General features: G+C 46.7%; 3 protein-coding genes across 4 annotated transcripts; 2 read left to right on the top strand and 1 right to left on the bottom strand.

Annotated features, from left to right (window-relative positions):
• Nucleotides 1-38,656: 38,656 nt before the first annotated feature.
• Nucleotides 38,657-55,296, bottom strand: LOC135530970 (enhancer of rudimentary homolog). 2 transcript variants are annotated; one of them, XM_064959140.1, is made up of 4 exons: nt 55,208-55,296; nt 51,410-51,497; nt 50,267-50,387; nt 38,657-39,225 (listed from the first exon to the last, which is right to left on the bottom strand). In XM_064959140.1, exons 1-4 carry the CDS (start codon nt 55,208-55,210, stop codon nt 39,123-39,125), a joined length of 315 nt encoding a protein of 104 aa, XP_064815212.1. In that variant the 5' UTR covers nt 55,211-55,296; the 3' UTR covers nt 38,657-39,122. The 2 variants fall into 2 exon arrangements, with proteins under 2 accessions (XP_064815212.1, XP_064815211.1); XM_064959139.1 differs by having other exon boundaries at nt 51,410-51,502; nt 55,210-55,296.
• Nucleotides 55,297-58,909: 3,613 nt separating this feature from the next.
• LOC135530969 (presenilin-1-like) lies at nt 58,910-96,857 on the top strand. Its single transcript, XM_064959138.1, has 11 exons — nt 58,910-59,169; nt 65,629-65,716; nt 73,253-73,536; nt 74,119-74,260; nt 75,076-75,143; nt 76,067-76,287; nt 81,058-81,156; nt 87,339-87,443; nt 87,777-87,956; nt 94,316-94,434; nt 95,463-96,857. The coding sequence occupies exons 2-11, from the start codon at nt 65,681-65,683 to the stop codon at nt 95,616-95,618; spliced, it is 1,410 nt and encodes a 469-aa protein (XP_064815210.1). The 5' UTR covers nt 58,910-59,169; nt 65,629-65,680; the 3' UTR covers nt 95,619-96,857.
• A 4,880-nt stretch (nt 96,858-101,737) lies between these two features.
• Nucleotides 101,738-103,056, top strand: LOC135530968 (uncharacterized). Its single transcript, XM_064959137.1, has 2 exons — nt 101,738-101,761; nt 101,872-103,056. The coding sequence occupies exons 1-2, from the start codon at nt 101,738-101,740 to the stop codon at nt 103,054-103,056; spliced, it is 1,209 nt and encodes a 402-aa protein (XP_064815209.1).
• The last annotated feature ends 41,123 nt before the right edge of the window (nt 103,057-144,179 follow it).

The raw sequence follows: 144,179 nt of genomic DNA, 5'->3' as shown, positions 1-144,179 counted from the left end.
TGATTAATGAGGAGCATCCAGGCGCTGGTCTGATGTGATTAATGAGGAGCATCAGGCGCTGGTCTGATGTGATTAATGAGGAGCATCAGGCGCTGGTCTGATGTGATTAATGAGGAGCATCCAGGCGCTGGTCTGATGTGATGAATGAGGAGCATCCAGACTGATGTGATTAATGAGGAGCATCAGGCTGGTCTGATGTGATTAATGAGGAGCATCCAGACTGGTCTGATGTGATTAATGAGGAGCATCCAGACTGGTCTGATGTGATTAATGAGGAGCATCAGGCGCTGGTCTGATGTGATTAATGAGGAGCATCCAGGCGCTGGTCTGATGTGATTAATGAGGAGCATCCAGACTGATGTGATTAATGAGGAGCATCAGGCGCTGGTCTGATGTGATTAATGAGGAGCATCAGGCGCTGGTCTGATGTGATTAATGAGGAGCATCCAGACGCTGGTCTGATGTGATTAATGAGGAGCATCCAGACGCTGGTCTGATGTGATTAATGAGGAGCATCAGGCGCTGGTCTGATGTGATTAATGAGGAGCATCCAGACGCTGGTCTGATGTGATTAATGAGGAGCATCAGGCGCTGGTCTGATGTGATTAATGAGGAGCATCCAGGCGCTGGTCTGATGTGATTAATGAGGAGCATCCAGGCGCTGGTCTGATGTGATTAATGAGGAGCATCAGGCGCTGGTCTGATGTGATTAATGAGGAGCATCAGACGCTGGTCTGATGTGATTAATGAGAGCATCCAGGCGCTGGTCTGATGTGATTAATGAGGAGCATCAGGCTGGTCTGATGTGATTAATGAGGAGCATCCAGGCGCTGGTCTGATGTGATTAATGAGGAGCATCCAGAGCTGGTCTGATGTGATTAATGAGGAGCATCAGGCAGCTGGTCTGATGTGATTAATGAGGAGCATCCAGACGCTGGTCTGATGTGATTAATGAGGAGCATCCAGATGCTGGTCTGATGTGATTAATGAGGAGCATCAGGCGCTGGTCTGATGTGATTAATGAGGAGCATCCAGACGCTGGTCTGATGTGATTAATGAGGAGCATCCAGACGCTGGTCTGATGTGATTAATGAGGGAGCATCAGGCGTGATTATTGAGGAGCGCTGGTCTGATGTGATTAATGAGGAGCATCAGACGCTGGTCTGATGTGATTAATGAGGAGCATCCAGACGCTGGTCTGATGTGATTAATGAGGAGCATCAGGCGCTGGTCTGATGTGATTAATGAGGAGCATCCAGACGCTGGTCTGATGTGATTAATGAGGAGCATCCAGACGCTGGTCTGATGTGATTAATGAGGAGCATCAGGCGCTGGTCTGATGTGATGAATGAGGAGCATCCAGACGCTGGTCTGATGTGATTAATGAGGAGCATCCAGACGCTGGTCTGATGTGATTAATGAGAGCATCCAGACGCTGGTCTGATGTGATGAATGAGGAGCATCAGGCAGGGTCTGATGTGATGAATGAGAGCATCAGGTCTGATGTGATTAATGAGGAGGAGCATCCAGGCGGTCTGATGTGATTAATGAGGAGCATCCGCTGGTCTGAGATGAATGAGAGCATCCAGGCTGGTCTGATGTGATTAATGAGGAGCATCAGGCGCTGGTCTGATGTGATTAATGAGGAGCATCCAGGCGCTGGTCTGATGTGATTAATGAGGAGCATCAGGCAGCTGGTCTGATGTGATGAATGAGGAGCATCCAGACGTGGTCTGATGTGATTAATGAGGAGCATCCAGGCGCTGGTCTGATGTGATGAATCCAGAGGATGCATCCAGACTGATGTGATTAATGAGGAGCATCCAGACGCTGGTCTGATGTGATGAATGAGGAGCATCAGACTGATGTGATGAATGAGGAGCATCAGGCGGCTGGTCTGATGTGATTAATGAGGAGCATCCAGGCGCTGGTCTGATGTGATTAATGAGGAGCATCAGGCGCTGGTCTGATGTGATTAATGAGGAGCATCAGGCGCTGGTCTGATGTGATTAATGAGGGAGCATCCATGTGACAGCTGGTCTGATGTGATTAATGAGGAGCATCAGGCGCTGGTCTGATGTGATTAATGAGGAGCATCCAGACGCTGGTCTGATGAGATTAATGAGGAGCATCCAGACGCTGGTCTGATGTGATTAATGAGGAGCATCCAGACGCTGGTCTGATGTGATTAATGAGGAGCATCCAGGCGCTGGTCTGATGTGATTAATGAGGGAGCATCCAGACGCTGGTCTGATGTGATTAATGAGGAGCATCCAGACGCTGGTCTGATGTGATTAATGAGGAGCATCCAGACGCTGGTCTGATGTGATGAATGAGGAGCATCCAGACTGATGTGATTAGCGCTGGTCTGATGTGATGAATGAGGAGCATCCAGACGCTGGTCTGATGTGATTAATGAGGAGCATCCAGACGCTGGTCTGATGTGATTAATGAATCAGATGTGATTAATGAGGAGCATCAGATGCTGGTCTGATGTGATTAATGAGGAGCATCCAGACGCTGGTCTGATGTGATTAATGAGGAGCATCCAGACGCTGGTCTGATGTGATGAATGAGGAGCATCCAGGCGCTGGTCTGATGTGATTAATGAGGAGCATCCAGATGGTCTGATGTGATTAATGAGGAGCATCCAGATGCTGGTCTGATGTGATGAATGAGGAGCATCCAGACGCTGGTCTGATGTGATGAATGAGGAGCATCCAGACGCTGGTCTGATGTGATTAATGAGGAGCATCCAGACTGCTGGTCTGATGAGATTAATGAGGAGCATCCAGACGCTGGTCTGATGTGATGAATGAGGAGCATCCAGACGCTGGTCTGATGAATTTATGAAATTGCTTCTTCCAGTTATTGATAAACATGAACCTGTTAAGAAACTGACTGTTAGAACTGTTGAGGCTCCATTGATTGACGAGGCATTGAAAAACTGTCTGGTTGAAAGAGATGGGGCAAAAGGAAGTGGCTAATAAGTCGGGCTGCACATCTGACTGACTTACTGCAAAATGAGAAATGATGTGACTAAACTCAACAAAATGAAGAAACTGTATTATGAAGCCAAGATCAATGATATAAAGAATGATGGGAAAAAATGTTGGTGTACTTTAAAATGAAAGAAAGACAAATTCAACTCCATCTTTCATCAAATCAGATGGCTTAAAAACATTTGATGCCAATTATTTGAATGATTACATAGGCAGGAAATGCCAAAAACAAACAGAGAGCCATCGTACTCAGACAAACTAATAATGAAAACATTTTGTGAAGTTTGTGTGGGAGGTGGAGAGCTGTGTTATCGATCAATAATGGCAAACCTCCTGGCTTTAGATGGAAAGCTACTGAGGATGGTAGCTCACACTATAGCCACTCCTATCTGTCATATCTTTAATCTGAGTCTAGAGGAAAGTCTTTGTCCTCAGGCCTGGAGGGAAGCCAAAGTTATTCCGCTACCCAACAGTGGTAAAGAGGCCTTAACTGGTTCTAACAGCAGACCTATCAGCTTGCTGCCAGCTCTTAGCAAACTGCTGGAAAGAATTGTGTTTGACCAAATACAATGCTATTTCTCTGTAAACAAATTAAAAACAGACTTTCAGCATGCTTATAGAGAAGGGCGCTCAACATGTACTGCACTGACATAAAGGACTGATTATTGGTTGAAATAAATTGATAATAAGATTGTGGGAGCTGTACTGTTAGATTTCAGTGCAGCCTTTGATATTATTGACCATAACATGTTGTTGAAAAAACGTATGTGTTATTGCTTTTCAACCTCAGCTCTGAATCCACGATATGGCAATCTATCTAATAGAACTCAAATTGGTTTATTTAATGGAAGCTTCTCTAATGTCAAACATATGTGTGGTGTACCACAGAGCAGCTCTCTAGGCCCTCTACTCTTTTCACCAATGACCTGCCACTGGCATTAAACAAAGCCAGTGTGTCCATGTATGCTGATGATTCAACCATATACACATCAGCAACTACAGCTAATGAGGTCACTAAAACCCTTAAAGAGTTGCAGTCTGTTTTGGAATGGGTGGCCAATAATAAACTGGTCCTGGATCACACTCCAGTCCAGTTGGTGGTGGTAAAGCACCTTAAAATTGTTTGCCACCTCCATATAAAGAAGCCTGGAGGAGAGATCACTAGAAACAAACTCGGTTTCCCCTTTTATGTGTGGATTAGTTGTCGGAGTAGAGAACACACAATGTTGTGTGACTCAAAATGGGTAAAAAGTCTACAAAGACAAAAAGGACCTTGTGCATTTCAGGTAAAAGAACAACCCAGTGTTTATTTTTGGGGCAGCAGGTAGCCTAGTGGTTGGAGGAGGCAGGTGGCCTAGTGGTTAGAGCATTTGGCCAGTAACCGAAAGGTTGCTAGATCGAATCCCTGAGTTGACAAGGTAAAAATCTGTCCTTTTTCCCCTGAACAAGGCAGTTAACCCACTGTTCCTAGGCTCGGTCATTGTAATAAAGAATTTGTTCGTAACTGACTTGCCTAGTTAAATAAATGATATAGTTAAATAAATGTTTAAAAAATATCCCAGGACACATTAGCTAGGAACCGCAAGCAAGCTAGCTAGCTAGCTAAATGTTCTAGAATGTGTTTCGACCTGTCCCCAAATAAACATAGTTGGTTCAGAGTGTTTGATATTTCCACCTGTGTGTCCTTATCACAGCTGGTGTGTATGGACAAAATCAACGTGATGGCGGTCGCATGCGCGTACCCGGGCTCGTCAGCTTGTTATCTTGACTATTGTTCAGTCATATGGTCCAGTGCTGCAAAGAAAGACCTAGTTAAACTGCAGCTGGCCCAGAACAGAGCGGCACATTTTGCTCTTCATTCATCACAGGACTGATATTCATAAGTCTCTCTTGGCTAAGAGTTGAGGAAAGACTAGCTGCGTCACTTCTTGTTTTTATAAGAAACATTGTGTTGGAAATTACAAATGAATATAAATGTACAGTATTATACAGAGCAACAAGTGAATGAAACTCCCATCTCATATTGCTCAAATGAACAGCAAACCTGGTTGGGGATCCTAATACATCTCAGGTATTATCTCTAAATCAAACAGACAACGTGTGACTTCGTCTCAAGGAGTTAAATGTTCCAACCTCCCCGTGGTGAAATGTGACATTGTCAGAAAATGCATAAATCAGAAGCTGCAACTTGGCAATAAATTAATTCCTTGAGCATTTGAACAAATATCAGAAGACAATTTGCCATTTTTAACGCATTAACAGAAAAATGGGTCTATTTTGTGTGTGTGTGTGTGCGTGTGTGTTCCTGTGTGCACATGTGTGCACGTAGCATCAAATATATCTAGTCTTCAAATCAACATATATTTGTCAAATAATTCATAAACAACAGGTGCAGACTAACCATGAAGTGCTTACTTCTGACTCCATTTCCAACAGTGCAGGAATGAAGATATAGTGACACAAGTAATAACAATAACCTGTCAAAATCACATGGCTATGTACAGGAAGTACCATGGCTATATACAGGAAGTACCATGGCTATATACAGGAAGTACCAGGTAATACCATGGCTATATACAGGAAGTATTTTATTTATTACCTTTATTTAATTAGGCAAGTCCAGTTAAGAACAAATTCTTATTTTCAATGACGGCCTGGGAACAGTGGGTTAACTGCCTGTTCAGGGGCAAAAGCGACAGATTTGTACCTTGTCAGCGCTGGGATTCGATCTTGCAACCTTTTGGTTACTCGTCCAACGCTCCTAACCGCTGGGCTACCTGCTGCCCCAAATAACATGGCCATATACAGGGAGTACCAGGTAATAACATGGCTATTAACAGGAAGTACTAGGGAATAACATGGCTATAAACAGGAAGTACAAGGAATATGTATTTTTTGTGACGTGGCGTTGTGACTTCTCTATCTGAAACAGATTTTTGCCAATAACATGAATAATAACATTTGCATATTGTTTGTGTGTTGTCACACTTGACTTTAAGTTACTCAACAACTAAAACAATAATCTGCCTGCCCGCCCGCCTGCAGACAGGCCCAAGTGTACGCAGTGAGTCACATGAGTCTCGCTTGTTCCTGATTGGAGATATTGATTGTTCCAACTAGACACAGTTCAGTTGAAAGAGAAGCCATTTCAAAACAAATCACTGTTTTAATGATCCTCTTCACCACAAACACACAATGAGTGTGTGGATTACTGCAAATCACACTTCAAATTGTGTTCATTCAATTGGAACTGTCTGATTAAAAACCCTTAAATACTACCAAAGGTTGACTCCCAAATTCTCTAAAATGGTTTCTGGAGTGGAGTGAACAAATAGAATGAGTTTCATTTAATTCATTATAATTCCAGTTTACATTTACTGCTGCTATAACAGCCCCCACTCTTCTGGGAAGGCTTTCCACTAGATGTTGGAACATTGCTGCTATAACAGCCTCCACTCTTCGGGAAGGCTTAACACTAGATGTGGGAACATTGCTGCTATAACAGCCTCCACTCTTCGGGGAAGGCTTTCCACTAGATGTTGGAACATTGCTCTGGGGGACTTGCTTCCATTCAGCCACAAGAGCATTAGTGAGGTCGGGCTCTGATGTTGGGCTATTAGGCCTGGCTCACAGTCGGCGTTCCAATTCATCCCAAAGGTGTTCGATGTGGTTGAGGTTAGTTCTCTGGGCCAGTCAAGTTCTTCCACACCAATCATTGACAAACCATTTCTGAATGGACCTGGCTTTGTGCACCGAGGCATTGTCATGTTGGAACAGGAAAGGGCCTTCCCCAAACTGTTGCCACAAAGTTGGATGCAAAGAATCGTCTAGAATGTAATTGTATGCTGCAACATTAAGATTTCCCTTCACTGGATATAAGGGCCGGAACCATGAAGAACAGCCCCAGGCCATTATTGTGCTGACGTTGCTTCCAGAGTCAGTTTGTAACTCAGTAGTGAGTGTTGCAACCGAGGACAGAAAGTCTGATGTGATTAATGAGGAGCATCCAGACGCTGGTCTGATGTGATTAATGAGGAGCATCCAGACGCTGGTCTGATGTGATTAATGAGGAGCATCCAGACGCTGGTCTGATGTGATTAATGAGGAGCATCCAGACGCTGGTCTGATGTGATTAATGAGGAGCATCCAGACGCTGGTCTGATGTGATTAATGAGGAGCATCCAGACTGATGTGATTAATGAGGAGCATCCAGACGCTGGTCTGATGTGATGAATGAGGAGCATCCAGACGCTGGTCTGATGTGATTAATGAGGAGCATCCAGGCGCTGGTATGATGTGATTAATGAGGAGCATCCAGACGCTGGTCTGATGTGATTAATGAGGAGCATCCAGACGCTGGTCTGATGTGATTAATGAGGAGCATCCAGGCGCTGGTCTGATGTGATGAATGAGGAGCATCCAGACGCTGGTCTGATGTGATGAATGAGGAGCATCCAGACGCTGGTCTGATGTGATTAATGAGGAGCATCCAGACGCTGGTCTGATGTGATTAATGAGGAGCATCCAGGCGCTGGTCTGATGTGATTAATGAGGAGCATCCAGACGCTGGTCTGATGTGATTAATGAGGAGCATCCAGACGCTGGTCTGATGTGATTAATGAGGAGCATCCAGGCGCTGGTCTGATGTGATGAATGAGAGCATCCAGGCGCTGGTCTGATGTGATGAATGAGGAGCATCCAGGCGCTGGTCTGATGTGATTAATGAGGAGCATCCAGACGCTGGTCTGATGTGATTAATGAGGAGCATCCAGACGCTGGTCTGATGTGATTAATGAGGAGCATCCAGACGCTGGTCTGATGTGATTAATGAGGAGCATCCAGACGCTGGTCTGATGTGATTAATGAGGAGCATCCAGACGCTGGTCTGATGTGATTAATGAGGAGCATCCAGACGCTGGTCTGATGTGATTAATGAGGAGCATCCAGACGCTGGTCTGATGTGATTAATGAGGAGCATCCAGACGCTGGTCTGATGTGATTAATGAGGAGCATCCAGACGCTGGTCTGATGTGATTAACGAGAGCATCCAGACGCTGGTCTGATGTGATTAATGAGGAGCATCAGGCGCTGGTCTGATGTGATTAACGAGGAGCATCCAGACGCTGGTCTGATGTGATTAATGAGGAGCATCCAGACGCTGGTCTGATGTGATGAATGAGGAGCATCAGGCGGTCTGATGTGGTTAATGAGGAGCATCCAGACGCTGGTCTGATGTGATTAATGAGGAGCATCCAGACGCTGGTCTGATGTGATGAATGAGGAGCATCCAGACGCTGGTCTGATGAGATTAATGAGGAGCATCCAGACGCTGGTCTGATGTGATTAATGAGGAGCATCCAGGCGCTGGTCTGATGTGATTAATGAGGAGCATCAGGCGCTGGTCTGATGTGATTAATGAGGAGCATCCAGACGCTGGTCTGATGTGATGAATGAGGGAGCATCAGGCGCTGGTCTGATGTGATGAATGAGGAGCATCCAGACTGATGTGATTAACGAGGAGCATCCAGACGCTGGTCTGATGTGATGAATGAGGAGCATCCAGACTGATGTGATGAATGAGGAGCATCAGGCGCTGGTCTGATGTGATGAATGAGGAGCATCCAGACTGATGTGATGAATGAGGAGCATCCAGGCGCTGGTCTGATGTGATGAATGAGGAGCATCCAGGCGCTGGTCTGATGTGATGAATGAGGAGCATCCAGACGCTGGTATGATGTGATGAATGAGGAGCATCCAGACGCTGGTTTGATGTGATTAATGAGGAGCATCCAGACGCTGGTCTGATGTGATTAATGAGGAGCATCCAGACGCTGGTCTGATGTGATTAATGAGGAGCATCCAGACGCTGGTCTGATGAGATTAATGAGGAGCATCCAGACGCTGGTCTGATGTGATTAATGAGGAGCATCCAGACGCTGGTCTGATGTGATTAATGAGGAGCATCCAGGCGCTGGTCTGATGTGATTAATGAGGAGCATCAGGCGCTGGTCTGATGAGATTAATGAGGAGCATCCAGACGCTGGTCTGATGTGATCAATGAGGAGCATCAGACGCTGGTCTGATGTGATGAATGAGGAGCATCCAGACGCTGGTCTGATGTGATGAATGAGGAGCATCAGGCGCTGGTCTGATGTGATTAATGAGGAGCATCCAGACGCTGGTCTGATGTGATTAATGAGGAGCATCCAGACGCTGGTCTGATGTGATTAATGAGGAGCATCCAGGCGGCTGGTCTGATGTGATTAACGAGGAGCATCCAGACGCTGGTCTGATGTGATTAATGAGGAGCATCCAGATGCTGGTCTGATGTGATTAATGAGGAGCATCCAGACTGGTCTGATGTGATGAATGAGGAGCATCCAGACGCTGGTCTGATGTGATGAATGAGGAGCATCCAGACGCTGGTCTGATGTGATTAACGAGGAGCATCCAGACGCTGGTCTGATGTGATTAATGAGGAGCATCCAGATGCTGGTCTGATGTGATGAATGAGGAGCATCCAGACGCTGGTCTGATGTGATGAATGAGGAGCATCAGACGCTGGTCTGATGTGATTAATGAGGAGCATCCAGACGCTGGTCTGATGAGATTAATGAGGAGCATCCAGACGCTGGTCTGATGTGATGAATGAGGAGCATCCAGACGCTGGTCTGATGAATTTATGAAATTGCTTCTTCCAGTTATTGATAAACATGAACCTGTTAAGAAACTGACTGTTAGAACTGTTGAGGCTCCATTGATTGACGAGGCATTGAAAAACTGTCTGGTTGAAAGAGATGGGGCAAAAGGAAGTGGCTAATAAGTCGGGCTGCACATCTGACTGACTTACTGCAAAATGAGAAATGATGTGACTAAACTCAACAAAATGAAGAAACTGTATTATGAAGCCAAGATCAATGATATAAAGAATGATGGGAAAAAATGTTGGTGTACTTTAAAATGAAAGAAAGACAAATTCAACTCCATCTTTCATCAAATCAGATGGCTTAAAAACATTTGATGCCAATTATTTGAATGATTACATAGGCAGGAAATGCCAAAAACAAACAGAGAGCCATCGTACTCAGACAAACTAATAATGAAAACATTTTGTGAAGTTTGTGTGGGAGAGGTGGAGAGCTGTGTTATCGATCAATAATGGCAAACCTCCTGGCTTTAGATGGAAAGCTACTGAGGATGGTAGCTCACACTATAGCCACTCCTATCTGTCATATCTTTAATCTGAGTCTAGAGGAAAGTCTTTGTCCTCAGGCCTGGAGGAAGCCAAAGTTATTCCGCTACCCAACAGTGGTAAAGAGGCCTTAACTGGTTCTAACAGCAGACCTATCAGCTTGCTGCCAGCTCTTAGCAAACTGCTGGAAAGAATTGTGTTTGACCAAATACAATGCTATTTCTCTGTAAACAAATTAAAAACAGACTTTCAGCATGCTTATAGAAGGGCGCTCAACATGTACTGCACTGACATAAAGGACTGATTATTGGTTGAAATAAATTGATAATAAGATTGTGGGAGCTGTACTGTTAGATTTCAGTGCAGCCTTTGATATTATTGACCATAACATGTTGTTGAAAAAACGTATGTGTTATTGCTTTTCAACCTCAGCTCTGAATCCACGATATGGCAATCTATCTAATAGAACTCAAATTGGTTTATTTAATGGAAGCTTCTCTAATGTCAAACATATGTGTGGTGTACCACAGAGCAGCTCTCTAGGCCCTCTACTCTTTTCACCAATGACCTGCCACTGGCATTAAACAAAGCCAGTGTGTCCATGTATGCTGATGATTCAACCATATACACATCAGCAACTACAGCTAATGAGGTCACTAAAACCCTTAAAGAGTTGCAGTCTGTTTTGGAATGGGTGGCCAGTGATAAACTGGTCCTGGATCACACTCAGTCCAGTTGGTGGTGGTAAAGCACCTTAAAATTGTTTGCCACCTCCATATAAAGAAGCCTGGAGGAGAGATCACTAGAAACAAACTCGGTTTCCCCTTTTATGTGTGGATTAGTTGTCGGAGTAGAGAACACACAATGTTGTGTGACTCAAAATGGGTAAAAAGTCTACAAAGACAAAAAGGACCTTGTGCATTTCAGGTAAAAGAACAACCCAGTGTTTATTTTTGGGGCAGCAGGTAGCCTAGTGGTTGGAGGAGGCAGGTGGCCTAGTGGTTAGAGCATTTGGCCAGTAACCGAAAGGTTGCTAGATCGAATCCCTGAGTTGACAAGGTAAAAATCTGTCCTTTTTCCCCTGAACAAGGCAGTTAACCCACTGTTCCTAGGCTCGGTCATTGTAATAAAGAATTTGTTCGTAACTGACTTGCCTAGTTAAATAAATGATATAGTTAAATAAATGTTTAAAAAAATATCCCAGGACACATTAGCTAGGAACCGCAAGCAAGCTAGCTAGCTAGCTAAATGTTCTAGAATGTGTTTCGACCTGTCCCCAAATAAACATAGTTGGTTCAGAGTGTTTGATATTTCCACCTGTGTGTCCTTATCACAGCTGGTGTGGATGGACAAAATCAACGTGATGGCGGTCGCATGCGCGTACCCGGGCTCGTCAGCTTGTTATCTTGACTATTGTCCAGTCATATGGTCCAGTGCTGCAAAGAAAGACCTAGTTAAACTGCAACTGGCCCAGAACAGAGCAGCACATTTTGCTCTTCATTCATCACAGGACTGATATTCATAAGTCTCTCTTGGCTAAGAGTTGAGGAAAGACTAGCTGCGTCACTTCTTGTTTTTATAAGAAACATTGTGTTGGAAATTACAAATGAATATAAATGTACAGTATTATACAGAGCAACAAGTGAATGAAACTCCCATCTCATATTGCTCAAATGAACAGCAAACCTGGTTGGGGATCCTAATACATCTCAGGTATTATCTCTAAATCAAACAGACAACGTGTGACTTCGTCTCAAGGAGTTAAATGTTCCAACCTCCCCGTGGTGAAATGTGACATTGTCAGAAAATGCATAAATCAGAAGCTGCAACTTGGCAATAAATTAATTCCTTGAGCATTTGAACAAATATCAGAAGACAATTTGCCATTTTTAACGCATTAACCCAGAAAAATGGGTCTATTTTGTGTGTGTGTGTGTGCGTGTGTGTTCCTGTGTGCACATGTGTGCACGTAGCATCAAATATATCTAGTCTTCAAATCAACATATATTTGTCAAATAATTCATAAACAACAGGTGCAGACTAACCATGAAGTGCTTACTTCTGACTCCATTTCCAACAGTGCAGGAATGAAGATATAGTGACACAAGTAATAACAATAACCTGTCAAAATCACATGGCTATGTACAGGAAGTACCATGGCTATATACAGGAAGTACCATGGCTATATACAGGAAGTACCAGGTAATACCATGGCTATATACAGGAAGTATTTTATTTATTACCTTTATTTAATTAGGCAAGTCCAGTTAAGAACAAATTCTTATTTTCAATGACGGCCTGGGAACAGTGGGTTAACTGCCTGTTCAGGGGCAAAACGACAGATTTGTACCTTGTCAGCGCTGGGATTCGATCTTGCAACCTTTTGGTTACTCGTCCAACGCTCTAACCGCTAGGCTACCTGCTGCCCCCAAATAACATGGCCATATACAGGGAGTACCAGGTAATAACATGGCTATAAACAGGAAGTACTAGGGAATAACATGTCTATAAACAGGAAGTACAAGGAATATGTATTTTTTGTGACGTGGCGTTGTGACTTCTCTATCTGAAACAGATTTTTGCCAATAACATGAATAATAACATTTGCATATTGTTTGTGTGTTGTCACACTTGACTTTAAGTTACTCAACAACTAAAACAATAATCTGCCTGCCCGCCCGCCTGCAGACAGGCCCAAGTGTACGCAGTGAGTCACATGAGTCTCGCTTGTTCCTGATTGGAGATATTGATTGTTCCAACTAGACACAGTTCAGTTGAAAGAGAAGCCATTTCAAAACAAATCACTGTTTTAATGATCCTCTTCACCACAAACACACAATGAGTGTGTGGATTACTGCAAATCACACTTCAAATTGTGTTCATTCAATTGGAACTGTCTGATTAAAAACCCTTAAATACTACCAAAGGTTGACTCCCAAATTCTCTAAAATGGTTTCTGGAGTGGAGTGAACAAATAGAATGAGTTTCATTTAATTCATTATAATTCCAGTTTACATTTACTGCTGCTATAACAGCCCCACTCTTCTGGGAAGGCTTTCCACTAGATGTTGGAACATTGCTGCTATAACAGCCTCCACTCTTCGGGGAAGGCTTAACACTAGATGTGGGAACATTGCTGCTATAACAGCCTCCACTCTTCAGGGAAGGCTTTCCACTAGATGTTGGAACATTGCTCTGGGGGACTTGCTTCCATTCAGCCACAAGAGCATTAGTGAGGGTCGGGCTCTGATGTTGGGCTATTAGGCCTGGCTCACAGTCGGCGTTCCAATTCATCCCAAAGGTGTTCGATGTGGTTGAGGTTAGTTCTCTGGGCCAGTCAAGTTCTTCCACACCAATCATTGACAAACCATTTCTGAATGGACCTGGCTTTGTGCACCGAGGCATTGTCATGTTGGAACAGGAAAGGGCCTTCCCAAACTGTTGCCACAAAGTTGGATGCAAAGAATCGTCTAGAATGTAATTGTATGCTGCAACATTAAGATTTCCCTTCACTGGATATAAGGGCCGGAACCATGAAGAACAGCCCCAGGCCATTATTGTGCTGACGTTGCTTCCAGAGTCAGTTTGTAACTCAGTAGTGAGTGTTGCAACCGAGGACAGAAAGTCTGATGTGATTAATGAGGAGCATCCAGACGCTGGTCTGATGTGATTAATGAGGAGCATCCAGACGCTGGTCTGATGTGATTAATGAGGAGCATCCAGACGCTGGTCTGATGTGATTAATGAGGAGCATCCAGACGCTGGTCTGATGTGATTAATGAGGAGCATCCAGACTCTGGTCTGATGTGATTAATGAGGAGCATCCAGACGCTGGTTTGATGTGATTAATGAGGAGCATCCAGACGCTGGTCTGATGTGATTAACGAGGAGCATCCAGACGCTGGTCTGATGTGATTAATGAGGAGCATCCAGACGCTGGTCTGATGTGATTAATGAGGAGCATCCAGACGCTGGTCTGATGTGATTAATGAGGAGCATCCAGACGCTGGTCTGATGTGATTAACGAGGAGCATCCAGACGCTGGTCTGATGTGATTAATGAGGAGCATCCAGATGCTGGTCTGATGTGATTAACGCGAGGAGCATCCAGACGCTGGTCTGATGTGATGAATGAGGAGCATCCAGACGCTGGTCTGATGTGATTAATGAGGAGCATCCAGACTCTGGTCTGATGTGATTAATGAGGAGCATCCAGACGCTGGTCTGATGTGATTAATGAGGAGCATCCAGACGCTGGTCTGATGTGATTAATGAGGAGCATCCAGACGCTGGTCTGATGTGATTAATGAGGAGCATCCAGACGCTGGTCTGATGTGATTAATGAGGAGCATCCAGACGCTGGTCTGATGTGATTAATGAGGAGCATCCAGACGCTGGTCTGATGTGATTAATGAGGAGCATCCAGACGCTGGTCTGATGTGATTAATGAGGAGCATCCAGACGCTGGTCTGATGTGATTAATGAGGAGCATCCAGACGCTGGTCTGATGTGATTAATGAGGAGCATCCAGACGCTGGTCTGATGTGATTAATGATTAGCATCCAGACGCTGGTCTGATGTGATTAATGAGGAGCATCCAGACGCTGGTCTGATGTGATTAATGATTAGCATCCAGACGCTGGTCTGATGTGATTAATGAGGAGCATCCAGACGCTGGTCTGATGTGATTAATGAGGAGCATCCAGACGCTGGTCTGATGTGATTAATGAGGAGCATCCAGACGCTGGTCTGATGTGATTAACGAGGAGCATCCAGACGCTGGTCTGATGTGATTAATGAGGAGCATCCAGACGCTGGTCTGATGTGATTAATGAGGAGCATCCAGACGCTGGTCTGATGTGATTAATGAGGAGCATCCAGACGCTGGTCTGATGTGATTAACGAGGAGCATCCAGACGCTGGTCTGATGTGATTAACGAGGAGCATCCAGACGCTGGTCTGATGTGATGAACGAGGAGCATCCAGACGCTGGTCTGATGTGATTAATGAGGAGCATCCAGACGCTGGTCTGATGTGATTAATGAGGAGCATCCAGACGCTGGTCTGATGTGATTAATGAGGAGCATCCAGACGCTGGTCTGATGTGATTAATGAGGAGCATCCAGACGCTGGTCTGATGTGATTAATGAGGAGCATCCAGACGCTGGTCTGATGTGATTAATGAGGAGCATCCAGACGCTGGTCTGATGTGATTAATGAGGAGCATCCAGACGCTGGTCTGATGTGATTAATGATTAGCATCCAGACGCTGGTCTGATGTGATTAATGAGGAGCATCCAGACGCTGGTCTGATGTGATTAATGAGGAGCATCCAGACGCTGGTCTGATGTGATTAATGAGGAGCATCCAGACGCTGGTCTGATGTGATTAACGAGGAGCATCCAGACGCTGGTCTGATGTGATTAATGAGGAGCATCCAGACGCTGGTCTGATGTGATGAATGAGGAGCATCCAGACGCTGGTCTGATGTGATGAATGAGGAGCATCCAGACGCTGGTCTGATGTGATTAATGAGGAGCATCCAGACGCTGGTCTGATGTGATTAATGAGGAGCATCCAGACGCTGGTCTGATGTGATGAATGAGGAGCATCCAGACGCTGGTCTGATGTGATGAATGAGGAGCATCCAGACGCTGGTCTGATGTGATTAATGAGGAGCATCCAGACGCTGGTCTGATGTGATTAATGAGGAGCATCCAGACGCTGGTCTGATGTGATGAATGAGGAGCATCCAGACGCTGGTCTGATGTGATGAATGAGGAGCATCCAGACGCTGGTATGATGTGATTAATGAGGAGCATCCAGACGCTGGTCTGATGTGATTAATGAGGAGCATCCAGACGCTGGTCTGATGTGATTAATGAGGAGCATCCAGACGCTGGTCTGATGTGATTAATGAGGAGCATCCAGACGCTGGTCTGATGTGATTAATGAGGAGCATCCAGACGCTGGTCTGATGTGATTAATGAGGAGCATCCAGACGCTGGTCTGATGTGATTAATGAGGAGCATCCAGACGCTGGTCTGATGTGATTAATGAGGAGCATCCAGACGCTGGTCTGATGTGATTAACGAGGAGCATCCAGACGCTGGTCTGATGTGATTAACGAGGAGCATCCAGACGCTGGTCTGATGTGATTAATGAGGAGCATCCAGACGCTGGTCTGATGTGATTAACGAGGAGCATCCAGACGCTGGTCTGATGTGATTAATGAGGAGCATCCAGACGCTGGTCTGATGTGATTAACGAGGAGCATCCAGACGCTGGTCTGATGTGATTAACGAGGAGCATCCAGACGCTGGTCTGATGTGATTAACGAGGAGCATCCAGACGCTGGTCTGATGAGATTAATGAGGAGCATCCAGACGCTGGTCTGATGTGATTAATGAGGAGCATCCAGACGCTGGTCTGATGTGATTAATGAGGAGCATCCAGACGCTGGTCTGATGTGATGAATGAGGAGCATCCAGACGCTGGTCTGATGTGATTAATGAGGAGCATCCAGACGCTGGTCTGATGTGATTAATGAGGAGCATCCAGACGCTGGTCTGATGTGATTAATGAGGAGCATCCAGACGCTGGTCTGATGTGATTAATGAGGAGCATCCAGACGCTGGTCTGATGTGATTAATGAGGAGCATCCAGACGCTGGTCTGATGTGATTAACGAGGAGCATCCAGACGCTGGTCTGATGTGATTAATGAGGAGCATCCAGACGCTGGTCTGATGAGATTAATGAGGAGCATCCAGACGCTGGTCTGATGAATTTATGAAATTGCTTCTTCCAGTTATTGATAAACATGAACCTGTTAAGAAACTGACTGTTAGAACTGTTGAGGCTCCATGGATTGATGAGGAATTGAAAAACTGTCTGGTTGAAAGAGATGGGGGCAAAAGGAAGTGGCTAATAAGTCTGGCTGCACATCTGACTGACTTACTGCAAAATGAGAAATGATGTGACTAAACTCAACAAAATGAAGAAACTGTATTATGAAGCCAAGATCAATGATATAAAGAATGATGGGAAAAAATGTTGGTGTACTTTAAAATGAAAGAAAGACAAATTCAACTCCATCTTTCATCAAATCAGATGGCTTAAAAACATTTGATGCCAATTATTTGAATGATTACATAGGCAGGAAATGCCAAAAACAAACAGAGAGCCATCGTACTCAGACAAACTAATAATGAAAACATTTTGTGAAGTTTGTGTGGGAGAGGTGGAGAAATGTGTTATCGATCAATAATGGCAAACCTCCTGGCTTTAGATGGAAAGCTACTGAGGATGGTAGCTGACACTATAGTCACTCCTATCTGTCATATCTTTAATCTGAGTCTAGAGGAAAGTCTTTGTCCTCAGGCCTGGAGGGAAGCCAAAGTCATTCCTCTACCCAAGATTGGTAAGCGGCCTTAACTGGTTCTAACAGCAGACCAATCAGCTTGCTGTCAGCTCCTAGCAAACTGCTGGAAAGAATTGTGTTTGACCAAATACAATGATATTTCTCTGTAAACAAATGAACAACAGACTTTCAGCATGCTTATAGAGAAGGGCAATCAACATGTACTGCACTGACACAAATGACTGGTGATTGGTTGAAATAAATTGATAATAAGATTGTAGGAGCTGTACTGTTAGATTTCAGTGCAGCCTTTGATATTATTGACCATAACATGTTGTTGAAAAAACGTATGTGTTATTGCTTTTCAACCTCAGCTCTGAATCCACGATATGGCAATCTATCTAATAGAACTCAAATTGGTTTATTTAATGGAAGCTTCTCTAATGTCAAACATATGTGTGGTGTACCACAGGGCTGCTCTCTAGGCCCTCTACTCTTTTCACCAATGACCATCCACTGGCATTAAACAAAGCATGTGTGTCCATGTATGCTGATGATTCAACCATATACGCATCAGCAACCACAGCTAATGAAGTCACTAAAACCCTTAAAGAGTTGCAGTCTGTTTTGGAATGGGTGGCCAGTGATAAACTGGTCCTGGATCACACTCCAGTCCCGTTGGTGGTGGTAAAGCACCTTAAAATTGGTTGCCAACCTCCATATAAAGAAGCCTGGAGGAGAGATCACTAGAAACAAACTCGGTTTCCCCTTTTATCTGTGGATTAGTTGTCGGAGTAGAGAACACACAATGTTGTGTGACTCAAAATGGGTAAAAAGTCTACAAAGACAAAAAGGACCTTGTGCATTTCAGGTAAAAGAACAACCCAGTGTTTATTTTTGGGGCAGCAGGTAGCCTAGTGGTTGGAGGAGGCAGGTAGCCTAGTGGTTGGAGGAGGCAGGTAGCCTGGTGGTTGGAGGAGGCAGGTAGCCTGGTGGTTGGAGGAGGCAGGTAGCCTGGTGGTTAGAGGAGGCAGGTAGCCTGGTGGTTAGAGGAGGCAGGTGGCCTAGTGGTTGGAGGAGGCAGGTGGCCTAGTGGTTGGAGGAGGCAGGTGGCCTAGTGGTTGGAGGAGGCAGGTGGCCTAGTGGTTGGAGGAGGCAGGTGGCCTAGTGGTTGGAGGAGGCAGGTGGCCTAGTGGTTGGAGGAGGCAGGTAGCCTAGTGGTTGGAGGAGGCAGGTAGCCTAGTGGTTGGAGGAGGCAGGTGGCCTAGTGGTTGGAGGAGGCAGGTGGCCTAGTGGTTGGAGGAGGCAGGTGGCCTAGTGGTTGGAGGAGGCAGGTGGCCTAGTGGTTGGAGGAGGCAGGTGGCCTTGTGGTTGGAGGAGGCAGGTGGCCTGGTGGTTAGAGGAGGCAGGTGGCCTGGTGTTTAGAGGAGGCAGGTGGCCTGGTGTTTAGAGGAGGCAGGTGGCCTTGTGGTTGGAGGAGGCAGGTGGCCTGGTGGTTAGAGGAGGCAGGTGGCCTGGTGTTTAGAGGAGGCAGGTGGCCTGGTGTTTAGAGGAGGCAGGTGGCCTGGTGGTTAGAGGAGGCAGGTGGCCTAGTGGTTAGAGGAGGCAGGTGGCCTGGTGGTTAGAGGAGGCAGGTGGCCTGGTGGTTAGAGGAGGCAGGTGGCCTGGTGTTTAGAGGAGGCAGGTGGCCTGGTGGTTAGAGGAGGCAGGTGGCCTGGTGGTTAGAGGAGGCAGGTGGCCTGGTGTTTAGAGGAGGCAGGTGGCCTGGTGTTTAGAGGAGGCAGGTGGCCTGGTGGTTAGAGGAGGCAGGTGGCCTAGTGGTTAGAGGAGGCAGGTGGCCTAGTGGTTAGAGGAGGCAGGTGGCCTAGTGGTTAGAGGAGGCAGGTGGCCTAGTGGTTAGAGGAGGCAGGTGGCCTAGTGGTTAGAGCATTTGGCCAGTAACCGAAAGGTTGCTAGATCGAATCCCTGAGTTGACAAGGTAAAAATCTGTCCTTTTTCCCCTGAACAAGGCAGTTAACCCACTGTTCCTAGGCTCGGTCATTGTAATAAAGAATTTGTTCGTAACTGACTTGCCTAGTTAAATAAATGATATAGTTAAATAAATGTTTAAAAAAATATCCCAGGACACATTAGCTAGGAACCGCAAGCAAGCTAGCTAGCTAGCTAGCTAAATGTTCTAGAATGTGTTTCGACCTGTCCCCAAATAAACATAGTTGGTTCAGAGTGTTTGATATTTACACCTGTGTGTCCTTAACACAGCTGGTGTGGATGGACAAAATCAACGTGATGGCGGTCGCATGCGCGTACCCGGGCTCGTCAGCTTGTTATCTTGACTATTGTCCAGTCATATGGTCCAGTGCTGCAAAGAAAGACCTAGTTAAACTGCAGCTGGCCCAGAACAGAGCGGCACATTTTGCTCTTCATTCATCACAGGACTGATATTCATAAGTCTCTCTTGGCTAAGAGTTGAGGAAAGACTAGCTGCGTCACTTCTTGTTTTTATAAGAAACATTGTGTTGGAAATGACAAATGAATGTAAATGTACAGTATTATACAGAGCAACGAGTGAATGAAACTCCCATCTCATATTGCTCAAATGAACAGCAAACCTGGTTGGGGATCCTAATACATCTCAGGTATTATCTCTAAATCAAACAGACAACGTGTGACTTCGTCTCAAGGAGTTAAATGTTCCAACCTCCCCGTGGTGAAATGTGACATTGTCAGAAAATGCATAAATCAGAAGCTGCAACTTGGCAATAAATTAATTCCTTGAGCATTTGAACAAATATCAGAAGACAATTTGCCATTTTTAACGCATTAACCCAGAAAAATGGGTCTATTTTGTGTGTGTGTGTGTGCGTGTGTGTTCCTGTGTGCACATGTGTGCACGTAGCATCAAATATATCTAGTCTTCAAATCAACATATATTTGTCAAATAATTCATAAACAACAGGTGCAGACTAACCATGAAGTGCTTACTTCTGACTCCATTTCCAACAGTGCAGGAATGAAGATATAGTGACACAAGTAATAACAATAACCTGTCAAAATCACATGGCTATGTACAGGAAGTACCATGGCTATATACAGGAAGTACCATGGCTATATACAGGAAGTACCAGGTAATACCATGGCTATATACAGGAAGTATTTTATTTATTACCTTTATTTAATTAGGCAAGTCCAGTTAAGAACAAATTCTTATTTTCAATGACGGCCTGGGAACAGTGGGTTAACTGCCTGTTCAGGGGCAAAACGACAGATTTGTACCTTGTCAGCGCTGGGATTCGATCTTGCAACCTTTTGGTTACTCGTCCAACGCTCTAACCGCTAGGCTACCTGCTGCCCCAAATAACATGGCCATATACAGGGAGTACCAGGTAATAACATGGCTATTAACAGGAAGTACTAGGGAATAACATGGCTATAAACAGGAAGTACAAGGAATATGTATTTTTTGTGACGTGGCGTTGTGACTTCTCTATCTGAAACAGATTTTTGCCAATAACATGAATAATAACATTTGCATATTGTTTGTGTGTTGTCACACTTGACTTTAAGTTACTCAACAACTAAAACAATAATCTGCCTGCCCGCCCGCCTGCAGACAGGCCCAAGTGTACGCAGTGAGTCACATGAGTCTCGCTTGTTCCTGATTGGAGATATTGATTGTTCCAACCAGACACAGTTCAGTTGAAAGAGAAGCCATTTCAAAACAAATCACTGTTTTAATGATCCTCTTCACCACAAACACACAATGAGTGTGTGGATTACTGCAAATCACACTTCACATTGTGTTCATTCAATTGGAACTGTCTGATTAAAAACCCTTAAATACTACCAAAGGTTGACTCCCAAATTCTCTAAAATGGTTTCTGGAGTGGAGTGAACAAATAGAATGAGTTTCATTTAATTCATTATAATTCCAGTTTACATTTACTGCTGCTATAACAGCCCCCACTCTTCTGGGAAGGCTTTCCACTAGATGTTGGAACATTGCTGCTATAACAGCCTCCACTCTTCGGGGAAGGCTTAACACTAGATGTGGGAACATTGCTGCTATAACAGCCTCCACTCTTCAGGGAAGGCTTTCCACTAGATGTTGGAACATTGCTCTGGGGGACTTGCTTCCATTCAGCCACAAGAGCATTAGTGAGGTCGGGCTCTGATGTTGGGCTATTAGGCCTGGCTCACAGTCGGCGTTCCAATTCATCCCAAAGGTGTTCGATGTGGTTGAGGTTAGTTCTCTGGGCCAGTCAAGTTCTTCCACACCAATCATTGACAAACCATTTCTGAATGGACCTGGCTTTGTGCACCGAGGCATTGTCATGTTGGAACAGGAAAGGGCCTTCCCAAACTGTTGCCACAAAGTTGGATGCAAAGAATCGTCTAGAATGTAATTGTATGCTGCAACATTAAGATTTCCCTTCACTGGATATAAGGGCCGGAACCATGAAGAACAGCCCCAGGCCATTATTGTGCTGACGTTGCTTCCAGAGTCAGTTTGTAACTCAGTAGTGAGTGTTGCAACCGAGGACAGAAAGTCTGATGTGATTAATGAGGAGCATCCAGACGCTGGTCTGATGTGATTAATGAGGAGCATCCAGACGCTGGTCTGATGTGATTAATGAGGAGCATCCAGACGCTGGTCTGATGTGATTAATGAGGAGCATCCAGACGCTGGTCTGATGTGATTAATGAGGAGCATCCAGACTCTGGTCTGATGTGATTAATGAGGAGCATCCAGACGCTGGTTTGATGTGATTAATGAGGAGCATCCAGACGCTGGTCTGATGTGATTAACGAGGAGCATCCAGACGCTGGTCTGATGTGATTAATGAGGAGCATCCAGACGCTGGTCTGATGTGATTAATGAGGAGCATCCAGACGCTGGTCTGATGTGATTAATGAGGAGCATCCAGACGCTGGTCTGATGTGATTAACGAGGAGCATCCAGACGCTGGTCTGATGTGATTAATGAGGAGCATCCAGATGCTGGTCTGATGTGATTGGTCTGATGTGATGAATGAGGAGCATCCAGACGCTGGTCTGATGTGATTAATGAGGAGCATCCAGACTCTGGTCTGATGTGATTAATGAGGAGCATCCAGACGCTGGTCTGATGTGATTAATGAGGAGCATCCAGACGCTGGTCTGATGTGATTAATGAGGAGCATCCAGACGCTGGTCTGATGTGATTAATGAGGAGCATCCAGACGCTGGTCTGATGTGATTAATGAGGAGCATCCAGACGCTGGTCTGATGTGATTAATGAGGAGCATCCAGACGCTGGTCTGATGTGATTAATGAGGAGCATCCAGACGCTGGTCTGATGTGATTAATGAGGAGCATCCAGACGCTGGTCTGATGTGATTAATGAGGAGCATCCAGACGCTGGTCTGATGTGATTAATGAGGAGCATCCAGACGCTGGTCTGATGTGATTAATGATTAGCATCCAGACGCTGGTCTGATGTGATTAATGATTAGCATCCAGACGCTGGTCTGATGTGATTAATGAGGAGCATCCAGACGCTGGTCTGATGTGATTAATGATTAGCATCCAGACGCTGGTCTGATGTGATTAATGAGGAGCATCCAGACGCTGGTCTGATGTGATTAATGAGGAGCATCCAGACGCTGGTCTGATGTGATTAATGAGGAGCATCCAGACGCTGGTCTGATGTGATTAACGAGGAGCATCCAGACGCTGGTCTGATGTGATTAATGAGGAGCATCCAGACGCTGGTCTGATGTGATTAATGAGGAGCATCCAGACGCTGGTCTGATGTGATTAATGAGGAGCATCCAGACGCTGGTCTGATGTGATTAACGAGGAGCATCCAGACGCTGGTCTGATGTGATTAACGAGGAGCATCCAGACGCTGGTCTGATGTGATGAACGAGGAGCATCCAGACGCTGGTCTGATGTGATTAATGAGGAGCATCCAGACGCTGGTCTGATGTGATTAATGAGGAGCATCCAGACGCTGGTCTGATGTGATTAATGAGGAGCATCCAGACGCTGGTCTGATGTGATTAATGAGGAGCATCCAGACGCTGGTCTGATGTGATTAATGAGGAGCATCCAGACGCTGGTCTGATGTGATTAATGAGGAGCATCCAGACGCTGGTCTGATGTGATTAATGAGGAGCATCCAGACGCTGGTCTGATGTGATTAATGATTAGCATCCAGACGCTGGTCTGATGTGATTAATGAGGAGCATCCAGACGCTGGTCTGATGTGATTAATGAGGAGCATCCAGACGCTGGTCTGATGTGATTAATGAGGAGCATCCAGACGCTGGTCTGATGTGATTAACGAGGAGCATCCAGACGCTGGTCTGATGTGATTAATGAGGAGCATCCAGACGCTGGTCTGATGTGATGAATGAGGAGCATCCAGACGCTGGTCTGATGTGATGAATGAGGAGCATCCAGACGCTGGTCTGATGTGATTAATGAGGAGCATCCAGACGCTGGTCTGATGTGATTAATGAGGAGCATCCAGACGCTGGTCTGATGTGATGAATGAGGAGCATCCAGACGCTGGTCTGATGTGATGAATGAGGAGCATCCAGACGCTGGTCTGATGTGATTAATGAGGAGCATCCAGACGCTGGTCTGATGTGATTAATGAGGAGCATCCAGACGCTGGTCTGATGTGATGAATGAGGAGCATCCAGACGCTGGTCTGATGTGATGAATGAGGAGCATCCAGACGCTGGTATGATGTGATTAATGAGGAGCATCCAGACGCTGGTCTGATGTGATTAATGAGGAGCATCCAGACGCTGGTCTGATGTGATTAATGAGGAGCATCCAGACGCTGGTCTGATGTGATTAATGAGGAGCATCCAGACGCTGGTCTGATGTGATTAATGAGGAGCATCCAGACGCTGGTCTGATGTGATTAATGAGGGAGCATCCAGACGCTGGTCTGATGTGATTAATGAGGAGCATCCAGACGCTGGTCTGATGTGATTAATGAGGAGCATCCAGACGCTGGTCTGATGTGATTAACGAGGAGCATCCAGACGCTGGTCTGATGTGATTAACGAGGAGCATCCAGACGCTGGTCTGATGTGATTAATGAGGAGCATCCAGACGCTGGTCTGATGTGATTAACGAGGAGCATCCAGACGCTGGTCTGATGTGATTAATGAGGAGCATCCAGACGCTGGTCTGATGTGATTAACGAGGAGCATCCAGACGCTGGTCTGATGTGATTAACGAGGAGCATCCAGACGCTGGTCTGATGTGATTAACGAGGAGCATCCAGACGCTGGTCTGATGAGATTAATGAGGAGCATCCAGACGCTGGTCTGATGTGATTAATGAGGAGCATCCAGACGCTGGTCTGATGTGATTAATGAGGAGCATCCAGACGCTGGTCTGATGTGATGAATGAGGAGCATCCAGGCGCTGGTCTGATGTGATTAATGAGGAGCATCCAGACGCTGGTCTGATGTGATTAATGAGGAGCATCCAGACGCTGGTCTGATGTGATTAATGAGGAGCATCCAGACGCTGGTCTGATGTGATTAATGAGGAGCATCCAGACGCTGGTCTGATGTGATTAATGAGGAGCATCCAGACGCTGGTCTGATGTGATTAATGAGGAGCATCCAGACGCTGGTCTGATGTGATGAATGAGGAGCATCCAGACGCTGGTCTGATGTGATTAATGAGGAGCATCCAGACGCTGGTCTTGATGAACTTATGAAATTGCTTCTTCCAGTTATTGATAAACATGAACCTGTTAAGAAACTGACTGTTAGAACTGTTGAGGCTCCATGGATTGATGAGGAATTGAAAAACTGTCTGGTTGAAAGAGATGGGGCAAAAGGAAGTGGCTAATAAGTCGGGCTGCACATCTGACTGACTTACTGCAAAATGAGAAATGATGTGACTAAACTCAACAAAATGAAGAAACTGTATTATGAAGCCAAGATCAATGATATAAAGAATGATGGGAAAAAATGTTGGTGTACTTTAAAATGAAAGAAAGACAAATTCAACTCCATCTTTCATCAAATCAGATGGCTTAAAAACATTTGATGCCAATTATTTGAATGATTACATAGGCAGGAAATGCCAAAAACAAACAGAGAGCCATCGTACTCAGACAAACTAATAATGAAAACATTTTGTGAAGTTTGTGTGGGAGAGGTGGAGAAATGTGTTATCGATCAATAATGGCAAACCTCCTGGCTTTAGATGGAAAGCTACTGAGGATGGTAGCTGACACTATAGTCACTCCTATCTGTCAGATCTTTAATCTGAGTCTAGAGGAAAGTCTTTGTCCTCAGGCCTGGAGGGAAGCCAAAGTCATTCCTCTACCCAAGATTGGTAAAGCGGCCTTAACTGGTTCTAACAGCAGACCTATCAGCTTGCTGCCAGCTCTTAACTGCTGGAAAGAATTGTGTTTGACCAAATACAATGATATTTCTCTGTAAACAAATGAACAACAGACTTTCAGCATGCTTATAGAGAAGGGCAATCAACATGTACTGCACTGACACAAATGACTGGTGATTGGTTGAAATAAATTGATAATAAGATTGTAGGAGCTGTACTGTTAGATTTCAGTGCAGCCTTTGATATTATTGACCATAACATGTTGTTGAAAAAACGTATGTGTTATTGCTTTTCAACCTCAGCTCTGAATCCACGATATGGCAATCTATCTAATAGAACTCAAATTGGTTTATTTAATGGAAGCTTCTCTAATGTCAAACATATGTGTGGTGTACCACAGGGCTGCTCTCTAGGCCCTCTACTCTTTTCACCAATGACCATCCACTGGCATTAAACAAAGCATGTGTGTCCATGTATGCTGATGATTCAACCATATACGCATCAGCAACCACAGCTAATGAAGTCACTAAAACCCTTAAAGAGTTGCAGTCTGTTTTGGAATGGGTGGCCAATAATAAACTGGTCCTGGATCACACTCCAGTCCAGTTGGTGGTGGTAAAGCACCTTAAAATTGTTTGCCACCTCCATATAAAGAAGCCTGGAGGAGAGATCACTAGAAACAAACTCGGTTTCCCCTTTTATCTGTGGATTAGTTGTCGGAGTAGAGAACACACAATGTTGTGTGACTCAAAATGGGTAAAAAGTCTACAAAGACAAAAAGGACCTTGTGCATTTCAGGTAAAAGAACAACCCAGTGTTTATTTTTGGGGCAGCAGGTAGCCTAGTGGTTGGAGGAGGCAGGTAGCCTAGTGGTTGGAGGAGGCAGGTAGCCTGGTGGTTAGAGGAGGCAGGTAGCCTGGTGGTTGGAGGAGGCAGGTAGCCTGGTGGTTAGAGGAGGCAGGTAGCCTGGTGGTTAGAGGAGGCAGGTGGCCTAGTGGTTGGAGGAGGCAGGTGGCCTAGTGGTTGGAGGAGGCAGGTGGCCTAGTGGTTGGAGGAGGCAGGTGGCCTAGTGGTTGGAGGAGGCAGGTGGCCTAGTGGTTGGAGGAGGCAGGTGGCCTAGTGGTTGGAGGAGGCAGGTAGCCTAGTGGTTGGAGGAGGCAGGTAGCCTAGTGGTTGGAGGAGGCAGGTGGCCTAGTGGTTGGAGGAGGCAGGTGGCCTAGTGGTTGGAGGAGGCAGGTGGCCTAGTGGTTGGAGGAGGCAGGTGGCCTAGTGGTTGGAGGAGGCAGGTGGCCTTGTGGTTGGAGGAGGCAGGTGGCCTGGTGGTTAGAGGAGGCAGGTGGCCTGGTGTTTAGAGGAGGCAGGTGGCCTGGTGTTTAGAGGAGGCAGGTGGCCTTGTGGTTGGAGGAGGCAGGTGGCCTGGTGGTTAGAGGAGGCAGGTGGCCTGGTGTTTAGAGGAGGCAGGTGGCCTGGTGTTTAGAGGAGGCAGGTGGCCTGGTGGTTAGAGGAGGCAGGTGGCCTGGTGGTTAGAGGAGGCAGGTGGCCTGGTGGTTAGAGAGAGGCAGGTGGCCTGGTGGTTAGAGGAGGCAGGTGGCCTGGTGTTTAGAGGAGGCAGGTGGCCTGGTGGTTAGAGGAGGCAGGTGGCCTGGTGGTTAGAGGAGGCAGGTGGCCTGGTGTTTAGAGGAGGCAGGTGGCCTGGTGTTTAGAGGAGGCAGGTGGCCTAGTGGTTAGAGGAGGCAGGTGGCCTAGTGGTTAGAGGAGGCAGGTGGCCTAGTGGTTAGAGGAGGCAGGTGGCCTAGTGGTTAGAGGAGGCAGGTGGCCTAGTGGTTAGAGGAGGCAGGTGGCCTAGTGGTTAGAGCATTTGGCCAGTAACCGAAAGGTTGCTAGATCGAATCCCTGAGTTGACAAGGTAAAAATCTGTCCTTTTTCCCTGAACAAGGCAGTTAACCCACTGTTTCTAGGCTCGGTCATTGTAATAAAGAATTTGTTCGTAACTGACTTGCCTAGTTAAATAAATGATATTGTTAAATAAATGTTTAAAAAAATATCCCATGACACATTAGCTAGGAACCGCAAGCAAGCTAGCTAGCTAGCTAGCTAAATGTTCTAGAATGTGTTTCGACCTGTCCCCAAATAAACATAGTTGGTTCAGAGTGTTTGATATTTACACCTGTGTGTCCTTAACACAGCTGGTGTGGATGGACAAAATCAACGTGATGGCGGTCGCATGCGCGTACCCGGGCTCGTCAGCTTGTTATCTTGACTATTGTCCAGTCATATGGTCCAGTGCTGCAAAGAAAGACCTAGTTAAACTGCAGCTGGCCCAGAACAGAGCGGCACATTTTGCTCTTCATTCATCACAGGACTGATATTCATAAGTCTCTCTTGGCTAAGAGTTGAGGAAAGACTAGCTGCGTCACTTCTTGTTTTTATAAGAAACATTGTGTTGGAAATGACAAATGAATGTAAATGTACAGTATTATACAGAGCAACGAGTGAATGAAACTCCCATCTCATATTGCTCAAAAGATCAGCAAACCTGGTTGGGGATCCTAATACATCTCAGGTATTATCTCTAAATCAAACAGACAACGTGTGACTTCGTCTCAAGGAGTTAAATGTTCCAACCTCCCCGTGGTGAAATGTGACATTGTCAGAAAATGCATAAATCAGAAGCTGCAACTTGGCAATAAATTAATTCCTTGAGCATTCGAACAAATATCAGAAGACAATTTGCCATTTTTAACGCATTAACCCAGTCTATTTTGTGTGTGTGTGCGTGTGTGTACGTAGCATCAAATATATCTAGTCTTCAAATCAACATATATTTGTCAAATGATTCATAAACAACAGGTGCAGACTAACCATGAAGTGCTTACTTCTGACTCCGTTTCCAACAGTGCAGGAATGAAGATATAGTGACACAAGTAATAACAATAACCTGTCAAAATCACATGGCTATGTACAGGAAGTACCATGGCTATATACAGGAAGTACCATGGCTATATACAGGAAGTACCAGGTAATACCATGGCTATATACAGGAAGTACCATGGCTATATACAGGAAGTACCAGGTAATACCATGGCTATATACAGGAAGTACCATGGCTATATACAGGAAGTATTTTATTTATTACCTTTATTTAATTATGCAAGTCCAGTTAAGAACAAATTCTTATTTTCAATGACGGCCTAGGAACAGTGGGTTAACTGCCTGTTCAGGGGCAGAACGACAGATTTTGTACCTTGTCAGCGCTGGGATTCGATCTTGCAACCTTTTGGTTACTCGTCCAACGCTCTAACCGCTAGGCTACCTGCTGCCCCCAAATAACATGGCCATATACAGGGAGTACCAGGGAATAACATGGCTATAAACAGGAAGCACAAGGAATATGTATTTTTTGTGACGTGGCGTTGTGACTTCTCTATCTGAAACAGATTTTTGCCAATAACATGAATAATAACATTTGCATATTGTTTGTGCGTTTTCACACTTGACTTTAAGTTACTCAACAACTAAAACAATAATCTGCCTGCCCGCCCGCCTGCAGACAGGCCCAAGTGTACGCAGTGAGTCACATGAGTCTCGCTTGTTCCTGATTGGAGATATTGATTGTTCCAACCAGACACAGTTCAGTTGAAAGAGAAGCCATTTCAAAACAAATCACTGTTTTAATGATCCTCTTCACCACAAACACACAATGAGTGTGTGGATTACTGCAAATCACACTTCAAATTGTGTTCATTCAATTGGAACTGTCTGATTAAAAACCCTTAAATACTACCAAAGGTTGACTCCCAAATTCTCTAAAATGGTTTCTGGAGTGGAGTGAACAAATAGAATGAGTTTCATTTAATTCATTATAATTCCAGTTTACATTTACTTTCACATATCCAGTCCTGTCAGTTCAGTGGTCGTTTAAAAGTATTGGTAGACATTATAAGGTAAAACACCTTTATTGATCATTTTTAACATTGTGGCTCCCGGGTGGCGCAGCGATCGAAGGCACTGTGGCTGGTACTGTGGATTGTTCCGGGCTTGTAACTGTCTACATCCTTGCCGTTCATCGCCGTTTCCATCTTCCCTGCGACCTGCCCCGTCAGGAACTGCGATGAGTGACAGCGTAGCCTACGTTGCTGCCATGACAACGACCATGAGGACAGTAATGTCTCTCCATCGCCGGTGAAGGATCTTTTTAAATGAACGAAAGCAACAACAACAACAAGACAATATCTTAAAGTGTTTTGTCCAAATACTGCTGGATTCAACTAATAAAAGAATGGACGACCCGACCAGAGAGGTCCAGGACCTGAAGAACAGTCTGCAGTTCCCCCAGGGTCAGTTAGACGAGTTGAAACAGGAGAACAGCTGTTCTCCCAGGGTCAGTTAGACGAGTTGAAACAGGAGAACAGCAGTTCCCCCAGGGTCAGTTAGACGAGTTGAAACAGGAGAACAGCTGTTCTCCCAGGGTCAGTTAGACGAGTTGAAACAGGAGAACAGCAGTTCTCCCAGGGTCAGTTAGACGAGTTGAAACAGGAGAACAGGCAAGATGACAGCAATCTGTCAGTCATTGAGAGAGGACATCAGTTCTGTATGTGAATCCATGATAACAATGGCGGAGAAATCAGATTATCTCGAGGGACAATCAAGGAGGAACAACATGGTTGTGGATGGAATTGCAGAATCTCCACATGAGACCTGAGTTCCAGTGTTTCAGGGGCAGGCAGCATAGCTGTACCCAGGTGAGGAGGCAGGACTCTGGGGCTGGTCCTCGGTCTGAAGGGGCATCACTAGGGTCTCTCAACGTAGAGGACTAGGCACAACAACGTATGCGGAGAGGTCATTTAAGGATCTACTAGACTGACAGCACATGTCCTCTGTTGTAGGGTTTCGGTTAGACCCTCCCAGGTGGTAGATTGACTAGACCATCCCGGGTGGTAGATCGGTTAGTCCCTCCCAGGTGGTAGATTGACTAGACCCTCCCAGGGGGTAGATCGGTTAGACCCTCCCGGGTGGTAGATTGACTAGACCCTCCCAGGGGGTAGATCGGTTAGTCCCTCCCAGGTTAGTCCCTCCCGGGTGGTAGATCGGTTAGACCCTCCCGGGTGGTAGATTGACTAGACCCTCCCAGGGGGTAGATCGGTTAGACCCTCCCGGGTGGTAGATCGGTTAGACCCTCCCGGGTGGTAGATTGACTAGACCATCCCGGGTGGTAGATCGTTTAGACCCTCCCGGGTGGTAGATTGATTAGACCCTCCCGGGTGGTAGATCAGAAATACAGTCTCGCAGCAAAGAAACATCTAAGAACTTTATCAAAATATCTGATTAAAACATTCTGATAAATAAATTCATGATTGGATTTGTATAATGATTATATAATCTATTGTCAAATATGATCATGTATAATATTTGAATGGTTATGATTTTAATTGAACAGATATTTCAAATTGATTGCCAATACAAGTAATTCCTGGGTTAGTATAATCTCATATTCCATAATATACGCTACATGACCAAAGGTATGTGGACACCTGCTCGTCCAACATCTCATTCCAAATTCATTGGCATTAATATGGAGTTGGTTCCCCCCTTGCTGCTATAACAGCCTCCTACACTCTTCTGGGAAGGCTTTCTACTAGATGTTGGAACATTGCTGCTATAACAGCCTCCACTCTTCTGGGAAGGCTTTCCACTAGATGTAGGAACATTGCTGCTATAACAGCCTCCACTCTTCTGGGAAGGCTTTCCACTAGATGTTGGAACATTGCTGCTATAACAGCCTCCACTCTTCTGGGAAGGCTTTCCACTAGATGTTGGAACATTGCTGCTATAACAGCCTCCACTCTTCTGGGAAGGCTTTCCACTAGATGTTGGAACATTGCTGCTATAACAGCCTCCACTCTTCTGGGAAGGCTTTCCACTAGATGTTGGAACATTGCTGCTATAACAGCCTCCACTCTTCTGCGAAGGCTTTCCACTAGTTGTTGGAACATTGCTGTGGGGGACTTGCTTCCATTCAGCCACAAGAGCGTTAGTGAGATCAGGGACTGATGTTGGGCGATTAGGGCCAGGCTCACAGTCGGCGTTCTAATTCATCCCAAAGGTGTTCGATGGGGTTGAGGTTAGTTCTCTGGGCCAGTCAAGTTCTTCCACACCAATCATTGACAAACCATTTCTGAATGGACCTGGCTTTGTGCACGAGGACATTGTCATGTTGGAACAGGAAAGGGCCTTCCCCAAACTGTTGCCACAAAGTTGGATGCAAAGAATCGTCTAGAATGTAATTGTATGCTGCAACATTAAGATTTCCCTTCACTGGATATAAGGGCCGGAACCATGAAGAACAGCCCCAGGCCATTATTGTGCTGACGTTGCCTCCAGAGTCAGTTTGTAACTCAGTAGTGAGTGTTGCAACCGAGGACAGAACGTTTTTATGTGCTTCGCCCTTCAGCACTCGGCGGTCCGGTTCTGTGAGCTTGTGTCACCTACCATTTCGTGTCTGATTTGTTGTTGTTCCAGATGTTTCCACGTCACAATAACACCACTTAGAGTTGACCAGCTCTAGCAAAGCAGACATTTGACGAACTGACTTGTTGGAAAGGTGGTGTCCTATGACGGTGCCACGTTGAAAGTCACTGAGCTCTTCAGTAAGGCCCTTCTACTGCTAATGTTTGTCTATGGAGATTGCATGGCGTTGTGCTCGATTTTATACACCTGTCAGTAACGGGTGTGGCTGAAATAGCCAAATCTACTCATTTGAAGGTGTGTCCATATACAGTCAGATGTTTTCTCAGAATATCATAATGTATCTGAAGGTTCCTCCAATTCCATCCTCTTAAATTAAATGCTATAATCTGTCAAATTACATATATATTTTTTTTAACTTAAGAGTGGAGCTATGACGTCAGTAGATGCCCTTCATTTGGTACGAAAGATATTCACTATGTCTCAAGCGTGTCTGCCATGCATGAGACTGGAATAGAACTCCCTGGTGATGAGAACTGGTGCATGTGCACAGATTGTTCTCTGCAAGACGTGAAGTTTCAAATACAACGCATTTATAGCGGTCTATAAACACGTTTCCATCCACAGTTTTTAAAGACAGCTGTGAAGGAAACAGGACGTTTCTGTGTAATTTTATAAAATCCCGACAGATTATTTGTTCACCCGACACGGTGGGATCTTTTTGTGTCTGTAAAATTAATTATGCGAGAAATCTCGGTGGAAACGCCTTTATGCGCAAATACGGATATAATAACCATCATACAGACGTATAGAGTCACGTGATGATATGGTGAGTTGTCATCCCACTACGACTCAGGAAACCATGCACTTTATTAGGCGACAGGTGTAATAAGTTACGATGAACCTCACAGGGTGGTGAAAGTCCACGGTGATGAGCTTGATGCTCCTTAACAATAAATATTGAGGTTCTTATTCTGGTGACAAGATGATCGACTGCCTTTAGACAACTGAAAATATTTTCGCTCTTATCCAGACTCGTACCTGCACTGTACCTGCTAGCTGATGATAGAGTGCAGATGCCAAAATCAGAGTAGGCACATTTTGATATTTAACGCAACAGTTTTTGTGAGTTGAAAATGCGATGAAAACACGTCAAACTTTCGTTTTTATTCGGTACATGAAACCTTAAGCGGAAAAGTACATTTTGTATGCACGACGTCATCACGCACATTTTTTTTATCCGGAAAAGGATCACATTTTCTTTATGTGGATTCTATAATATTCCAATGAAAATCTGTCGCGAATCGGATGGAAAACTAGCTGTAGAGTACATGTTTAATTAAAGACATATGGAAACATACATGAAAGTTGCATCATGAGATGCAAGTTGTCTTGCAAACAAGGCATGTGTGTGTGTGTGTGTGTGTGTGTGTGTACAAGAATAGTAAACAAACAAAAATGTATTAGTCCCAACAGGGTCAAATGCTATTACTAGAAGGTTTGGGGTTAAGGTTATGTTTAGGCTTTAGTTTAGGTTTTGGGGTTAAGGTTAGGAAAAATAGGATTTTGAAAGTGACTGAATTGTGTGTCCCCACAAGACTGTGGAGACACACAGTTATACAAGACTGTGTGTGTTACTGGTAATTATAAGGTAGCAAATCAAACAGGGTTTTTTGTTGTGTGCAGATGTGTGTGTCTTGCGATGGGGGCGTGTCGACACATCGTTAAAGTCCTTCAGTCCATCCAAAACTATTTTTTTTGTGTGTTCAAAATAAACTTAGCAATACAAAGAATAATCCTGCTGCATCATGAACATAAAACTAAGAACTAAGAAACATCCTTCCTTCCAATGGCAGTGACGGCCTTAGATTCAGGGGTTTTGGAGTTTTAGCGCGCACCTGCGCTAACTAGCTAGCTATTTCACATCCGTTACACTTGGAACATGGAAGTCATTGAGCAGGAGTCTGAGGAGGGTTTTACAGGATGGGTAAATGATGGTAGGTGGGTGGTGAGTTATCTCAATACCAAATCATTTCTGGGTAAAAAATAAGCAGGGGCGCAACTTTGGTTTTGGAAGTGGTGGGGGGACATAACTTTTGAATTATTATTACTTAAACACTCCAAACAGCCGACCCGACCACTCAGAGGTGTCCACATGGTCCTAAAGCACACCGTAGCCTCGTTTTGTATCGCATTCCAATTATAAAACTTGAGGGGACAAAAATTAAGTTTCAGAATGTGTGTTGGGGGGGGGGGGGTCCCCCTGTCCCCAGTACATTACTGTAATTGTTAATTGTTCTCAATTAAAATGGTCAAAGATGACAATTAAAAATTGCTTCTGAGCAAAGAGAAATTTCACAAGAAAGAATTTTGCTCGGACTCTCTGGGAGTGGTCTGAGTGGATGGGAAAACTGAAAACTAACCGTTATTGGCAGAGAGGTTTGGAACTCTCTTATTGGTCATTTAACTAATCTACTGCTCGGTGATGTCACAGTGGAACGCCAAAACTCCATCCCACCAAAACAGACTGGCATCTCAGGCTTTCATTTCAAACACCTCTTACACTAAAAGGGGCATTATCATAATGTTCACGATTTCACAGTATTACTTCAACCTTATAGTGTGGAAATATGTATAAAACACAGCTAAATATCGTTTTAGAATGCACTGGCCCTTTAACAGTTCACAGGTAGCTGTCAGTACTTCTGGTGAAGGTATAGAATAGCAAGGAGAGAGCGGATCGGAACACAAAACCAGCAATGTGGCCCCCACCCACTGCTACGTCCATCAGCCGTGGAGAGCATGCATCAGCATCATTCGATTTATTTAACCTTTTTTATTTAACCTTTATTTAACTCTGCAAGTCAGTTAATAACAAATTCTTATTTACAATGACGTCCTACCCTGGGCAAACCCTAACGACGCTAGGCCAATTGTGTGCGCCCTGTGGGACTGCTAATCACGGCCGGTTGTGATACTGCCTGGAATCGAACCAGGGTCTGTAGTGACGCCTCTAGCACTGAGATGCTGCGCCACACGGGAGCCCAAAATGCGTCCGTTGTACAAAAGCTGCTTTAATAAATCTCCATTATGATCATGGAGCCATTTCGTTACAGAATCCAATGAAAAGACCTTTTAAAAAAAAGGGCTCAACATCATAGTTCTACTGTTCAGCTTCTAACGGTTTTTCTTCTCATACCGTCAGACCGAACAGTAGCGGCAGTCTAAAAATCATACATTTACAACGGGTGATTCATTAAAAAGACTAAATCCCACTTTGAACATTTTTCTATGTAATTTCTTCCTGTATTTTTTATTTTATTATAAAGATTATAAAATGTAGCACAATTAAAAGCAACCAATATCATATATCATAAGTGACAGGGCTCAATAACAAACCCAAGTGACTGACGAACATTGAGATTAAACTTCTATTGTAACAAGTTTAGTTTGTGGTCTTCCCGACATCCTTTAAGAAACCCTGAGGTGATTATAAAAGGAGTCATAAAACAACTGCTCGGCCAACAGGCTCCCAGTTCCCACCGGAGAAACCAAGGATCTGCGTCGGGTTAAACGAGGGGAAAAGGTGAGGCTAAAAGAAGCATCTGATCCGACGAAGATCTTTGGCGTTGGACTGTTGTCAGGAAAAAGGTGAGGCTAAAAGAAGCATCTGAGCCGACGAAGATCTTTGGCGTTGGACTGTTGTCAGGAAAAAGGTGAGGCTAAAAGAAGCATCTGATCCGACGAAGATCTTTGGCGTTGGACTGTTGTCAGGAAAAAGGTGAGGCTAAATGAAGCATCTGATCCGACGAAGATCTTTGGCGTTGGACTGTGGTCAGGAAAAAGGTGAGGCTAAAAGAAGCATCTGATCCGACGAAGATCTTTGGCGTTGGACTGTTGTCAGGAAAAAGGTGAGGCTAAAAGAAGCATCTGATCCGACGAAGATCTTTGGCGTTGGACTGTTGTCAGGAAAAAGGTGAGGCTAAAAGAAGCATCTGATCCGACGAAGATCGTTGGCGTTGGACTGTTGACAGTAGAAAGGTGGTAATTGGGAGCATTAATGAACTTCTCCCATGATCCATCATGGTAAATCAAACTGTATAGGTGAAACCCACCAAACCGTATTGTAGCAATCCATCAATATGGCTATTCAGAGACAACCCATCAATATGAGGTTCAGACAGTATATATATATATAATATATACACACACTAAATAAAAGGGGCGCAGTGCATTAGGAATGGATACAGCGAACAAAACATTAGGAACACCTTCCTAATATTGAGTTGCTCCCCTTTTGCCCTCAGATCAGCCTCAATTCATCAGGGTCATGGACTCTACAAGGTGTTGAAAGCGTTCCACAGGGATGCTGGCCCATGTGGACTCTACAAGGTGTTGAAAGCGTTCCACAGGGATGCTGGCCCATGTGACTCTACAAGGTGTCAAGGGATGCTGGCCCATGTGACTCTACAAGGTGTTGAAAGCGTTCCACAGGGATGCTGGTCCATGTGGACTCTACAAGGTGTCAAGCGTTCCCCAGGGATGCTGGTCCATGTTGACTCTACAAGGTGTCAAGCGTTCCACAGGGATGCTGGCCCATGTGGACTCTACAAGGTGTCAAGCGTTCCACAGGGATCTGGTCCATGTGGACTCTACAAGGTGTTGGCGTTCCACAGGGATGCTGGTCCATGTGGACTCTACAAGGTGTTGAAAGCGTTCCACAGGGATGCTGGTCCATGTGGACTCTACAAGGTGTTGAAAGCGTTCCACAGGGATGCTGGTCCATGTGGACTCTACAAGGTGTTGAAAGCGTTCCACAGGGATGCTGGTCCATGTGACTCTACAAGGTGTCAAGCGTTCCACAGGGATGCTGGTCCATGTTGACTCTACAAGGTGTTGAAAGCGTTCCACAGGGATGCTGGTCCATGTGGACTCTACAAGGTGTCAAGCGTTCCACAGGGATGCTGGTCCATGTGGACTCTACAAGGTGTTGAAAGCGTTCCACAGGGATGCTGGTCCATGTGGACTCTACAAGGTGTTGAAAGCGTTCCACAGGGATGCTGGTCCATGTGGACTCTACAAGGTGTTGAAAGCGTTCCACAGGGATGCTGGTTGTGGACTCTACAAGGGATGGGATGCTGGCCCATGTTGACTCATGTGGACTGCTGGCCCATGTGGACTCTAAAGGTGTTGAAAGCGTTCCACAGGGATGCTGGTCCATGTGGACTCTACAAGGTGTTGAAAGCGTTCCACAGGGATGCTGGCCCATGTGGACTCTACAAGGTGTTGCGTTCCACAGGGATGCTGGTCCATGTGACTCTACAAGGTGTTGATGCCACAGGGATGGGTCCATGTTGACTCTACAAGGTGTTGAAAGCGTTCCACAGGGATGCTGGTCCATGTGGACTCTACAAGGTGTTGAAAGCGTTCCCACAGGGATGCTGGTCCATGTGGACTCTACAAGGTGTTGAAAGCGTTCCACAGGGATGCTGGTCCATGTTGACTCTACAAGGTGTTGAAAGCGTTCCACAGGGATGCTGGTCCATGTTGACTCTGGTCCATGTTGACAAGGTGTTGAAAGCGTTCCACAGGGATGCTGGTCCATGTGGACTCTACAAGGTGTTGAAAGCGTTCCACAGGGATGCTGGTCCATGTTGACTCTACAAGGTGTTAAGCGTTCCACAGGGATGCTGGTCCATGTTGACTCTACAAGGTGTTAAAGCGTTCCACAGGGATGCTGGCCCATGTGGACTCTACAAGGTGTTAAGCGTTCCACAGGGATGCTGGCCCATGTGGACTCTACAAGGTGTTGGTATGCTGGTCCATGTTGACTCTACAAGCGTTCCACATGGATGCTGGCCCATGTTGACACCAATGCTTCCCACAGTGGTGTCAAGTTGGCTGGATGCCCTTTGGGTGGTGGACCATTCTTGAAACACACAGGAAACTGTTGAGCGTTTAAAAAACCAGCAGCGTTGCAGTTCTTGACAGAACCAGTGTGCCTGGCACTTATTACCATACCCCCGTTCAAAAGGCACTTAAATCTTTTGTCGTCTTGACCATTTACATTTACCCTCTCAATGGCACCCATACACAATCTATGTCTCCAGGCTTAAAAAGCCTTCTTCAAACGTGTTTCCTCACCTTCATATACACTGAATTAAGTGCATTTAACAAGTGGGATCATAGCTTTCACCTGGTCAGTCTGCAGCATAGAAAGAGCAGGTGTTCCTAATGTTTTGTCCACTCTGTGTAGAACACAACCACAAACAGTAACAAAGAATCATTTTTTATTTTAAAAGTAAAAGACAAAGACTACTTTTTTTTTTTAGTAAAAGGGGAAATTTTCTTTAAATACAAACATTTTAACAAAATGTAAGCTGCCTTACCACCCCCCCCCTTCCCTCTAGAAAATATCCTGGATTCATAGCATCATTCAACCCTCCCTTTCCAAACGCTCCGGAGTGAAGGTTCCCCTATGTACAGATCCAAGCCCCCCCCCCCCCCAAAAAAAAATCAACCATGACTAGGGAAAACGCAAAACTGACCCAAGCATCTAGGGGCAAATTCCCCTGATGGTCGCGTTCCAGGCAGCCTACATCGCAGATGTTGCATCCACCAATGGTTGGGCAACAGATTGCTATAACATAAGATGTGCTTAGACATGTTAAACACCTATCCAGGTGGTTGTGAGATCAGGCGTCTGCAGTGCAGCCATTCTGGAACTGGGCTGTTGGTCTCATTTCCCCGCCTGTTGGGCCTGACGCCGCAGCAGCACGTAAATCTTCTCCTTGATCCAGTCCTTGTTGTACGGCTGGTACGTCTGTGTGTCGGCACGGTACCTAGAGGAGACAGAACGATATATTAAAACATGGGCTGGTACATCTGTGTGTCGGCACGGTAACTAGAGGAGACAGACGGAACGATTTATTAAAACATGGGCTGGTACGTCTGTGTGTCGGCACGGTACCTAGAGGAGACAGACGGAACGATTTATTAAAACATGGGCTGGTACGTCTGTGTGTCGGCACGGTACCGAGAGGAGACAGACGGAACGATATTAAAACATGGGCTGGAGGAGACAGACGGAACGATATATTAAAACATGGGCTGGTACGTCTGTGTGTCCGCACGGTACCTAGAGGAGACAGACGGAACGATTTATTAAAACATGGGCTGGTACGTCTGTGTGTCCGCACGGTAACTAGAGGAGACAGACGGAACGATTTATTAAAACATGGGCTGGTACGTCTGTGTGTCATGGCACGGTACCTAGAGGAGACAGACGGAACGATTTATTAAAACATGGGCTGGTACGTCTGTGTCCGCACGGTACCTAGCGGAGACAGACGGAACGATTTATTAAAACATGGGCTGGTACGTCTGTGTGTCGGCACGGTAACTAGAGGAGACAGACGGAACGATTTATTAAAACATGGGCTGGTACGTCTGTGTGTCGGCACGGTAACTAGAGGAGACAGACGGAACGATTTATTAAAACATGGGCTGGTACGTCTGTGTCCGCACGGTACCTAGAGGAGACAGACGGAACGATTTATTAAAACATGGGCTGGTACGTCTGTGTGTCCGCACGGTACCTAGAGGAGACAGACGGAACGATTTATTAAAACATGGGCTGGTACGTCTGTGTGTCGGCACGGTACCTAGAGGAGACAGACGGAACGATTTATTAAAACATGGGCTGGTACGTCTGTGTCGGCACGGTAACTAGAGGAGACAGACGGAACGATTTATTAAAACATGGGCTGGTACGTCTGTGTGTCGGCACGGTAACTAGAGGAGACAGACGGTAAGGAGATTTATTAAAACATGGGCTGGTACGTCTGTGTGTCGGCACGGTAACTAGAGGAGACAGACGGAACGATTTATTAAAACATGGGCTGGTACGTCTGTGTGTGTCGGCACGGTACCTAGAGGAGACAGACGGAACGATTTATTAAAACATGGGCTGGTACGTCTGTGTGTCGGCACGGTACCTAGAGGAGACAGACGGAACGATTTATTAAAACATGGGCTGGTACAACTGTGTGTCGGCACGGTACCTAGAGGAGACAGACGGAACGATTTATTAAAACATGGGCTGGTACGTCTGTGTGTCCGCACGGTACCTAGGAGGAGACAGACGGAACGATTTATTAAAACATGGGCTGGTACGTCTAGTGTGTGTCCACACGGTACCTAGAGGAGACAGACGGAACGATTTATTAAAACATGGGCTGGTACGTCTGTGTGTCTACACGGTACCTAGAGGAGACAGACGGAACGATTTATTAAAACATGGGCTGGTACGTCTGTGTGTCGGCACGGTACCTAGAGGAGACAGACGGAACGATTTATTAAAACATGGGCTGGTACGTCTGTGTGTCGGCACGGTACCTAGAGGAGACAGACGGAACGATTTATTAAAACATGGGCTGGTACGTCTGTGTGTCCGCACGGTACCTAGAGGAGACAGACGGAACGATTTATTAAAACATGGGCTGGTACGTCTGTGTGTCCGCACGGTACCTAGAGGAGACAGACGGAACGATTTATTAAAACATGGGCTGGTACGTCTGTGTGTCCGCACGGTACCTAGAGGAGACAGACGGAACGATTTATTAAAACATGGGCTGGTACAACTGTGTGTCCGCACGGTACCTAGAGGAGACAGACGGAACGATGTCTGGTTACAGTTATTAAAACATGGGCTGGTACGTCTGTGTGTCCGCACGGTACCTAGAGGAGACAGACGGAACGATTTATTAAAACATGGGCTGGTACGTCTGTGTGTCCGCACGGTACCTAGAGGAGACAGACGGAACGATTTATTAAAACATGGGCTGGTACAACTGTGTGTCCACACGGTACTTAACGGAGAAAGCACTAGCCTACGTCAATCTACTATCTCCCATAGTACAAAAGTTGACCTATTCTATTCTGTGTGAGAAATAAATATTCCAAACATGGTCTGGGACAGTTGTGGGATGCGATAGATCCCCAAATGAATACAAACACTAGTAGTGGTAGTGTCTGGTTATAGTAGTGGTAGTGTCTGGTTGTAGTAGTGGTAGTGTCTGGTTATAGTAGTGGTAGTGACTGGTTATAGTAGTGGTAGTGTCTGGTTATAGTAGTGTGTAGTGTGGTAGTGACTGGTTATAGTAGTGTGTAGTGTGGTAGTGTCTGGTTATAGTAGTGTTAGTGTCTGGTTACAGTAGTAGTGGTAGTGTCTGGTTATAGTAGTGGTAGTGACTGGTTATAGTAGTAGTGGTAGTGTCTGGTTACAGTAGTAGTGGTAGTGTCTGGTTATAGTAGTGGTAGTGACTGGTTATAGTAGTGGTAGTGTCTGGTTATAGTAGTGGTAGTGTCTGGTTATAGTAGTGGTAGTGTCTGGTTATAGTAGTGGTAGTGACTGGTTATAGTAGTGGTAGTGACTGGTTATAGTAGTGGTAGTGTCTGGTTATAGTAGTAGTGGTAGTGACTGGTTATAGTAGTAGTGGTAGTGACTGGTTATAGTTATAGTAGTGGTAGTGTCTGGTTATAGTAGTAGTGGTAGTGTCTGGTTATAGTAGTGGTAGTGGGTTATAGTAGTGGTAGTGTCTGGTTATAGTAGTGGTAGTGGGTTATAGTAGTGGTAGTGACTGGTTATAGTAGTGGTAGTGACTGGTTATAGTAGTGGTAGTGACTGGTTATAGTAGTGGTAGTGACTGGTTATAGTAGTGGTAGTGTCTGGTTATAGTAGTAGTGTAGTGTCTGGTTATAGTAGTGGTAGTGACTGGTTATAGTAGTGGTAGTGTAGTAGTGGTAGTGACTGGTTATAGTAGTGGTAGTGTCTGGTTATAGTAGTAGTGGTAGTGACTGGTTATAGTAGTGGTAGTGACTGGTTATAGTAGTGGTAGTGACTGGTTATAGTAGTGGTAGTGACTGGTTATAGTAGTGGTAGTGACTGGTTATAGTAGTGGTAGTGTGGTAGTGACTGGTTACAGTAGTGGTAGTGACTGGTTATATTTAGTAGTGGTAGTGACTGGTTATAGTAGTAGTGTGTGACTGGTTATAGTAGTAGTGGTAGTGACTGGTTATAGTAGTGGTAGTGACTGGTTATAGTAGTGGTAGTGTCTGGTTATAGTAGTGGTAGTGTCTGGTTATAGTAGTGGTAGTGACTGGTTATAGTAGTGGTAGTGACTGGTTATAGTAGTGGTAGTGACTGGTTATAGTAGTGGTAGTGTCTGGTTATAGTAGTGGTAGTGTCTGGTTATAGTAGTGGTAGTGTAGTGGTAGTGACTGGTTATAGTAGTGGTAGTGTCTGGTTATAGTAGTGGTAGTGTCTGGTTATAGTAGTGGTAGTGTCTGGTTATAGTAGTGGTAGTGTCTGGTTATAGTAGTGGTAGTGTCTGGTTATAGTAGTGGTAGTGTCTGGTTACAGTAGTAGTGGTAGTGTCTGGTTATAGTAGTGGTAGTGACTGGTTATAGTAGTGGTAGTGACTGGTTATAGTAGTGGTAGTGTCTGGTTATAGTAGTGGTAGTGACTGGTTATAGTAGTGGTAGTGTCTGGTTATAGTAGTGGTAGTGTCTGGTTATAGTAGTGGTAGTGTCTGGTTAGTAGTGGTAGTGTCTGGTTATAGTGGTAGTGTCTGGTTATAGTAGTGGTAGTGTCTGGTTATAGTAGTAGTGGTAGTGTCTGGTTATAGTAGTGGTAGTGTCTGGTTATAGTAGTAGTGGTAGTGTCTGGTTATAGTAGTGGTAGTGTCTGGTTATAGTAGTGGTAGTGTCTGGTTATAGTAGTGGTAGTGTCTGGTTATAGTAGTGGTAGTGTCTGGTTATAGTAGTGGTAGTGTCTGGTTATAGTAGTGGTAGTGTCTGGTTATAGTGTGGTAGTGTCTGGTTATAGTTAGTAGTGGTAGTGTCTGGTTATAGTAGTAGTGGTAGTGTCTGGTTATAGTAGTGGTAGTGTCTGGTTATAGTAGTAGTGGTAGTGTCTGGTTATAGTAGTGGTAGTGTCTGGTTATAGTAGTGGTAGTGTCTGGTTATAGTAGTAGTGTCTGTTAGTAGTGGTAGTGTCTGGTTACAGTAGTAGTGGTAGTGTCTGGTTATAGTAGTGGTAGTGTCTGGTTATAGTAGTGGTAGTGTCTGGTTATAGTAGTGGTAGTGTCTGGTTATAGTAGTGGTAGTGTCTGGTTATAGTAGTGGTAGTGTCTGGTTATAGTAGTAGTGGTAGTGTCTGGTTATAGTAGTGGTAGTGTCTGGTTATAGTAGTAGTGTCTGGTTAGTAGTGGTAGTGTCTGGTTATAGTAGTGGTAGTGACTGGTTATAGTAGTGGTAGTGACTGGTTATAGTTATAGTAGTGGTAGTGACTGGTTATAGTAGTGGTAGTGTCTGGTTATAGTAGTGGTAGTGTCTGGTTATAGTAGTGGTAGTGACTGGTTATAGTAGTGGTAGTGTCTGGTTATAGTAGTGGTAGTGACTGGTTATAGTAGTGGTAGTGTCTGGTTACAGTGGTGGTAGTGTCTGGTTACAGTAATGGTAGTGACTGGTTATAGTGGTGGTAGTGATATGTTGTGTTTGTGCCAAACTTTGCTGTTTCACTTTGGTGAATAACTTCCTTCTGTTCATTTTGTCAGTGAGGTTAGTATTGTGGAGTAACTACAATGTTGTTGATCCATCCTCAGTTGTTTTCTCCTATCAGCCATTAAACTCTGTAACTGTTTTAAAGTCACCATTGGCCTCATGGTGAAATCCCTGAGCAGTTTCATTCCTCTCCGGCAACTGAGTTAGGAAGGACGCCTGTATCTTTGTAGTGACTGGGTGTATTGATACACCATCTAAAGTGGTTATTAATAACTTCACCATGCTCAAAGGGCTACATACGAGCCCCCCCCCCCTTCCAAAAAAAAACTGAATTAAAATGGCCGTGTTGTTATAAAATGCATAGCCTATCACTGTTTGAAATGCACTGCTCTACTGAGGGACCTTCCAGATAATTGTATGTGTGGGGTACAGAGATGAGGTCGTCCTCCAAAAATCATGTTGAACACGGTTACTGCACACAGAGGGAGTCCATGCAACTTATTTTTCACTCCTGAACCTATTTATGCTTGCCATAACAAAAGGGGTTGGATACTCGGACTCAACTTTGAAAAACATAATTCCACTTTGACGTCATGGGGTATTGTGTGTGTGAGCCAAGGACAAAAAATATATACTTTTCAAATCAAGGCTGTAATAACAAAATGTGGAAAAAGTTAAGTTAAAGTTAATATATGTTAAAGTTTATATATGCACGGTATAAGCATATATTGTCACCGTACCTCCAAGACATGCTAACCTCCCCTGTTATTGGTAATGGTGAGAGGTTAGATCATACCTCCATCATACCTCCCACCGTCTGACGGTAACGTTCGTGCCTCCTCTAACCACCAGGCTACCCTGCCTCCTCTAACCACCAGGCTACCCTGCCTCCTCTAACCACCAGGCTACCCTGCCTCCTCTAACCACCAGGCTACCCTGCCTCCTCTAACCACCAGGCTACCCTGCCTCCTCTAACCACTAGGCTACCCTGCCTCCTCTAACCACCAGGCTCCCCTGCCTCCTCTAACCACCAGGCTCCCCTGCCTCCTCTAACCACCAGGCTCCCCTGCCTCCTCTAACCACCAGGCCACCTGCCTCCTCTAACCACCAGGCCACCTGCCTCCTCTAACCACCAGGCCACCTGCCTCCTCTAACCACCAGGCCACCTGCCTCCTCTAACCACCAGGCCACCTGCCTCCTCTAACCACCAGGCCACCTGCCTCCTCTAACCACCAGGCCACCTGCCTCCTCTAACCACCAGGCCACCTGCCTCCTCTAACCACCAGGCCACCTGCCTCCTCTAACCACCAGGCTCCCCTGCCTCCTCTAACCACCAGGCCACCTGCCTCCTCTAACCACCAGGCCACCTGCCTCCTCTAACCACCAGGCCACCTGCCTCCTCTAACCACCAGGCCACCTGCCTCCTCTAACCACCAGGCTCCCCTGCCTCCTCTAACCACTAGGCCACCTGCCTCCTCTAACCACCAGACCACCTGCCTCCTCTAACCACCAGGCCACCTGCCTCCTCTAACCACCAGGCCACCTGCCTCCTCTAACCACCAGGCTCCCCTGCCTCCTCTAACCACTAGGCCACCTGCCTCCTCTAACCACCAGGCTCCCCTGCCTCCTCTAACCACTAGGCCACCTGCCTCCTCTAACCACCAGACCACCTGCCTCCTCTAACCACCAGGCCACCTGCCTCCTCTAACCACCAGGCTCCCCTGCCTCCTCTAACCACCAGGCTACCTGCCTCCTCTAACCACCAGGCCACCTGCCTCCTCTAACCACCAGGCCACCTGCCTCCTCTAACCACCAGGCCACCTGCCTCCTCCTAACCACCAGGCCACCTGCCTCCTCTAACCACCAGGCCACCTGCCTCCTCTAACCACCAGGCCACCTGCCTCCTCTAACCACCAGGCCACCTGCCTCCTCTAACCACCAGGCCACCTGCCTCTCCTCCTCTAACCACCAGGCTCCCTGCCTCCTCTAACCACTAGACTACCTGCCTCCTCTAACCACCAGGCTCCCCTGCCTCCTCTAACCACTAGGCCACCTGCCTCCTCTAACCACCAGGCTACCCTGCCTCCTCTAACCACCAGGCTACCCTGCCTCCTCTAACCACCAGGCTACCCTGCCTCCTCTAACCACCAGGCTCCCCTGCCTCCTCTAACCACCAGGCTCCCCTGCCTCCTCTAACCACCAGGCCACCTGCCTCCTCTAACCACCAGGCTCCCCTGCCTCCTCTAACCACTAGGCTACCCTGCCTCCTCTAACCACTAGACTACCTGCCTCCTCTAACCACCAGGCTACCTGCCTCCTCTAACCACCAGGCTACCCTGCCTCCTCTAACCACTAGGCCACCTGCCTCCTCTAACCACCAGGCTACCCTGCCTCCTCTAACCACCAGGCTACCCTGCCTCCTCTAACCACCAGGCTACCTGCCTCCTCTAACCACCAGGCCACCTGCCTCCTCTAACCACCAGGCTACCCTGCCTCCTCTAACCACCAGGCCACCTGCCTCCTCTAACCACCAGGCCACCTGCCTCCTCTAACCACCAGGCCACCTGCCTCCTCTAACCACCAGGCCACCTGCCTCCTCTAACCACCAGGCTACCCTGCCTCCTCTAACCACCAGGCTACCTGCCTCCTCTAACCACCAGGCCACCTGCCTCCTCTAACCACCAGGCTACCCTGCCTCCTCTAACCACCAGGCTACCCTGCCTCCTCTAACCACCAGGCCACCCTGCCTCCTCTAACCACCAGGCCACCTGCCTCCTCTAACCACCAGGCTACCCTGCCTCCTCTAACCACCAGGCCACCTGCCTCCTCTAACCACCAGGCTACCCTGCCTCCTCTAACCACCAGGCCACCTGCCTCCTCTAACCACCAGGCTCCCTGCCTCCTCTAACCACTAGGCCACCTGCCTCCTCTAACCACCAGGCTACCCTGCCTCCTCTAACCACCAGGCTACCCTGCCTCCTCTAACCACCAGGCTACCCTGCCTCCTCTAACCACCAGGCTACCCTGCCTCCTCTAACCACCAGGCCACCTGCCTCCTCTAACCACCAGGCTCCCCTGCCTCCTCTAACCACTAGGCCACCTGCCTCCTCTAACCACCAGGCTACCCTGCCTCCTCTAACCACCAGGCTACCCTGCCTCCTCTAACCACCAGGCTACCCTGCCTCCTCTAACCACCAGGCTACCTGCCTCCTCTAACCACTAGGCAACCTGCCTCCTCTAACCACCAGGCTACCTGCCTCCTCTAACCACCAGGCTACCCTGCCTCCTCTAACCACCAGGCTACCCTGCCTCCTCTAACCACCAGGCTACCCTCCTCTAACCACCAGGCCCCTCCTCTAACCACCAGGCTCCCCTGCCTCCTCTAACCACCAGGCCACCTGCCTCCTCTAACCACCAGGCTCCCCTGCCTCCTCTAACCACCAGGCTACCCTGCCTCCTCTAACCACCAGGCTACCCTGCCTCCTCTAACCACCAGGCTACCCTGCCTCCTCTAACCACCAGGCTACCCTGCCTCCTCTAACCACCAGGCTACCCTGCCTCCTCTAACCACCAGGCTACCCTGCCTCCTCTAACCACCAGGCTACCCTGCCTCCTCTAACCACCAGGCTACCCTGCCTCCTCTAACCACCAGGCTCCCCTGCCTCCTCTAACCACTAGGCCACCTGCCTCCTCTAACCACCAGGCTCCCCTGCCTCCTCTAACCACTAGGCCACCTGCCTCCTCTAACCACCAGGCCACCTGCCTCCTCTAACCACCAGGCCACCTGCCTCCTCTAACCACCAGGCTCCCCTGCCTCCTCTAACCACCAGGCCACCTGCCTCCTCTAACCACCAGGCTACCCTGCCTCCTCTAACCACCAGGCCACCTGCCTCCTCTAACCACCAGGCCACCTGCCTCCTCTAACCACCAGGCTCCCCTGCCTCCTCTAACCACTAGGCCACCTGCCTCCTCTAACCACCAGGCTCCCCTGCCTCCTCTAACCACTAGGCCACCTGCCTCCTCTAACCACCAGACCACCTGCCTCCTCTAACCACCAGGCCACCTGCCTCCTCTAACCACCAGGCTCCCCTGCCTCCTCTAACCACTAGGCCACCTGCCTCCTCTAACCACCAGGCTACCCTGCCTCCTCTAACCACCAGGCCACCTGCCTCCTCTAACCACCAGGCCACCTGCCTCCTCTAACCACCAGGCCACCTGCCTCCTCTAACCACCAGGCCACCTGCCTCCTCTAACCACCAGGCCACCTGCCTCCTCTAACCACCAGGCCACCTGCCTCCTCTAACCACCAGGCCACCTGCCTCCTCTAACCACCAGGCCACCTGCCTCCTCTAACCACCAGGCCACCTGCCTCCTCTAACCACCAGGCTACCTGCCTCCTCTAACCACCAGGCCACCTGCCTCCTCTAACCACCAGGCCACCTGCCTCCTCTAACCACCAGGCCACCTGCCTCCTCTAACCACCAGGCCACCTGCCTCCTCTAACCACCAGGCTCCCCTGCCTCCTCTAACCACTAGGCCACCTGCCTCCTCTAACCACCAGGCCACCTGCCTCCTCTAACCACCAGGCCACCTGCCTCCTCTAACCACCAGGCCACCTGCCTCCTCTAACCACTAGGCTACCTGCCTCCTCTAACCACCAGGCCACCTGCCTCCTCTAACCACCAGGCTCCCCTGCCTCCTCTAACCACCAGGCCACCTGCCTCCTCTAACCACCAGGCCACCTGCCTCCTCTAACCACTAGGCCACCTGCCTCCTCTAACCACCAGGCTACCCTGCCTCCTCTAACCACCAGGCCACCTGCCTCCTCTAACCACCAGGCTACCCTGCCTCCTCTAACCACCAGGCCACCTGCCTCCTCTAACCACCAGGCCACCTGCCTCCTCTAACCACCAGGCTACCCTGCCTCCTCTAACCACCAGGCCACCTGCCTCCTCTAACCACCAGGCCACCTGCCTCCTCTAACCACCAGGCTACCCTGCCTCCTCTAACCACCAGGCTACCCTGCCTCCTCTAACCACCAGGCTCCCTGCCTCCTCTAACCACCAGGCTCCCCTGCCTCCTCTAACCACCAGGCTCCCCTGCCTCCTCTAACCACCAGGCTCCCTGCCTCCTCTAACCACCAGGCCACCTGCCTCCTCTAACCACCAGGCTCCCTGCCTCCTCTAACCACCAGGCTACCTGCCTCCTCTAACCACCAGGCTACCTGCCTCCTCTAACCACCAGGCTACCTGCCTCCTCTAACCACCAGGCTACCTGCCTCCTCTAACCACCAGGCCACCTGCCTCCTCTAACCACCAGGCTACCTGCCTCCTCTAACCACCAGGCCACCTGCCTCCTCTAACCACCAGGCTACCTGCCTCCTCTAACCACCAGCCTCCTCTAACCACCAGGCTACCTGCCTCCTCTAACCACCAGGCTACCTGCCTCCTCTAACCACTAGGCCACCTGCCTCCTCTAACCACCAGGCTACCCTGCCTCCTCTAACCACCAGGCTACCCTGCCTCCTCTAACCACCAGGCCACCTGCCTCCTCTAACCACCAGGCCACCTGCCTCCTCTAACCACCAGGCCACCTGCCTCCTCTAACCACCAGGCTACCCTGCCTCCTCTAACCACCAGGCCACCTGCCTCCTCTAACCACCAGGCTACCCTGCCTCCTCTAACCACCAGGCTACCCTGCCTCCTCTAACCACCAGGCCACCTGCCTCCTCTAACCACCAGGCCACCTGCCTCCTCTAACCACCAGGCCACCTGCCTCCTCTAACCACCAGGCCACCTGCCTCCTCTAACCACCAGGCCACCTGCCTCCTCTAACCACCAGGCTACCCTGCCTCCTCTAACCACCAGGCCACCTGCCTCCTCTAACCACCAGGCTACCCTGCCTCCTCTAACCACCAGGCTACCTGCCTCCTCTAACCACCAGGCTACCTGCCTCCTCTAACCACCAGGCCACCTGCCTCCTCTAACCACCAGGCTACCTGCCTCCTCTAACCACCAGGCTACCCTGCCTCCTCTAACCACCAGGCTACCTGCCTCCTCTAACCACCAGGCCACCTGCCTCCTCTAACCACTAGGCTACCTGCCTCCTCTAACCACCAGGCTACCCTGCCTCCTCTAACCACCAGGCTCCCCTGCCTCCTCTAACCACCTGTTGTGGTGGAAAGTCCCTCCAGCCAAATGCATACACCAATTTACGCTTTTAAATCTTTTGACAGAGACGGTGTACTTCAGGAAAAGGTTGGAAAATTCAGACGCATCGAAATCCGTGTGAAAAACAATGTACCGCAGTTTGACTTACACCAAGCAGCTGAGGTCAGCCAGGTCATGGATGAAGTCAAACAGCTGACTGATGTCATAGGTGATGGATGGTGTGTTGGGGTTCATTCTCTTCAGGTGCTCCTCGTACATCTTACACACGCCTGGAAGGAGAGTCATACATCAGTCACAGGCATCAACATTCACCACAAATGAACAAACAGGCCTAGGCATAATTGAGAAAATGATTTGGTCATTTTATGAATTGCACAGCGTGCATATGCAACGCCATTAAAAAGAGGATTGTTTTGCCTTTTGGTTACCCCACAGTGCACAATAATGAAGTCTATTCCTGCTGAAATAGTAAACCACTACTTTAAGATGAAGCACCCCCAAGCATTCAGTTGGGACAAGGACTGGGTATTTAGCCTATGTGGTGGAGCTCTCAACCCTGTTCCCAGAGAGCTACCCTCCTATAGGTTCACTCCAAGCCTGTTCCTGGAGAGCTACCCTCCTATAGGTTCACTCCAAGCCTGTTCCCAGAGAGCTGCAGTCCTATAGGTTCACTCCAAGCCTGTTCCCAGAGAGCTACCCTCCTATAGGTTCACTCCAAGCCTGTTCCTGGAGAGCTACCCTCCTATAGGTTCACTCCAAGCCTGTTCCCAGAGAGCTACCCTCCTATAGGTTCACTCCAAGCCTGTTCCTGTAGAACTACCCTCCTATAGGTTCACTCCAAGCCTGTTCCTGTAGAACTACCCTCCTATAGGTTCACTCCAAGCCTGTTCCTGGAGAACTACCCTCCTATAGGTTCACTCCAAGCCTGTTCCTGTAGAACTACCCTCCTATAGGTTCACTCCAAGCCTGTTCCTGTAGAACTACCCTCCTATAGGTTCACTCCAACCCTGTTCCTGTAGAGCTACCCTCCTATAGGTTCACTCCAAGCCTGTTCCTGTAGAACTACCCTCCTATAGGTTCACTCCAAGCCTGTTCCTGTAGAACTACCCTCCTATAGGTTAACTCCAACCCTGTTCCTGTAGAGCTACAGTCCTATAGGTTCACTCCAAGCCTGTTCCTGTAGAACTACCCTCCTATAGGTTCACTCCAAGCCTGTTCCTGTAGAACTACCCTCCTATAGGTTCACTCCAAACCCAGCACACCTGGGGGGGGGGGGGGGCTGTCAATTTACCTTCCATGCACTCGTTGACTGATTCATAGTCAGCATATGTCCGTCCCTCTGGTCTCTTGGTGGGCTGGACCAACAGGATCGTATGAGACTGCAACAATAACAGAACACAGTAGACATGTCAGTTCTCAAATCAACTTTTCAGTTTCAGTAAGATTAGTAGACCTCAAATACCAGGTTAGTGGTATTTTATAGCATCTCTGTCAAGCAGTAGAACACACAGCCCCGTCAAGCAGTAGAACACACTCAGCACCGTCAAGCAGTAGAAAGCACTCAGCCCCGTCAAGCAGTAGAACACACACACAGCCCCGTCAAGCAGTAGAAAACACTCAGCCCCGTCAAGCAGTAGAAAACACTCAGCCCCGTCAAGCAGTAGAAAACACTCAGCCCCGTCAAGCAGTAGAAAACACTCAGCCCTGTCAAGCAGTAGAACACATACAGCCCCGTCAAGCAGTAAAACACACAGTAGGCATATGGTAAATCAGAAGCACATACCGTTTGTGCATTTGGTAAATATTAAATAGCTGATTGTCAAGTTGCTGCTATCAGTGAGAAGTATGAAAAAATAGCCCTAGGCGTAATAAAATATGGCACAGTTAAATCGCGGGATAAACACTAAAGTCTGAATGATTTAAAATGTATTGTATTCCCATTAGTAGGCTATACAAGGACCCATCTCCTTTCCTTCTCCAGTCTAGACGGTAGGCTACACCAGGACCCATCTCCTTTCCTTCTCGTCCAGTCTAGACGGTAGGCTACACCAGGACCCATCTCCTTTCCTTCTCGTCCAGTCTAGACGGTAGGCTACACCAGGACCCATCTCCTTTCCTTCCTTCGTCCAGTCTAGACGGTAGGCTATACCAGGACCCATCTCATTTCCTTCTCGTCCAGTCTAGACGGTAGGCTACACCAGGACCCATCTCCTTTCCTTCTCGTCCAGTCTAGACGGTAGGCTACACCAGGACCCATCTCATTTCCTTCTCGTCCAGTCTAGACGGTAGGCTATACCAGAACCCATCTCCTTTCCTCGTCCAGTCTAGACAGTAGGCTATACCAGGACCCATCTCATTTCCTTCTCGTCCAGTCTAGACGGTAGGCTACACCAGGACCCATCTCCTTTCCATCTCGTCCAGTCTAGACGGTAGGCTACACCAGAACCCATCTCCTTTCCTTCGTCCAGTCTAGACCGTAGGCTACACCAGAACCCATCTCCTTTCCTTCTCGTCCAGTCGGTAGGCTACACCTGGACCCATCTCCTTTCCTTCTCGTCCAGTCTAGACGGTAGGCTACACCAGAACCCATCTCCTTTCCTTCTCGTCCAGTCTAGACGGTAGGCTACACCAGGACCCATCTCCTTTCCTTCGTCCAGTCTAGACGGTAGGCTATACCAGGCCCCATCTCCTTTCCTTCTCGTCCAGTCTAGACGGTAGGCTACACCAGGACCCATCTCCTTTCCTTCTCGTCCAGTCTAGACGGTAGGCTATACCAGGACCCATCTCCTTTTTTCGTCCAGTCTAGACGGTAGGCTATACCAGAACCCATCTCCTTTCCTTCTCGTCCAGTCTAGACGGTAGGCTATACCAGGACCCATCTCCTTTCCTTCTCGTCCAGTCTAGACGGTAGGCTACACCAGAACCCATCTCCTTTCCTTCTCGTCCAGTCTAGACGGTAGGCTATACCAGGACCCATCTCATTTCCTCGTCCAGTCTAGACGGTAGGCTATACCAGGACCCATCTCATTTCCTCGTCCAGTCTAGACGGTAGGCTACACCAGGACCCATCTCCTTTCCTTCGTCCAGTCTAGACGGTAGGCTATACCAGGACCCATCTCCTTTTTTGTCCAGTCTAGACGGTAGGCTACACCAGGACCCATCTCCTTTCCTTCTCGTCCAGTCTAGACGGTAGGCTATACCAGGACCCATCTCCTTTCCTTTTCGTCCAGTCTAGACCGTAGGCTACACCAGAACCCATCTCATTTCCTTCTCGTCCAGTCTAGACGGTAGGCTATACCAGAACCCATCTCCTTTCCTTCTCGTCCAGTCTAGACGGTAGGCTATACCAGAACCCATCTCATTTCCTTCTCGTCCAGTCTAGACGGTAGGCTACACCAGGACCCATCTCCTTTCCTTCTCGTCCAGTCTAGACGGTAGGCTATACCAGAACCCATCTCCTTTCCATCTCGTCCAGTCTAGACGGTAGGCTACACCAGGACCCATCTCCTTTCCTTCGTCCAGTCTAGACGGTAGGCTATACCAGAACCCATCTCCTTTCCTTCTCGTCCAGTCTAGACAGTAGGCTATACCAGGACCCATCTCCTTTCCTTCTCGTCCAGTCTAGACGGTAGGCTATACCAGAACCCATCTCCTTTCCTCGTCCAGTCTAGACAGTAGGCTATACCAGGACCCATCTCATTTCCTTCTCGTCCAGTCTAGACGGTAGGCTACACCAGGACCCATCTCCTTTCCTTCTCGTCCAGTCTAGACGGTAGGCTATACCAGGACCCATCTCCTTTCCTTCTCGTCCAGTCTAGACGGTAGGCTACACCAGAACCCATCTCCTTTCCTTCTCGTCCAGTCTAGACGGTAGGCTATACCAGGACCCATCTCCTTTCCTTCTCGTCCAGTCTAGACGGTAGGCTATACCAGAACCCATCTCCTTTCCTCGTCCAGTCTAGACGGTAGGCTATACCAGAACCCATCTCATTTCCTTCTCGTCCAGTCTAGACGGTAGGCTACACCAGAACCCATCTCCTTTCCTTCTCGTCCAGTCGGTAGGCTACACCAGAACCCATCTCCTTTCCTTCTCGTCCAGTCGGTAGGCTACACCAGAACCCATCTCCTTTCCTTCTCGTCCAGTCTAGACGGTAGGCTACACCAGGACCCATCTCCTTTCCTTCTCGTCCAGTCGGTAGGCTACACCAGAACCCATCTCCTTTCCTTCTCGTCCAGTCGGTAGGCTACACCAGGAACCATCTCCTTTCCTTCTCGTCCAGTCGGTAGGCTACACCAGAACCCATCTCCTTTCCTTCTCATCCAGTCTAGACGGTAGGCCCGGTGTTTGAATGTTCAGAAACGTCAAGAATCATCGGTTGCGATATAGCTGTGGAAACCTTTGGCCTTTTATCACCAATCATTCCAATACAAAGGATACTGTAGCAGTTTCACACAGATCCACAAGCTGCCTCCAGTTGAGGAACCACACTTTCTCCCGAATTAGGCTTGTGTTCAGTGCATGCTCCATTACACAAGTGGCCGCCACTGTATGTCTTTCATAAAACATGCGCTGTAACATGGATATATGGCCGTGTGGAAACAAGGTGAGTATCTTTTTTAACCTTTTTATTATTTCTCGCTGATATGAAAGAGAAGAAGGTCCTTATGCCTCCAAACCCGTACCGCAAGCGACGCGTTTTAATGTTCAGATTGAGTTTCGGGATTTTTAACTAAACCTCCCCCCCTTACATGAGACGCCTTTGTCCAATGACGAATGTAAAGTGGAACAGAGTGATGACAAAGGGCTACAGTAACTCGGAATACAACACAGAATGACAATGACTGGTCAATTAACACGCAGATTGAAATATATAGCTGAACATTATTATAACACGATGTAATATAAGAAGCTGGTATACGAGTCATATGTTTAAAAACGACTCCATTAGCAAACTAGTTAACGTTCATCCGTTCGTTGATTGACGTGCGTGCACAGTTTTAAAACAAGGCTAGCTAGTAATCTACTCAATAATTTTAAACTACCCGAATGCAAATCTATAGATGTTATTTAAAAAAAAATACAACTAACCATAATTCCTTCACCGTGCTCTTGAAGTAAGTAAGATTTCTCGTGCTACACGATTTAGATTTGATGGCACAACAAGACCGGAAGTGACTTTTGATACCGGAAGAATTACTTTCGAAAGGCCAGAAGGGTTAGTGCTATTTTCGATCCTTGGGACGTTCCTAAACTCGTGTTACCATGTTTGCGGTTTTCAAGCTAAAATTGGACTGCTTTGAAAACGATGTCGCGGGTGAAAATGTATTGGTGGCTGTCTGCGGGTTTTTGGGCTATTTCTAACTTGCACCGCGGTCGCCATGGCATTTTTCTTAAATATACACATATATTTGTCTGTGACCTGCTGTTGACTGTCAGGCACGCTGTTCCTCAGTCGCCCATTCCAGCAGGCCATTGGGAAACACAAGAACTTCTTATCTCGAAATCGCCTCGCTCTTCATGTTGAATAAATTAGTCTGTTCATTTTAGCTAAGAAAGCTGCTAAATCGTTCAGTTTACATCTAGTCAAGTCTACTGTATACTATCTGAAATGAGATGTAGGCCTATCAGGGGCTATATATAGGATACCTATCTTTTATTTCGGCAAACCATGGCAAAATTGAATGACAATCATAAACTCAGGTTTTCTTAGCAGCCTATGCCTATTAAAATTACAAGTCAATCTCTGAAAAGGGCCATTTATAACGGGTTTTAGTCTGAACATCTGGCACATAATAACAGCACAATTGCCAAGTGTTCATCCAAGTGTTTCTTGCTCAGAGATTGAGATCCACTGCCCAACTTTCATCACTCAAACTCTTCTGTCAGGTCTACTATAACCTGGTTCGAGCCTTGAATACCGATTGGCTGAAAGCCGTGGTATATTTAAGAATTAAAGCATGAGGGGGGTGTGATATATAGACAATATACCACAGCGAAGGTCTGTTCTTAAGCTCGACGCAAAGCGGAGTGCCTGGATACAGCCCTTAGTTGTGGTATATTGGTCATATATCCCAAATCCCAGAGGTGCCTTATTATATAAACTGGTTACCAACCTACTTAGAGCAGTAAAAATGCATGTTTTGTCCTACCCGTGTTATACGGTCTGATATACTACGGCTGTCAGCCAATCAGCATTCAGGTTTCGAACCACCCAGTTTATAACAGACCATATACCACAGGTATGACAAAACACACCTTTTTACTGCTCTAATTACGTTGGTAACCAGTATATAATAGCAATAAGGCACCCCAGGGGCTTGTGGAAGACGTCCCTATCCCATTGAAGTTAAGAAAATATGAAATGGTTACGGTGAGGGTTAGGTAAGGGTTAATGGGTAAGGTTAAGGTAGGGGGTTAAAAGGGATACTTCGAGATTCTGGCAATGAAGCCCTTTATCTACATCCCCAGAGTCAGATGAACTCATGGATACCATCCAGTATGAAGGAAGTTAGAGGTACTTTCACGAGCCAATGCTAACTAGCGTTAGCGCAATGTATGCAAGTCTATATTATCTACTATTATGCTAGCTGATACCATACACTTCCAGTCATTGCGCTAACGCTAATTAGCAATTGCGCTAACTCTTGGCGTTTTGTATTTTATTAGGAATCCCCATTAGCTGTTTCAAAAGCAGCGGCTACTCTTCCTGGGGTCCAACACAAAACATGAAACATGACATAATACAGGACATTAATAAACAAGAACAGCTCAAGGACAATACTACATAAAAAAAAAATTAAAGGCACACGTAGCCTACATATCAATACATATCAAGGAGAGGCCGTGTGCCGTGAAGTGTTGCTTTCTCTGTTTTTTGAAACCAGGTGTTCTGTTAATTTGAGCAATATGAGATGGAACGGAGTTCAATGCAATAAGGGCTCTCTATAATACTGTACACTTTCTCGAATAGGTTCTGGATTTGGGGACTGAAAAGACCCCTGGTGGCATGTCTGGTGGGGTAAGTGTGTGTGTCAGAGCTGTGTGTAAGTTGACGATGCAAACAATTTGGGATTTCCAACACATTAATGTTTCTTATATAAAAAAAGAACAAGTTATTCAGGCAGTCTCTCCGCACAGTCTCTTAGCCAAGAGAGACTGGCAGCATAGTATTTATGTCATCTCTCTAAACATTACAGATTACAATGAAGACATTACAGGGATATGCAAGACGTGCAGTTCTGTTCTGGGCCAGCTGCAGCTTAACTAGGTCTTTCCTTAAAGCACTGGACCACACAACTGGACAATAATCAAGATGAGATGAAACTAGAGCCTGCAGGACTTGACTACAACTGGACAATAATCAAGATGAGATGAAACTAGAGCCTGCAGGACTTGACTACAACTGGACAATAATCAAGATGAGATGAAACTAGAGCCTGCAGGACTTGACTACAACTGGACAATAATCAAGATGAGATGAAACTAGAGCCTGCAGGACTTGACTACAACTGGACAATAATCAAGATGAAACTAGAGCCTACGGAACTTCCTTTTGGAGAGTGGTGTCAAAAAGTAGCGCATCTATTTTTCCCCGTCAAGATTTACATGCTAAAATCGCCACTGCATTTAAAGTAAACACCTCCCCTATAAACATTACAGGGATATGGCTCTGACTATAAACATTACAGGGATATGGCCTGAATATATACCCCTATAAACATTACAGGGATATGGCTCTGAATATATACAACACCTCCCCTATAAACATTACAGGGATATGGCTCTGAATATATACAACACCTCCCCTATAAACATTACAGGGATATGGCTCTGAATATATACAACACCTCCCCTATAAACATTACAGGGATATGGCTCTGAATATATACAAAACATTACAGGGATATGGCTCTGACCTCCCCTATAAACATTACAGGGATATGGCTCTGAATATATACAACACCTCCCCTATAAACATTACAAACATTACAACACCTCCCTATAAACATTACAGGGATATGGCTCTGAATATATACAACAACACCTCCTCTATAAACATTACAGGGATATGGCTCTGAATATATACAACACCTCCCCTATAAACATTACAGGGATATGGCTCTGAATATATACAACACCTCCCCTATAAACATTACAGGGATATGGCTCTGAATATATATAAACATTACAGGGATATGGCAACACCTCCCCTATAAACATTACAGGGATATGGCTCTGAGTATATACAGCACCTCCCCTATAAACATTCCTGTCTCTTCTATAGATGTTATATCCTTGTATTGGTACTGCTGTATCATCAAATGAATTGTCTAAGTGAGTCTCAGAAATGTCTAATATATGAATGTTATCTGATGTTTGCAAGTTATTGATTTCATTACCCTTTTTTCTAATGCTACATATATTACTATGGGCTGTTTTCGGTCCTTTCCTGGGCAGCTGATCAGAGAGAGACATAATATGGAAAAGAACAAACAAAGCAAGAGAAACAAAATATTAATTCAGCAGGCCATTCATCAATTGGTGTATGTGTGTGCTGTCGGGTTGAAGCAACGACTCCACAGGCTTGGCTCCCTCATCCCTTCCAGGCTTCCGGGAGGGAGGGTGGACGATGAGCCTGTCATAGCGGATGTAAGCAATGTCCCCACGCGCCCTGGCAGCTTTCATGGCTGGGATCAGTTATTTCCTCTAGTTCAGAACTTCCTTAAAACTACACACAACATAACAAATGTATCCACGAGTCTGACTCTGGGGATGTAGACAAAAAAAGTTTAATTGCTAAAAATCCCGATTCCCGAAGTAACCCTTTATTAATTAAGGTTCGTTTTTTTTTAGGTATGAACTTCCCAAACATCCCAGATAGCACTGACCATAGGGGAAAGTACGGCAGCCTAATGGTGTCTTGAACATAGAAAGGAATAACAAGGAAGACAATTACCGGGTTTCAACTGCAGAATTTCAACACATTCAACATTTTTCTTTTAACATTAAATCATTGAAGCAAGCAAGCCAGTACCGCCTTGTGATAGTAGGTAAGAAACAGCAGCAGAATGTGCTTGTCGGTAAACTCGACCCTCTCTAAACAAAGCAGAAACGGATGTTAGTCAAGCTAAGCTAAAATAGCTGCGAATCGGGAAGAGGAAAAGTGAATTATTTACCAAACAGTAACGTTAGCTACTGACCACGCCTTTGTTATGGAAAGGATTTTGTTGAATTCAATGCTGATTGGAGTAGTTTGTGTGTCCCCCCACATCTAGCTTTGGGGCTAATATAGCTAGTTCGTTATACCATGCATTATGCTAGTTACTAGCTAGACAGGAGTAGGGACGACTGGTGAATTTCTCGACCAGACGCTTTTTTGGCGTATTGTCTCCGATCGCAATGTACATTCCACCTTGTGACAAAACAAATAAATAAAGGCAGTACCATCTAACCCTGCTCTTATACACTAGCCCCCCCAAAACCCCATCCCAGTGGCTCCCTGGGCGAACCCCGCCTTCGGTTCTGCACTACCTGTCATTTCTATTCAGACATTTTGGAACAACACAAATAAATCATCATAACATTTAACACTGTATAATATATATATATATATATATATATACATACAAAAATAAGACTCGTAAATATCAAAAAGAAGTAGCAAAAACAAATAGAAACAAATTTGTGTTGATTTGGCACTCGAGCGTCAGTACATTACCCATCCCCCAACACTGTCAACCAAGAGGCAAGACTAAACCAATTCACCTTGGTGCTGTGTAGACTGGTTTTATATTATTCTTAACGATTTCACACAAACCAGGAAAAAAATGCAACAATATGTCTGTGAAGCTATATATTCACAGTGTTATGACTGAAGTGTGGTTTATTTGGTAACATTTCATAGTGTGACTGATTTGACTAATTGCATTAGTACTGTACAAAGTTAGAGGTGTGCTATTTGATAGATTCCCCCGATCCCCCTACCCTGGGCTTCCAGTGGGGAGACCTGAGGTCAACCTACCCCCGCCCCCCTACCCTGGGCTTCCAGTGGGGAGACCTGAGGTCAACCTACCCCCTCCCCATCTCGTACTTCTGAGTGAGAGACCTTCCCAGGCAGTAGCCTCCCTAGCTCACAAACTAGAATCAGGGCGCCCACTCCGACAAGGTTAATTGACCCACGGTCCCATGATATCATTGATGTGACAAGGCAAATGAACGATAGAAAACCGATCGCGCAAAATATCACCATTCCGATTTTATTTTTGTTGTTGTTGTTGTTGTTGTTGTTGTTGTTGTTGTGCGGTTGTTCTGTTTCGCCCCCCCTGACAAGATGCCACGCTGGGTGGCTGCCCATGTCTCGTATGCCTAAATCCACCACTTACCTACCAATCCCACTACTTGGACCTAAACGATCCTACACCAGGCCGTGGGCCTGGGAGGATGGAACCCCCTTCTCTCAAAACCTACTGTAGATCTTCTGGACAGAAATCTCCCAGACCCAATATTTCTCTGCTGCTGCAACTACCACATATCTTGTGTGATTTCCACCTTTCTAAAACTCATCCTCTCTGGCTGTCTCATCAGGCCTACTCAATGGCGGGGCCTCCCAGTCAACTCACTCACCCATGGGCTGTCCTCTACTCTCTTCACTGCCTCAGCATAGGACATTTTCTGCCCCAGCTGCATGGGGGACCCCCACAGTTGACACAGTGCTTTCTCTATCCCAACTGTACACCCCTTCTGGTTATACCCGCCTGCATGTTTCTCACATCGTGGTAATCTAATTTCTACACACAGCTCCAACATGTAAGAGTCCTTGGCACCTAAAGAGGGTTTGGAACATAGGCCCTCACAGAATGGCAAATATAACCTAACCGGGACCTTATCAGGAAGAAACTCTGTGCCAAAGCTCAACAAGACAGACAGGGTATTCTCAGTCTCGCCACCGGGTCTACGTCTCACAGTGGGCGTCACAGAAACGAGAAATATTTGTTTTGATTTGATCCACCTTTACACTCAGCGCTGCTCCACTGACCCCTTTTAGCACCGTAGGCTGAGCCCCAAGCAGCACCTGATACAAAAAAAAAAACATAAACGATTCCACTTCTCTAATGCAAAACCATTCCCAGTTTGTCCTTTACCCAGCCTGACACAATGTATGGGTCAATGGGTCGGCCAAAAAGCAGGAATCCAGTCTTTCCAAAAAATCTTACTTCAACCGGTCCAAAATCTTCTCCGGTAGGATTCTCAGGGCGTTGGAAGTCTCCATTACACCTGTCGCCACAAATAGACCCAGTTCATCCTGGAATGGCCCTACCTCAAATTACACCTGTCGCCACAAATAGACCCAGTTTATCCTGGAATGGCCCTACCTCAAATTACACCTGTCGCCACAAATAGACCCAGTTTATCCTGGAATGGCCCTACCTCAGATTACACCTGTCGCCACAAATAGACCCAGTTTATCCTGGAATGGCCCTACCTCAGATTACACCTGTCGCCACAAATAGACCCAGTTTATCCTGGAATGGCCCTACCTCAGAGCGCTCACTACTGCCGCCTGGCACCATTTCCAGATTCTCAAGAGAGCATGAAGACCTGTAAGTCATTACTTACAGGGGCGGCAGGGTAGCCTAGTGGTTAGAGCGTTGGACTAGTAATCCAAAGGTTGCACGTTCGAATCCCCGAGCTGACAAGGTACAAATCTGTCGTTCTGCCCCTGAACAGGCAGTTAACCCACTGTTCCTAGGCCGTCATTGAAAATAAGAATTTGTTCTTAACTGACTTGCCTAGTAAAATAAAGGTAAAATAAATCAATAAACAACTTGGTTTTGTAATGAGGAGAATGATGTACTGTATAGCCTTCCCACGTATTACGCATGGCAGATGCTCTCGTCTCTACTCCAAAATTAAACACATTCAGTTGGCCTACAATTATTAGTGATTTGGTATTGGATTTTGAATAGCCTCGTAATAGTTAGCACATTTGAAACATTCCCTAATAGGCTTACAACATTACCTCTCGTGACAGGATGTGTCACCACCATGCGGTTCCACCTCGTCACCTCTCTTCTTCGTTCTTTTCTCCAGCACGCGGGCTGTCAACAGTTTAATGAAATATGTTTTTTTTGTTGTTGTTGCGAACATGTTACTATTGATGTCCCTGAACAGATTTAACTTGACTTCCCAAATTAAGCCAAATGGTTAGCTGCAGGAAACAGGGTTGGCGCAGAGCCCATGGCATACAGAGTTTGTGCAGAATATCAGCTGTTACGCTGCAGCAAGAGGCCGCATGCTTCTCAAACAGTGGTTGAGGTGTGGAGTGAACTAACTGGAGGAGCTTACCAGCAGGAGTGAACTAACTGGAGGAGCTTACCAGCAGGAGTGAACTAACTGGAGGAGCTTACCAGCAGGAGTGAACTAACTGGAGGAGCTTACCAGCAGGAGTGAACTAACTGGAGGAGCTTACCAGCAGGAGTGAACTAACCGGAGGAGCTTACCAGAAGGAGTGAACTAACCGGAGGAGCTTACCAGCAGGAGTGAACTAACCGGAGGAGCTTACCAGCAGGAGTGAACTAACCGGAGGAGCTTACCAGCAGGAGTGAACTAACCGGAGGAGCTTACCAGCAGGAGTGAACTAACCGGAGGAGCTTACCAGCAGGAGTGAACTAACCGGAGGAGCTTACCAGCAGGAGTGAACTAACTGGAGGAGCTTACCAGCAGGAGTGAACTAACTGGAGGAGCTTACCAGCAGGAGTGAACTAACCGGAGGAGCTTACCAGCAGGAGTGAACTAACTGGAGGAGCTTACCAGCAGGAGTGAACTAACCGGAGGAGCTTACCAGCAGGAGTGAACTAACCGGAGGAGCTTACCAGAAGGAGTGAACTAACGGGAGGAGCTTACCAGCAGGAGTGAACTAACCGGAGGAGCTTACCAGCAGGAGTGAACTAACAGGAGGAGCTTACCAGCAGGAGTGAACTAACCGGAGGAGCTTACCAGCAGGAGTGAACTAACAGGAGGAGCTTACCAGAAGGAGTGAACTAACTGGAGGAGCTTACCAGCAGGAGTGAACTAACCTTACCAGCAGAGGAACTAACAGCTTACCAGAAGGAGTGAACTAACCGGAGGAGCTTACCAGCAGGAGTGAACTAACCGGAGGAGCTTACCAGAAGGAGTGAACTAACAGGAGGAGCTTACCAGGATGACATGTATTCCCTCCCCCCGCTGCCCCAGTTCCTGCCCATTTTTACAATGGACCATTTCTAAATTGAAACTAATTTGATATATTAGTAAAGACAAGACTACATTCGGAATAGTCTGATGGGATGAAAATGTTATCACTTGATGAGAGAACAGCTTGTGCTGCCTGAGGCAAGGGACAAGCTGTTTTTCAACTTTCTCAAGTCACAAATAGCCCATAGTCACATCATGAAGCCCATATATGTTTGGATTTCTAAATCTAGCATATAGGACCTGTTTCAAATAATCACTTTGATGCTCAACATAGCCATTTCGTTCTGTTTGTGACGCTTGATGCCCTGCAAGTCCCGCCTCTCCCATCTCCTCATTGGTTTTTAGGAGCATATACCCACGTGGGTGATTGAAAGATGAACTGAGGTCCACATTCCAGTCCAGTTGGTGGTGGTAACGCACCTTAAAGTTGATTGCCAACCGCCATATAAAGACCACAGAAGAAGAAGCCTGAAGGAGGAGAGATGACTAGAAACAAACTCAGTTTGCCCATTTCTCTGTAGTTGAACATGTTATTACTACAACCTCGTGAAATTGACAAACTGACACGTTTTAATTTTAGTCAAAAACAACTTTTTATATCGAAGGAGTGACTTTTTTTATTATGACATCCTACCGTGTTTCCTCTCTGGGTCGGTGCCATGTTTCCTCTCGGGTCGGTGCCGTGCTTCCTCTCCGGTCGGTGCCGTGTTTCCTCTCTGGGTCGGTGCCGTGTTTCTCTCCGGTCGGTGCCGTGCTTTCTCTCCGGTCGGTGCCGTGTTTCCTCTCCGGTCGGTGCCGTGTTTCCTCTCCGGTCGGTGCCGTGCTTCCTCTCCGGTCGGTGCCGTGCTTCCTCTCGGTCGGTGCCGTGTTTCCTCTCCGGTCGGTGCCGTATTTCCTCTCCGGTCGGTGCCGTGTCTCCTCTCCGGTCGGTGCCGTGTTTCCTCTCCGGTCGGTGCCGTGTTTCCTCTCCGGTCGGTGCCGTGTTTCCTCTCCGGTCGGTGCCGTGTTTCCTCTCCGGTCGGTGCCGTGTTTCCTCTCCGGTCGGTGCCGTGTTTCCTCTCCGGGTCGGTGCCGTGTTCCTCTCTGGGTCGGTGCCATGTTTCCTCTCTGGGTGCCGTGCTTCCTCTCCGGGTCGGTGCCGTGTTTCCTCTCCGGGTCGGTGCCGGTGGTGCCTTCCTCTCCGGTCGGTGCCGTGCTTCCTCTCCGGTCGGTGCCGTGTTTCCTCTCGGGTCGGTGCCGTGTTTCCTCTCTGGGTTGGTGCCGTGCTTCCTCTCGGGTCGGTGCCGTGTTTCCTCTCGGGTCGGTGCCGTGTTTCCTCTCGGGTCGGTGCCGTGTTTCCTCTCCGGAAGCTATCCGGTATGTTTGGGAGAACCCTACCCTAAACCTTTTAAAGGGATACTTCAGGATTTTGGCAATTAAGCCCTTTATCTACAAGCCCTTTATCGACAGTGTCCCACCGCCAGCTCGGGGATTCGATCCATTAACCTTTCGGTTACTGGCCCAACGCTCTAACTAAGCTACCTGCTGCCCCAAAAACACCATTATATGATTATGGTTCTGTTATTATATGGTTCTGTTATTATATGGTTCTGTTATTATATGGTTCTGTTATTATATGCTATGGTTCTGTTATTATATGGCTCTGTTATTATATGGTTCTGTTATTATATGCTGTTATTATATGGTTCTGTTATTATATGGTTCTGTTATTATATGGTTCTGTTATTATATGGTTCTGTTATTATATGCTGTGGTTATGTTATTATATGGTTCTGTTATTATATGGTTCTGTTATTATATGCTATGGTTCTGTTATTATATGGCTCTGTTATTATATGGTTCTGTTATTATATGGTTCTGTTATTATATGGTTCTGTTATTATATGGTTCTGTTATTATATGGTTCTGTTATTATATGCTGTGGTTCTGTTATTATATGGTTCTGTTATTACATGGTTCTGTTATTATATGGTTCTGTTATTATATGGTTTTGTTATTATATGGTTCTGTTATTATATGGTTCTGTTATTATATGCTGTGGTTCTGTTATTATATGGTTCTGTTATTATATGGTTCTGTTATTATATGCTGTGGTTCTGTTATTATATGGTTCTGTTATTATATGGTTCTGTTATTATATGCTGTGGTTCTGTTATTATATGGTTCTGTTATTATATGGTTCTGTTATTATATGGTTCTGTTATTATATGGTTCTGTTATTATATGGTTCTGTTATTATATGGCGTGTATTAACCAGGATTCTGTTCTTGTGCCAGGCCAAACTGAACAACTGGGCTTGTATGTGAGGGCGAGTCTGTTCTGTCAACCATGGCCAACAACGTGGAGGACGTCGAGAACAACATGGTGAGCTGCTTCTAAATCACAGCAGAAGTATGAGAAGTAAATAATGCTCGTCTGTGTTTTGCCACTTGCAGATTGTAACCTATAGTAAAGGCACGTTCACGGCGGTGACATTTGCAGTAAAAAAAAGTAAATCATTAGTCATATGGTTTTGCTCCTGAAGATTCGAAGGGTGTTGGCTGGCCATTACAGGAGGCAAAGTCCTTCTAGGCTGTTTCTCTGCTGACCCTTAAACCGCACGAAGCCGTTCAACTCCCCATGTAAATAACACCGATGAAAGACGGTTTATGTCACTGCACTGTTGGAGCTAGAAACACCAAGCGTTTCGCTACGCCCGCAATAACATCTGCTAAACATGGGTATGTGAGCAATAAAATAGTATTTTATTTGACAAGCCTGCCTTCTCGGCCTCAGTTCTTAATAAACACGTTCAGTGAAGGATAACGGCTGTGACCCGGTTCGATGGAGCCAATTCTTCCTGGTGATTTATTGAAGTTATTCAACCAGGAAACCCCCCCCCCACAGCCTTTTAGAAATCGCATATCCTGTTTTTATTCAGAAGATCAGGAGTAAGTTAAGGCTCATGTCTAAACTGTCCTGACAGCCTTGGCACCTCAACACTCTCCCTAGATGGGCCTGTCTGTCCCCACAGCCTTGGCACCTCAACACTCTCCCTAGATGGGCCTGTCTGTCCCCACAGCCTTGGCACCTCAACACTCTCCCTAGATGGGTCTGTCTGTCCCCACAGCCTTGGCACCTCAACACTCTCCCTAGATGGGCCTGTCTGTCCCCACAGCCTTGGCACCTCAACACTCTCCCTAGATGGGCCTGTCTGTCCCCACAGCCTTGGCACCTCAACACTCTCCCTAGATGGGTCTGTCTGTCCCCACAGCCTTGGCACCTCAACACTCTCCCTAGATGGGCCTGTCTGTCCCCACAGCCTTGGCACCTCAACACTCTCCCTAGATGGGCCTGTCTGTCCCCACAGCCTTGGCACCTCAACACTCTCCCTAGATGGGCCTGTCTGTCCTGACAGCCTTGGCACCTCAACACTCTCCCCTAGATGGGTCTGTCTGTCCCCACAGCCTTGGCACCTCAACACTCTCCCTAGATGGGCCTGTCTGTCCTGACAGCCTTGGCACCTCAACACTCTCCCTAGATGGGCCTGTCTGTCCCCACAGCCTTGGCACCTCAACACTCTCCCCTAGATGGGCCTGTCTGTCCCCACAGCCTTGGCACCTCACAACACTCTCCCTAGATGGGCCTGTCTGTCCTAACAGCCTTGACACCTCAACACTCTCCCTAGATGGGCCTGTCTGTCCCCACAGCCTTGGCACCTCAACACTCTCCCTAGATGGGCCTGTCTGTCCCCACAGCCTTGGTACCTCAACACTCTCCCTAGATGGGTCTGTCTGTCCTGACAGCCTTGGTACCTCAACACTCTCCCTAGATGGGCCTGTCTGTCCCCACAGCCTTGGCACCTCAACACTCTCCCTAGATGGGCCTGTCTGTCCCCACAGCCTTGGCACCTCAACACTCTCCCGAGATGGGCCTGTCTGTCCCCACAGCCTTGGTACCTCAACACTCTCCCTAGATGGGCCTGTCTGTCCCCACAGCTTTGGCACCTCAACACTCTCCCTAGATGGGCCTGTCTGTCCTGACAGCCTTGGTACCTCAACACTCTCCCTAGATGGGCCTGTCTGTCCCCACAGCCTTGGCACCTCAACACTCTCCCTAGATGGGCCTGTCTGTCCTGACAGCTTTGGCACCTCAAGACTCTCGCAAGATGGGCCTGTCTGTCCCCACAGCCTTGGTACCTCAACACTCTCCCTAGATGGGTCTGTCTGTCCCCACAGCCTTGGCACCTCAACACTCTCCCTAGATGGGCCTGTCTGTCCCCACAGCTTTGGCACCTCAACACTCTCCCTAGATGGGCCTGTCTGTCCCCACAGCCTTGGCACCTCAACACTCTCCCTAGATGGGCCTGTCTGTCCCCACAGCCTTGGCACCTCAACACTCTCCCTAGATGGGCCTGTCTGTCCCCACAGCCTTGGCACTGAAACACTCTCCCTAGATGGGCCTGTCTGTCCCCACAGCCTTGGCACTGAAACACTCTCCCTAGAAGGGGCTGTCTGTCCCGACAGCCTTGGCACCTCAACACTCTCCCTAGATGGGCCTGTCTGTCCCCACAGCCTTGGCACCTCAACACTCTCCCTAGATGGGCCTGTCTGTCCCGACAGCCTTGGCACCTCAACACTCTCCCTAGATGGGCCTGTCTGTCCCCACAGCCTTGGCACCTCAACACTCTCCCTAGATGGGCCTGTCTGTCCCCACAGCCTGTCCCCACAGCCTGGCACCTCAACACTCTCCCTAGATGGGCCTGTCTGTCCCCACAGCCTTGGCACCTCAACACTCTCCCTAGATGGGCCTGTCTGTCCCCACAGCCTTGGCACCTCAACACTCACCCTAGATGGGTCTGTCTGTCCCCACAGCCTTGGCACTGCAACACTCTCCCTAGATGGGCCTGTCTGTCCCCACAGCCTTGGCACCTCAACACTCTCCCTAGATGGGCCTGTCTGTCCCCACAGCCTTGGCACCTCAACACTCTCCCTAGATGGGTCTGTCTGTCCCCACAGCCTTGGCACCTCAACACTCACCCTAGATGGGTCTGTCTGTCCCCACAGCCTTGGCACTGCAACACTCTCCCGTCATTCAGAGAGACATTCTACAGCGCTCTGAGCGCTCTCCAAGTCCGGAAGTGAATATCAAGTAGCGCGAAATTAACATTTGCCCTTCGTTTATTGCACTTTCCATCCTTACCTTGGAAGGTCACTGTCTCTGTGCTGATCGCCTGTGAGTGAGACAACGCTAGCTAGCCAATGGGAGCGTAGTAGAATGCCGGGGGGTTGTGGTTTTGGCTTAATTGCGTTGGGGAAAAAGAAAGACTGTAGGGCCGGTCACTCCTCAGGCTGGTGTCAATGGGAGAGTGCTGTATAAGGTTGGTCACTCCTCAGGCTGGTGTCAATGGGAGAGTGCTGTATAAGGTTGGTCACTCCTCAGGCTGGTGTCAGGGTGGAGAGTGCTGTATAAGGTTGGTCACTCCTCAGGCTGGTGTCAATGGGAGAGTGCTGTATAAGGTTGGTCACTCCTCAGCCTGGTGTCAATGGGAGAGTGCTGTATAAGGCCGGTCACTCCTCAGCCTGGTGTCAATGGGAGAGTGCTGTATAGGGCCGGTCACTCCTCAGGCTGGTGTCAATGGGAGAGTGCTGTATAGGGCCGGTCACTCCTCAGGCTGGTGTCAATGGGAGAGTGCTGTATAAGGCCGGTCACTCCTCAGGCTGGTGTCAATGGGAGAGTGCTGTATAAGGCCGGTCACTCCTCAGGCTGGTGTCAATGGGAGAGTGCTGTATAAGGTTGATCACTCCTCAGGCTGGTGTCAATGGGAGAGTGCTGTATAAGGCCGGTCACTCCTCAGGCTGGTGTCAATGGGAGAGTGCTGTATAAGGTTGGTCACTCCTCAGGCTGGTGTCAATGGGAGAGTGCTGTATAAGGTTGGTCACTCCTCAGGCTGGTGTCAATGGGAGAGTGCTGTATAAGGTTGATCACTCCTCAGGCTGGTGTCAATGGGAGAGTGCTGTATAAGGTTGGTCACTCCTCAGGCTGGTGTCAATGGGAGAGTGCTGTATAAGGTTGGTCACTCCTCAGGCTGGTGTCAATGGGAGAGTGCTGTATAAGGTTGGTCACTCCTCAGGCTGGTGTCAATGGGAGAGTGCTGTATAAGGTTGGTCACTCCTCAGGCTGGTGTCAATGGGAGAGTGCTGTATAAGGTTGATCACTCCTCAGGCTGGTGTCAATGGGAGAGTGCTGTATAAGGCCGGTCACTCCTCAGGCTGGTGTCAATGGGAGAGTGCTGTATAAGGTTGATCACTCCTCAGGCTGGTGTCAATGGGAGAGTGCTGTATAAGGTTGATCACTCCTCAGGCTGGTGTCAATGGGAGAGTGCTGTATAAGGTTGGTCACTCCTCAGCCTGGTGTCAATGGGAGAGTGCTGTATAAGGTTGATCACTCCTCAGGCTGGTGTCAATGGGAGAGTGCTGTATAAGGCCGGTCACTCCTCAGGCTGGTGTCAATGGGAGAGTGCTGTATAAGGTTGATCACTCCTCAGGCTGGTGTCAATGGGAGAGTGCTGTATAAGGTTGGTCACTCCTCAGGCTGGTGTCAATGGGAGAGTGCTGTATAAGGCCGGTCACTCCTCAGGCTGGTGTCAATGGGAGAGTGCTGTATAAGGTTGGTCACTCCTCAGGCTGGTGTCAATGGGAGAGTGCTGTATAAGGTTGATCACTCCTCAGGCTGGTGTCAATGGGAGAGTGCTGTATAAGGTTGGTCACTCCTCAGGCTGGTGTCAATGGGAGAGTGCTGTATAAGGTTGATCACTCCTCAGGCTGGTGTCAATGGGAGAGTGCTGTATAGGGCCGGTCACTCCTCAGGCTGGTGTCAATGGGAGAGTGCTGTATAAGGTTGATCACTCCTCAGGCTGGTGTCAATGGGAGAGTGCTGTATAAGGTTGGTCACTCCTCAGGCTGGTGTCAATGGGAGAGTGCTGTATAAGGTTGATCACTCCTCAGGCTGGTGTCAATGGGAGAGTGCTGTATAGGGCCGGTCACTCCTCAGGCTGGTGTCAATGGGAGAGTGCTGTATTGGGCCGGTCACTCCTCAGGCTGGTGTCAATGGGAGAGTGCTGTATTGGGCCGGTCACTCCTCAGCCTGGTGTCAATGGGAGAGTGCTGTATAGGGCCGGTCACTCCTCAGGCTGGTGTCAATGGGAGAGTGCTGTATAGGGCCGGTCACTCCTCAGGCTGGTGTCAATGGGAGAGTGCTGTATAGGGCCGGTCACTCCTCAGGCTGGTGTCAATGGGAGAGTGCTGTATAGGGCCGGTCACTCCTCAGGCTGGTGTCAATGGGAGAGTGCTGTATAAGGTTGGTCACTCCTCAGGCTGGTGTCAATGGGAGAGTGCTGTATAGGGCCGGTCACTCCTCAGGCTGGTGTCAATGGGAGAGTGCTGTATAAGGTTGATCACTCCTCAGGCTGGTGTCAATGGGAGAGTGCTGTATAAGGTTGATCACTCCTCAGGCTGGTGTCAATGGGAGAGTGCTGTATAAGGCCGGTCACTCCTCAGGCTGGTGTCAATGGGAGAGTGCTGTATAGGGCCGGTCACTCCTCAGGCTGGTGTCAATGGGAGAGTGCTGTATAAGGTTGGTCACTCCTCAGGCTGGTGTCAATGGGAGAGTGCTGTATAAGGTTGATCACTCCTCAGGTTGGTGTCAATGGGAGAGTGCTGTATAAGGTTGATCACTCCTCAGGCTGGTGTCAATGGGAGAGTGCTGTATAGGGGTGTCGGGAGAGTCACTCCTCAGCCTGGTGTCAATGGGAGAGTGCTGTATAAGGTTGATCACTCCTCAGGCTGGTGTCAATGGGAGAGTGCTGTATAAGGTTGGTCACTCCTCAGGCTGGTGTCAATGGGAGAGTGCTGTATAAGGCCGGTCACTCCTCAGGCTGGTGTCAATGGGAGAGTGCTGTATAAGGCTGGTTTCCCAGACACAGATTAGGTCAAGTCCTGGACTTCGAAGCACTTTCCATGGAGAATATTCACAGAGAACGGTTTGCAGTCCAGACTAGGCTTAATCTGTCTAGGAACTCAGCCCCATAGAGATACAATATAACACTGTGGTGGTCTATTTAGTTCTGTGGTGGTCTATTTAGTTCTGTGGTGGTCTATTTAGTTCTGTGGTGGTCTATTTAGTTCTGTTGTGGTCTATTTAGTTCTGTGGTGGTCTATTTAGTTCTGTGGTGGTCTATTTAGTTCTGTCGTGGTCTCTTTAGTTCTGTGGTGTTCTCTTTAGTTCTGTGGTGGTCTATTTAGTTCTGTCGTGGTCTCTTTAGTTCTGTGGTGGTCTATTTAGTTCTGTCGTGGTCTCTTTAGTTCTGTGCTGGTCTCTTTAGTTCTGTGCTGGTCTCTTTAGTTCTGTGCTGGTCTATTTAGTTCTGTGGTGGTCTCTTTAGTTCTGTGGTGGTCTATTTAGTTCTGTTGTGGTCTATTTTGTTCTGTGGTGGTCTCTTTAGTTCTGTGGTGGTCTCTTTAGTTCTGTGGTGGTCTCTTTAGTTCTGTGGTGGTCTCTTTAGTTCTGTGGTGGTCCCTTTAGTTCTGTGGTGGTCTATTTAGTTCTGTGCTGGTCTATTTAGTTCTGTGGTGGTCTCTTTAGTTCTGTGGTGGTCTCTTTAGTTCTGTGCTGGTCTATTTAGTTCTGTGGTGGTCCCTTTAGTTCTGTGGTGGTCCCTTTAGTTCTGTGGTGGTCTCTAGCTCTTTGGTTCTTAACCCTAGTTCTTAACCCTAACCCTAACCTTCCTCAATCCCTCCCCTTTCTTTGTTGACTCCCCGTGAAGGAGATTTATCCTGGTTCCAGGTCTGTTATTGTCGTCTCACCAACTCTTATTGCCATAGACCAACCTTGTTCTGATGTAACAGCTGACACAGAGCAAACTGTCCCCACAGGAGTGTGTGGGGTTAGGCTAACCCCACCCCTAACCCCACCCCTAACCCCACCCCTAACCCCACCTCTCTGGGTCAGAGAGTCTGTTAAATGACTCACTACTGTAGTGGCTCTGGATCAGAGAGTCTGTTAAATGACTCACTACTGTAGTGGCTCTGGATCAGAGAGTCTCCTAAATGACTCACTACTGTAGTGGCTCTGGATCAGAGAGTCTGCTAAATGACTCACTACTGTAGTGGCTCTGGATCAGAGAGTCTGTTAAATGACTCACTACTGTAGTGGCTCTGGATCAGAGAGTCTGTTAAATGACTCACTACTGTAGTGGCTCTGCATCAGAGAGTCTGTTAATTGACTCACTACTGTAGTGGCTCTGGATCAGAGAGTCTGTTAAATGACTCACTACTGTAGTGGCTCTGGATCAGAGAGTCTGTTAAATGACTCACTACTGTAGAGGCTCTGGATCAGAGAGTCTGTTAAATGACTCACTACTGTAGTGGCTCTGCATCAGAGAGTCTGTTAAATGACTCACTACTGTAGTGGCTCTGGATCAGAGAGTCTGTTAAATGACTCACTACTGTAGTGGCTCTGGATCAGAGAGTCTGCTAAATGACTCACTACTGTAGTGGCTCTGGATCAGAGAGTCTGTTAAATGACTCACTACTGTAGTGGCTCTGGATCAGAGAGTCTGTTAAATGACTCACTACTGTAGTGGCTCTGGATCAGAGAGTCTGTTAAATGACTCACTACTGTAAGTGGCTCTGGATCAGAGAGTCTGCTAAATGACTCACTACTGTAGTGGCTCTGGATCAGAGAGTCTGTTAAATGACTCACTACTGTAGTGGCTCTGGATCAGAGAGTCTGCTAAATGACTCACTACTGTAGTGGCTCTAGATCAGAGAGTCTGCTAAATGACTATAATGTAAATGTTTCCTTGTTCTGCAGACTGACCCTAGAGGTGTGTATTTATGTCCCCTTCTGTTCCTCCTCCAGGTGACTGAGACTCCAGTACCAACCCAGAACCAGCACCCTGAGCCTGGGGTGACGGGGGTGCGGTCCAGGGGTGGAGGGGGTGGGGCGGAACAGAACGGACAGGCTCCCCCACAACGCACCCCCCAGGTGGTAGAGAGTGAGGAAGACGAAGATGAGGAGCTGACGCTGAAGTACGGGGCCAAACACGTCATCATGCTGTTCGTCCCTGTCACACTCTGCATGGTGGTCGTCGTGGCAACCATCAAGTCCGTCAGCTTCTACACCCAGAACGATGGACAGAGGCTGTAAGTACCGACGACGTTCTGGCGACCCAGGTTGTCTCTGGGGTTAGGGTTGTTGGAACCCTGAGACGAGGCTTCGTGTTGTCCCCAGGGTTAGGGTTGTTGATGCAGTTGACTAGCATAGCCACTAGATGGCGATAATGCGACACACAACACCTTGATGATGAAATATCAGCATACATCTACAGTATTTACTAACAGAAAGTACAGGAAATGTGGCTGGCCTGCTAACGAAGAAGATACATTGTTCAGTTTGTTTACCTATGGGCTGTTCAGACAAGATAATCAAGCAGCTGGAGAAAAACAGACAAGATAATCAAGCAGCTGGAAAAACAGACAAGATAATCAAGCAGCTGGAGAAATAGACAAGATAATCAAGCAGCTGGAGAAACACAGACAATATTATTATAATAACAATAGCAGCAAAGTGAGGATTCACAAAGGATGGTGTTTGAGTATTTCTGATGGGGTTGTCTGACACTAACATATTCTGAAATGATCTAATGTGATGAGTCCAATGTGATGAGTCTAATCTTCTGTTGTCCAGGATATTGATACCTGTCTGACATGTGATGTGTTTTCCAGGATATACACCCCATTCCCAGAGGACACAGACACAATAGGGCAGCGAGCCCTCAACTCAGTCCTCAACGCCACCATCATGATCAGTGTCATCATAGTCATGACCATGGTGCTGGTGCTGCTATACAAGTACCGCTGCTACAGGGTAAGAGATGCTGCAACAGGGTAAGAGATGCTGCAACAGGGTAAGAGATGCTGCAACAGGGTAAGAGATGCTGCAACAGGGTAAGAGATGCTACAGGGTAAGAGATGCTGCAGGGTAAGAGATGCTGCAACAGGGTAAGAGATGCTACAGGGTAAGAGATGCTACAGGGTAAGAGATGCTACAGGGTAAGAGATGCTGCAACAGGGTAAGAGATGCTGCAACAGGGTAAGAGATGCTGCAACAGGGTAAGAGATGCTGCAACAGGGTAAGAGATGCTGCAACAGGGTAAGAGATGCTGCAACAGGGTAAGAGATGCTGCAACAGGGTAAGAGATGCTACAGGGTAAGAGATGCTGCAGGGTAAGAGATGCTACAGGGTAAGAGATGCTGCAACAGGGTAAGAGATGCTGCAACAGGGTAAGAGATGCTGCAGGGTAAGAGATGCTACAGGGTAAGAGATGCTGCAACAGGGTAAGAGATGCTGCAACAGGGTAAGAGATGCTACAGGGTAAGAGATGCTACAGGGTAAGAGATGTTGCTCTAACAATGCCATTAGGGTCGTATTCATTAGGGCACACAAAGTAAATCAGTTTGCAACCAACGTATCATAACGTTTAACTTCCTGGACAAGTCCAGGAAGTCGTCCCTTTTTCAGTCTGTTTTCTTCCGCTTGTTGGCTGATGAACACAAGCCTGGTATCACTCATCCCTGTAGCATCTCTTACCCTGTCTTCTCCTGTGTGTGTCTAGATACAGTGACATGCCGAGCATGTAATACAGACAGTTGGCTGTTATTGATCTCTGTGTGTCCCTTCAGGTGATCCAAGGCTGGCTGTTCCTCTCCTCTCTACTTCTCCTGTTCTTCTTCTCCTTCATATATCTCAAGTGAGTCCCTTCTTTCCCTTCCATATCTTATTCTCTCTCTCTCTTTTCAATCACATATATATTTCAAGTCATCGGTAAATCTGCTGTGTAAGAGTGTGACTGGGCAGATTTTTTATTTTTTTTTTACCTTTATTTAACTAGGCTAGTCAGTTAAGAACAAATTCTTATTTTCTGTCTGTTCAGGGGCAGAACAACAGATTTTTACCTTGTCAGTTACTTTCGGTTACTAGTCCAACGCTCTAACCACTAGGCTACCCTGCCACCTCTACACTCTAACCACTATGCTACCCTGCCACCTCTACACTCTAACCACTATGCTACCCTGCCACCTCTACACTCTAACCACTAGGCTACCTCTACACTCTAACCACTAGGCTACCTCTACACTCTAACCACTAGGCTACCTCTACACTCTACACTCTAACCACTAGGCTACCCTGCCTCCTCTACACTCTAACCACTAGGCTACCTGCCACCTCTACACTCTAACCACTAGGCTACCCTGACGACTCTACACTCTAACCACTAGGTTACCTGCCTCCTCTACACTCTAACCACTAGGCTACCCTGCCTCCTCTACACTCTAACCACTAGGTTACCCTGCCTCCTCTACACTCTAACCACTAGGCTACCCTGCCTCCTCTACACTCTAACCACTAGGCTACCCTGCCGACTCTACACTCTAACCACTAGGCTACCCTGCCGACTCTACACTCTAACCAGTAGGCCACCCTGCCTCCTCTACACTCTAACCACTAGGCTACCCTGCCGACTCTACACTCTAACCACTAGGCCACCCTGCCTCCTCTACACTCTAACCACTAGGCTACCTGCCACCTCTACACTCTAACCACTAGGCTACCCTGCCGCCCTCTGTCCTCTGTCCTCCTAAACGTAACAGGCTCACTCTTGTCCTCCCCCAGAGAAGTGTTCAAGACGTACAACGTGGCGATGGACTGGATCACCTTGGCTGTGATCGTCTGGAACTTCGGGGTGGTAGGGATGATCTGTATCCACTGGAAGGGTCCTCTCCGCCTGCAGCAGGCCTACCTCATCATGATCTCTGCTCTCATGGCTCTGGTCTTCATCAAGTACCTTCCTGAGTGGACCGCCTGGCTCATCCTGGCCGTTATATCTGTCTATGGTGAGACTTCCGGCTTGAGTCTTTGGCTTGTATACGGGTCTGTCACTGTGAGACTGTAGCTACGGCCCCAATTATCTCTCCTTCTGCTCAAAGTGTACACTTGTTCACTTCCCTTCTTTGACTCAAGGAAAAGACTGGTCTAAGAAACATGGTGGAAACTCCCTGTAGCCCATGCCTCTACCGATACAATAGTTTTAGACTTGTGGAATGTAGTGAATGAGTGTACACTTCAGGACAAAGGAGATAGGGACACATCCCCTCCCATGTTTCTCTTTGTGAAGATGACCTATCTCTCTAGTTGCTCTATTTGTTTTACTGCTCTCTATCGATCTCAAGTCCTCTTCAGACGAGACTCAGGGCAGCACCTAGATTTCCTAACCGTTGTTGTTGTTGAGAGGAAGGATCTGACTGGTCGACAAACAGGAAACACCCATCTGAGACAGGAAGTGAGGGGCAGAGAGAGTCATGACAGCTGAGGTTAAGACATTCTTAATTTAGACAACCTTAGATAGGACCAGATTTCCTCTTAAAGCTGCCCCTTCCCGAAGCGTTCTCCCAAATGGCCCCCTATTCCCTATCAAGTGCACTACTTCTGACCAGACACCATAGGGTTCTGGTCAAAAGTAGTGCACTATATAGGGAATAGGGGGCCAGTTGGGACACAACCACTGTCGGAGAATAATGGCCACGACAGAATAGTGGTCATTGTAGATTTATTTAACCTATAAGTGTTTAGCTTGAGGTAGAACAGTGGTCGGTTTAGGTTTGGTGGGGGTAACAGTGATCTGTTTTGGGTTGGTGGGGGTAACTGTGGTCTGTTTTGGGTTGGTGGGGGTAACTGTGGTCTGTTTTGGGTTGGTGGGGGTAAGTAACAGTGGTCCGTTTAGGTTTGGTTTGTTGAGGGTAACAGTGGTCTATTTAGGTTTAGTTTATTGGAGGTAACAGTGGTCCGTTTAGGTTTGGTGGGGGTAACAGTGGTTCGTTTGGTTTTGGTGGGGGTAACAGTGGTCTGTTTTTAGGTTTGGTTTGGTGGGGTAACAGTGGTCTGTTTTTAGGTTTGGTTTGGTGGGGTAACAGTGGTCTGTTTTTAGGTTTGGTTTGGTGGGGTTTTAGTGGGGGTAACAGTGGTCCGTTTTTAGGTTTGGTTTGGTGGGGGTAACAGTGGCCTGTTTTTAGGTTTGGTTTGGTGGGGGTAACAGTGGTCTGTTTTTAGGTTTGGTTTGGTGGGGTAACAGTGGCCTGTTTTTAGGTTTGGTTTGGTGGGGGTAACAGTGGTCCGTTTTTAGGTTTGGTTTGGTGGGGGTAACAGTGGCCTGTTTTTAGGTTTGGTTTGGTGGTGTGTAACAGTGGTTCGTTTGGTTTTGGTGGGGGTAACAGTGGCCTGTTTTTAGGTTTGGTTTGGTGGGGTAACAGTGGTCCGTTTTAGGTTTGGTTTGGTGGGGGTAACAGTGGTCTGTTTTTAGGTTTGGTTTGGTGGGGGTAACAGCGGTCCGTTTTTAGGTTTGGTTTGGTGGGGGTAACAGTGGTCCGTTTTTAGGTTTGGTTTGGTGGGGGTAACAGTGGCCTGTTTTTAGGTTTGGTTTGGTGGTGTGTAACAGTGGTTCGTTTGGTTTTGGTGGGGGTAACAGTGGCCTGTTTTTAGGTTTGGTTTGGTGGGGTAACAGTGGTCCGTTTTTAGGTTTGGTTTGGTGGGGGTAACAGTGGTCTGTTTTTAGGTTTGGTTTGGTGGGGGTAACAGCGGTCCGTTTTTAGGTTTGGTTTGGTGGGGGTAACAGTGGTCCGTTTTTAGGTTTGGTTTGGTGGGGGTAACAGTGGTCCGTTTTAGGTTTGGTTTGGTGGGGTAACAGTGGCCTGTTTTTAGGTTTGGTTTGGTGGGGGTAACAGTGGTCCGTTTTTAGGTTTGGTTTGGTGGGGGTAACAGTGGCCTGTTTTTAGGTTTGGTTTGGTGGGGGTAACAGTGGTTTGTTTGGTTTTGGTGGGGGTAACAGTGGTCTGTTTTTAGGTTTGGTTTGGTGGGGGTAACAGTGGTCTGTTTTTAGGTTTGGTTTGGTGGGGTAACAGTGGTCCGTTTTTAGGTTTGGTTTGGTGGGGGTAACAGTGGTCCGTTTTTAGGTTTGGTTTGGTGGGGGTAACAGTGGTCTGTTTTTAGGTTTGGTTTGGTGGGGGTAACAGTGGTCTGTTTTTAGGTTTGGTTTGGTGGGGTAACAGTGGTCTGTTTTTAGGTTTGGTTTGGTGGGGTAACAGTGGCCTGTTTTTAGGTTTGGTTTGGTGGGGGTAACAGTGGTCTGTTTTTAGGTTTGGTTTGGTGGGGGGTAACAGTGGTCTGTTTTTAGGTTTGGTTTGGTGGGGGTAACAGTGGCCTGTTTTTAGGTTTGGTTTGGTAGGGGTAACAGTGGTCTGTTTTTAGGTTTGGTTTGGTGGGGGTAACAGTGGCCTGTTTTTAGGTTTGGTTTGGTAGGGGTAACAGTGGTCTGTTTTTAGGTTTGGTTTGGTGGGGTAACAGTGGCCTGTTTTTAGGTTTGGTTTGGTAGGGGTAACAGTGGTCTGTTTTTAGGTTTGGTTTGGTGGGGGTAACAGTGGTCCGTTTTTAGGTTTGGTTTGGTGGGGGTAACAGTGGTCCGTTTTTTAGGTTTGGTTTGGTGGGGGTAACAGTGGTCCGTTTTTAGGTTTGGTTTGGTGGGGGTAACAGTGGTCCGTTTTTAGGTTTGGTTTGGTGGGGGTAACAGTGGTCCGTTTTCAGGTTTGGTTTGGTGGGGGTAACAGTGGTCCGTTTTTAGGTTTGGTTTGGTGGGGGTAACAGTGGTCCGTTTTTAGGTTTGGTTTGGTGGGGTAACAGTGGTCTGTTTTTAGGTTTGGTGGGGGTAACAGTGGTCCGTTCTTAGGTTTGGTTTGGTGGGGGTAACAGTGGTCCGTTCTTAGGTTTGGTTTGGTGGGGGTAACAGTGGTCCGTTTTTAGGTTTGGTTTGGTGGGGGTAACAGTGGTCCGTTTTTAGGTTTGGTTTGGTGGGGGTAACAGTGGTCTGTTTTTAGGTTTGGTTTGGTGGGGGTAACAGTGGTCTGTTTTTAGGTTTGGTTTGGTGGGGGTAACAGTGGTCCGTTTTTAGGTTTGGTTTGGTGGGGGTAACAGTGGTCCGTTTTTAGGTTTGGTTTGGTGGGGGTAACAGTGGTCCGTTTTTAGGTTTGGTTTGGTGGGGGTAACAGTGGTCTGTTTTTAGGTTTGGTTTGGTGGGGGTAACAGTGGTCCGTTTTTAGGTTTGGTTTGGTGGGGGTAACAGTGGTCCGTTTTTAGGTTTGGTTTGGTGGGGGTAACAGTGGTCTGTTTTTAGGTTTGGTTTGGTGGGGGTAACAGTGGTCTGTTTTTAGGTTTGGTGGGGGTAACAGTGGTCCGTTCTTAGGTTTGGTTTGGTGGGGGTAACAGTGGTCCGTTTTTAGGTTTGGTTTGGTGGGGTAACAGTGGTCCGTTTTTAGGTTTGGTTTGGTGGGGGTAACAGTGGTCCGTTTTTAGGTTTGGTTTGGTGGGGGTAACAGTGGTCTGTTTTTAGGTTTGGTTTGGTGGGGGTAACAGTGGTCCGTTTTAGGTTTGGTTTGGTGGGGTAACAGTGGTCCGTTTTTAGGTTTGGTTTGGTGGGGGTAACAGTGGTCTGTTTTTAGGTTTGGTTTGGTGGGGTAACAGTGGTCCGTTTTTAGGTTTGGTTTGGTGGGGGTAACAGTGGTCTGTTTTTAGGTTTGGTTTGGTGGGGGTAACAGTGGTCTGTTTTTAGGTTTTTTTAGGTTTGGTTTGGTGGGGGTAACAGTGGTCCGTTTTTAGGTTTGGTTTGGTGGGGGTAACAGTGGCCTGTTTTTAGGTTTGGTTTGGTGGGGGTAACAGTGGTCTGTTTTTAGGTTTGGTTTGGTGGGGGTAACAGTGGTCCGTTTTTAGGTTTGGTTTGGTGGGGGTAACAGTGGTCTGTTTTTAGGTTTGGTTTGGTGGGGGTAACAGTGGTCTGTTTTTAGGTTTGGTTTGGTGGGGGTAACAGTGGTCCGTTTTTAGGTTTGGTTTGGTGGGGGTAACAGCGCTGGTGGTCAGAGTTTTCACCCACCCAGAAATGTCTTTTAAATCAGATTAAATATTTTGACTTGATCTCGGTCCCAAAGAGCCTTGCGTTTTGGGTCCAACACTATTTGTCCTGATTCCATCCGTGTTCTCCCTTTAGTCGGTGTTGATAAAGAGTTTACTACACCCAGTCAATCTCAGACATTCTTTAACTCAGATGAAATATTTCTACTTGGTCTCTCTCTCTCAAAGCACCCTCTGTTCTGTCTCCAACACTATTCTATCCTGACTCAAAGCTCTGCGTCATATTCATTAGGCACCAAACGGAAGAAAGCTTCTCCTTGTTTCAGTGTGTTATCTGAACTGTACAATAACAAATGCCTGTTTACATTTTCTGTTACAAAACATTTTGCCACGAGGTGCCCTAATGAATACGACCCCTGTTTCTCCCTCCATAGATCTGCTAGAGGTGCCCTAATGAATACGACCCCTGTTTCTCCCTCCATAGATCTGCTAGAGGTGCTCTAATTAATACGACCCCTGTTTCTCCCTCCATAGATCTGCTAGAGGTGCCCTAATGAATACGACCCCTGTTTCTCCCTCCATAGATCTGCTAGAGGTGCCCTAATGAATACGACCCGTGTTTCTCCCTCCATAGATCTGCTAGAGGTGCCCTAATGAATACGACCCTCCTAGCAGTGCCCTAATGAATACGACCCCTGTTTCTCCCTCCATAGATCTCCTAGCGGTGCTCTGCCCCAAAGGTCCTCTACGTATCCTAGTGGAGACAGCCCAGGAGAGGAACGAACCCATCTTCCCTGCTCTCATCTACTCCTGTAAGACGCAAGTCACCCCTCGTACATCAACACCTGTAACCTGTATTACATATACACCGAGTGGACAAAACATTAGGAACACTCTGGTGTTTCCACGGCGTGGACTGACCAGGTGAAAGCTATGATTGTGTTAGTTTGGCTGGATGTCCTTTGGGTGGTGGACCGTTCTTGATACACACAGGAAACGGCTGTGTGGAAAACCCCAGCACCGTTGCAGTTCTTGACAGAACCAGCGTGCCTGGCACCTACTACCATGCCCCGTTCAAAGGCACTTATATATTTTGTCTTGCCACTTCACCCTCTGAATGACACACACACACGATCCATGAGTCGATGTTCGAGCCCCCCGCAGAAACTTTATTAGCATCATAAAGAAATCCCTGTCAGCTTAATGTCGCCCTTCCTACATCTGCGGTGAAATGTGATTTTCGGGATCTCACAAACGGTTTGGCCTACAAACTATTATGGAGGGATCACCCTCACAAACACGATGGCGTTCTCCGTTTTGCTTTACGACGCCCACAAAAGCTCACAAGACTCGTCTGAAGTTTGTACAGCCTCTTCTGCCACCTTCTGTCTGTACAGTGGGGCAAACAAGTATTAAGTCAGCCACCAATTGTGCAAGTTCTCCCACTTAAAAAGAGGAGAGAGGCCTGTAATTTTCATCATAAGTCCACTTCAAGTATGACAGACAAAATGAGGGGAAAAAAATCCAGAAAATCACATTGTAGGATTTTTAATGAATTTATTTGCAAATTATGGTGGAAAATAAGTATTTGGTCAATAACAAAAGTTTATCTCAATACACCCTTTGTTGGCAATGACAGAGGTCAAATGTTTTCTGTAAAGTCTTCACAAGGTTTTCACACACTGTTGCTGGTAGTTTGTACAGCCTCTCCTGCCACCTTCTGTCTGTAGCATCCAAACAATTTGGCCTCCACTCTAACATGACCCCTCTGTGGAAAGGTGAGACCCTCACTAAAACGTACATGTGAGTAGTTTTGCTCACGAGTCGTCTGAAGATCCCCACCCGGTTCCAGTTTAAAAACATTTATGGAGTGCACTATATATACAAAAGTATGTGGACACCCCTTCAAATGAGTGAATTCTGCTATTTCGGCCACACCCGTTGCTGACACACAGCCATGCAATCTCCATGGACAAACATTGGCAGTAGAATGGCCGTCACTGAGAACTCAGTGACTTTCAACGTAGCATCGTCATAGGATGTCACCTTTCCAACAAGTTAGTATATCCAATTTCTGCCCTGCGAGAGCGGTCAACTGTAAGTGCTGTTATTGTAAAGTATAAACTTCTAGGAGCAACAACGGCTCATCCGCGAAGTGGAAGGAACCGCCGAGCGCCGAAGTGAGTAGTGCATAAATATCGTCTGTCCTCGGTTGCAAAACTCACTACTGAGTTATAAACTTCCTCTGGAAGCAACGCTAGTACAATAACTGTTAGTCGGGAGCTTCACGAATTGGTTTTCCATGGCTGAGGAGCCGCACACAAGCCTAAGATCACTACGCTCAATGCCAAGCGTCGGCTGGAGTGGTGTAAAGCTCGCCGCCATTGGACTCTGAAGCAGTGAAAATGCGTTCTCTGGAGTGATGAATCAGGCTTCACCATCTGGCAGTCCTACGGACAAATCTGGGTTTGACGGATTCCAAGAGAATGCTACCTGCACAACTGCATTGTGCCAACTGTAGAATTTGGCGGAGGAAACATGGCCTGGGGCTGTTTGTCAGGAGAGCTCGGTTTGTTGTTTATAAAAGTGTGTTGGAAAGTTTCTTATTAGCTAGCTAACATTTTAGTTTGGATCCCGTGACGCCGTTGGCATCAGTTGCTGGGGATACTCTGTCCAGTGATCATGCCGATCAAGGCCGGGTCTGAGGAGATTTTTGGCGTAGCCTTGAACGCAGCAGCCTGTGACAGGTTTAGCCATTGTGGCCGGGACCGTGGATTGTTCCGGGTTTGTGGCTGTCCAGATCCCTGCTGATTTGAAAAACAACGATGTATCCTATGACCTGCCCTGTCTGGAACTGTGAGGAGTAACAGCGTAGCCTATGCTGCTAGCTACCATGACAAAGACTAAAGCCGGTGGGAGTGCCATTGAGGACAGTGGTGTCTCTCTGTCACAGGAGAACACAAAAATATTTCTCCAAGCAGTTGTTTCAAAAATAAGAAAATTAGTGTTTTGTCCAAATACTGCTGGATTCAACTAATAAAAGAATGGGCGTCCTGACCAGAGAGGTCCAGGACCTGAAGAACAGTTTGCAGTTCTCCCAGGGTCAGTTAGACGAGTTGAAACAGGAGAACAGCTGTTCTCCCAGGGTCAGTTAGACGAGTTGAAACAGGAGAACAGCTGTTCTCCCAGGGTCAGTTAGACGAGTTGAAACAGGAGAACAGCTGTTCTCCCAGGGTCAGTTAGACGAGTTGAAACAGGAGAACAGCTGTTCTCCCAGGGTCAGTTAGACGAGTTGAAACAGGAGAACAGCTGTTCTCCCAGGGTCAGTTAGACGAGTTGAAACAGGAGAACAGCTGTTCTCCCAGGGTCAGTTAGACGAGTTGAAACAGGAGAACAGCAGTTCTCCCAGGGTCAGTTAGACGAGTTGAAACAGGAGAACAGCTGTTCTCCCAGGGTCAGTTAGACGAGTTGAAACAGGAGAACAGCTGTTCTCCCAGGGTCAGTTAGACGAGTTGAAACAGGAGAACAGGCAAGATGACAGCAATCTGTAATCATTGAGAGAGGACATCAGTTCTGTGTGTGAACCCATGATAACAATGGCGGAGAAATCAGATTATCTCGAGGGACAATCAAGGCGGAACAACATGGTTGTGGATGGAACTGCAGAATCTCCACATGAGACCTGGATGGAGTCTGAGGACAAAGTGAGGGAAATGATCTCTGAGAAATTGAAGATGGACCACAGGAAGATTGAGGTGGAGCACACAAAGGACTGGAAAACCCACCACCGGCCCAGGTGACAGGTCCAGTTCGATAGTGGTCATGTTTCCGTATTTCACTGAAAGAATAAACGTCTTGGGATTTGACCAAAGGCTCATATTTGTGTGTGTTATTATGTTATAATTAAGTCTGATTTGATAGAGCAGTCTGACTGATGGTAGGCAGCAGCAGGCTCGCAGTACGCTTTCATTCAAACAGCACTTTACTGCGTTTGCCAGAAGCTGTTTATGACTTCAAGCCTATCAACTCCCGAGATTAGGCTGGTGTAACCGATGTGAAATGGCTAGCTAGTTAGCGGGTTGATGGATATGGTATTATGATATGGTATTAGGATATGGTATTAGGATATGTTGATGGATATGGTATTATGATATGTTGATGGATATGGTATTATGGTATTATGATATGGTATTAGGATATGGTATTATGATATGTTGATGGATATGGTATTATAATATGGTATTATGATATGGTATTATGATATGGTATTAGGATATGGTATTATGATATGTTGATGGATATGGTATTATGATATGTTGATGGATATGGTATTATGATATGGTATTAGGATATGGTATTATGATATGTTGATGGATATGGTATTATGATATGTTGATGGATATGGTATTATGATATGGTATTATGGTATGTTGATGGATATGGTATTATGATATGGTATTAGGATATGGTATTAGGATATGGTATTATGATATGTTGATGGATATGGTATTATGATATGTTGATGGATATGGTATTATGATATGGTATTAGGATATGGTATTAGGATATGGTATTATGATATGTTGATGGATATGGTATTATGATATGTTGATGGATATGGTATTATGATATGGTATTATGATATGGTATTATGATATGGTATTAGGATATGGTATTAGGATATGTTGATGGATATGGTATTATGATATGATATTAGGATATGGTATTATGATGTGGTATTATGATATGGTATTAGGATATGGTATTATGATGTGGTATTATGATATGGTATTATGATATGGTATTAGGATATGGTATTATGATATGTTGATGGATATGGTATTATGATATGTTGATGGATATGGTATTATGATATGTTGATGGATATGGTATTAGGATATGGTATTATGATATGGTATTAGGATATGTTGATGGATATGGTATTATGATATGTTGATGATATGGTATTATGATATGTTGATGGATATGGTATTATGATATGTTGATGATATGGTATTAGGATATGGTATTAGGATATGGTATTAGGATATGGTATTATGATATGTTGATGGATATGGTATTATGATATGTTGATGATATGGTATTAGGATATGGTATTAGGATATGTTGATGGATATGGTATTAGGATATGGTATTAGGATATGGTATTATGATATGTTGATGGATATGGTATTATGATATGTTGATGATATGGTATTAGGATATGGTATTAGGATATGGTATTAGGATATGGTATTATGATATGTTGATGGATATGGTATTATGATATGTTGATGGATATGGTATTATGATATGGTATTAGGATATGGTGTTATGATATGTTGATGGATATGGTATTATGATATGTTGATGGATATGGTATTAGGATATGGTATTAGGATATGGTATTAGGATATGGTATTAGGATATGGTATTATGATATGTTGATGGATATGGTATTATGATATGTTGATGGATATGGTATTATGATATGGTATTATGATATGGTATTAGGATATGGTATTAGGATATGGTATTAGGATATGGTATTAGGATATGTTGATGGATATGGTATTATGATATGATATTAGGATATGGTATTATGATATGGTATTATGATATGGTATTATGATATGGTATTAGGATATGGTATTATGATATGTTGATGGATATGGTATTATGATATGGTATTATGATATGTTGATGGATATGGTATTATGATATGTTAATGATATGGTATTATGATATGTTGATGGATATGGTATTTTGATATGTTGATGATATGGTATTAGGATATGGTATTAGGATATGGTGATGGATATGGTATTAGGATATGGTATTAGGATATGGTATTATGATATGTTGATGGATATGGTATTATGATATGGTATTAGGATATGGTATTATGATATGTTGATGGATATGGTATTATGATATGTTGATGATATGGTATTAGGATATGGTATTAGGATATGGTATTAGGATATGGTATTATGATATGTTGATGGATATGGTATTATGATATGTTGATGGATATGGTATTATGATATGGTATTAGGATGTGGTATTAGGATATGGTATTAGGATATGGTATTAGGATATGTTGATGGATATGGTATTATGATATGTTGATGGATATGGTATTATGATATGGTATTAGGATATGGTATTAGGATATGGTATTAGGATATGGTATTAGGATATGTTGATGGATATGGTATTATGATATGATATTAGGATATGGTATTATGATATGGTATTAGGATATGGTATTATGATATGTTGATGGATATGGTATTATGATATGTTGATGGATATGGTATTAGGATATGGTATTATGATATGGTATTAGGATATGTTGATGGATATGGTATTAGGATATGGTATTAGGATATGTTGATGGATATGGTATTATGATATGTTGATGATATGGTATTAGGATATGGTATTAGGATATGGTATTAGGATATGGTATTAGGATATGGTATTATGATATGTTGATGGATATGGTATTATGATATGGTATTATGATATGTTGATGGATATGGTATTATGATATGTTGATGATATGGTATTATGATATGTTGATGGATATGGTATTATGATATGGTATTATGATATGGTATTAGGATATGTTGATGGATATGGTATTATGATATGGTGATGGATATGGTATTAGGATATGGTATTATGATATGTTGATGATATGGTATTAGGATATGGTATTATGGTATGTTGATGGATATGGTATTATGATATGGTATTATGATATGGTATTAGGATATGGTATTAGGATATGGTATTGATTGGAAACTCATGTGTTGCCTGTTAGTATTATCTATGCTATATGTTTTCACTAGCTAGCACATGCTTTCAGACAGGCAGTGATTCTGGTATACAGTTAAGATGTTGTTGTTGCTTGCCTTAAACATGAATGCCCATAGCTGCCGAGTAATGTAATGTCTACTGTACCATCCTGTCCCTCCATTCCCAGCGACCATGGTGTGGCTCGTCAACATGGCAGACACTGGCCTCGGACACAGACCAATGACCAGGAAGAACTCAACAGAGGCCCCCATCACTCAGGTTGAGAGTCAATGTGAGTCTGTAGTGTCTGGTGTTTCAATTCCTCTCGACCTTCTCCTTTAGCCTCCTTTAGGCCCTGGCCTCGCTTGCACCCAAAAAATTATGATTCTTTTCTTCAGCGTTTTTGTAATATTATAATTATTTTCTACCCTCCCGTCAGCAGCCCCTCCATCTCTGGGCCACAATTGAACACCAAAACATGCCTCTTTTTATGGCATCCCCAGCGGTTTTTAAGAATATCTGATTTCTTCTCTCCTGCCCCTGCAGCAGCTCTATCTAGCCCTGGCCTCACCGCCCCCTCATGTATAATATTTGACTTCTCCATGCTCCCCCCCCACCCCCGCAGCCCTAGCTCTAGGCCCGGCCCCTCTCAGCCCCCCGGAGGATGACGGAGGGTTCACCCCTAACTGGATGGGGCATCAGGAGCATCAGCTGGGACCACTTCAGTCCACAGACGAGACCCGACGGGAGATCCAACAACTCCCCTCTGCCAGACCACCCGTACTGGACGATGATGACGAGGAGAGTGAGTACAGACCTGAACAGCAATACTAAATACAATTGTATTTGTCACGTTTCGTTAAAACAATCGCCATGTCGTTTCCTAATCAGAGCGCACGGCCGTTACCAACGCTCGTTTAATGTGAGCGGGCCAGAGACGCAATCTGAGGACTACCGGTCCCATCTTTGAGCAGTCCGATGTCCTGATATGTAAAAAATAATAATAATAAATTAAAAAATAAATTAAAATGACCAGCACAAAATCTGCGATGCTGTTGAAGTGTGAGAAGTGCAACGACAAGCTTTGAGAACGGTCATCAGCAATAGCCAATGAGAGCTCGCCAGAGAAGAAGCCAGCGTCATGACAACGTGGTTTCACATCGCCCGGAACGTGTGGACTCTCCAGCAGGAGCCATGACGACTACTAGTATGTGTTTCTACTTGCCTTTTTAACCAAAGTGTAAAATCTTTACAGCCCTGAAGTTCACCAGTCCTTTAATAGCTCAACCTACATGTTATTCAACTCAACATGTTGGGGAAAAATGTAAACTGTTAGTAAGCAACAAAATGCTTACTTACGCCCTTCCCAACATTGCAGAGAAAAGAATATATATATATTTTTCTATAACACAAGGAATAAATACACATATGAGTAATGATAACTGCGTCTATTGGTCCAGGTAGCTATTGGTCCAGGTAGCTATTGGTCCAGGTAGCTATTGGTCCAGGTAGCTATTGGTCCAGGTAGCTATTGGTCCAGGTAGCTATTGGTCCAGGTAGCTATTGGTCCAGGTCGCTATTGGTCCAGGTAGCTATTGGTCCAGGTAGCTATTGGTCCAGGTAGCTATTGGTTAACTCTTTATCAGTCAGTCCAGGTAGCTATTGGTTAACTCTTTATCAGTCAGTCCAGGTAGCTATTGGTCCAGGTAGCTATTGGTCCAGGCAGCTACTGGTCCAGGTAGCTATTGGTTAACTCTTTATCAGTCAGTCCAGGTAGCTATTGGTTAACTCTTTATCAGTCAGTCCAGGTAGCTATTGGTCCAGGTAGCTATTGGTCCAGGCAGCTATTGGTCCAGGTAGCTATTGGTTAACTCTTTAGCAGTCAGTCCAGGTAGCTATTGGTCCAGGTAGCTATTGGTCCAGGTAGCTATTGGTCGAGGTAGCTATTGATTAACTCTTTATCAGTCAGTCCAGGTAGCTATTGATTAACTCTTTATCAGTCAGTCCAGGTAGCTATTGGTTCAGGTAGCTATTGATTAACTCTTTATCAGTCAGTCCTGGTAGCTATTGGTCCAGGTAGCTATTGGTCCAGGTCGCTATTGGTCCAGGTAGCTATTGGTCCAGGTAGCTTTTGGTTAACTCTTTAGCAGTCAGTCCAGGTAGCTATTGGTCCAGGTAGCTTTTGGTTAACTCTTTATCAGTCAGTCCAGGTAGCTATTGGTCCAGGTAGCTACTGGTCCAGGTAGCTATTGGTCCAGGTAGCTATTGGTTAACTCTTTAGCAGTCAGTCCAGGTAGCTATTGGTCCAGGTAGCTTTTGGTTAACTCTTTATCAGTCAGTCCAGGTAGCTATTGGTCCAGGTAGCTATTGGTCCAGGTAGCTATTGGTCCAGGTAGCTTTTGGTTAACTCTTTATCAGTCAGTCCAGGTAGCTATTGGTCCAGGTAGCTATTGGTCCAGGTAGCTATTGGTCCAGGTAGCTATTGGTCCAGGTAGCTATTGGTCCAGGTAGCTATTGGTTAACTCTTTATCAGTCAGTCCAGGTAGCTATTGCTTAACTCTTCAGCAGTCTTATGGCTTGGTGGTGGAAAGTGTTTAGGGTCCTATTGGTTAACTCTTCAGCAGTCTTATGGCTTGGTGGTGGAAAGTGTTTAGGGTCCTATTGGTTAACTCTTCAGTAGTCTTATGGCTTGGTGGTGGAAGGTGTTCAGGGTCCTATTGGTTAACTCTTCAGTAGTCTGATGGCTTGGTGGTGGAAGGTGTTCAGGGTCCTATTGGTTAACTCTTCAGTAGTCTGATGGCTTGGTGGTGGAAGGTGTTCAGGGTCCTGTTGGTTCCAGACTCGGTGCATCGGCACTATGACTTCGGTGTCTGTAGTCTTCTTTTAGGGCCTTCATCTGACACCTCCAGGTATAGCGGTCCTGGAATGCAGAGAGCTCTCAACCCCAGTGATGTACTGGGCACTACCCTCTGGAGCGCCTCGCAGTTGGATGACAAGTTGCCGTCATACCAGGCGGTGATGCAGCCAGTCAAGATGCTCTCAATGGTGCAGCTGTAGAACGTTTTGAGGATCTGAGGGCCAAACCTTTTCAGCCTCCTGACGGGGAAGAGGCGTTGTCGTGCCTTCTCCATGACTGTGTTTCGGTGTGTGTAGACCATGTTAATTCATTAGTGATGTGGACACCGAGGAACTTGAAGCTCTAGACCCGCTCCACTACAGCCTTGTCGATGTGGATCGGGGGCGCTCATACCTCCATTTCCTGTAGTCCACAAACAACTTTGTCTTGCTGATGTTGAAGGAGAGGTTGTTGTCCTGGCACTACACTTCCACTGACCACCTCCCTCATCGTCGTCGGTGATCAAGCCAACCACCGTTGTGTCGTCAACAAGTTGTGCATGGCCACTCGGTCGTGGGTGAACAGGGAGTACAGGAGGGGACTAAACACGCAACCCTGAGGGGCCCCCGTGTTGAGGATCAGCGTGGTGAATGTGTTGTTGCCTTCCCTCACCACCTGGGGGCAGCCCGTTAAAGTCCAGGATCCATTTGCAGAGGGAGATGTTCAGGGTCCTTAGCTTAGTGATGAGCTGGGCGGGCACTGTGGTGTTGAACGCTAGGCTGTAGCCAATCAACAGCACGTACAGTACCTTCAGAAAGTATTCATACCCCTGGACTTTATATTTCTGTATTGTAATTTTTTTTTGGTCAACGATCTACACAAAATACTCATATCAAAGTGGAAGAAAAATTCTAACCTTTTTTGTAAAGAAATATATATGAAAAATAAAACACTAACTTGATTACATAAGTATTCAAGCAATACTTGTTAGAATCACCTTTGGCAGTGTTTACAGCTGTAAGCCTTTCTGGGTGAGTCTCTAAGAGCTTTCCACACCTGGATTGTGCAACATTTGCACATTTTATTCTCTAAAAAAATTCTTCAAATTAGTTGTTGATCGTTGCTAGACAACCATTGTTGATCATTGTTGATCATTGCTAGACAAAAAAATGTTTTTTTTGCTAGAAAACCAACCGCCAAAACACAAGATTTGGCCTTGTGTTTTAGGCTATTGTCCTGATGAAAGGTGAATTCATCTCTGTGCCTGGTGGAAAGCAAATTGAACCAGGTTTTCCCCTATGAGTTTACCTGTACTTGGCTCCGTTTTCTTTTTATCCTGAAAAACTCCTGAAGGATTACAAGCATCCCCCTAACATGATGCAGCCACCGCTATGCTTGGAAATATGGAGAGTGGTACTCAGTAATGTGTTTGTATTGGATTTGCCCCAAACATAATAAGTGAATTGCTTTGCCACATTATTTGCAGTTTTACTTTAGTGACTTGTTGGAAACAGGATGCATGTTTTGGAATATTTTTTATTCTGCACAAGCTTCCTTCTGTTCACTCTGTCATTGAGGTTAGTATTGTGGAGTAACTACAATGTTGTTGATCCATCCTCAGTTGTCTCCTATCACAGCCATTAAACTCTGTAACTGTTTTAAAGTCACCATTGACCTCATGGTGAAATCCCTGAGCGGTTTCCTTCCTCTCTGGCAACTGAGTTAGGAAGGACGCCTGTATCTTTGTAGTGACTGGGTGTATTGATACACCATCCAAAGTGTAATTAATAACTTCACCATGCTCAAAGGGATATTCAATGTCTGCTTATTTTATTTTTTACCCATCTACCAATAGGTGCCCTTCTATGCGAGGCATTGGAAAACCTCACTGGTCTTTGTGGTTGACTCTGTTTTTTTTTTTTTATTCACTGCTCGACTGAGGAAACTTACAGATAATTGTACGTGTGGGGTACAGAGATGAGGTCGTCCTCCAAAAATCATGTTAAACACTATTATTGCACACAGAGTGAGTCTATGCAATTTATGTGACTTGCAAAATGTTTCTCCTGAACTTATTTAGGCCATGACAAAGGGGTTGAAAAATGTATTCAAGACATATCCGCTTTACATTTCGAATTTCATTAGTACACATTTCTAAAAACATAATTCCACTTTGACATTATGGGACATTGTGTGTAGATCAGTGACAAAACAATCTCAATTGAATCCAATTTTTAATTCAGGCGGTAACAATAACAAAAAGTGGAAACATTTTCTGAAGGCTTTGTGTGTCTAAGGTGCTGTGAATGTTTTAGGATATTGTGGCATCCTGTGGTCCCCCGTGTGAAACAGCCATGTTTCATGAGGTCTAATTGGTTACAGGGTTGAATTAGGGTAACAGGGTTATAGGGTAACAGGGTTATAGGGTCAGGGTTATAGGGTAACAGGGTTATAGGGTTATAGGGTAACAGGGTTATAGGGTAACAGGGTTATAGGGTAACAGGGTTATAGGGTTATAGGGTAACAGGGTTATAGGGTAACAGGGTTATAGGGTAACAGGGTTATAGGGTAACAGGGTTACAGGGTAACATATAGGGTAACAGGGTTATAGGGTAACAGGGTTATAGGGTAATAGGGTAACAGGGTTATAGGGTAACATGGCTATAGGGTTATAGGGTAACAGGGTTATAGGGTCAGGGTATAGGGTAACAGGGTTATAGGGTAACAGGGTTATAGGGTTACAGGGTTATAGGGTAACAGGGTTACAGGGTTAGGGTTACCAGGTTACAGGGTCAGGGTTACAGGGTATAGGGTAACAGGTCTAATTGGTTACAGGGTTGGGTAACAGGGTTATAGGGTAACAGGGTTAGCAGGGTAACAGGGTTATAGGGTAACAGGGTAACAGGGTTGGGTAATACAGGGTAACAGGGTTATAGGGTAACAGGGTTATAGGGCTATAGGGTAACAGGGTTATAGGGTAACAGGGTTATAGGGTAATAGGGTAACAGGGCTTATAGGGTAACATGGCTATAGGGTTACCGGGTCAGGGCTATAGGGTAACAGGGTTATAGGGTAACAGGGTTAGGGTTACCAGGTTACAGGGTCAGGGTTACAGGGTTAGGGTAACAGTTACCAGGTTACAGGGTCAGGGTTACAGGGTCTTGGTTACAGGGTTAGGGTTACCGGGTTGCAGGGTTACCGGGTTACAGTGTCAGGGTTACCGGGTTAGGGTTACCGGGTCAGGGTCAGGGTCAGGGTTACCGGGTTAGGGTTACAGGGTCAGGGTTACAGGGTCACAGGGTTAGTTACCTGGTCAGGGTTTCAGGGTTACAGGGTTACCGGGTTAGGGTTACCGGGTCAGGGTTACCGAGTCAGGGTTACCTGGTCAGGGTTTCAGGGTTACAGGGTTAGGGTTACAGGGTTACCGAGTCAGGGTTACCGGGTCAGGGTTACCCGGTCAGGGTTACCGGGTCAGGGTTACCGGGTCTGGGTTACCGGGTCTGGGTTACCGGCTCAGGGTTACCGGGTCGGGGTTACCGAGTCAGGGTTACCGGGTCAGGGTTAGGGTTACAGGGTTACCGAGTCAGGGTTACCGGGTCTGGGTTACCGGGTCTGGGTTACCGGGTCAGGGTTAGAGTTACAGGGTTACCGGGTCAGGGTTACAGGGTTACCGGGTTAGGGTTACAGGGTTACCGGGTCAGGGTTACCGGGTTAGGGTTACAGGGTTACCGGGTCAGGGTTAGGGTTACAGGGTCACCGAGTCAGGGTTACCGGGTCAGGATTAGGGTTACCGGGTCAGGGTTAGGGTTACCGGGTCAGGGTTACCGGGTCAGGGTTATGTTTACAGGGTTACCGGGTCTGGGTCAGGGTTACCGGGTCAGGGTTATGTTTACAGGGTTACCTGGTCAGGGTTAGGGTTACCGGGTCAGGGTTACCGGGTCAGGGTTATGTTTACAGGGTCACCGGGTCAGGGTTACCGGGTCTTAGGGTTACCGGGTCAGGGTTACCGGGTCTGGGTTATGTTTCAGGGTTACCGGGTCAGGGTTAGGGTTACTGGTTACCGGGTCAGGGTTAGGGTTACAGGGTTAGGGTTACAGGGTTACCGAGTCAGGGTTACCGGGTCAGGGTTAGGGTTACAGGGTTACCGAGTCAGGGTTACCGGGTCAGGGTTAGGGTTACAGGGTTACCGGGTCTGGGTTACTGGGTCTACCGGGTCAGGGTTACCGAGTCAGTGTACCGGGTCAGGGTTACCGGGTCCGGTGAACGTGTTTGTAACAGTTGAGGATAGAGTTAGGATCAGTGGGGTGTAACATGGTTGTGTTTCCCAGGGGGAGTGAAGCTGGGTCTAGGAGACTTCATCTTCTACAGCATGCTGGTGGGGAAGGCCTCTGCTGCAGCTAGTGGAGACTGGAACACCACCCTGGCCAGCTTCGTTGCCATACTCATCGTGAGTACACAGCTACTCATTATATTCTCTTGTTCTTCATGATGGTCTGTTACATTCCCTCACTCTGCTTTCTCTCTGGCTGGCTGCTCTCTCTCTGTCTCTGTCTGGCTGCTCTCTCTCTGTCTCTGTTTGGCTTCTCTGTCTGGCTGCTCTGTCTCTCTGTCTGGCTGCTCCTCTCTGTCTCTGTCTGTCCGCTCTCTCACTGTCTCTGTCTGTCTGTCCTCTCTCTGTCTCTGTCTGGCTGCTCTCTCTGTCTCTGTCTGGCTGCTCTCTCTCTGTCTGGCTGCTCCCTCTGTCTCTGTCTGTCCGCTCTCTCTCTGTCTCTGTCTGTCTCTGTCTGTCTCTGTCTGGCTGCTCTCTCACTGTCTCTGTCTGTCTGTCTCTGTCTCTGTCTGTCCTCTGTCTGTCTGTCTGACTGTCTCTCTGTCTCTGTCTGTCTCTCTCTCTCTGTCTCTGTCTAAACATCACACTCTGTCTGGCTGCTTTCTCTGTCTCTGTCTGTTCCCAAAGAATAAAGACATTTCAAATGTCATATTATGTCTCTGTCTGGTGCTCTTGTCTCTCTACCTGTCAATTCAATTCAAGTATTGTCAAAACATATGTTAGCATTGCCAAAGCAAGTGGAATGTAAAACAAAAGGAAAATAAACATAAACATTAAATGGGTTTTCAAATGTCATATTATGTCTCTATATAGTGTTGTAACGATGTACAAATAGTGAAAGTACAAAAATGGAAAATAATAAACATTAATATGGGTTTTATTTACATATCCCCCTCTCTCTCTCTCCATCCCCCTCTCTCTCTATCCCTCCCTCTCCCTCTCTCCATCCCCCTCTCTCTCTATCCCTCCCTCCCCCTCTCCTCTCTCTCTCTCTCTCTCCCTCCCTCCCCCTCTCTCCCTCCCTCTCTCTCCCCCTCCCCTCTCTCTTTCTCTCTCCTCTCTCTCTCTATCCCTCCCTCCCCCCCCCCCTCTCATCTCTCTCCCCCCCCCCCTCTCTCTACCCCCCTCTCTCCCTCTCTCCACAGGGCCTGTGTTTGACTCTTCTTCTCCTGGCCATCTTTAAGAAGGCCCTCCCTGCCCTTCCCATCTCCATCTTCTTTGGCTTGGTGTTCTACTTCGCTACAGACAACCTGGTCAGACCTTTTATGGACCAGCTGGCTCTGCACCAGTTCTACATTTAGCAGGATGTTCCCTTGCTCTCGCCGCCCCACGGGAGCTGCAATCATCAACACCAGGGGTGTATTCATTAGTGCACTCCCTCCGTTCCCCTGCTCTCGCCGCCCCACGGGAGCTGCCATCATCAACACCAGGGGTGTATTCATTAGTACACAACATAGCGAAACGTTTTTGCAATGAAAACATGCTGTTTTTTTTTTTTTTTTTACTAAATCCGGTAGGTTCCCTCCCCCTTTTTGTCCTGTTTTGCTGTGCCAGAGTTCAACCTCTAACAAGGGGACCAGGGGCATCTCCAGTCCAGCCCCCTGACTGAAGTTCAATGGTAGATTTTGGATGTGCTTTTTGTTTCTGGGCTTGGGGGGGTGGGATGGGGGGGGGGGTTCATAACCACGATGTCTTTTGATTTGTTCATACTTTCCTCGTTTTCCCTAAAGTGATTGATACGCCGTCTAAAGGTCACGGTGAGTTTAAGGTATACTGCAGTGGGTATTACCACAGAGCTAGGATGAGTTGATGATTCTGTTGTTGTTGTTTGGGAGTCACACACACACGACCCAGAAAGGGGGAGAAGAAGAGGCAGCCTGGTTGGCCTCCTGAGAAAAGTACTTCAGAGGGGCTTTTAATAAACCCAACTGGGCGATTTAGGACTTTAACACTCTCACTAACGGGATGGACTGTCACGTGACATGATGATGTAACTGGTGATACTGGTAAAAAAAAATTTTTTTTTTTTTTAGATAATTCTACTTTGATTGTTGTGCTTCTTGAATTGAACTCGTCAAGAGCTTTGCTTTGTCCATCCAGCACTGCTCTGTGTTCCAAACGGCACCCTATTCCCTGAATAGTGCACTAGAGTCAATAGGGCTCTAGTCAAAAGTAGTGCACTATATTAGGGGAAAGGGTGCTATCCATCCTGCATTCCAGGATCCATTTCCATGTTTTTGTTGTTTGTTTTCCTCCCCACTCAGTCAGACATTCAGACCGTGAAACCACAAAGGCCTGTGAGTTTTTTGTACACAGTGTTGCTGACCCAACAGGAACGGGATGGCTTGAAACGACGCCTATAGCGTTTATAATATAACAGCTTTGAGTTGTGTCCCCACCGAACTGCATCATCAAACAACACGGTTTGGCTGACCAGGTTCTGGTCCCTCAGAGCGACGTCTAAATCTAGACGTGTCTTTTAATTCTAGCCTGATTCCAGTGGTTGTCATGACGATGGAGGCAGATTTCGTGGGGGGGGGGGGGGGGGGGGTCAATTGGGGGCGGCAGGGTAGCCTAGTGGTTAGAGCATTGGACTAGTAACCGGAAGGTTGCGAGTTCAAACCCCCAAGCTGACAAGGTACAAATCTGTCGTTCTGCCCCTGAACAGGCAGTTAACCCACTGTTCCTAGGCCATCATTGAAAATAAGAATTTGTTCTTAACTGACTTGCCTAGTTAAATAAAGGTAAAAAAAAAAAATAATAAATCCGTTCAATTCCAGTCAGTTGAGGAAGTGTACCGAAAATCTCCAATGCTTTTCAATGAGGACGATGTGGAATTGGAATTGAGTTTTTGATTGGTTTGATTGGTTTTGGAATGGAATTGACCCCAACCGTAACGACGAGTGACAGGAAGTTGACACAATAGCACAAACATATCTGGGATCAGATTATGTTGATAGATCCACACTAGAATCATCAGCGTGTCGCCTGGTTCTGTCTAACAGTCGGTTTCTCCTCATGGAAACAAACGAAATGTTTTTGACCTAACGTCATGACAATACATTTGACCAGGAGTTGATATAACGGCACAAACCAGATCTGTGACCATTAAGATGTAATTTGACCAGGGGTTTTCCTCTGTTCTGCTTTCAAGACGAGCAAAAAGTTGATCATGGCTGGCATTAAACTCTGTTAGGCCAAACTAGTTCTTTAAGGGTTTTTTCTTTTCGTGGACACACATTGGGCTTAGTCCTAGAACTAAAAACACCCATTTTAAAATCATTATTTTAGTCCAGGGCTTTGCTTAATCTGTGTCTGGGAGACAGAAAACCTAGTGTTGCTCTCCAATTTAAACTCTTTGCTGCAGAGTAACCTGCACATGGAGCAATGACTTGAGATTGTTGTTTTTCTTACTTTTGTAAAGATTATGTTGGGCAACATGTGCATTATACAAGGTTGTTCCTTTCAAATGTTCCGTTTTAAAATAAATGAATCAAGAATAAAATACAAAATGGCATATCAGTAATTTATTGAAAATGATTCAACAGATTCATAAATAAGTGGGAACCCATTCCCTTAGTTACAACATTCCTTTTACTTACAGCATTCCTTTAGTTACAGCATTTCCCTTGGTTACAGCGTTCCCTTGGTTACAGCATTCCCTTGGTTACAGCATTTCCCTTGGTTACAGCATTCCCTTGGTTACAGCATTCCCTTGGTTACCGCGTTCCCTTGGTTACAGCATTCCTTTGGTTACAGCATTCCCTTGGTTACATCATTCCCTTGGTTACAACACTCCTTTAGTTACAACACTCTTTTAGTTACAGCATTCCCTTGGTTACAGCATTCCCTTGGTTACAGCATTCCCTTGGTTACAGTATTCCCTTGGTTACAACATTCCCTTGGTTACAGCATTCCCTAGGTTACAACATTCCCTTAGTTACAACATTTTTGTCCTTTTTGTAGTGTTAAGTTTAGCATTTTCTTACTGTTACAACAGAAACCTGTCAACAAGTGAGCTGGAAGATTCAACATGTGGAATATGTTTGGACACATTGGTAGTGTATGATGTTAATTGCTTGGTGCACCAGTCAAGGCTTGTTCTGTTTGCATGGCAGCAGGTCCTGGAGTGTAAAAGGTGTACCACGGGGAAACCATCTAGTTTTCATTTTGACTTGTCAACTAACGTGAATGAAAAGTGAAATCATACAAAAGGAAGGTGGATCTTTTTTTTTTTAAATTGGACATTAAACAGATTTGGCTAATCTGTATGGTCCAAATAATAATGATCCACACTAATAAAAAATAAATATAGATAGATTCATCTATCTAAACTTTAGGACCCTGTCTTTCAAAGATAATTAGTCAGAATCCAAATAACTTCACAGATCTTCATTGTAAAGGGTTTAAACACTGTTTCCCATGGATGTTCAATGAACCATAAACAATTAATGAACATGCACCTGTGGAACGGTCGTTAAGACACTAACAGCTTACAGACGGTAGGCAATTAAGGTCACAGTTATGAAAACTTAGGGCACTAAAGAGGCCTTTCTACTGACTCTGAAAAACACTGAAAGAAAGATGCCCATCCAGGGTCCCTGCTCATCTGCGTGAAAAGTGCTCTTCACTGACGAGTCTCACCAGGGGTGATGAGGCCTGTACTCTGGAGCGGGATCGATTTGGAGATGGAGGGTCCGTCAAGGTCTGGGGCGGTGTGTCACAGCATCATCGGACTGAGTTTGTTGTCATTGCAGGCAATTTCAACGCTGTGTGTTACAGGGAAGACATCCTCCTCCCTCATGTGGTATCCTTCCTGCAGGCTCATCCTGACATGACCCACCAGCATGACAATGCCCTCAGCCATACTGCTCGTTCCGTGCCTGATTTTCTGCAAGACAGGAATGTCAGTGTTCTGCCAAGGCCAGCGAAGAGCCCGATCTCAATCCCATTTAGCACGTCTGGTACCTGTTGGATCGGAGGGTGAGGTCTAGGGCCATTCCCCCCACAAATGTCCGGGATCTTGCAGGTGCCTTGGTGGAAGAGTGGGGTAACATCTCACAGCAAAAACTGACAAAGCTGGTGCAGTCCACGAGGAGGAGATGCACTGCAGTACTTAATGCAGCTGGTGGCCACACCAGATACTGACTGTTACTTTTGATGTTGACCTCTTTGTTCAAGGACACAATATTCAATTTCTGTGGAATTTGTTCAGTTTGTCTCAATTGTTGAATCTTATGTTCATACAAATAATTACACATGTTGAAGCTTTCTGAAAATAAATGCAGTTGACAGTGAGAGCACTTTTCTTTTTTTTGCTGAGTTTATAAGACAAGTACTGGAAACAATAGGACACTATGAAACATCAGTGAAACCAGGCCCTCATCAATCTACACACAATACCCCAGAATAGCTAAGCAAATAAATAACTATTTACATAAGTATTCAGACCCTTTACTCAGTAGTTTGTTGAAGCACCTTTGGCAGCGATTACAGCCTCTAGTCTTCTTGGGTATGACGCTACAAGCTTGGCACACCTGTATTTGGGGAGTTTCTCCCATTCTTCTCTGCAGATCCTCTCAAGCTCTGTCAGGTTGGATGGGGAGCGTCGCTGCACAGCTATTTTCAGGTCTCTCCATAAATGTTTGATCGGGTTCAAGTCTGGGCTCTGGCTGGGCCACTCAATGACATTTGGAGACTTGTCCCGAAGCCACTCCTGCGTTGTCTTGGCTCTGTGCTTAGGGTCGTTGTCCTGATGGAAGGTGAACCTTCGCCCACAGTCTGAGGTCCTGAGTGCTCTGGAGCAGGTTTTCATCAAGGATCTCTCTGTACTTTGCTCTGTTCATCTTTCCCTCGATCCTGACTAGTCTCCCAGTCCCTGCCGCTGAAAAACATCCTCACAACATGATGCTGCCACCACCATGCTTCACCGTAGGGATGGTGCAAGGTTTCCTCCAGACGTGACGCTTGGCATTCAGGCCAAAGAGTTCAATCATGGTTTCATCAGATCAGAGAATCTTGTTTCTCATGGTTTGAGGTGCCTTTAGGCAAACTTGTTGTGCGTTTTACTGAGGAGTGGCTTCCGTCTGGCCACTCTACCATAAAGGCCTGGTTGGTGGAGTGCTGCAGAGATGGTTGTCCTTCTGGAAGGTTCTCCCATCTCCACAGAGGAACTTTGGAACTCTGTCAGTGACCATCGGGTTCTTGGTCACCTCCCTGAGGCTCTTCTCCCCCAATTGATCAGTTTGCCTGGGCTGCCAGCTCGAGGAAGACTCTTGGTGGTTCCAATCTTCTTCCATTTAAGAATGATGGAGGCCACTGTGTTCTTGGGGACCTTCAATGATGCAGATTTCTTTTTTGTACCCTTCCCCAGATCTGTGCCTCGACACAATCCGGTCTCGAGCTCTACCAACAATTTAGTCAACCTCATTGCTTGGTTTTTGCTCTGACATGCACTGTGGGACCTTATATAGACAGGTGTGTGCCTTTCCAAATCATGTCCAATCAATTGAATTTACCACCAGTGGACTCCAATCAAGTTGTAGAAACATCTCAAGGATGATCAATGGAAACAGGATGCACCTGAGCTCAATTTCAAGTCTCATGGCAAAGGGCCAAAATACCAGCAACAGTGTGTGAAAACCTTGTGATGACTTACAGAAAACTTTTGACCTCTGTCATTGCCAACAAAGGGTAAATAACAAAGTATTGAGATAAAATTTTGTTATTGACCAAATACTTATTTTCCACCATAATTTGCAAATAAATTCATTAAAAATCCTGTGATTTTCATGTGATCATGTGATTTTCTGGATTTTTTTTCTGTCATAGTTGAAGTGTACCTATGATGAAAATGACAGGCCTCTCTCATCTTTTTAAATGGGAGAACTTGCACAATTGGTGGCTGACTAAATACCTTTTCTGCCCCACTGTACAGACCAGCTTTACTTGAGGACAAATGTTGACAGCGGTGCCATACAGGTTGGGATGTTTGGATGTACTGATTCCATGGCACATGGTTTATGAACTGAAACGCAAAACAATGCTTGATTCAAAAACTTTACATTTAAATGATTATACAAATTTATGGCAACCAATAGAATGTTATATATATATATGGGGGATACAACCAACTCAGCTCTGCAGATTTTGCAACAAAGCGACAGAATCATTACATGACTTATTCTGGTATTGCCCCGATGTAGCTTGTTTCTGGTCACGGGTTCAGGAATGGCTGAACAATCTAATTGATTTAAAATTAACCAAACAAACCAATTAACCCTTTTTTTTTGGAAGATTTGGAAAGTCGTAGTCCAATAATATAATCAAGGGCGCAACTTTCACTGGGGACGACATGTCCCCCCCCACATTCTGAAATTGCATTGTGATACAAAACGAGGCAACTGTGTGCTTTAGGACCATGCGGACTTCTCCGAGCAGGCAGGTAGGCAGGAGTTAAGGTGATAGGTGGGGTGGACTGAGAGTAGCTGAGGGGTGGGGTTAAGGGGATATCACCAGCCATCCCTGCTCTACCAGCCTCCCCTGCTCTACCAGCCTCACCAGCCACCCCTGCTCTACCAGCCTCACCAGCCACCCCTGCTCTACCAGCCTCACCAGCCACCCCTGCTCTACCAGCCACCCCTGCTCTACCAGCTTCACCAGCCACCCCAGCCTCACCAGCCACCCCTGCTCTACCAGCCTCACCAGCCACCCCTGCTCTACCAGCCACCCCTGCCTCACCAGCCACCCCTGCTCTACCAGCCTCACCAGCCACCCCTGCTCTACCAGTCCTACCAGTCACCCCTGCTCTTCCAGTCTCACCAGCCTCCCCTGCTCTACCAGCCACCCCTGCTCTACCAGCCTCACCAGCCACCCCTGCTCTACCAGTCCTACCAGTCACCCCTGCTCTTCCAGTCTCACCAGCCTCCCCTGCTCTACCAGCCACCCCTGCTCTACCAGTCTCACCAGCCACCCCTGCCTCACCAGTCTCACCAGCCACCCCTGCTCTACCAGCCACCCCTTCTCTACCAGCCTCACCAGCCACCCCTGCTCTACCAGTCTCACCAGCCACCCCTGCTCTACAAGTCTCACCAGCCACCCCTGCTCTACCAGTCTCACCCCTGCTCTACCAGTCTCACCAGCCACCCCTGCTCTACAAGTCTCACCAGCCACCCCTGCTCTACCAGCCACCCCTGCTCTACCAGTCTCACCAGCCACCCCTGCTCTACCAGCCACCCCTCTCACCAGCCACCCCTGCTCTACAAGTCTCACCAGCCACCCCTGCTCTACCAGCCACCCCTGCTCTACCAGTCTCACCAGCCACCCCTGCTCTACCAGCCACCCCTGCTCTACCAGCCACCCCTGCTCTACCAGCCTCACCAGCCACCCCTGCTCTACCAGTCTCACCAGCCACCCCTGCTCTACCAGTCTCACCAGCCACCCCTGCTCTACCAGTCTCACCAGCCACCCCTTCTCTACCAGCCTCACCAGCCACCCCTGCTCTACCAGCCTCACCAGCCTCCCCTGCTCTACCAGCCTCACCAGCCACCCCTGCTCTACCATTCTCACCAGCCTCCCCTGCTCTACCATTCTCACCAGCCACCCCTGCTCTACCAGCCTCCCCTGCTCTACCAGCCTCACCAGCCTCCCCTGCTCTACCAGTCTCACCAGCCACCCCTGCTCTACCAGTCTCACCAGCCTCCCCTGCTCTACCAGCCTCACCAGCCTCCCCTGCTCTAACAGCCTCCCCTGCTCTACCAGCCTCACCAGCCTCCCCTGCTCTAACAGCCTCCCCTGCTCTAACAGCCTCCCCTGCTCTACCAGCCTCACCTGCCTCCCCTGCTCTACCAGTCTCACCAGCCACCCCTGCTCTACCAGTCTCACCAGCCACCTCTGCTCTACCTTCCTCACCAGCCACCCCTGCTCTACCAGTCTCACCAGCCTCCCCTGCTCTACCAGCCTCACCAGCCTCCCCTGCTCTAACAGCCTCCCCTGCTCTACCAGCCTCACCAGCCTCCCCTGCTCTAACAGCCTCCCCTGCTCTACCAGCCTCCCCTGCTCTAACAGCCTCCCCTGCTCTACCAGTCTCACCAGCCACCCCTGCTCTACCAGTCTCACCAGCCACCCCTGCTCTACCAGCCTCACCAGCCACCCCTGCTCTACCAGCCTCACCAGCCACCCCTGCTCTACCAGCCTCACCAGCCACCCCTGCTCTACCAGCCACCCCTGCTCTACCAGCCTCACCAGCCACCCCTGCTCTACCAGTCTCACCAGCCACCCCTGCTCTACCTGCCTCACCAGCCACCCCTGCTCTACCAGTCTCACCAGCCACCCCTGCTCTACCATCCTCACCAGGCACCCCTGCTCTACCATCCTCACCAGGCACACATTCCTACCCTGTTTTGACTCAACAGACCGCTCTGAACGGTGGGAACATGGTGGGAATTCCATGGACTATTTGGTATGCTGGCATTCTGTGTGGACCCCCCTGCCAATTGGCTGCCAGCCTGACTGGCACGGTGCCTGGATCTGTGGAGGCCTTAGCTGTAACCATGGGAACGGCTTGGCCTATAGTGAGCAAGGACAGGGCAGGACAGTGGCACAGTTCTCCATGCCGTGACAGTTTAGCTTTTAGATCGTGCTTTAACCAACAGGACCAAGAAGATCCCATGACTAACTGGCCTGGGCCTGTGGATCTGGGCCTGTGGATCTGGGCCTGTGGATCTGGGCCTGTGGATCTGGGCCTGTGGATCTGGCCTGTGGATCTGGGCCTGTGGATCTGGGCCTCTGGATCTGGCCCTGTGGATCTGGGCCTTTCTGGGCCTGTGGATCTGGGCCTGTGGATCTAGGCCTGTGGATCTGTGGATCTGGGCCTGTGGATCTGATCTGGCCCTGTGGATCTGGGCCTGTGGATCTGGGCCTGTGGATCTGGGCCTGTGGATCTGGGCCTGTGGATCTGGGCCTGTTGATCTGGGCCTGTGGATCTGGGCCTCTGGATCTGGGCCTGTGGATCTGGGCCTTTTGATCTGGGCCTCTGGATCTGGCCCTGTGGATCTGGCCCTGTGGATCTGGCCCTGTGGATCTGGCCCTGTGGATCTGGGCCTGTGGATCTGGCCCTGTGGATCTGGGCCTGTGGATCTGGCCCTGTGGATCTGGGCCTGTTGATCTGGGCCTGTGGATCTGGGCCTGTGGATCTGGGCCTGTGGATCTGGCCCTGTGGATCTGGGCCTCTGGATCTGGCCCTGTGTATCTGGGCCTGTTGATCTGGGCCTGTGGATCTGGGCCTGTTGATCTGGGCCTGTGGATCTGGGCCTGTTGATCTGGTAATGGCCCTGTACTAATGACACCTCCTCGATCAGTTCTACAGATGACAATACATGGGGACTTGAAACCTAAATATTTTGCTGAAAGTGTTTTCTAGTGTAGGTTCTTCCTCCGTACTGGAGGGATCCCATAACATGTTGATTTACACTTGGCTGTCATGGATTCATTTTAACTGATGGCCCTCTGCCTCATCCCTTAGTAAGGGTATGATCTGGCTTAGCAGGACACCAGAAGGAGAATCAAGCTGTCATTCTCTCTCATCCTCAGTAGATTGAAAGTGGTCTGTGGGTATAGTCCGGGTGACTGTCACGTCTGTCTACGTGTAAACGTACGTGGGCCGTGGCCCAGGATAGCTCTCCACTAACGGGATTAGAGACGGAGGGATGGAAGAGGGAGCGGTCCAACGTGAGACATGCAGGGACTAAGGTATTAGGTTTTAAAATAGTCACACGGAACAGGGCAACTAACAGGTAACTCAGCAACACAGACGTTTGCTGACCAGAAACGGGGAAACGAGATGCGTTAACAACACACCGTCTGGGTGACCAGCTTTCCATTTTCCATCTTTCTCTCAGACAATCCAAACCAAGCCACACAGGAAAACCACTTGTAGAAGATCGCAATCTACACACGTGAGTACGAGAAGATAGATAAGAAGCTCAACTCGACCTAACTAAAGACGAGTGTGGTCGACAAGTAAAGCTCGACATAAAAAAAAACAACCTCAACCTGACTAAAGAAGAAGATGTCGTCGAAGGACAAGCTAGAGGGTCTGGTGAAGTGTATGGAGTTGACCCTGACGGAGATGGAGGCTCTGAAGCTCCACTGTGGGAAGCAGAGTGAGGAGCTTAGCCAGCTGGTGGTGGACCTCCGCAGGGAGAACCAAGAGCTGATGGAGAAATACAACCAGCTGGGTGCAGATATGAAGGAAGCCAAGGAAATCATAGAACAACTACAGGACACCAAGGTCGCCTTTGACGCCAAGGAGAGACAGGCCCGCAAACTCAGCAAGCAGCTGTGAGAGGATTCCATGTCGGTGACATGGGCTCTGAGGATCTGGGAGAGGAAGAGGAGAAGGGACTTGGTGAAGGGGACATGGGCTCTGAGGATCTGGGAGAGGAAGAGGAGAAGGGACTGGTTGAAGGGGACATGGAGGGGTGGGAGGAGGGGACATGGGCTCTGAGGATCTGGGAGAGGAAGAGGAGAAGGGACTGGGTGAAGGGGACATGGAGGGGTGGGAGGAAGGGACATGGGCTCTGAGGATCTGGGAGAGGAAGAGGAGAAGGGACTGGGTGAAGGGGACATGGAGGGGTGGGAGGAGGGGACATGGAGGGGTGGGAGGAGGGGACATGGAGGGGTGGGAGGAGGGGACATGGAGGGGTGGTGGAAGGGGACATGGAGGGGTGGTGGAAGGGGACATGAAGGGGTGGGAGGAGGGGACATGGAGGGGTGGGAGGAGGGGACATGGAGGGGTGGTGGAAGGGGACATGGAGGGTTGGGAGGAGAGGACATGGAGGGTTGGGAGGAGGGGACATGGAGGGTTGGGAGGAGGGGACATGGAGGGGTGGTGGAAGGGGACATGAAGGGGTGGGTAGTGGTTAGGGGGAGTTATTATATGTCTGGGTGAACATGGGTAATGGATTGGACATACATTATGTAGGGTTAGTATATTTAACCGTTATTTAACTAGGCAAGTCAGTTAAGAACAAATGCTTATTTACAATGAAAGCCAGAATAGGGGACGTCATCATGGCTAGTATGGATTATATGGTAGTATAGTTATGTGTAGTATGTGTTATATGGGGTGGACTGTAATGGAGACATTTAAAAGGGAATTGTTTACATCCCAAATGGCACCCTATTCCCTATATAGTGCACTACTTTTGACCAGAGCCCTATGGCTGCTTATTCCCTATATAGTGCACTACTCTAGACCAGAGCCCTATGGCTCCTTACTCCCTATATAGTGCACTACTCTAGACCAGGGCCCTATGGCTCCTTATTCCCTATATAGTGCACTACTCTAGACCAGGGCCCTATGGCTCCTTATTCCCTATATAGTGGACACTCTAGACCAGGGCCCTATGGCTCCTTATTCCCTATATAGTGCACTACTCTAGACCAGGGCCCTATGGCTCCTTATTCCCTATATAGTGCACTACTGGAGACCAGGGCCCTATGGCTCCTTATTCCCTATATAGTGGGTACTCTAGACCAGGGCCCTATGGCTCCTTATTCCCTGGTGGATAGTGGACATGGAGGGCCCTATGGCTCCTTATTCCCTATATGGAGGGGGGGAGTGACCAAGGCCCATGGCTCCTTATTCCCTATATAGTGCACTATGGAGACCAGAGCCCTATGGCTCCTTATTCCCTACATGGTGCACTACTCTAGACCAGGGCCCTATGGCTCCTTATTCCCTATATAGGGCACATGGACCAGGGCCCTATGGCTCCTTATTCCCTATGGCACTACTGGGACCAGAGCCCTATGGCTCCTTATTCCCTATATAGGACTACTGGACCAGGGCCCTATGGCTCCTTATTCCCTATATAGTGCACTACTCTAGACCAGGGCCCTATGGCTCCTTATTCCCTATATAGGACTACTCTAGGGGTGGGAGGAGGGCCCTATGGCTCCTCATTCCCTATATAGTGACTACTCTAGACCAGGGCCCTATGGCTCCTTACTCCCTATATAGTGCACTAGGGGTGACCAGGGCCCTATGGCTCCTTATTCCCTATGGAGTGCACATGGACCAGGGCCCTATGGCTCCTTATTCATGGAGTGCACTACTCTAGACCAAGGCCCTATGGCTCCTTATTCCCTATATAGGGGACATGGACCAGGGCCCTATGGCTCCTTATTCCCTATAGTGCACTACTCTAGACCAGGGGACATGGAGGGGTCCCTGGATAGTGGACATGAAGACCAGGGCCCTATGGCTCCTTATTCCCTATATAGTGCACTACTCTGGACCAGGGCCCTGGCTCCTATTCCCTATTGGACTACTTATGTAGACCAGAGCCCTATGGCTCCTTATTCCCTATACTAGGCACTACTCTAGACCAGGGCCCAAATGCCCTATATAGTGCACTACTCTAGACCAGAGCCCTATGGCTCCTTATTCCCATAGTGCACTACTCTAGACCAGGGCCCTATGGCTCCTTATTCCCTATATAGTGCACTATCTAGACCAGAGCCCTATGGCTCCTTATTCCCTATATAGTGCACTACTCTTACCAGGGCCCTATGGCTCCTTATTCCCTATATAGTGCACTACTCTAGACCAGAGCCCTATGGCTCCTTATTCCCTATATAGTGCACTATTCTAGACCAGGGCCCTATGGCTCCTTATTCCCTATATAGTGCACTACTCTAGACCAGGGCCCTATGGCTCCTTATTCCCTATATAGTGCACTACTCTAGACCAGGGCCCTATGGCTCCTTATTCCCTATATAGTGCACTACTCTAGACCAGGGCCCTATGGCTCCTTATTCCCTATATAGTGCACTACTCTTGACCAGGGCCCTATGGCTCCTTATTCCCTATATAGTGCACTACTCTAGACCAGAGCCCTATGGCTCCTTATTCCCTATATAGTGCACTACTCTAGACCAGGGCCCTATGGCTCCTTATTCCCTATATAGTGCACTACTCTAGACCAGGGCCCTATGGCTCCTTATTCCCTATATAGTGCACTACTCTAGACCAGGGCCCTATGGCTCCTTATTCCCTATATAGTGCACTACTCTAGACCAGGGCCCTATGGCTCCTTATTCCCTATATAGTGCACTACTCTAGACCAGAGCCCTATGGCTCCTTATTCCCTATATAGTGCACTACTCTAGACCAGGGCCCTATGGCTCCTTATTCCCTATATAGTGCACTACTCTAGACCAGGGCCCTATGGCTCCTTATTCCCTATATAGTGCACTACTCTAGACCAGGGCCCTATGGCTCCTTATTCCCTATATAGTGCACTACTCTAGACCAGGGCCCTATGGCTCCTTATTCCCTATATAGTGCACTACTCTAGACCAGGGCCCTATGGCTCCTTATTCCCTATATATTGCACTACTCTAGACCAGGGCCCTATGGCTCCTTATTCCCTATATAGTGCACTACTCTAGACCAGGGCCCTATGGCTCCTTATTCCCTATATAGTGCACTACTCTAGACCAGGGCCCTATGGCTCCTTATTCCCTATATAGTGCACTACTCTAGACCAGAGCCCTATGGCTCCTTATTCCCTATATAGTGCACTACTCTAGACCAGGGCCCTATGGCTCCTTATTCCCTATATAGTGCACTACTCTAGACCAGGGCCCTATGACTCCTTATTCCCTATATAGTGCACTACTCTAGACCAGGGCCCTATGGCTCCTTATTCCCTATATAGTGCACTACTCTAGACCAGGGCCCTATGGCTCCTTATTCCCTATATAGTGCACTACTCTAGACCAGGGCCCTATGGCTCCTTATTCCCTATATAGTGCACTACTTTTGACCAGGGCCCTATGGGTCCTTATTCCCTATATAGTGCACTACTCTAGACCAGGGCCCTATGGGTCCTTATTCCCTATATAGTGCACTACTCTAGACCAGGGCCGTAGGAATAGGGTGCCATTTGGGACGTAGTCATTGTGTTCACATGGTGCTCTACAGAAAAATCAAGAAGTTAGAAATGTTTAGTTGCCAGGTTGGAAAATCTTCAAACGAAGCTTGAACATCTATCCAATGACTTTATTACGTTGGTTGGTCTGTGTCATGACTGTCCTGTGAGGATCCAAATAGGTCAGATCAGCTTGGCAATGGATGATTTCAACCAGACCCTCTCTTACCCGCAGAGGGGCGGGGAGAAGGGAATTAGTGTGGTGGGTTGACACCTCACGCCCTGTTGTAAATTAAAGGAGAGGAGATCCAGGGTCTCCCTGTCAAAACTTCACAAAGGAATGTGCTTTGTCTCCAGAGGGTTTTCCCGCCAAAACTCGAGCACGTTCTAAAGTGAGTACTGGAACAATATGTTTTAACATAGAGCGTGGGGAATGGTCAGAGGCGATCTATAGAAAACTAATGTCATATTGTTTGTTATTTTGTGATGCCATTAAAAATGTTATAGAGGAAATACTGTAACTTGAAGTATGTACACTGCATGTATGAAGTTTCCATCCTTTACCTTGTGTATTAAATTTAAAAAATGATGAAAGTAATTTTGCACAGTAAGTAGCCACGCCCCAGAGTGAAGGCAGAGAGCGTGTAAACCTGCTGGAACCGTCCCTTTGGACCAGAGTGAGGTCAGAGACCGTGTCAACCTGACAGAACCGTCCCTTTTCGACCAGCGTATATAAAAGGATTGGTAAAGAAATCAACATTTAGACCAGAGAGGAGTGTAGCTGCAGCTCATATCCAAAGTGGTTTGAACTCTGAAATCTCAACGCGAGGTAGAGACGATGAAGTCACCTCCCAGACGATCACTGGGACGGCTGATTAGCTGTCCTAAGTAAAGTATCTAGAAAGATGAACTTAAGTGGGATCATTCTACTACTCTTCTCAAATCAATGTAGTATGCTACTCTCATCACCCAATGGGAACCATCGACACGGCTGGCTAGACTATCTTCAAAGAGGCATCTTCAGGAGCGAATGGAAAGGAAATCAACTATGTGGTTCTGTTCAGGACTACAAGATGAATCAAGACATTTACACGTAAATACATAAATAATTTCTTACTCCAAACGGGCCGTGGTTCGTGTGGAAAGTATATCATTACTGTGAGAGTAGTTTCTAAATGTACCCAAGTATTATTTCTCTGTACCTTTCTGACTCTCGCCCCCTCCATCTGTTTTGTAAAAAGCCCCCATATGTTGTCAGTCCACTAGTGACCTGTTTCTAATGCGTCTATGTTTATCCTGTGTTACCATTTTGTTAGGTAGTAAATAAATAATTAAACCAATTTGTGTAGTACTGAATCATAAGTAAGGCTGGGGTCATTGCAGATGCAAGGAGGTTACAACTGTTCAGAATGCTGATATGATACGAGGTTAGGATTAATAAGTGTTTATAGATGTGATAGGTAAAGACCTTAGAGAGTTTAATTCAGGACATGTTAACTCTTTAAAGAACCGCTCTCGTGGTGCCCCAGAACCTAATGAGTTAATTGTTAAATAATTAATTTAATCAGGTAACAATTAAACATAGTTAGTTAATTAGATAATTAACAGTCATCAGATTAATTAAAGTATAGTCACGAAAGCTGGTTGGGCAGCATCATAGTGTTGATTGACTAAAAACAGCTTCTGATACTGGATTGGATGATCATATGTTTGTTGCCTGACTTTGGCCAAACCCTAAAGAGTGGACACGTGAGGACCTGTAGCATAGAGATGGACTAGAGGGAGTGAGGACCTGTACCATAGAGATGGATTAAAGAGAGTGAGGACTATAGAGATGGACTAGAGACAGTGAGGACCGTAGAGATGGACAAGAGAGAGTGAGGACCGTAGAGATGACTAGAGGGAGTGAGGACCGTAGAGATGACTAGATAGAGTGAGGACCGTAGAGATGGACTAGAGAGAGTGAGGACCGTAAAGATGGACTAGAGGGAGTGAGGACCGTAGAGAAGGACTAGTGGGAGTGAGGACTGTAGAGATGACGAGTGGGAGTGAGGACCGTAGAGATGGACTAGAGGGAGTGAGGACCGTAGAGATGACTAGATGGAGTGAGGACCGTAGAGATGACTAGATGGAGTGAGGACCGTAGAGATGGACTATAGGCAGTGAGGACCGTAGAGTTGGACTAGTGGGAGTGAGGACCGTAGAGATGACTAGAGGGAGTGAGGACCGTAGAGATAGACTATAGGGAGTGATCCAAGATGGCGTAGCAGTAAGACGTGTCGTGTCCCTTGTCCCGTGTATATTTCGTCCTTTTTCGTTTTTACATATTTTTTCTTCGCATATCTTTTAAAACATTTCGCTAAACCTCAGCTTCCAAATACTCTCCTTCAATCCACCTCACCCAATGTAGCTATTTTTCTTTTTTCCTAAAGTATTTAGTATTTATATTTACTTCGGAACCGGAACCCCTCAACTGAAGCTAGCCAGCTAACTACCAGCTATGCTAGCGGTCTTCAGCTAACCGGTCATCAGCTAACCTTTAGCACGAAAAGCTCACGCGACTCTAACCAGAGCATAACGGACCTATTTATTTTTTTACCCCCGGATTCCCGCCGCAAACGGAACATCTGGATCTTCACAACTAGTTATTTAGCTAAACCGCAACCCCGGACGATTACTGCTGGCTAGCGCTTCCACCCACTTAGCCTGAAGCTAGCCCCGCCAGAGCACCTGTGCTACCTCCGTAGGATACTCCTGGGCTACAATACCTACCACCGTAGCATACTCCTGGGCTACAATTACCCGGACCCACGACCGGTCTATCGATGTCACCGCATGAAGAGGAATAAACAGACTCACCCCATCGTGACGTCCCCCAAAGGCTAACTCTCTAGCCCTTGCTATCCCCTGGCTTGCTATTTCGGCCTGCTAACTGCTACCTTGTTTAGCCCCGGCCTACTAACTGTTAGCTTGTTAGCACAGGCCTGCTAACCGTCTGAATCGCCTCGTCCCAAACACTCACTGGACCCATATTTACTCTCTTATCTCTTTCCGATTTTTAATTTGTTTATACCTTCCGGTAACCTGCCTCACCCAATGTGATACGGAATCGCTATTATTGTTAATTTTTAGAACACACTCAAGAACCTCCAGAAGCTAACTAGCTAACTAGCTACAAGCTATTTAGTCATTGTTAGTTTTTTTTAACCTGGATAACACTCACTAATCCAGCTTCCCTGCCCCCTGGACACTGATCACCTGGCTACATAGCTGATGCACGCTGGACTGTCCATTAATCACGGTACCTCATTCTGCTTGTTTATGTTTTATCTGTCGGCCCCGTTGCCTAGTCAACGCCATTTTACCTGCTGTTGTTGTGCTAGCTGATTAGCTGTTGTCTCACCTACTGTTTAAGCTAGCTTTCCCAATTCAACACCTGTGATTACTGTATGCCTCGCTGTATGTCTCTCTCAAATGTCAATATGCCTTGTATACTGTTGTTCAGGTTAGTTATCATTGTTTTAGTTCACAATGGAGCGCCTAGTTCCACTCTTCATACCCCTGATACCTCCTTTGTCCCATCTCCCACACATGCGGTGACCTCACCCATTACAACTAGCATGTCCAGAGATACAACCTCTCTCATCATCACCCAGTGCCTGGGCTTACCTCCGCTGTACCCGCACCCCACCATACCCCTGTCTGCGCATTATGCCTTGAATATATTCTACCATGCCCAGAAACCTGCTCCTCTTATTCTCTGTCCCCAATGCTCTAGGCGACCAGTTTTGATAGCCTTTAGCCGCACCCTCATACTACTCCTTCTCTGTTCCGCGGGTGATGTGGAGGTAAACCCAGGCCCTGCATGTCCCCAGGCACCCTCATTTGTTGACTTCTGTGATCGAAAAAGCCTTGGTTTCATGCATGTCAACATCAGAAGCCTCCTCCCTAAGTTTGTTTTACTCACCGCTTTAGCACACTCTGCTAACCCTGATGTCCTTGCCGTGTCTGAGTCCTGGCTCAGGAAGGCCACCAAAAGAGATTTCCATACCCAACTATAACATCTTCCGTCAAGATAGAACTGCCAAAGGGGGAGGAGTTGCAGTCTACTGCAGAGATAGCCTGCAAAGTAATGTCATACTTTCCAGGTCCATACCCAAACAGTTCAAACTACTAATTCTGAAAATTACTCTCTCCAGAAATAAGTCGCTCACTGTTGCCGCCTGCTACCGACCCCCCTCAGCTCCCAGCTGTGCCCTGGACACTATTTGTGAATTGATTGCCCCCCATCTAGCTTCAGAGTTTGTTCTGTTAGGTGACCTAAACTGGGATATGCTTAACACCCCGGCAGTCCTACAATCTAAGCTAGTTGCCCTCAATCTCACACAAATCATCAAGGAACCCACCAGGTACAGCCCTAACTCTGTAAGCAAGGGCACCCTCATAGACGTCATCCTGACCAACTGGCCCTCCAAATACACCTCCGCTGTCTTCAATCAGGATCTCAGCGACCACTGCCTCATTGCCTGTATCCGCTACGGAGCCGCAGTCAAACGACCACCCCTCATCACTGTCAAACGCTCCGTTCAAAAAATGCAGAACAAAGAACAGATATAGCCCTTGGTTCACTCCAGACCTGACTGCCCTCGACCAGCACAAAAACATCCTGTGGCAGACTGCAATAGCATCGAACAGTCCCCGCGATATGCAACTGTTCAGGGAAGTCCGGAACCAATACACGCAGTCAGTCAGGAAAGCTAAGGCCAGCTTCTTCAGGCAGCAGTTTGCATCCTGTAGCTCCAACTCCAAAAAGTTCTGGGACACTGTGAAGTCCATGGAGAACAAGAGCACCTCCTCCCAGCTGCCCACTGCACTGAGGCTAGGGAACACGGTCACCACCGACAAATCCATGATTATTGAAAACTTCAACAAGCATTTCTCAACGGCTGGCCATGCCTTCCGCCTGGCTACTCCAACCTCGACCAACAGCTCCGGCCCCCCGCAGCTCCTCGCCCAAGCCTCTCCAGGTTCTCCTTTACCCAAATCCAGATAGCAGATGTTCTGAAAGAGCTGCAAAACCTGGACCCGTATAAATCAGCTGGGCTTGACAATCTGGACCCTCTATTTCTGAAACTATCCCCCGCCATTGTCGCAACCCCTATTACCAGCCTGTTCAACCTCTCTTTCATATCGTCTGAGATCCCCAAGGATTGGAAAGCTGCCGCAGTCATCCCCCTCTTCAAAGGGGGAGACACCCTGGACCCAAACTGTTACAGACCTATATCCATTCTGCCTTGCCTATCTAAGGTCTTCGAAAGCCAAGTCAACAAACAGGTCACTGACCATCTCGAATCCCACCGTACCTTCTCCGCTATGCAATCTGGTTTCCGAGCCGGTCACGGGTGCACCTCAGCCACACTCAAGGTACTAAACGACATCATAACCGCCATCGATAAAAGACAGTACTGTGCAGCCGTCTTCATCGACCTTGCCAAGGCTTTCGACTCTGTCAATCACCATATTCTTATCAGCAGACTCAGTAGCCTCGGTTTTTCTGATGACTGACTTGCCTGGTTCACCAATTACTTTGCAGACAGAGTTCAGTGTGTCAAATCGGAGGGCATGCTGTCCGGTCCTCTGGCAGTCTCTATGGGGGTGCCACAGGGTTCAATTCTCGGGCCGACTCTTTTCTCTGTATATATCAATGACGTTGCTCTTGCTGCGGGCGATTCCCTGATCCACCTCTACGCAGACGACACCATTCTATATACTTTCGGCCCGTCATTGGACACTGTGCTATCTAACCTCCAAACGAGCTTCAATGCCATACAACACTCCTTCCCTGGCCTCCAACTGCTCTTAAACGCTAGTAAAACCAAATGCATGCTTTTCAACCGATCGCTGCCTGCACCCGCTTGCCCGACTAGCATCACCACACTGGATGGTTCCGACCTTGAATATGTGGACACCTATAAGTACCTAGGTGTCTGGCTAGACTGCAAACTCTCCTTCCAGACCCATATCAAACATCTCCAATCGAAAATCAAATCAAGAGTCGGCTTTCTATTCCGTAACAAAGCCTCCTTCACTCACGCTGCCAAGCTTACCCTAGTAAAACTGACTATCCTACCAATCCTCGACTTCGGCGATGTCATCTACAAAATTGCTTCCAACACTCTTCTCAGCAAACTGGATGCAGTTTATCACAGTGCCATCCGTTTTGTCACTAAAGCACCTTATACTACCCACCACTGCGACTTGTATGCTCTAGTTGGCTGGCCCTCGCTACATATTCGTCGCAAGACCCACTGGCTCCAGGTCGTCTACAAGGCCATGCTAGGTAAAGCTCCGCCTTATCTCAGTTCACTGGTCACGATGGCAACACCCATCCGTAGCACGCGCTCCAGCAGGTGTATCTCACTGATCATCCCTAAAGCCAACACCTCATTCGGCCGCCTTTCGTTCCAGTACTCTGCTGCCTGTGACTGGAACGAATTGCAAAAATCGCTGAAGTTGGAGACCTTTATCTCCCTCACCAACTTCAAACATCAGCTATCTGAGCAGCTAACCGATCGCTGCAGCTGTACATAATCTATTGGTAAATAGCCCACCCATTTTCACCTACCTCATCCCCACAGTTTTTATTTATTTACTTTTCTGCTCTTTTGCACACCAATATCTCTACCTGTACATGACCATTTATCAATCCAGTGTTAATCTGCAATATTGTAATTATTTGCCTACCTCCTCATGCCTTTTGCACACATTGTATATAGACTCCCCTTTTTTTCTACTGTGTTATTGACTTGTTAATTGTTTACTCCATGTGTAACTCTGTGTTGTCTGTTCACACTGCTATGCTTTATCTTGGCCAGGTCGCAGTTGTAAATGAGAACTTGTTCTCAACTAGCCTACCTGGTTAAATAAAGGTGAAATAAAAATAAAAATAAAATAGAGATGGACTAGAGAGAGTGAGGACCATAGAGATGACTAGAGGGAGTGAGGATCATAGACATGGACTAGAGAGAGTGAGGACCTTAGAGATGACTAGAGGGAGTGAGGACTAGAGAGAGTGAGGAGCATAGAGATGACTAGAGGGAGTGAGGACTAGAGAGAGTGAGGAGCATAGAGATGACTAGAGGGAGTGAGGACCATAGACATGGACTAGAGAGAGTGAGGACCTTAGAGATGACTAGAGGGAGTGAGGACTAGAGAGAGTGAGGAGCATAGAGATGACTAGAGGGAGTGAGGAGCAACACCTGGAAGGGGTGGACCACATCCTCATCCGACTGTAAACACAGCCTGCACTGTGAGGAGATCAGGAAACACCCCGACATGCAGAGAATCACATCACTGATAGGCATTGGGCCAGGCCCGGCCGGAGCTGCCATGCGGTAGACATCAGATGGGAGGCTTCTGGCATGTGACACACCCATTGTCTGTCATGATAGGGTCTGGGAGGCCCCTCCAACCTCCACCCTCTGTCTGTCATGATGGGGTCTGGGAGGCCCCTCCAACATCCACCCATTGTCTGTCATGATGGGGTCTGGGAGGCCCCTCCAACCCCTCTGTCTGTCATGATGGGGTCTGGGAGGCCCCTCCAACCCCTCTGTCTGTCATGATGGGGTCTGGGAGGCCCCTCCAACCTCCACCCTCTGTCTGTATTGATGGGGTCTGGGAGGCCCCTCCAACCTCCACCCTCTGTCTGTATTGATGGGGTCTGGGAGGCCCCTCCAACCCCTCTGTCTGTCATGATGGGGTCTGGGAGGCCCCTCCAACCCCTCTGTCTGTCATGATGGGGTCTGGGAGGCCCCTCCAACCACCCTCTGTCTGTCATGATAGGGTCTGGGAGGCCCCTCCAACCTCCAACCTCTGTCTGTTATGATAGGGTCTGGGAGGCCCCTCCAACCTCTACCCTCTGTCTGTCATGATGGGGTCTGGGAGGCCCCTCCAACCCCTCTGTCTGTCATGATGGGGTCTGGGAGGCCCCTCCAACCCCTCTGTCTGTCATGATGGGGTCTGGGAGGCCCTTCCAACCCCTCTGTCTGTCACGATAGGGTCTGGGAGGCCCCTCCAACCCCTCTGTCTGTCATGATGGGGTCTGGGAGGCCCCTCCAACATCCACCCTCTGTCTGTCATGATAGGGTCTGGGAGGCCCCTCCAACCCCTCTGTCTGTCATGATGGGGTCTGGGAGGCCCCTCCAACCCCTCTGTCTGTCATGATGGGGTCTGGGAGGCCCGTCCAACCCCTCTGTCTGTCATGATGGGGTCTGGGAGGCCCCTCCAACCCCTCTGTCTGTCATGATGGGGTCTGGGAGGCCCCTCCAACCCCTCTGTCTGTCATGATAGGGTCTGGGAGGCCCCTCCAACCCCTCTGTCTGTCATGTAATCAGACAGAATGACGGCTCATACAAAGTAAACAGAAGATGAGGCCTGTATCCTAAATGGCACTCTATTCCCACTATGGGCCTGAGCTCATGTAATGTACTACCTAGGGAATAGGGTCCTGGTCTAAGGTAGTGCACTATATAGGGAATAGGGCTCTGGTCTAAAGTAGTGCACTATATAGGGATAGGGCTCTGGTCTAAAGTAGTGCACTATATAGGGAATAGGGCTCTGGTCTAAAGTACTGCACTATATAGGGAATATGGCTCCGGTCTAAAGTACAGCACTATATAGGGAATATAGCTCCGGTCTAAAGTAGTGCACTATATAGGGATAGGGCTCTGGTCTAAAGTTGTGCACTATATAGGGATATGGCTCTGGTCTAAAGTAGTGCACTATATAGGGAATATGGCTCCGGTCTAAAGTACTGCACTATATAGGGAATAGGGCTCTGGTCTAAAGTACTGCACTATATAGGGAATATGGCTCTGGTCTAAAGTACTGCACTATATAGGGAATAGGGCTCTGGTCTAAAGTACTGCACTATATAGGGATAGGGCTCTGGTCTAAAGTAGTGCACTATATAGGGAATAGGGCTCTGGTCTAAAGTAGTGCACTATATAGGGAATATGGCTCTGGTCTAAAGTAGTGCACTATATAGGGAATAGGGCTCTGGTCTAAAGTAGTGCGCTATGTAGGGCATAGGGCTCTGGTCTAAAGTAGTGCACTATATAGGGAATATGGCTCCGGTCTAAAGTACTGCACTATATAGGGAATATGGCTCTGGTCTAAAGTACTGCACTATATAGGGAATAGGGCTCTGGTCTAAAGTACTGCACTATATAGGGAATAGGGCTCTGGTCTAAAGTACTGCACTATATAGGGATAGGGCTCTGGTCTAAAGTAGTGCACTATATAGGGAATATGGCTCTGGTCTAAAGTAGTGCACTATATAGGGAATAGGGCTCTGGTCTAAAGTAGTGCACTATATAGGGAATAGGGCTCTGGTCTAAAGTAGTGCGCTATGTAGGGCATAGGGCTCTGGTCTAAAGTAGTGCACTATATAGGGAATAGGGCTCCGGTCTAAAGTACTGCACTATATATGGAATAGGGCTCTGGTCTAAAGTACTGCACTATATAGGGAATAGGGCTCTGGTCTAAAGTACTGCACTATATAGGGAATAGGGCTCTGGTCTAAAGTAGTGCACTATATAGGGATAGGGCCCTGGTCTAAAGTAGTGCACTATATAGGGAATATGGCTCTGGTCTAAAGTAGTGCACTATATAGGGAATATGGCTCTGGTCTAAAGTAGTGCACTATATAGGGAATATGGCTCTGGTCTAAAGTAGTGCACTATGTAGGGCATAGGGCTCTGGTCTAAAGTAGTGCACTATATAGGGAATAGGGCTCTGGTCTAAAGTAGTGCACTATATAGGGAATATGGCTCTGGTCTAAAGTAGTGCACTATATAGGGAATATGGCTCCGGTCTAAAGTACTGCACTATATAGGGAATAGGGCTCTGGTCTAAAGTACTGCACTAGATAGGGAATATGGCTCCGGTCTAAAGTACTGCACTATATAGGGAATATGGCTCTGGTCTAAAGTACTGCACTATATAGGGATAGGGCTCTGGTCTAAAGTACTGCACTATATAGGGAATAGGGCTCTGGTCTAAAGTAGTGCACTATATAGGGAATAGGGCTCTGGTCTAAAGTACTGCACTATATAGGGAATATGGCTCTGGTCTAAAGTACTGCACTATATAGGGAATAGGGCTCTGGTCTAAAGTACTGCACTATATAGGGAATATGGCTCTGGTCTAAAGTAGTGCACTATATAGGGAATATGGCTCCGGTCTAAAGTAGTGCACTATATACGGAATAGGGCCCTGGTCTAAAGTAGTGCACTATATAGGGAATAGGGCTCTGGTCTAAAGTAGTGCACTATATAGGGAATATGGCTCTGGTCTAAAGTAGTGCACTATATAGGGAATAGGGCTCTGGTCTAAAGTACTGCACTATATAGGGATAGGGCTCTGGTCTAAAGTAGTGCACTATATAGGGAATAGGGCTCTGGTCTAAAGTAGTGCACTATATAGGGAATATGGCTCTGGTCTAAAGTAGTGCACTATATAGGGAATATGGCTCTGGTCTAAAGTAGTGCACTATATAGGGAATAGGCTCTGGTCTAAAGTAGTGCACTATATAGGGAATATGGCTCTGGTCTAAAGTAGTGCGCTATATAGGAATAGGGCCCTGGTCTAAAGTAGTGCACTATATAGGGAATAGGGCTCTGGTCTAAAGTAGTGCACTATATAGGGAATAGGGCTCTGGTCTAAAGTACTGCACTATATAGGGAATATGGCTCCGGTCTAAAGTACTGCACTATATAGGGAATAGGGCTCTGGTCTAAAGTACTGCACTATATAGGGAATATGGCTCTGGTCTAAAGTAGTGCACTATATAGGGAATATGGCTCCGGTCTAAAGTAGTGCACTATATAGGGAATAGGGCTCTGGTCTAAAGTAGTGCACTATATAGGGAATAGGGCTCTGGTCTAAAGTAGTGCACTATATAGGGCATAGGGCTCTGGTCTAAAGTAGTGCGCTATGTAGGGCATAGGGCTCTGGTCTAAAGTAGTGCACTATATAGGGAATAGGGCTCTGGTCTAAAGTAGTGCACTATGTAGTGCATAGGTTGCCATTTGTGCCAACAATGTCAACGGAAGTGTATGATTACAGGATCCCACCCAGATGTCCTCCGACCAGATGCCGGCTGTCCACAACAACTGGCTGTCTGGGTGTTTCTGCCTAAAAGGAGCTACAATCAGTTCCTAAAACCTCCTCACCACCCGATAGATGGAAGAGGTGCCTCACCCCAGTGAAGACGAGGGGGAGGATGGTGGGGGGGGGGGGGTTCAGGAAACACATGGTGGTAGTTTCCTAAACATAGTGCTCGTAGCAGCTGTGCGGCGGGTTCATGTTTAAAAAATAAAATCACCCAAAATAACCACTCTGTTTACTAACTGATTATCTCTGTTGTTCTCATGTGAAAGTTTAACAAGATTTTTATTGGTAGAGATTAACGGTCATGGGAACAAACAATAAGAAAATGCCACATCTCTAAAATTCTCATTTGTAAAGGTCTTTGTTTTATATTTCGTTCCTTTTCTGTTTTTCATTTTTTATTTTATTTCTTTCATTCATTTCCTTCAATGAAATTCTCCAAAATGTAGAAAACAAATTACATTTACATTACATTTAAGTCATTTAGCAGACGCTCTTATCCAGAGCGACTTACAAATTGGTGAATTCACCTTCAGATTACGTCTTCTGTCTTGAAGCCATTTGTGATTTAGGCTGATAACACCCCATACTGCAGGGTAGGGGTCTATTTGGAATTTCTGAATTTAACTCAACTTAATCCATGAATTGAAATTTGAGTAAGACACACCCCACATGAAGCAGAATTTGAATTAGACACACCCCACAGGAAGCAGAATTTGAATGAGACACACCCCACAGGAAGCAGAATTTGAATTAGACACATCCCACAGGAAGCAGAATTTGAATTAGACACACCCCACAGGAAGCAAAATTTGAATTGTATTGGAATGAAAGGAAGTAGAATTTTAATTCAAAACAATTAAAATAAATTAAACTGAGACGTGAAGCATGAAAGTCTCATTCATTTAAAAACCTTTTTACGAATATCATCAGTCACTTGTTACCCGCAAAGAATACAGATACCATTTCAAATATTAGCTTGATTACAAGTTAAAGATGTCATATAGTATTTTTGTTTTGTATTTTTTCATTTCCAATTCTGGAGAGTTTGATGCATTCTGGGAAATGTATTTTTTTTATGATTATTAATTAGTATAGACAACCTACACAAAGATCTTTCGAATATTTTCGGACTACTGTAATTATCTTTCAACCAAGTCAAGGGGTCTGAATACTTTCCAAATGCATTTGCATATCTTGGCAAGTCAGTTAAGAACAAATTCTTATTTTCAATGACGGCCTAGGAACAGTGGGTTAACTGTCTGTTCAGGGGCAGAACGACAGGTCTGTATCTTGTCAGCTCGGGGATTTGAACTTGCAACCTTTCGGTTACATGACTGCAAAAGAGACAAGTTGGAATCAAGGCCGGCGTTATGGGCGGGCCTTAGCGGACCTGGCCCGCCCTACCGTACCTCCTTGCTCATCCAAATAAAATATTTAAATATTGATCATTTATTTGACGGAGACTTGCACCGACAGAAAGACGCATCAATCTCAGATCATCCGTCGAGCGAAACAGCGCCCCTCTGTCTCCGTATGTGTAGACCATGTATCTGATGCTGTCTGGACAAAAAGAGTTTGGCATGTCATACTATTTATGGCCAGACAGGATCAGATACATGGTTTACCCATAGAAAGACAGAGGGGCGCTGTTTCGTTCAGAATGCTTTCTCTGGTGACAGGGTTTACCAAATCAAATCCAATTTTATTTGTCACATACACATGGTTAGCAGATGTTAAAGCGAGTTTAGCGAAATGCTTGTGCTTCTAGTTCCAACAATGCAGTAATAACCTACGAGTAATCTAACTAACAATTCCAAAACTACTACTTTATACACACAAGGGTAAAGGGATAAAGAATATGTACATAAAGGTATATGAATGAGTGATGGTACAGAACGGCATAGGCAAGATGCAGTAGATGGTATCGAGCACAGTATATACATATGAGATGAGTAATGTAGGGTATGTAAACAAAGTGGCATAGTTTAAAGTGGCTAGTGATACATGTATTACATAAGGATGCAGTAGATGATATAGAGTACAGTATATACATATACATATGAGATGAGTAATGTAGGGTATGTAAACATTATATTAAGTGGCATTGTTTAAAGTGGCTAGTGATATATTTTACATCAATTTCCATCAATTTCCATGATTAAAGTGGCTGGAGTTGAGTCAGTGTCAGTGTGTTGGCAGTAGCCACTCAATGTTAGTGATGGCTGTTTAACAGTCTTATGGCCTTGAGATAGAAGCTGTTTTTTCAGTCTCTCGGTCCCAGCTTTGATGCACCTGTACTGACCCCGCCTTCTGGATGATAACGGGGTGAACAGGCAGTGGCTCGGGTGGTTGATGTCCTTGATGATCTTTATGGCCTTCCTGTGACATCGGGTGGTGTAGGTGTCCTGGAGGGCAGGTAGTTTGCTCCCGATGATGCGTTGTGCAGACCTCACTACCCTCTGGAGAGCCTTACGGTTGTGGGCGGAGCAGTTGCCGTACCAGGCGGTCCAGAGAGGAAGAGGCGACGCGAGAGGGCTCACTGTCTCACTATCGACGAAATCTGTCCAGAATACGCCCAACGTGTTTTTACGGGAATAAAAATTGTCAAAGACTCCAGCCATCCAAGTCATAGACTCTCTGCTACCGCACGGCAAGTGGTACCGGAGCACCATGTCTAGCCCCAAGTCATAGGCTGTTCTCTCTGCTACCGCACGCCAAGTGGTACCGGAGCACCAAGTCTAGCTCCAAGTCATAGACTGTTCTCTCTGCTACCTCACGCCAAGTGGTACCGGAGCACCAAGTCTAGCTCCAAGTCATAGACTGTTCTCTCTGCTACCGCACGGCATGTGGTACCGGAGCTCCAAGTCTAGCTCCAAGTCATAGACTGTTCTCTCTGCTACCGCACGGCAAGTGGTACCGGAGCTCCAAGTCTAGCTCCAAGTCATAGACTGTTCTCTCTGCTACCGCACGCCAAGTGGTACCGGGCGCCAAGTCTAGGTCCAAGAGGCTTCTAAACACCTTCTACCCCCAAGCCATAAGACACCTGAACATCTAATCAAATGGCTACCCAGACTATTTACATTGCCCCCCCACCACACCACTGTCACTCTCTGCATAGTCATTTTAATTAACTCTACCTACATGTACATACTACCTCAACTAACCGGTGTCCCCCCACGTTGACTCTGTACCGGCACCCCTCCACATTGACCCTGTACCGGCACCCCCCCCACATTGGCTCTGTACCTGCACCCCCCCACATTGACTCTGTACCTGCACCCCCTCACATTGACTCTGTACCTGCACCCCTCCACATTGACTCTGTACCGGCGCCCCCCCACATTGGCTCTGTACCTGCACCCCCCACATTGGCTCTGTACCGACACCCCCACATTGGCTCTGTACCTGCACCCCCCACATTGACTTTGTACCTGCACCCCCCACATTGGCTCTGTACCCCTCCCACATTGATACCCCCCCCCACATTGACTCTGTAACCTGCACCCCCCCACATTGACTTTGTATCTCTACCTGCACCCCCCACCCACATTGACTCTACCTGCACCCCCACATTGTCTCTGTACCCCACCCCCCACATTGACTCTGTACCTGCACCCCCCACATTGACTCTACCTTGACTCTGTACCTGCACCCCCCCACATTGTCTCTGTACCGACACCCCCACATTGAATCTGTACCTGCACCCCCACATTAACTCTGTACCAGTACCCCCTGTATATAGCCTCCACATTGACTCTGTACCGGTACCCCCTGTATATAGCCTCCACATTGACTCTGTACCAGTACCCCTGTATATAGCCTCCACATTGACTCTGTACCGGTACCCCCTGTATATAGTCTCCACATTGACTCTGTACCGGTACCCTGTATATAGCCTCCACATTGACTCTGTACCGTACCCCCTGTATATAGTCCCTGTATATAGCCTCCACATTAACTCTGTACCGGTACCCCCTGTATACAGCCTCCACATTGACTCTGTACCGGTACCCCCTGTATATAGCCTCCACTTGACTCTGTACCAGTACCCCTTGTATATAGCCTCCACATTGACTCTTTTGGTACCCCAGTATATAATAAAATAAAATGTTGACTTGTTTGAAAATGTGATATTGCCTCCACATTGACTCTGGGGTGATATAGCCTCCACATTGACTCTGTACCGGTCATCCTTATATACAGATTGACTCTGGTTTCAACCCCCTGTATATAGCCTCCATGACTCTGTACCGGTTCCCCCTGTATATAGCCTCCACATTGACTCTGTACCAGTACCCCTAAATAAGCCTCCACATTTACTCTGTCAAAATACTCCACCAGAGAGACTCCACATTGATCATTACCTTACTTTATAATTTTTATTTTTTATTTTTGCTGTGGATTGTTTAAATCACAAGTGACTCTGTACCTACCCCTTTTGGTATAGCCAGCACATGTGGCAACAGTACCTAGCTGATTACTGACATTGACTGTCAGTGATAAGCATCTAATATATGGGCACCACAATTCATTGTACGGTGACCATTGTTTTAGCCTCCATTTTGACTCTGTACTCTGGCACTTTGATTTAAAGCCTCCAATTGACTCTGTACCGGTACCCCCTGTATACAGCCTCCACATTGACTCTATACCGGGCGTCTCATCCTCTCATGGGCGTCTCATCCTTATATACAGATCTCTGGTTTCAACCTCTTGGCCAATTGGAAAGGACAGTTGGCGATTGCACGGCGTTCAGAGTTCAGATGCCGGATTTCCCCTAAAGTAAATGTACGTGTTTTGCCAAAATAACATAATTTACTCCTGTCAAAATACTCCACCAGAGAGACATGACACAGAGGATCATTAGCTTCTTTATACATTTTTTTATTTTTCCGCTGTGGATTGTTTCAAATCACAAGTGAGTCGGCCTATGCCTATTGGTGAAGCCAGCACATGTAGCAACAGGCCTAGCTGATTACTGAGTTGGACTGTCAGTGATAAGCATCTAATATACAGTGGGCACCATAATTCATTGGACGGTGACCATTGTTTTGTTATTTTGGTTCTGTACTCTGGCACTTTGAGTTTGAAAGGATACAATGACAATGAGGGTTGAAGTGCAGACTGTCAGCTTTAATTTGAGGGTATTTTCATACATATCGGATGAACCGTTTAGAAATGAACCGTTTAGAAATGAACCGTTTAGAAATGAACCGTTTAGAAATGAACCGTTTAGAAATGAACCGTTTAGAAATGAACCGTTTAGAAATGAACCGTTTAGAAATGACAGCACCTTTTGTATATGGTCCCCCCCATTTTCAGGTACTACAAGTATTTGTTGAATTGGCTTCGCAGGTGTGTTCATTTGTGTGGTTAGTGAGGAGAGCTGTTGATGAAGACTATTGATTCCAGACTTTGCTGTTGCCTTTGGAGGTTGTTGTTGGGGTGTGACAACATGAGGAAGAGGCAGTGCCGGAGAACAGGCTAGGGATGGCTGCCAGGATGAATGCTGGCTGCCGGCTCATAAGGCTCAGAAATGAAAATCAGGAACGTTGCAAAAACCCTGGGCCCAAGTCAACAGATTGGCTCATCATTAACAAGAAACAACAACAACCGGTGAACTCAATTATGTCAAAAGACCCGGTAGACTGAGGAAGACCACTGTAGTGGATGACCAGAGAATACTCTCTATGGTGAAGAAAACCCCCCCTGACAACAGCCCAACAGATAAAAAACACTCTCCTGGATGCAGGTGTAGATGTTTCCATACGTAGAAGACTACAGTTTGCTAGAAAAGCACCTAAAAGAGCCTCAAGAGTTCTGGGATTTTTTTTTTATTGTGGACAGATGAGACAAAAGATGAACATGTACCAAGAGTGATGGAAAGAGGAAAGTGTGGAGAAAAACAAAGATATGCCCATGATCCAAAGCATACCACCTCATCTGTGAAACATGGCTGCCAGGGGGTAACAGGATATAGCTTGGGCCTGGGGAACAGGATATGGCTGCCAGGGGAACAGGCTATGGGTGGCTGCCAGGGGAACAGGCTATGGATGGCTGCCAGGGGAACAGGATATGGCTGCCAGGGGAACAGACTATGGCTGGCTGCCAGGGGAACAGGATATGGCTGCCAGGGGAACAGACTATGGCTGGCTGCCAGGGGAACAGGATATGGCTGCCAGGGGTACAGACTATGGCTGCCAGGGGGAACAGGCTATAGCTGCCAGGGGGACAGGACATGGCTGCCAGGGGAACAGACTATGGTTGCCAGGGGAACAGGATATGGCTGCCAGGGGAACAGGATATGGCTGCCAGGGGAACAGGATATGGCTGCCAGGGGAACAGGATATGGCTGCCAGGGGAACAGACTATGGCTGCCAGGGGAACAGACTATGGCTGCCAGGGGAACAGACTATGGCTGCCAGGGGAACAGACTATGGCTGCCAGGGGAACAGGATATGGCTGCCAGGGGAACAGGATATGGCTGCCAGGGGAACAGGATATGGCTGCCAGGGGAACAGGATATGGCTGCCAGGGGAACAGGATATGGCTGCCAGGGGAACAGACTATGGCTGCCAGGGGAACAGACTATGGCTGCCAGGGGAACAGGATATAGCTGCCAGGGGAACAGGATATAGCTGCCAGGGGAACAGACTATGGCTGCCAGGGGAACAGGATATGGCTGCCAGGGGAACAGGATATGGCTGCCAGGGGAACAGGATATGGCTGCCAGGGGAACAGGATATGGCTGCCAGGGGAACAGGATATGGCTGCCAGGGGAACAGGATATGGCTGCCAGGGGAACAGGATATGGCTGCCAGGGGAAGAGATTATGGCTGCCACGGGAACAGGATATGGCTGCCAGGGGAAGAGATTATGGCTGCCACGGGAACAGGATATGGCTGCCAGGGGAACAGGATATGGCTGCCAGGGGAACAGGATATGGCTGCCAGGGGAACAGGATATAGCTGCCAGGGGAACAGGATATAGCTGCCAGGGGAACAGGCTATAGCTGACTTCAAGCGGTCATTGCATGCAAAGGATATGCGACTAAATATTAACAATGATGACTTTATTCTACATTATGTTACACTGTCCAATTTATTTTTGATGGCTGAAAATGGGGGAGACTATGTACAAAAGCCTTTATAATTTCTAAACGGTTCATTTCTAAACGGTTCATTTCTAAACGGTTCATTTCTAAACGGTTCATCCGATATGTATGAAAATACCCTCAAATAAAAGCTGACAGTCTGCACTTCAACCCTCATTGTCATTGTATCCTTTCAAACTCAAAGTGCCAGAGTACAGAACCAAAATAACAAACAAAAAAACAGTCACTGTCCAATGAATTATGGTGCCCACTGTATGTAAAGATAACGTGGCTTAAGTATCATTTAAAATGTTGAGACACGAAGAAGAGGAGGAGCGTGCGATGAAGATAGGGGACATCTCTCTCTCTCTCTCTCTCTTGAAGACATGCACTCAGATCTCCAGAATGCTGTCTTATACCGGCAATTCTTACTCATTCATTGTGTGAACTGTTTCCCCTTTGATCAATATCCCATTACATAGTAAATGTACTGTTCATTTTCCCTCATTTGGTTACATCAATCTCTGTTAATGCATGTATTAATTACAGTCGTTTAGCTTATCGTTGTCATTATCAAAGTGGACAATTTGTTTGCGATGTTCACAACCTGCTACACTTGTGGGAAACAAGTTTAGGTTTATTTCATAACCATAATTTATGAGAACTGTCAAAAAAAAAGTTTTTGTTTTATTGTCTTCTGTTTGGAGTACTCCACGTGAGCGATGAGCATGTGTCTGGTTCCTCTCTAGGAATGTAGAGCGGGAGCTCGCGTGCCTGAACATGCATAGATGAGGACCTATCTGGCCTAACTTCTGATTTCCTTAACTCAGTACACCCACCAATAATAAAATGAGCTTCTCATTCATTTTTTTTCCTTCACCTTTACAAAGTCTGTGTTTAAAAAATATATATATATATATTTTTTTTTACATCATTGTGAATAAAAGTTGTTATTCACAGTGTTTGACAAATCTTTCCAACACTCTCCCTCTGCCTCGATAATCACGAAACACAGCATCAGCAACGATGTCTGAAAACAACTACCAAACACAAGTGGGGAAAAAGCTGCCTAAGTGTGATTCTCAATCAGACACAACGATAGACAGCTGCCTCTGATTGGGAACCATACCAGGCCAAACACATAGAAATACAAAAACCCAGAAATACAAAACATAGAATGCCCACCCCAACTCACGCCCTGACCAAACTAAAACAGAGACATGAACAAGGAAGTAAGGTCAGGACGTGACAGTCAGGGCATGACAACAGCACTCATTCTTTACCTGTATAGCAACCTTTGTGTTACCAATAAACAACTGAAATCTGTTCAATGTATTATTATTTCTGTTCTGCTAACGGACTTTCCGTTATCAGATTTACTTCAAAACAAAATAAACATATTTTTTTCTTACTGTAACTAAACATTCTGGACCTATTTTATTTTTTACAACATATCTCAAACATTCAACTCTTTGCATTAGTTCTTCGTACTTGTATTGTTTTCAGTTTATACTGGTTATCTTTACCCCTTACAGTACAGGATAATTATTTAATGACCAAGTCGGTTAACTTCTGTGGCAGTTTAATTTGTCTGTGAGGCCTGATTGGCTTGGTTGTCCACGGTCTTTGTGGTAATCCTGAACAGATAGTCTCTGGTTTGGACTCTATGCAATGTCTCAGAGTAGGACTCTGTTCCACAGTCTCTTTCAGGTGGTGTCCTTTGGATCAGGACCTGGCTCCGGTTGTATACCCCTTGATGAATGTTCTATTCCTGGAATACCTGGCTCTGGTTGTATACCCCTTGATGAGTGTTCAATTCCTAGAATACCTGGCTCCGGTTGTATACCCCTTGATGAATGTTTTATTCCTGAATACCTAGCTCCGGTTGTATACCCCTTGATGAGTGTTCTATTCCTGAATACCTGGCTCCGGTTGTATACCCCTTGACGAATGTTCTATTCCTGGAATACCTGGCTCCGGTTGTATACCCCTTGATGAATGTTGTATTCCTGGAATAGCTTGCTCCGGTTGTATACCCCTTGACAAATGTTCTATTCCTGGAATACCTCGCTCCGGTTGTATACCCCTTGACAAATGTTCTAGTCCTGGAAAACCTGGCTCCAGTTGTATACCCCTTGACGAATGTTCTATTCCTGGAATACCTGGCTCCGGTTGTATACCCCTTGATGAATGTTCTATTCCTGGAATACCTGGCTCCGGTTGTATACCCCTTGATGAATGTTCTATTCCTGGAATACCTGGCTCTGGTTGTATACCCCTTGATGAATGTTCTATTCCTGGAATACCTGGCTCCGGTTGTATACCCCTTGATGAATGTTCTATTCCTGGAATACCTGGCTCCGGTTGTATACCCCTTGACGAATGTTCTATTCCTGGAATACCTCGCTCCGGTTGTATACCCCTTGATGAGTGTTCTATTCCTGGAATACCTGGCTCCTGTTGTATACCCCTTGACGAATGTTCTATTCCTGGAATACCTGGCTCCGTTTGTATACCCCTTGACGAATGTTCTATTCCTGGAATACCTGGCTCAGGTTGTATACCCCTTGACGAATGTTCTATTCCTGGAATACCTGGCTCCGGTTGTATACCCCTTGATGAATGTTCTATTCCTGGAATACCTGGCTCCGGTTGTATACCCCTTGATGAGTGTTCTATTCCTGGAATACCTGGCTCCGGTTGTATACCCCTTGACAAATGTTCTATTCCTGGAATACCTGGCTCCGGTTGTATACCCCTTGACGAATGTTCTATTCCTGGAATACCTGGCTCTGGTTGTATACCCCTTGACGAATGTTCTATTCCTGGAATACCTGGCTCCGGTTGGAGATTGAACAACCACATTGGTCCCCTCCTTATTGATCACAGTGTGTGATGTCTCGTTGAATGTTGTAGTTATTGATCAGTGTGTGGTGTCTCGTTGAATGTTGTAGTTATTGATCAGTGTGTGGTGTCTTGTTGAATGTTGTAGTTATTGATCAGTGTGTGGTGTCTCGTTGAATGTTGTAGTTATTGATCACATTGTGTGGTGTCTCGTTGAGTGTTGTAGTTATTGATCAGTGTGTGGTGTCTCGTTGAATGTTGTAGTTATTGATCAGTGTGTGGTGTCTCGTTGAATGTTGTAGTTATTGATCAGTGTGTGATGTCTCATTGAATGTTGTAGTTATTGATCAGTGTGTGGTGTCTCGTTGAATGTTGTAGTTATTGATCAGTGTGTGGTGTCTCGTTGAATGTTGTAGTTATTGATCAGTGTGTGGTGTCTCGTTGAATGTTGTAGTTATTGATCAGTGTGTGGTGTCTTGTTGAATGTTGTAGTTATTGATCAGTGTGTGGTGTCTCGTTGAATGTTGTAGTTATTGATCAGTGTGTGGTGTCTTGTTGAATGTTGTAGTTATTGATCAGTGTGTGGTGTCTTGTTGAATGTTGTAGTTATTGATCAGTGTGTTGTCTCATTGAATGTTGTAGTTATTGATCAGTGTGTGGTGTCTCATTGAATGTTGTAGTTATTGATCAGTGTGTGGTGTCTCGTTGAATGTAGTCGTTATTGATCACAGTGTGTGGTGTCTAGTTGAATGTTGTAGTTATTGATCAGTGTGTGGTGTCTCGTTGAATGTTGTAGTTATTGATCAGCATGTTGTGTCTTGTTGAATGTTGTAGTTATTGATCAGTGTGTGGTGTCTTGTTGAATGTTGTAGTTATTGATCAGTGTGTGGTGTCTCGTTGAATGTTGTAGTTATTGATCAGTGTGTGGTGTCTTGTTGAATGTTGTAGTTATTGATCAGTGTGTGGTGTCTCTTTGAATGTTGTAGTTATTGATCAGTGTGTGGTGTCTCGTTTAATGTTGTAGTTATTGATCAGTGTGTGGTGTCTTGTTGAATGTTGTAGTTATTGATCAGTGTGTGGTGTCTCGTTGAATGTTGTAGTTATTGATCAGTGTGTGGTGTCTCGTTGAATGTTGTAGTTATTGATCAGTGTGTGGTGTCTTGTTGAATGTTGTAGTTATTGATCAGTGTGTGGTGTCTTGTTGAATGTTGTAGTTATTGATCAGTGTGTGGTGTCTCGTTGAATGTTGGCGTTATTGATCACAGTGTGTGGTGTCTTGTTGAATGTTGTAGTTATTGATCAGTGTGTGGTGTCTCGTTGAATGTTGTAGTTATTGATCAGCATGTGGTGTCTCGTTGAATGTTGTAGTTATTGATCACAGTGTGTGGTGTCTAGTTGAATGTTGTAGTTATTGATCAGTGTGTGGTGTCTCGTTGAATGTTGTAGTTATTGATCAGCATGTTGTGTCTTGTTGAATGTTGTAGTTATTGATCAGTGTGTGGTGTCTTGTTGAATGTTGTAGTTATTGATCAGTATGTGGTGTCTCGTTGAATGTTGTAGTTATTGATCAGTGTGTGGTGTCTTGTTGAATGTTGTAGTTATTGATCAGTGTGTGGTGTCTTGTTGAATGTTGTAGTTATTGATCAGTGTGTGGTGTCTTGTTGAATGTTGTAGTTATTGATCACAGTGTGTGGTGTCTCGTTGAATGTTGTAGTTATTGATCAGTGTGTGGTGTCTTGTTGAATGTTGTAGTTATTGATCAGTGTGTGGTGTCTTGCTGAATGTTGTAGTTATTGATCAGTATGTGGTGTCTCGTTGAATGTTGTAGTTATTATAGTGGGCAGTCCACTTCTGGCTGTGCCGGGTAGAGAGGAACCAGGCTATGAGGGGTGGCCAGTCCTCTTCTGGCTGTGCCGGGTGGAGATTTTAACAGAACATGGCCAAGATGTTCAAATGTTCACAGATGACCAGCATAATAATAATAACTCTTCTCTGAGATTAACATGCCCATAAACACCAATTTGTCCGTGTTGAACGGACATTTCTCTGAGTTGAGAGTCAGCCCACAGCTGTCTAGCCTGTTGAGGATAGCATATAGCCACTGGTCATGGGTCTCCTTGACTGGGGAGTGGACGATGATGTCCTCCGATATGTTCTCCACCCACTCGATACCTGCCGGTGCTGTTTTGATTTCGTGTTGATACTGCTCACTCTGAAACTCTGAATATTAGTCTTTTATATCCCATTATGCACTGCAAATGTCGTTATGCCTCTCGACTCTGGTGTTATTTCCAATTGATGACAGACCCGTTAATTCCTTGCAAGAGTGAATCTACTGTGGGTATCTGCCACGTATGATTGGTACCACCCACGACAGTATTCACCCATGGTGTGGCACCATCCACTACAGGATTCACCCATGGTGTGGCACCATCCACTACAGGATTCACCCATGGTGTGGCACCATCCACTACAGGATTCACCCATGGTGTGGCACCACCCACTACAGGATTCACCCATGGTGTGGCACCATCCACTACAGGATTCACCCATGGTGTGGCACCATCCACTACAGTATTCACCCATGGTGTGGTACCATCCACTACAGGATTCACCCATGGTGTGTGGTACCATCCACTACACCATCCAGGTGTGGCACCATTCACCACCCATGGTGTGGCACCATCCACTACAGGATTCACCCATGGTGTGGCACCATCCACTACAGGATTCACCCATGGTGTGGCACCATCCACTACAGGATTCACCCATGGTGTGGCACCATCCACTACAGGATTCACCCATGGTGTGGCACCATCCACTACAGGATTCACCCATGGTGTGGCACCATCCACTACAGGATTCACCCATGGTGTGGCACCATCCACTACAGGATTCACCCATGGTGTGGCCATCCACTACAGGATTCACCCATGGTGTGGCACCATCCACTACAGGATTCACCCATGGTGTGGCACCCACTACAGGATTCACCCATGGATTCACCCATGGTGTGGCACTATCCACTACAGGATTCACCCATGGTGTGGCACCATCCACTACAGGATTCACCCATGGTGTGGCACCATCCACTACAGGATTCACCCATGGTGTGTCACCACCCACTACAGGATTCACCCATGGTGTGGCACCATCCACTACAGGATTCACCCATGGTGTGGCACCATCCACTACAGGATTCACCCATGGTGTGGTACCATCCACTACAGGATTCACCCATGGTGTGGTACCATCCACTACAGGATTCACCCATGGTGTGGTACCATCCACTACAGGATTCACCCATGGTGTGGCACCATCCACTACAGGATTCACCCATGGTGTGGCACCATCCACTACAGGATTCACCCATGGTGTGGCACCATCCACTACAGGATTCACCCATGGTGTGGCACCATCCACTACATTCACCCATGATTCACCCATGGTGTGGTGTGGCACCGTCCACTACAGGATTCACCCATGGTGTGGCACCATCCACTACCGGATTCACCCATGGTGTGGCACCATCCACTACAGGATTCACCCATGGTGTGGCACCATCCACTAACGGATTCACCCATGATGTGGCACCATCCACTACAGGATTCACCCATCGTGTGGCACCATCCACTACAGGATTCACCCATGGTGTGGTACCATCCACTACAGGATTCACCCATGGTGTGGCACCATCCACTACAGGATTCACCCATGGTATAGCATCCACTACCTGATTCACCCATGGTGTGTCACCACCCACTACAGGATTCAACCATGGCGTGGCACCATCCACTACAGGATTCACCCATGGTGTGGCACCATCCACTACCTGATTCACCCATGGTGTGGCACCATCCACTACAGGATTCAACCATGGCGTGGCACCATCCACTACAGCATTCACCCATGGTGTGGCACCATCCACTAACGGATTCACCCATGATGTGGCACCATCCACTACAGGATTCACCCATGGTGTGGCACCATCCACTAACGGATTCACCCATGGTGTGGCACCATCCACTACAGGATTCACCCATGGTGTGGTACCATCCACTACAGGATTCACCCATGGTGTGGCACCATCCACTACAGGATTCACCCATGGTGTGGCACCGTCCACTAGAGCATTCACCCATGGTGTGGCACCATCCACTACAGGATTCACCCATGGTGTGGCAACGGATTCACCCATGATGTGGCACCATCCACTACAGGATTCACCCATGGTGTGGCACCATCCACTAACGGAACCCATGGTTGTCACCACCCACTACAGGATTCACCCATGGTGCTGGCACCATCCACTAAGGATTCACCCATTGTGGCACCATCCACAGGCAGTTCACCCATGATGTTCCACTACAGGCACCCATTGAAAAACTAAGAATTCACCCATGGTTCTTAATGACTTTCACCTAGTTAATAAAAAATTCAAAAATGTCCACAATCCACTACAGAACACCTTCTCCGATTGGTCTCACCCTGGTCTGCATTCTGTTCACCCATGGTGTGATATTTCCCTTCACTTTTGTGAAACCATCCACTACCGGATTCACCCATGTGTGTCACTACCCACTACAGGATTCACCATCTGTGGCACCATCCATCCACTAGCGAACATTCACCCATGATGTGTCACCACCCACTACAGCACTTCCAGTTCACTTGTGGCACCACCACTACAGGATTCTTGTGGATTCACCCATGGTGTGTCACCACCCACTACAGGATGGTGTGGTACCATCCACTACAGGATTCACCCATGGTGTGGCACACCCACTACAGGATTCAATGGTATAGCATGGTGTGTCACCATTTGCGCGTGGCACCATCCACTACAGGATTCTTTCACCTGATTCACCCATGGTGTGTCACCACCCACTAGGATTCAGCGCAACATGGCGTGGCACCATCCACTACAGCATTCTCCCATGTATGGCATCCCTAATCTGGATTTGTCACTCTAATTCTGATGTGTACCATCTCTAATCTGATTTGTCATCTCTAATCTGATTTGTCATCTCTAATCTGATTTGTCATCTCTAATCTGGTTTGTCATCTCTAATCTGATTTGTGGCACCATCTCTAATCTGATTGTGGCATCTCTAATCTGATTTGTCATCTCTAATCTGATTCACCCATGTCATCATCCACTAATTCACCCATTGTCACCATCCACTACAGGATTCTGATTGTCACCCTTGGCACTATCCACTAATTCACCCATGTCATCTCTAATCTGATTTGTCATCTCTAATCTGATTGTCCATCCACCTTCACCCAGTATGGCATCTCTAATCTTCACCCATGATTGTCCACCCACTCTTCACATGTATGGCCATCCACTAATCTGGTTGTCCATATCTCCAGTATGGCATCCACTAATCGGATTGTTCTTATCTCCAGTATGGCATCTCTAATCTGATTGTCCTTATCTCCAGTATGGCATCTCTAATCTGATTGTCCTGGATCTCCAGTGGTGTGGTATCTCTAATCTGATTGTCCTTTCTCCCATGGTGTGGCAGTATGGCATCTCTAATCTGATTGTCCTTATCTCCAGTATGTCATCTCTAATCTGATTCACCATCTCTAATCTGATTGCCTTTATCTCCAGTATGACATCTCTAATCTGATTGCCTTTATCTCCAGTATGGCATCTCTAATCTGATTGGCATCTCTAATCTGATTGTCCATCCACTATCACCCATGATGTCATCTCTAATCTGATTCACCATCTCTAATCTGATTGCCTTTATCTCCCATGGTGTGGCATCTCTAATCTGATTGTCCTTATCTCCAGTATGGCATCTCTAATCTGATTGTCCTTATCTCCAGTATGGCATCTCTAATCTGATTGTCGTTATCTCCAGTATGGCATCTCTAATCTGATTGTCAGGCTTATCTCCAGTATGGCATCTCTAATCTGATTGTCCTTATCTCCAGTATGGCATCTCTAATCTGATTGGCATCTCTATCTGATTATGTCTCCCTCAGTGATATTTCCCTTCCTTTTTGAAAACATGGCATCTCTAATCTGATTGTCCTTATCTCCAGTATGGCATCTCTAATCTGATTGGCATCTCGAGGATCTGATTGTCTTAATCTGATTGGCATCTCTAATAGTTTTCATCTTATTACAGTATGGCATCTCTAATCTGATTGCCTTATCTCCAGTATGTCATCTCTAATCTGATTGTCCTTATCTCTATCTGTTGGTCATCTCTAATCTGATTGTCCTTATCTCCAGTATGGCATCTCTAATCTGATTGTCCTTATCTCCAGTATGGCATCTCTAATCTGATTATCCTTATCTCCAGTATGGCATCTCTAATCTGATTGTCTTTATCTCCAGTATGGCATCTCTAATCTGATTGTTCTTATCTCCAGTATGGCATCTCTAATCTGATTGTCCTTATCTCCAGTATGGCATCTCTAATCTGATTGTCCTTATCTCCAGTATGGCATCTCTAATCTGATTGTCCTTATCTCCAGTATGGCATCTCTAATCTGATTGTCCTTATCTCCAGTATGGCATCTCTAATCTGATTGTCTTTATCTCCAGTATGGCATCTCTAATCTGATTGTCTTTATCTCCAGTATGGCATCTCTAATCTGATTGTCTCCTTATCTCCAGTATGGCATCTCTAATCTGATTGTCCTTATCTCCAGTATGGCATCTCTAATCTGATTGTCCTTATCTCCAGTATGGCATCTCTAATCTGATTGTCTTTATCTCCAGTATGGCATCTCTAATCTGATTGTCCTTATCTCCAGTATGGCATCTCTAATCTGATTGTCCTTATCTCCAGTATGGCATCTCTAATCTGATTGTTCTTATCTCCAGTATGGCATCTCTAATCTGATTGTCCTTATCTCCAGTATGGCATCTCTAATCTGATTGTCTTTATCTCCAGTATGGCATCTCTAATCTGATTGTCCTTATCTCCAGTATGGCATCTCTAATCTGATTGTCCTTATCTCCAGTATGGCATCTCTAATCTGATTTGTCATCTCTAATCTGATTGTCCTTATGGCATCTCTAATCTGATTGTCCTTATCTCCAGTATGGCATCTCTAATCTGATTGTCCTTATCTCCAGTATGGCATCTCTAATCTGATTGGCATCTCTAATCTGATTGTCCTTATCTCCAGTATGGCATCTCTAATCTGATTGTCCTTATCTCCAGTATGGCATCTCTAATCGGATTGTCCTTATCTCCAGTATGGCATCTCTACTCTGATTGCTTTTATCTCCAATGTCACAGTCTTTAGCTGCTTGTCTAAGACGAGTAACACATTTCTGTCTCACCAGTTTTCTGTGTCAGTTGATAAAACATCTGTCTGTGTTCACCTGTGGCACGAAGTATACATTTAACACAGCCACAGCCCTGCCGTAGTCCGTTGGTTCTCCGGTGTCGGCGAAAAAGATGTCTTGAGTGATGAGCTCTACAGCAGAGTCTCACAACTCAATCGCCCCTCCCAAAAGATAGAATTTGTAGATAATTGGCCCTCTTTCTGGGACTCACCCACAAACAGGACCAAGCCTGACCTGCCGAGGAGTGACGGACTCCATCCTAGCTGGAGGGGTACTCTCATCTTATCTACCAACATAGACAGGGCTCTAACTCCTCTAGCTCCACAATGAAATAGGGTGCAGGCCAGGCAGCAGGCTGTTAGCCAGCCTGCCAGCATAGTGGAGTCTGCCACTAGCACAGTCAGTGTAGTCAGCTCAGCTATCCCCATTGAGACCGTGTCTGTGCCTCGACCTAGGTTGGGCAAAACTAAACATGGCGGTGTTTGCCTTAGCAATCTCACTAGGATAAAGACCTCCTCCATTCCTGTCATTATTGAAAGAGATCATGATACCTCACATCTCAAAATAGGGCTACTTAATGTTAGATCCCTTACTTCAAAGGCAATTATAGTCAATGAACTAATCACTGATCATAATCTTGATGTGATTGGCCTGACTGAAACATGGCTTAAGCCTGAAGAATTTACTGTGTTCAATGAGGCCTCACCTCCTGGCTACACTAGTGACCATATCACCCGTGCATCCCGCAAAGGCGGAGGTGTTGCTAACATTTACGATAGCAAATTTCAATTTACAAAAAAGAAAATTACGTTTTCGTCTTTTGAGCTTCTAGTCATGAAATCTATGCAGCCTACTCAATCATTTTTTAAAGCTACTGTTTACAGGCCTCCTGGGCCATATACAGCGTTTCTCATTGAGTTCCCTGAATTCCTATCGGACCTTGTAGTCATAGCAGATAATATTCTAATCTTTGGTGACTTTAATATTCACATGGAAAAGTCCACAGACCCACTCCAAAAGGCTTTCGGAGCCATCATCGACTCAGTGGGTTTTGTCCAACATGTCTCTGGACCTACTCACTGTCACAGTCATACTCTGGACCTAGTTTTGTCCCATGGAATAAATGTTGTGGATCTTTATGTTTTTCCTCATAATCCTGGACTATCGGACCACCATTTTATTACGTTTGCAATTGCAACAAATAATCTGCTCAGACCCCAAACAAGGAACATCAAAAGTCGTGCTATAAATTTAGACAACACAAAGATTCCTTGATGTCCTTCCAGATTCCCTCTGTCTACCCAAGGACGCCAGAGGACAAAAATCAGTTAACCACCTAACTGAGGAACTCAATTTAACCTTACGCAATACCCTAGATGCAGTTGCACCCCTAAAAACTAAAAACATTTCTCATAAGAAACTAGCTCCCTGGTACACAGAAAATACCCGAGCTCCGAAGCAAGCTTCCAGAAAATTGGAACGGAAATGGCGCCACACCAAACTGGAAGTCTTCCGACGAGCTTGGAAAGACAGTACCGTGCAGTACCGAAGAGCCCTTACTGCTGCTCGATCATCCTATTTTTCTAACCTAATTGACGAAAAAAATAACAATCCGAAATTCCTTTTTGATACTGTCGCAAAGCTAACTAAAAAGCAGCATTCCCCAAGAGAGGATGGCTTTCACTTCAGCAGTGATAAATTCATGAACTTCTTTGAGGAAAAGATCATGATTATTAGAAAGCAAATTATGGACTCCTCTTTAAATCTGCGTATTCCTTCAAAGCTCAGTTGTCCTGAGACTGCACAACTCTCCCAGGACATAGGATCAAGAGAGACGCTCAAGTGTTTTAGTACTATATCTCTTGACACAATGATGAAAATAATCATGGCCTCTAAACCTTCAAGCTGCATACTGGACCCTATTCCAACTAAACTACTGAAAGAGCTGCTTCCTGTGCTTGGCCCTCCTATGTTGAACATAATAAACAGCTCTCTATCCACCGGATGTGTACCAAACTCACTAAAATTGGCAGTAATAAAGCCTCTCTTGAAAAAGCCAAACCTTGACGCAGAACATATAAAATACTATCGGCCTATATCGAATCTTCCATTCCTCTCAAAATTTTTTAGAAAAGGCTGTTGTGCAGCAACTCACTGCCTTCCTGAAGACAAACAATGTATACGAAATGCTTCAGTCTGGTTTTAGACCCCATCATAGCACCGAGACTGCACTTGTGAAGGTGGTAAATTACCTTTTAATGGCATCAGACCGAGGCTCTGCATCTGTCCTCGTGCTCCTAGACCTTAGTGCTGCTTTTGATACCATCGATCACCACATTCTTTTGGAGAGATTGGAAACCCAAATTGCTCTACAAGGACAAGTTCTGGCCTGGTTTAGATCTTATCTGTCGGAAAGATATCAGTTTGTCTCTGTGAATGGTTTGTCCTCTGACAAATCAACTGTAAATTTCAGGTGTTCCTCAAGGTTCCGTTTTAGGACCACTATTGTATTCATTATATATTTTACCTCTTGGGGATGTCATTTGAAAACATAATGTTAACTTTCACTGCTATGCGGATGACACAGAGCTGTACATTTCAATGAAACATGGTGAAGCCCCAAAATTGCCCTCGCTAGAAGCATGTGTTTCAGACACAAGGAAGTGGATGGCTGCAAACTTTCTACTTTTAAACTCGGACAAAACAGAGATGCTTGTTCTAGTTCCCAAGAAACAAATTAGATCTTCTGTTGAATCTGACAAGTAATCTTAATGGTTGTACAGACGTCTCAAATAAAACTGTGAAGACCATTTCAAGGACAGCTTTTTTCCATCTACGTAACATTGCAAACATCAGAAACTTTCTGTCCAAAAATGATGCAGAAAAATTAATCCATGCTTTTGTCACTTCTAGGTTAGACTACTGCAATTCTCTACTTTCCGGCGACCCGGATAACACACTAAATAAACTTCAGTTAGTGCTAAATACGGCTGCTAGAATCCTGACTAGAACCAAAAAATGTAATCATATTACTCCAGTGCTCGTCTCCCTACACTGGCTTCCTGTCAAGGCAAGGGTTGATTTCAAGGTTTTACTGCTAACCTACAAAGCATTACATGGGCTTGCTCCTACCTATCTCTCTGATTTGGTCCTGCCGTACATACCTACACGTACGCTACGGTCACAAGACGCAGGCCTCCTAATTGTCCCTAGAACTTCTAATCAAACAGCTGGAGGCAGGGCTTTCTCCTATAGAGCTCAATTTTTATGGAATGGTCTGCCTACCCATGTCAGAGACGCAGACTCGGTCTCAACCTTTAAGTCTTTACTGAAGACTCATCTCTTCACTGGGTCATATGATTGAGTGTAGTCTGGCCCAGGAGTGGGAAGGTGAACGGAAAGGCTCTGGAGCAACGAACCGCCCTTGCTGTCTCTGCCTGGCCGGTTCCCCTCGCTCCACTGGGATTCTCTGCCTCTAACCCTATTACAGGGGCTGAGTCACTGGCTTACTGGGGCTCTTTCATACCATCCCTAGGAGGGGTGCGTCACTTGAGTGGTTTGAGTCACTGATGTGATCTTCCTGTCTGGGTTGGCGCCCCCCCCCTTGGGTTGTGCCGTGGCGGAGATCTTTGTGGACTATACTCGGCCTTGTCTCAGGATGGTAAGTTGGTGGTTGAAGATATCCCTCTAGTGGTGTGGGGGCTGTGCTTTGGCAAAGTGGGTGGGGTTATATCCTTCCTGTTTGGCCCTGTCTGGGGGTGTCCTCAGATGGGGCCACAGTGTCTCCTGACCCCTCCTGTCTCAGCCTCCAGTATTTATGATGCAGTAGTTTATGTGTCGGGGGGCTAGGGTCAGTTTGTTATATCTGGAGTACTTCTCCTGTCCTATTCGGTGTCCTGTGTGAATTTAAGTGTGCTCTCTCTAATTCTCTCTTTCTCTCTCTCTCTCGGAGGACCTGAGCCCTAGGACCATGCCTCAGGACTACCTGACATGATGACTCCTTGCTGTCCCCAGTCCACCTGGCCGTGCTGCTGCTCCAGTTTCAACTGTTCTGCCTTATTATTATTCGACCATGCTGGTCATTTATGAACATTTTAACATCTTGGCCATGTTCTGTTATAATCTCCACCCAGCACAGCCAGAAGAAGACTGGCCACCCCACATGGCCTGGTTCCTCTCTAGGTTTCTTCCTAGGGTTTGGCCTTTCTAGGGAGTTTTTCCTAGCCACCGTGCTTCTACACCTGCATTGCTTGCTGTTTGGGGTTTTAGGCTGGGTTTCTGTACAGCACTTTGAGATATCAGCTGATGTACGAAGGGCTATATAAATAAATTTGAATTGAAATTGAATTGAAATTGAATTTAATTGAATTCTTGCACATCTGTCCCAGCATGATGTAGAAGCAAAGCTCTCCTCTGTTGTTATGCAACCGCATCAACGTAACCGGATAGTATTCAACCACCTGGTCCGGGTCATCAACCACCCGGTCCATCGTCATCAACCACCCGGTCCAGGGTCATCAACCACCCGGTCCAGGGTCATCAACCACCCGGTCCAGGTCATCAACCACCCGGTCCGGGGTCATCAACCACCCGGTCCAGCGTCATCAACCACCCGGTCCGGGTCATCAACCACCCGGTCCGGGTCATCAACCACCCGGTCCAGGGTCATCAACCACCCGGTCCAGCATCATCAACCACCCGTCATCAACCACCCGGTCCAGGGTCATCAACCACCCAGTCAGGGTCATCAACCACCCGGTCCGGTCATCAACCACCCGGTCCAGGGTCATCAACCACCCGGTCCAGGGTCATCAACCACCCGGTCATCATCAACCACCCGGTCCAGGGTCATCAACCACCCAGCATCCGGGTCATCAACCACCCGGTCCAGGGTCATCAACCACCCGGTCCATCGTCATCAGGGTCATCAACCACCCGGTCAACCACCGGTCATCATCAACCACCTCCATCGGTCCACCTGGTCCGGCGTCATCAACCACCCGGTCCAGGGTCATCAACCACCCGGTCCATCGTCATCAACCACCCGGTCCAGGGTCATCAACCACCCGGTCCAGGGTCATCAACCACCCGGTCCAGGGTCATCAACCACCCGGTCCAGGTCATCAACCACCCGGTCCAGGGTCATCAACCACCCGGTCCAGGGTCATCAACCACCCGGTCCAGGGTCATCAACCACCCGGTCCAGGGTCATCAACCACCCGGTCCATCGTCATCAACCACCCGGTCCAGGGTCATCAACCACCCGGTCCATCGTCATCAACCACCCGGTCCAGGGTCATCAACCACCCGGTCCATCGTCATCAACCACCCGGTCCATCGTCATCAACCACCCGGTCCATCGTCATCAACCACCCGGTCCAGGGAAAAATGAATGGTGGAAAAACAATTGGAACCATTTCCCTTGTTTGACCACTAGGTTTTATGGGTATTATGACACCTCCACTGTGGAGATCTAACGACTTCACCATAACACCCACCCCCCCCCCAAAAAACTGTGAAGGTACAAGCCTGTGTACACATAGGAGCTACCTTGAGGCAACGTAGAAAGAAAAAGGTCTGTCCGACTGATTCGTCGCCAGCTCTCATCAATCCGGGACGCGTGGTCACCTTATTATAAACCTATTCATATATATATAATTGTTAAACCCTGGTATTTACGAAGCTGTTTTTAAACATCATAACACATTATTACACCATAATAATCTGACACCGCTCAACTCAAATAGCCCATACCGTAATGCTATAATAACAGTACCGGGTGTGAGCCACTGATCTCTCGTGGACAGATTCTCATGAACAGGAAATGACACATTTTCGCGAAATAAATTTTGTTCTGAGGTCAAGATTAGAGGGCCACTGGTTTGTAAAAACGAGAATTACTCATTAAAAGTGTGTCCTGCACATTCATTCTGAGAAGAAGGATCTTAAAATCTACAAACGTTAATTAACAGTTATTTTTACAATCTGAAATTATAGCCTCACAATATTTCTCCCTGGTTGAGTTCTGTACATTGACACACTGTAATCACCAGCGCGCAGATCCCGGGCACGATGGGGTTAGCCCGAGTGACGCAGGCAGAGGTTTTAACACAGACTGGACTCTTTCTCCTCTTCAATTTAAACTGGAAAGAGAAAGGGAAAGGGTCTTGCAGCTTGATAACCTCATCAGAACAGGAGTTGGGCACAGGGGTTAATAACTAAAACCCTCCCCGGCAGAGAGACACGAAGCCAGCAGGTAATATTACAACCGCAGCTGCGAAGGTACTACAACACAGTGAAACCGCGCAGCACCGATTCATCAGCTATTTTGGATAGTTGAAGGGACGCAGAAACGCACAAAGGGTAAGTTCTGGCAACTTTTATTAGGATTTCTGGCATTTTGTCTTTAGTAAGAATTGCTTCGTGGGAAATTTCTGGAAAGGCAACATTCTTGCGCACAATATTAAGCGTTTACAGGAGTTACTTTTCA

Source organism: Oncorhynchus masou, unplaced genomic scaffold (assembly GCF_036934945.1).
Source record: "Oncorhynchus masou masou isolate Uvic2021 unplaced genomic scaffold, UVic_Omas_1.1 unplaced_scaffold_1471, whole genome shotgun sequence".
In the NCBI taxonomy this organism is placed as follows: Eukaryota; Metazoa; Chordata; class Actinopteri; order Salmoniformes; family Salmonidae; genus Oncorhynchus; species Oncorhynchus masou.
Note: the sequence above shows the minus strand (reverse complement) of the source record. Positions and strands in the feature narration are given on the sequence as shown.

Bases quoted from the DNA above. Each gene is read 5' to 3' on its own strand.
- LOC135530968 (XM_064959137.1), top strand. From the start codon at position 101,738: ATGCGGACTTCTCCGAGCAGGCAG. The intron at 101,762-101,871 runs GTAGGCAGGAGT...CTGCTCTACCAG, and splicing joins GGACTTCTCCGAGCAGGCAG to CCTCACCAGCCACCCCTGCT.
- LOC135530969 (XM_064959138.1), top strand. From the start codon at position 65,681: ATGGCCAACAACGTGGAGGACGTCGAGAACAACATG. The intron at 74,261-75,075 runs GTAAGAGATGCT...GTGTCCCTTCAG, and splicing joins ACAAGTACCGCTGCTACAGG to GTGATCCAAGGCTGGCTGTT. The intron at 76,288-81,057 runs GTGAGACTTCCG...CTCCCTCCATAG, and splicing joins GGCCGTTATATCTGTCTATG to ATCTCCTAGCGGTGCTCTGC.
- LOC135530970 (XM_064959139.1), bottom strand. The intron at 50,388-51,409 runs GTAAATTGACAG...CTCTCCTTCCAG, and splicing joins AGTCAACGAGTGCATGGAAG to GCGTGTGTAAGATGTACGAG. The intron at 39,226-50,266 runs GTAAGTCAAACT...TGTCTCCTCTAG, and splicing joins GCTGACCTCAGCTGCTTGGT to GTACCGTGCCGACACACAGA.